Consider the following 124,249-nt stretch of genomic DNA (forward strand, 5'->3'; position numbering starts at 1 on the left):
CAAGTGTTACAAGTTGCCAAGGTTGGAGACCCCTGCTACAGAGAGATTTACAGCCGACATTTTCGAGGGCTGTTCGCCACTTCGTTATCAATTATCGTTATCAAAGCATTTGTTAGAGACCCCCCAACACCCACTTCACGGTTTGTTTCTACTGCTCCCCTTTGGGAGGAGGTTTCGAAGTATTTCTAGCAGGACTACCAGATTCTGTAACAGCTTTGTTCCCTTTGTCATCAATCTGGCAAACTTGCAAGATTCGTTTCTTTCGCCATGTACATTTATACATCTGAACTAGACTGTTGTTTATCCGTGTCATATATGTGGGTACATGCATAATTTTGTATTTCTTTATTTTGTCATGTTTATGTAGTGCATATTGTTTAAACTGTTTAAATGTTTGCTAAATTGTTAAAAGTGTTAAATTTGTACCCTATGACTATCATTAAGTGTTGTACCTTGATGAAGGTATCTTTTCTTTTATGTACACTGAGAGCATATACACCAAGACAAATTCTTTGCGTCCAATCATACTTGGCCAATGAAAAATTATTCTATTCTATTCTACTCTATTCTATTCTATTCTATTCATATTGCAGGTGGTGACACTTTGAGAGCTGTATGCAACGAAATTTCATTTAATGCATTTCGATTAGTGTACATTCAAAATGACAATGAAGTTTCTGTTCCATTCCTATCTCCATTCCACTCCATTCCCATTCCTATTCTATTCTAACTGAAGACGGCGAAATGACTCTTCCTCGTTCTAAAATCTATTGTGACAACAGCGACTTCCCTATTGGCGTTGAGAGTTCTCTCTACTTTATTTATCTCTACGTTTACACTGCCTCTTCCCGCCTCCTTTTCCCGGCGTTCAATGCGCGAGGAAGAACAGCTGAGGAGAGAGACGGAGGGCGGAGTTCGAGGCCAGAGGCCCGGCAGGAACCGGGAGCGCTGCCTCATCTTGGCGGTCGCTGAGTTTCTAATGCCCTGCTGGGCTGTCCCAGAAACCGGGGATTGGGCCCCAGGTGTCCGGCCGGTTCTATTTCGAGGTGAAAATTTTCGGGGAGGAATTTGACGAAATGACGACGCGCCGCGTTATCCGCCAACAGTACCGAGAACTAATTTCTACCGTTCAGCGTAAGTTCCTCCCCCACCCAATGAGGAGAAAAATGGCGCGAAGTAATCCCGCTTGATCCAGGAAGCCGGCTGGGGTGGCCTTGGATCGGTCGTTGCCGGCCAACTCTGTCTGCGTGGGGGCGGTGATGCGTGGGGGTATAAAGAGGGAAGCGAGTGGCGCTTCGGGCCGTCTTGAAGATCGAGGGCTCCTTGGTGCGTCTGTGAGCTTGCTTGTTCCCTTGCAGACGTTTCTTTACCCAAACTAGGTCACATCATCCGTGTTAGACTGATGTGCCTTAGGATCGTGCGAGACAGGGGTGCTCTGCTCTTCTCCCGTTTGGGGATCCTTTTTCCTGTCTGTGGGGAAGATGGGTGGGGAGCATTCCAGTCTTGCATCTTTTCCGTCCCCACTTTGCTGTGGTTTGGAGGTGGTGGAGCTTGAGAGCTCACGCCATTCTGAGATTCCTTTCCCAAACCTTCATTCTTCTAAAAAATAAATGTCTAAACGCCTCAGTTGTTGGGGTGGGGGGGCATTCTTTATTTTATTTTTTTTAAAAAACATATAAAATGTAATCTAAATCTTAATTGGAATCTTTGGGCATCTTGTGCTTCAAGAAGTGGAACTCTTATTTTGCAAATTGGTGTATACACTGGTTTTAACGGGGTGGCCTTTTTGGTTTAGGTATCTCAACGATTAAATTGGGTGTTTTTTTTTATTTTCCTAGAAAACCATGAGCTGATGCTGAGCACCAATAATGATAAATTGACAGAAGCTCTAGAAGATGCTGATAAACTGTTCTCTGGAGGTAAGATGAGAATTATCCCAAATACTTCACAATTTTTCAGTGCTTGATTTCTTTCTACAAATTTCTAGAAGCTTCTATTAAAATAAAAAGGAAAGATTATGTGTCACATTGCTACTTTTATTTAATACATTCAACTTATTCTAGTGAGGAAATATAAATCATTTTGTTTACTAATAGTAGCCATCTGTATTCTTCAGAAAGCTTGAAGAAGATTTTCTATAAGCCTGAAGAAACTAGAAGAGGCCAACAGAGAGGAAAATTACTTCCCTAAAATTATTTCCCTGTAATTAAAATCAATTAAAAATTCAATCTCCTCTCCTCTCTAGTAGTTTCTTTCTTAATAATATGCTACTTTCTTTTTAACTGATAAGTATCTTGTTTTTATTAATACTTCATGTTTGGTGGGCAGTAAATGTTACATCAAGTGATATGAATATAAATGATAAAGTATGAAACTCAGCAGGAAGAATAGTTCTGATTGTTTTAAGTATTAATAGAAACCCATAGCATGCTTTTACAAGACAATGTAATAATGAACATACTAATCACACATATATTAAGCAAGCAATATGCTAAGTGATATAAATGAAAAAAAAAGTTACAAGATAGTATCAATAAAGAGATACAGATAATCTTTGTTGCCTTTTCAGTTACAAATGGCTACCTAGTTCTGATTGATAGTGGGCTTTGTTTTGGTCCCCTTTTTTAATGACATTATAGTGCACTTTGGAGACAACCCTTGATTGGTAAACCTCAAAGCTTAAGCTTCAAGGAAGAACTTTTATTAATTTTCAGAATAAGTGAGGGTACGGGAATTTAATCTTATTTCTTGCTGAAATCCAGTATTGTTTGGAGATAAATTGTCAAGACATACAAATCTGTAATTTTTCAGAAGCTGTTGGGGCTCTGGTTCTATCTCTAACATTTATTTCATTTGGAGAAAAATGGCAGCTTTTAGTACACTTGTGTTGCTAATAAAATATTATAAACATGATTGTGAAATGTAATTGTCATTCTTGACACTGCTCTTCATTGATCTTTACCTTGTTATCTTGAAAAATTTAAAACTTAATTTCTGAAGTTTAGGAAATTTTTTTAAAAAATAGAGCTTGGTGTTTGTGAATCTGGGGCCTGATTCTAAACTTATCCAAGGTTTTTTAAACAAATTTTGTAAAGAGTCAATGCTGCGTTGTCATTGCCACAAGTTCAGTGTTTTTATATTGTTAAGATGTTAACATAATTAAAACCAACAAAAATATACAACTAGTTGACACTTACTAAATCAGTATTTTTTTACAGATTATTATCTGTATATAGGTAGTCCTCAATTTACAACCATTCATTCAGTGACCATTCTAAGGTAGAAAAATACGATTATTTTTTTATACTTAATATTGTTGTAGCACCTCCATGGTCATGTGATCAGAATTTGGATATTTGGCAACTGGCGTGTATTTATGATAGTTGCAGTATCCCAGGGTCATGTGATCATCTTTTGTCATAATCTGAGGAGCAAAGTCAATGGTTAATATTTAGAAGCAAAGTTTCACTTAACTGTTATTGACAACTTCAGTGATTCATTTAAAAGCTGTGGCAAGAAAGGTCATAAAATGGAGCAAAACTTAACAATTGTCTTGCTTAGCAACAAAATTTTTGAACTTAATTGTCATACATCCAGGACTACCTATATTGCCAATTATATATATAATTTTATTCTTATTCTTACTTTTATTCATATTATTCCTATTCTTTTATTAGATCATACAGCAAATAATTAGAATGCATATCATGCTTAGAATTCTCTCCAAAAAAAATGCATTTTTTCTTCTAGCCCATCACATTGAATTGTTAACTTATTCTTATTTAGTTAACTTGCGATTTGTGGATACAACAAATCAGAAACTGAATATTAATGAAAATTATGTTCTTGTCTTCAATATCCTTTGAATCTAGCAAAATATTTTTCTTCTTTCAAAACAGTGTCCTGGGCAAGGGAGGCCGCTTTAGATGCCCAGTTCCTAGTTTTGGCATCAAATCTAGGAAAAGAAAAAGCAAGCCAGTTACACTCAGATATGACAATATTTGATCCATCCGCATTTGCTGAAGATTTAGTAAGTTTGCAATGATGAACTCTATAGTAATATAAGGCTTTTCTGTTTTATTAAATAGAATTTGATTATATATTTATGATTCCATCAACATTTCATTATAGTAACTCAACTTGTATTTGTTGTTTAAATGGGAAACAATATTTTTTTAGCAAAGCTAATAGCAATATTTAAAAGTATACTTAAATATTTCACTCATATAAGCTGAAATATACGGTAAGTTTTAAAGGCTGAAAGGAAGAAAAGTATGCAGTGCACTTGAGGTCCTTCAGTTCATGGGAACCAGACTGTTAGCTTGCTGTTGCATTAATCATATATTTTAATAGATGTTAGAACCCCATTGCTTATTTTAAATGTAGGCTGTAACTCTTGGGCTGTCATACTTTATAATCTCTTCTTTGGTTTTCTCACACTAACTTCAAATCAGTGAATTCTTGCAGTATTGAAAATTACTGTTCAGTATCAATGTTTCAGTATTGAAAAACTATTCAGTATCAAATATGTAGTGATTAATTTTTTTTATCCTATAGAATTATTTTGCTGTACTGGGTAGTTAGAATTGTAAGCCATGTGTCACAGTTCATTTTTGCTCCATCACCAGTCATGAACTAAAGAAAATTAAAAATTACTGCTCAGGTTTCTTTAGATTTTCATTTTTTTAACCTGGCATCACATACCAGACTTGCTGGTAGTTTGGGTTTAGGAAAAAACGTATTTTTCTGCTTGTCTTGTCTGAAATCACATATTATAGTAGCTAAGGCAATTCAAATAGTTCTTTGTACCACTTCAAAGAGAGAATTGGCTCCCTCCACACTTTCAGTTATGTAAATAGTTCTGCATTTTTGGAGACGGTGGTGAGGGGGGCCGGTTTGTGCAAAGAGATAACATACACCACATATTTCAAATGGAATTCCCCATTTAAAAAAACAAGATAAATTAAGATGTTATAATTTCAGATCAAAGTTGCAAAACACTGTATTTTGAATTATTTACATATGCATTTAGTATAATTCAGTATAGATTTAGACATAAATGTAACTCCATAAGCATAATATTACTAATATCTTCAAAATGTTGTGCACCTTAACATCATATTTCTTGAATTAAATTCTAATTTCATATTGTTGTGTATTTTGTATAAAATACAAATTGATACCATAATATATTTCTTCTACAGTTATCAATTATGGGTCTAAATCGTTTGGAAATAGAAGACAGTGATAGTGAAGAAGAACAGGTTGCTAGTGGATTCTTACCTACTAATGCTTGGCATAAACTTGGTGAAGAAGCAAAAAAATACTTTAAGAGGGCACCAGTTTTCCATTTCATGTGAGTTTATTTGTGGTATCCATCATTCAGTCTGGTGTGGTAACTTTTACAGGAATTATGCTGTAGATTTCTTGTTGCTTGAAACTTGAATAACACAATTAAAGAATCTTGCACATATATAATTTGTCTACTGTTCTCTTTAAGCTTTGTTCTCAGCACTTTGGAAAGCCTTGCATATATTTTCTGGAAGTTTGCAATGCCTGAACACTTGTTGAAGTGAGCAAGATACCTAGCTTCTATGTTTTTATCTGATTGGACTTGTAAGATTTTTGCCAAAGACCTTTTATTATGTTGTCATTCCTAGCTTCCATGTGGCATACATCAAATGGGTTTGGGGCAAGGAGGTTTCGTGATAGAAAATACTGTTGACCCTAATTTATTCCATAATTGGAACAAGATATTCTTTCCAACAGTGCTTTAAAGGTGTTCTATAAATGTTTCCTTTCTTGCTCTTAGGTAATAATGTTTTAAAATTTAAAATAAGAGCAAGAAATGTGTAGTTGAAAGCAACAAGACTAGGATTTTGCATGCATATGTATTATTCTGACATGACTAACATCAAAACTTTATTAAGTCTGAAGGCATGAAACTGAAAGAAATACTAATCTCTCAACAGTTCAAACACCAGGGTTTTTTTTTGTTTTTTTTTGAGGCTTCTATTACTAGATTCTTCTAGTTAGCCATATTTGCAAAATAGAATGACAGTGTTATTGTCTTCAGATTATTTGGAATGTTACATAAGGAATTGACAATGTTTTCATTGGCTTAGGTTAGGCACATTTACTCCTGATCCTCCTGCTGAAAGGCCACGAATTGAAAGGCAACGAAAGAAGGCAACTTCAGATGGAAACAGAGCAATGCCTGCACAAGTGAGTTACATATGAGAAGTAAAGTCTAATGTTACTTTGGGGATGAGAAACTTCCAACTGAAATTCATAGCACAGTAACAGAAAAGGACACATAAATAGATTTTTTGTTATAACAAAGCTTTACGATGAACAATGATTTTCTTGCAGATGTTTGGATCTAACTTGTACTGAAGGAGGGTGTGATATTTGCCCCATTAATCTTCTAATATACATACATATAAATTATCCTTTGAAGAAGCTGATTCTTTATTGTAATTTGTAAATGGTGTATACAAATTTAAAGTCAACTTTAAAAGCGTATTCCTCATATCAGTAGAATTATTTGAGGTCAGTTCTATTTTTGCACATTCTCCTATCTGTTAGATAGGAGAATGTTTGCATACATCACATATCTATTAGGAAACAGAAACTGTTTAACTCAGCTTCAGATATTTACTCTTTTTATAAATACATTTCATTTGTCCCAGAAATCAAGTTTACATTTATGAAAGTATTTCTGGTTGTGAGGCACCATAATAAAGTATGCTTTAAGGAAAAATGCAATATTTTAAAAAATTAATCTTAAGAATATTATAATAGAAGGGGAAGACTGCTACAACATTGTCATAAAATATAGCTATATTGACAATAGCTTGTTAAATTAATTCCTTTTTTAGTTAAAGAAAATGGAAGAATCTCATCAAGAAGCTACTGAAAAGGAAGTAGAAAGAATTTTGGGATTCTTACAAGCTTATTATGCAGAAGAACGTAAGTTAATGGAATTCAGCATTCATACAGTTGCCTCTCTTTTCTTTAAGAATTGTTATGGTGGCTAGGATATGAAGAGTATAAGATCAGGGATGCTATGTCAGAACAAAAATGTTTGAGCAGAAAAGTTCCGTTGAAGTTATAAAGAGGCTGTAAGCTTCAAACATTTAGCTGTATTTTTTTTTTTTTGGCAATATGCTTAATTTTCATGGTGATATTTGTACTGGAAATGCTCAATTATATTAATTTGGCTCCATATATACATATTTCTCAATCTGATGTTATGATAATACTTTGGTGTAGGAAGAATCATTCAGACAGTATATATCTAGGATTTGTTAAGAAAATTCAGTTTACATTTCTTATTCTCCTGCAGACCATGATTAGATCTGCCTTTAAATTAAAAAAAAAGGAATAGTGAAAAATACTAAATCTGGGCTTAAAATTTTTTTTTCCATTCATAGATGAATGATAGTTAAATGATGTTGAAAACAGAAAGTAAACTAGAAATAGGCTGAATTGCTAAATGATTGTATCAATATTAAAATTATATTGTTTTTACATTATAGCTTCTACACCAATATCCTTCCTTGAGTTTGTGACAGACCCAAATTCTTTTTCACGAACTGTGGAAAACATGTTTCATGTCTCATTCTTAATAAGGGTAAGGAAAAACAATTTGCTCCCTTAATTACAAAAAGCAAAATGTATTGTGCCACAAATATATGCACAAGATTTGAACCATCCATGTTGGAAGGCTGCTAGTTGACTAATTCTTCTTTCATCTCTTACGTAATAGAAATAATTTGAATGTGTGTTTATAATTTACTAACCTCCCTTTTATAAACTGATTTTTTCCCTTTTGACATTGGTAATAAATTGATTTTGAAACAAGCTTGATAATTATAAGGAATATGGTATTATATTTAGACACTTGAAATATGGATCATGCTTTGTTTTTGTTAAAAAATCTGATTGGTTTTTTTCTTAATGGAAATAATTTGGTTTTAAGTCCTACAATCTGCTGTTTAAAAAATTAAAACTGGAAAACTAATTCTTGAATGACTGGGTTTGCTTTATGTACTAAACCATAACTGAATAATGGTTTATTTCATATAATAATGTAATCATGCAATTCACTTAATCAAAGTCAAACAAATAATATGTGGCTAAATTTGTTTATCATTGTTATCGCTGCTGAATTCAGCCCAGTAAATGTATTTCATATTTCATAACCTGTTTCTGATAGGTTTGCTATCTTGGGGGTAAATTGAACTTTTTTTTCCTAGGATGGACTTGCAAGAATAAAACTGGATCAAGATAAGCTTCCTATAATAGGTAATGTTGCAATATTTCTAATACTAGGAATTGTTTTAAACAAATGTCTTTGTCTCTTAATTTGACATATACTTGAGTTTATATTGTTTTAGTGAAATTGCATTTTCATTTCTTTAAATATAAACATGTGTCCCAAAAATACAATATTTTGTTAGAACCTCTACGTCCACAAGGAATAGAAACTTATGAGGATATTCACGCACGGAAGCAAGCCGTCATATCAATGAGCTATCAAGAATGGATGGTACAGTTAAATATTTTATTTCCAGAAGTTATTTTAAATATTCCTGAACTGTGTTTCTGTATCTAAAATGCTATAACTATGATTAACATATCTATATTATTTAGATCTTAAAAATATGGAAAGGCAAGGTCCTGGTTTTGTAATTTGAAAGGGGAAAAATATTTCTTTTTCTTCCTTCAATGTGTGTATCACAGTAAGACAGGCTGTTGATCAAAGTAGCAATGCATTTCATTCATATATTCTGTAGTTTCCCATCTTAAAAAAAATTGCAGCACATATCCTGAGTTTACATTGTAAAAGTATGGTAAAAATAAATGCTAATCAGAAATTCTGTTAACTTGTAATATACATAACTTTGCATTTAACAGCTTAATATTTTAACTAATGGTGGCTGAAAAGGTAGATACGTTTATTACGCATTGCACATTTTTATCTCTAATACTATAGATTAAAAGACATAATATTTTTATTTTTACATAGAATATTGTGGAGATATTTGAAATTTCACAGCCAATGATTCCACCTCTTTCACAGTCAAAGAAATGAGATGAAGCTGATCTGAATGTAAGGTACTATTTTTTGTTTAATTTTTTTGATATCCTTTTTCTTGTTGATATTCAAGCACAATGAATGTTAGTTTGGGCTGACTTGAATTCTATCTATCTTTTGCAGATTTCAAAATCATTCTTTTACACAAGTATCCATAGTTCTGTAAGAACCAGCTTGATCTTGGATGGAAATGAGCTAAACTTTCCTGTTTAAGTACTGCATATTTGCTTGAATAAGGGGAGTGTATCCAGGTTTTCTAAGTAACAACGTTGTATTATACAACATATTGTACATTATTTATTTGCTGTAACAGCAAATTAGTCTTCTTGTAGCTTTTATATTCTGAATGTGCTTTGTCTTATTACACATTCATTTGGTCAACATTATGTTGTTTCAATTTGTATTTCACTTTTTCATAAAGCAAAAAGTTAGCTAACAATACAAACAAAATACGATACATCTCAGTAGCAGAAGAGATTTGATCAGTCTTCAGAAGTGGAAAGAGTTCCCAAGGGAGTTTGCTCTGTATTTTTGGAGTGACGCAGAACATGCCTTCTTTTATGTGCCTGAAAAAGACTGCTTTAAGGATCCTTTTCTATTAATTTTAATGTCCAAGGAGATTCATACTGAGAGACAAAGATAGTTGTGCCTAAAACCGTTTAAATGTTAAAGGGTGGTACTCTCTGTTCTTTATGTTGCAGCAATATGTGTTAATTATATATTAGTTTAGGAGAATATGCACTTTTATAGATCTTATTTATAGTTCCATAGATTTTGAACCTCATTGTTTGTGAATGATGGTGTAGAGAAGAAAAATGGGGAGTGGAAATGCAAGACCAAGAAGAAAGAAAGGCTGAGAAGAAAAGTGCATCAGGCTCTCTACATCATAGAATGTACTTACCTAGTTGAAATATTTTGTTTTCCTCCATCATACCATTTGGGTGTAATTCTGCATTTAAGATAAGCATTCAAATGTTTATGGTGAAAAGAAGGATGAAGTAGAATGCCTTTGGGAAATGGCTTATAAGAACAAAGTAACTTGTGGATGTCATTCCGTATATTGAAACTTTCGCAGAAACAACCATTTGGAATTAAAGACTTTGATACACTTTTGCAATGGGCTGTGTGTTCAAGATTAATAATTTCAAATGTTTCTGTAGTCATTTTTGAGTTGCATAAGCTTGTTAACATTTACAGAATAATGAATATAAATATTAAATATAGATGATAATATGGAAACTTTGGCTTTGAAAATACTATTTTTTGGACTAAAGGTGCAGTCAAGCAGATGCTGGGAAGCTGCCCTGCACTTTATAAATTATTCTTTTGTAAGTATTTTCTTGGAAAGTTGCATGAGATAACAAAGTGTAGTGGTATTTATAGTGGATACAAAAAATAGGTGAAGCTGGATTAGTTGTTAATTTATAAAATTCGATGGTGTTCTTCCGTTCCTAGCATATATTATTCCATCACTAGATTTCTAATATGCATATGGGCATCATACAAATCATACATAATATAAACGCATCACGGAGATTTGTTTTTGAATCCAAATGAGCAGATTTTAGACAATTATAGTCTGACTGCATTAATGTCAGAAAACATGCAGTCTTGTCAAACTGATTTTAGGGTCTAGTTTTAGTTTAAAACTGCTGACAAAAAATCCTGTGAATTGTTGATGTGATGGGTGGTGGTTGCTGATCAGAAGAACTGATTAGGTGGTTAGATATTTTGCAGCATTGTAGGTGACAGTTGATGCTGCTGACAATCCATCCAGTCAGAGCTGAAGAAGCTCCTTGGATAAGAAGTAAAACATTTTAAAAAAAAACCAAGAGAGTCCAGTTGCCTCTTGAAAAAATACCTTTTGATCATATATTGCTGTTTTTTGATGAATACAGATTGTCCTCCACTTATGACTAATTGAGCAAGGAATTATAATTGTAAGTTGTACCAGTCATTAAGTGGGTCATCACATGATTATGCCTGATTTTACGAACTTTTTTGCATGGTCTTTAAGTGAATGGGTGTTATTTTGCTGGAAACAAAGTAAACACCAATTAACAGCAAAAAAATGTAAACTCTTGTCATGAGTGGGGGTGCTGAAAACAGCTGTAAATGCAGGCCAATTGCCATGTACCCAAAATGACCTGGGGGTCGGGCATTCAGAACTTTGAATCAGATTGTAAATACCTTTGGGAATGGGACCTGTAAACTTTGGCTGTAAGTTGAGGACTACCTGTAATGTGCTAGGTTAGGTGGTATATACATTTCATCTCGAGTCTTTAGTATAGATATTACAGTATGATGATCCCAGCATCATATGAATTCAAAGTACAAAGAATATTTCATTGCCTTTTGTAAATGTTGAACATATCTCTTAAATAACTTACTCTGAATCTGCAACATTATTTCTTCACATCTAGAAAAGTATTCCCCACCTATGAGTGGAACAATTTCAATAGGGACTAAATAGTGGATTAACTAAAGGCAATCAGCAACTTGATGGCACATAATCAAAAATCCAGTAATTATTGAAGTACAAGTAGCCCTCACTTGATGCCAAGTGACCCGGTTGTTAAGTGAGTACTCACCTGGCTTCTTAGAAGAAGGTACGGGACTGCCTCCAATTCTTCCCAGCAACCTCTCTCCCCTTCCATCTCCCTACTTTTGGCTTCCTTCCGATCCACCAATTACCCGGTCCCCTGGCCAGTGACTGCACTGCCCACCATTACTGTAGTAGTCAGGGTCCAGGCATTTGCAAGGTGCAAAGATGTCTCACTGCCTGTGCAGCGTTTATTACTTTTATACAGTTTTTACAAGCGGAATAATGCAAACTGGTAACAGTGTTTTCATTGGTAGATTCTCCCCCTGAAATACCAACCAGAGGCCCTGCTGCTGAACTTAAAGTGAGGTAATGCAAATCAGAGCCAAAATGAGATAATGTAGACATTCAAGGTGCGTAGGCAGTCGGTCCATAGCAGTTTACTGCACACGGCCCAATACCACAATCTTCCACCTCCACACACTACCACCTGGGTCCTTTTGTGTGCTGGCCAGGGTTTCCTTTCATAACTGGTGCAGCCAGGACTGCCATTTGCACCAGCTCCTTTTGTGCTGATTGTTTTGTGAAAGGAGGACTTGGCAGGTACCTAAAATGAGGCATCAGTAGCTTGATGTGGCGCAGCACACACCTGCCCATAGTTCTTACTTGGTGGACTATACTACCTTCAGGGATCCCTAATCCTCAGGCCACTCATACAAATGAAGTGTGTGCTTGCATGCGCACACACCTGCCACTCTCAGAACCAACCTCTGCCTACCCCCACCCACCAGCTGGCCCATCAAGCTGGAAAGATTGGGGATTGCTGGTCTCTTGGACATTTCCACAGCATCTCCCCTTGCGTGGCCAAGATGGTGAACCTAGTGGAAGGGAGGGAGGCAAAGACAGCAAAGGTCCACTGCAGTTGTAAACATGACAGGACTGAATTTTCACATGACTCTGCACCTGCAAAGGCCAGAAGTAGAGGGCTGCTCATAAGGCCTTTTGTTCCGTGCCATCATAACTGAATACATGCTGAATGAAAGGTGGTTAAGCAAGAACTGCCTGTATTTCTCATTCTCTTTGTGTCTATAAACCCATAACTGATTTCATTCTATAACAAAATGAGAATATGTACTTTTGATCTTGCCATATCTAGCTTCTGCAGCATGTCTCAGAAGTTAGATATATTGTTACTTTTTGTGCTTAATAAAAATTAACAGAACACATAGGAGTCCGACTGTCTGGTTCAAATTATATGAATACGAATGCATTCAGAAAAGAATAGAATCATCTCACTAAGCACACATAAGATAGATGTATATAGCAAGAAAATAATGATTTGGGAAATGGGAAATCATTTGTGAAAAATGTGCAATTCTCTGGCCCCAGACACAAATGTAAGGTTTTCTAGTTTCTTGCTTTTCATTGCTTTTATATGAACATATCTCTGAAAGGGGGGTGGGGGAGTTTAGTAGAAACCAACCAGACAGTGCCATTTATTATGGTTTATTACTGCTATACAGAAATGGATAATGTTAAATTTAAAACAGCAGCAGCACATACCCCGTCAAAGATAATTCTTTGCCCTGAAAAGATCTTAAGAAATATATTTAGTGCTGGATGAACTTCCAAAACTGAAAAAAAGCACTTGTACAAGGAGGCAATCAGTCCTCAACTGTGAGATGGAACATGATGAATGTAGTGGGGAATGAAGTATGTTTACTTTCATGGATCTGTTGAAAATACAGAAGAATCTACCCTACATAAAATGGGTAAGCTGTGGAAAAACACTTCTGAGGACAGAGAATTAGGCAGCTGGATGCAATGACTCTATTTCCTGGGGATGAGGAAAGCTCCACATTAGATCTATATATGAGGGTGCAAAAAAGAACTCCCAAATGGTCATTGTTGGTTCTGAGCTATGTAACAATCAGCAGTGACTAGTGGAACTATTGTCTCTTGGTTAGTTAATGTAGCCTAAATGAAGGATGGCAAAAGATACATTAATTGCCCATCTGCTAGTTGAATTCCTCCTCCATGCCACTTCATTTTAAAAAAGCCACCCAATTCCCAATTAAATGATCCTATTCCTTATTAATAAAGAAGTTTAGAGGTATGTGCTACCAACTGAGCAGAGTAGGCAATTTAACACTACCAAAGCCCACACATCACTGTAATATGCACTGTAATATGCACTATAAAATTAGACTTAATCTCAGGACCTAGAGTGCTTTCCTGAAGCGACTGGCAGGCTTTTTCAGATATTCACTTTTAATCCTTTTTTTGTGTGTGTGCCCAAAAAAACACAAGACATGGCATCGCTTCAGAGTATCCTTGGCACCTAAAAGAAAATTCCTCAAGTTCTTCCTGGTCTTTAGAAATAGAACAGTAATATTACCTTTTGTTGCATTTATTTGTCTGAAGATAAAGTTGACCTACAATAACCTATAAAATGTTGACCTGCAACGTTTTACTTTCTGGACCATGGGACGCTGTTGTTTCCAAAACACTGCAAGGAAGAGATGCGAAGAACTAGTGATTTTTGAACAAATCTATATATTATGTATGTATGTGTTGGTTATGCATGTATGTATAGGATACATATATATCCTATATTGTGTAATTTTAAAAAAAATAGCTTGCACTTGTTTCTGTGGAATTCTGTCGGTCAGAACGTTTTTGAAATAAAAAGGCCAGTAAGGTAGCCATATCAATATGATGCAGGCTAACACTTTTATTATAGCTTCATCTTGGGGCGAGATGGGTGACAAACAAACAAATTTAATAAATCAAAAATAAATAAAATCTGCCTAATTATTTTGAACGAGGATACGAAGCTTCTGGAGGCCGTAACACCAAAGCACAGAGATAAAAGTAGGTAAGCCTTTAATGAGGTTTCCCCCCTTTCTGGCTTCAAATAGTCCTATTCGGCCCCGCAAATGGAAGCTCCGCGTTCTACCTTTGGCAACCGGAAGTTGTGGTCGCAAGCGGAGGCCTTCTGTTCAATCGAGCTGCCTTCTGCCCTGGGTTAAAATGGCGGCTGCGGCCGCTGCCGCTTAAGGCGCCCGAGAGATTACCTCGGCTGGACGGCGGACGCTGGGTTATCGGAAGGCGGAGGCAGCCGGCCGGCCAAGATGGCGATGATGGGAAGCGGTTTCTTGAGCATCGTGGAGTACTTGGGGGGAGACGGTGGCTACCGCTGCGGCTATTGCAAGAACGACACCGGCAACTTCTCCCACGGTACGAGTCGGACGCGGGAACAGAGCAAAAAGCCAGCGCGGGAGAGGCGAGGAAAGCCGAGCCTTTCCATCATTTGCCTCCAGGGCGAGTCTTTCGGTTGCAGGGATATGCCTTTTTAAACGGTAGGCCGCGCTTAGGGTGAAGGCGAGGAGTCGAAGCGGGACAGCTTCGGCCCATGTTGGGCTTCTTCAGCCGAGGGTAGAGGGCAGGCGGCGCTCGGTGCCTCCCACAGCCGGTTTCCAAGCGCCTCTCGAAGTTATCCTTTTAAAAACACTTACCAGGGCACGTCACAAGTCGCAAAAGGAGCCGGGCCCATCTCTAGTTCGAGCCCTTCTTTGCCGTTTAAATGACCAGAGTGGGAATTAAAAACAGAAAGAGGGAAATGAAGCACCTGTTCGCTTCTGACAAATACCCTGGGATCTGTTTTCAGGGGCCCCCTTACAAGTTATCTGATGCTTTTCGGTCTTCATTTTTTGCCCTCTTCCTCCCAATATAGCCCCTTTCCTGGCTACCAAAGGACAGTTAGTATTCTACTTACAACCACAATTGAACCCACACTTTCATTTGTTAAGTGAGACATTTAAATGAGTTTTGCCCTGTTTTATGACCTTTCTTGACATCTTTGTTAAGTGAATCATTGCAGTTGTTAAGTTGGTAACACAACTGTTAAATAAATTTGGCTTCCCGTTTTGCCCTGTTTTATGACCTTTCTTGACATCTTTGTTAAGTGAATCATTGCAGTTGTTAAGTTGGTAACACAACTGTTAAGTGAATTTGGCTTCCCCGTTGAGTTTGCTTGTGCAGAAAGTCACAAAATCAGTGATCACATGACACTGTGACTGTCATAAATATGAGTCAGTTGCCAACCTTCTGAATTTTGATCATGGGGATGGTACAACAATCGTAAGTGTGAATAAGTGTCATAAGTCACTGTTTTCATTGGCCGCTGTAACTTTGAATGGTCACTAAATGAACTGTTGTAAGTGGACTTGTACTCAGAAAAATTCTATAAGCACATTTTATTAAAACCCATAAGTCTTTGTAAGCCCCAGCACATTTTCTCAGGCGCATGGGAACTGATATAGAATGGGTTGGGCATATGTGTTAAATATTTGTTGTTATTATTATATACCCACAATAGAGAAAAGGCAAGAAATTAAATGCCAATTAATTGAAATGTATAGCATTCCCACCATACATGGAACTATAAACTAGTCAATCACTGTATGCACTTGATCAGATTGCATTTATTATACTTAATGCTTCATTGTTTTCAATCCCCAAGTATTAAAGAGAATAGTAGATTTTAAAGAAAAGAAATAGAGATTTGTTGTAAGGAGATAAGAGGAGAGGAGAGAATAAGAGAATAAATGAACCTATCACAGATATTTAAAATAATATAATTGTTTTAAATTAATTAATATATAATTAATATATTAATTATTGACCTCACCCCATTCCTAAGAGGACCATAAGGGGCGTACATAAGCGCACAAACGTGCCTACCGTTCCTGTCCTATTGTTTTTCTTTTCTTCTTCCTATATATGTTTATATGTGTATATACTATATAATCTTTTTGTATGATGTTGTGACAAAATAAATAAATAAAAATAAATAAATAAAATAAAATAAATAAATAAATTTAAAGGAGTCAAAAGAGATCTTGTGGGAAATACTGTTGAAATAGATGGGGCATTGAGCTGAACTTCATTGTGGGGATCCACTGACAGCATCTTCTATCACAAAAGTGCTCTTCAGATCAGGGTGCATAAAAATGGATGACTTTTTTTTAAAAAAAATAAAAAATAGATTTTTAAAATTTAAATTGGATTTTTTTAAACTATAAATCAGATTTTTTATTTTTATCAAATTTATTTTAATAAAATGCTTTTGGAGTAATAATCTAAAGATAGTTTTCTATTTAAGATACATTAATAATTTAGTATATTCAGCATGAAATGGAGCTTAGTTATGTAGCATGAGGCTGTATGTTCTGCAATATTTACATTTTTGGTAAATTCATTCAATGAATCTAAGCTCTGCAAGCATGCACCGCATTGATGCATTCACACAATTTCGCAGTAACCATGAGATAAATCATAAAACAAAGTTCAGGAATATTCCTTTATCCCATTGTTTTGCAAATCTTATGTACACTACAAACTGTATGATTGTTTGCAGAGAAATGCATCTGTACCACTAGGCTCTATGTGTGAGGAAGAAGGGCAAGCAATAAAAATGAAAGTGAAATCTTCTAAGCAACTTATAGATATAATATTAAAGAGCACCTGTCATTTCAGATCCATCATGGCAGCGCCTGTTAGTGGGCATCAATTCACCTGCTGCCTGCCACATCCCTCATGTTGTGTCACTGCCACATCACCAGGCATCCCATTAAAGTGAATGGGACTGTCGGTGAGTCAACAGTGGGTCAGAGGAGGAGCCGCTGTGGGACAGAGATGACAGCTGCTCTTTAAAAATTATGATTTAAATCGAGTTGATTTAAATCAAGCCTTTTTACTAGTGATTTAAATGCACTTGGTTTAAATCAAATCCACCCTGCTTCATATATAAGAGCATTAACCCAGATTGCTGGTTGGCAAATTCTGGCGGTTATAACTGTCCATCTGGAAAGTGCCGTGTTTCAGGAAGGCTGATTTGAGGACTTGCAGCATACTAATCCATGGCTTATTTAATAGACCCAGTTGCCTGGGTCATCTGACATACTGAACTATAAATTCACTGGCTGAAATCATAGAACATATTGATCTGATGTATTATATGAAGCCAGACATAATAAAAAGTAATCTAATGAATGAAAATAAGAACAAGATGTTGAGGAAGCTATATCTGCTTGTTGCAGAATGTACAAAAGCATTGCTTTAATGTTAATTATGTGTTTTAACTATGATTTTGACAAGTTTCAATAGTATTTTTAAAAATTATTTGTGTTATTAAGATGTATGTAGGGAAGTTTCCATAGGGCATTTTTTCATTGTTTGAAGGACAGTTCTCCCAATATTTTGTATAAATATTTTCTATATGAATATTCGTGCCAGGCATGTGGGCTCATTCACTGACTGTTCAAGACTACCAGGATCTTATAGATCGAGGATGGCGAAGGTAAGTGATTAACTGAATATTCCAGGTCAAAAACATGGGATCATAACCAGTCAAATACTATTCATGTCCTATAAAATATATGAAATCATTAAGTACCCCCATATATTTAGAGTCTTAGACATTATTTGAGGTGATGACACCAATTGTATCTTGCTACGTAAAATAATTCTCCAAATATTACCTGCATAATATTGCCTTATATTATGTATTGCCTTATACACTGTAAGCCGCCCTGAGTCTTCGGAGAAGGGCGGGGTATAAATGTAAAAAAAAAAAAAAATAATAATTGCAAGGATTTTAGTATAAAATGAGAGTTAAAAATTATACCACCATATATTTTAAGTATTCACAGTAATATAAACAATTAACACTCTGGAATCTACTGCTTCTTATTTCTAGTGTGTTCTAACAGAATGAATATTGGAAGAGGGAATGCTCATCAACCTGCCCCACCTCCACAGGTTACAAGTACAGGGTCTTAATTGCTGCTTAAAACATTTAACCACAACTGGGAGACCCAGGTTCAGATCTACCTCAGCTATGGAAAATGGATTGTGTTAAAATTAGAGGAAAGAATACTTATAGCTGCCTTTAGCTCCTGCAAGAATGGTGTGATATAAATTTACCAATAAATAAAATTTGGGGGCTTTTTAAGATATGGTACACTGGCACTCTGTATCTTTGGTTATCAGGGAATGAAAGTTTGGAATAAAATCCTATTTAGATTAATTTACCACTCTGTATCATATATTTATTGCTTCATTCATCTTTAATTTCAAGGAATTTAAGTTAAAGGAAGTCAGAATTTGAATATGCTAAACTTGTCATCCGTATCTTTCTCTATATAGTTTGGAAAATGTCCATTAAAGTTAGAGGGGCTAAATTGCTAGGGTCTAGGATAATTAGCTAATATTTGTGTAGCCATCCAAAGTATTATAATACTAGTTGTAAAGGTATCAGGAAATTGAAGATGAAAACATTGTTTCCATCAAAGAGATGATGAGATTGGTTAACGTTATAAAGCTCAGAAGATTTATGTTATGTTATGTACATTAGCACAGCAAAGATTTGAATGACTTCTGTAAAACGTATAGATTATATAATTGATTATATAATTTGATTGTTTATATAGAGCTTTTACACCTCTAAGGTGGGATATTTATTATATATTTTAGCTTAAGAGCATTCTAAGAATTCATCAAAATATGTTCATCTTTTTAATTCACAGAAGTGGAAAGTATGTTTATAAGCCCACTATGAATCAGACATGTTGTCCTCAATATACAGTAAGGTAAGTCTTGTGCAGTATTTAATTTTTTTTCTAATTCAGTGCCTGTGTTATATACCGTATATACTCGAATATAAGCCGATCCGAGTATAAGCCGAGGTCCCCAATTTTACCCCAAAAACTGGGGTAAACTGGGGACTCGAGTATAAGCCGAGGGTGGGAAATGAGGCACCTACCGGTTGGGGAAACCCTCCCTCCCTCAGCTGAGAAGGCTGGCGGCTCCCCGCCCGCCTCTCACTGCACCGCAGGGCTTCCCAGCCGTCCGGTAAAATGTGAAAAAGAAAAAAAAAAACTCGAGTATAAGCCGATATACTCGAGTATAAGCCGAGGCTTAAAAAAACAAACTCGAGTATAAGCCGATCCGAGTATAAGCCGATCCGAGTATAAGCCGAGGGGACGTTTTTCAGCACAAAAAACGTGCTGAAAAACTCGGCTTATACTCGAGTATATACGGTAATTGACAGATTCAAATGTCTGTTTAAGTGTTTAGCATGTCCCAGCCTAATTTGCCTTGTAAATGAGAGTGAGCAATCATATAGCAGAGTGGTTTCTAATTAATAATTCCCATAGAGTGGGAATTATAGGAAATGTCTACATTCTTGACTAAAACCTTGCAAGATTTCAAGGAGGACTAACTGGAATATTGTTAGATTTGGTGATGCTGTGAGGTTACAACTGTTTTAATTAAGATAATAAATTTTATTTAAAACTGGGGTTCAGCAGATTTCGTGTTAGGACAAGTGTCTGTGTTAGTCTATAGGATGGTTATCAAAGACTTGCAGTACAATGAAAGTTTGCATTAAAATCTTTATAAAGACATATTGTTGACCTAGCTAGTCAAGAAAAATATTTAATTATTTATCAAAGTTATATGCCTTCGAATTGTGAGTTACAGAACATTAAATGAATAAAAGCAATGCAAAATAAAAAAAATTATAGTAAATCACTACTGTATTAAGTAGCTAATTTAAAAAGTTGGAAATAGACAATATGAGTATAAAGTTAGAGCTTTTGCAGATGATGTAGTGGTTACGTTAACGAATCCTATAAATTCAAGTAGATTTTTGTTGGAAGTAATTGATAAATATGGAAAGGTATCAGGATTTAAAATAAATCAGAATAAAACAAAAGTGATAATTAAAAATATGTCTATACAACAGAAACAAAAACTAGAGGAAATGACAGGATTTGAGGTAGTAAAAAAGGTTAAATATTTAGGGGTCTATATTAGCTCATCGAACAAGAAACTTTATAAGAATAATTATGACTTGCTATGGCAAAAAGTTCAGAATGATATGAGTGGCTGGAAGAAATTGCAGTTATCCCTATTGGGAAGGATTGCGGCTATTAAAATGAATGTGTTACCTAGATTTTTGTTTCTGTTCCAGATGATACCAATAATTAAAAAGGATAAAAATTTGGAAGATTGGCAGATTGGGATTAACAAATTTATATGGCAGGGTAAAAAGGCGAGGGTTAAAATGAAAATAATACAGGACTCACGGGAAAGAGGTGGTTTAAGAATGCCTAACTTTAAATTATATTATGAAGCAGTAGCCCTTTCAGTAATAAGTGACTGGTTTAACTTAACAGAGGAAAGAATTTTGAATATAGAAGGTTATGACTTGTTATATGGATGGCATGCGTACTTATTTTATGAAAAAAAAGTGGATAGGGCTTTTAAGAATCATGTGTTGAGAAGTGCTCTTTTGTGGGTCTGGAAAAAATATTCCTATAAATTAGAATACAAGATTCCTATATGGGCGAGCCCTAGACATGCAATAGAGAATATAAATATAGAACAGAAACAGGAAATGATTACTTATAAAGAACTTTTGTATGCTGAAGGAGGTAGATTGCAATTAAAATCATTACAGGTATTAAATGAAGAAGGGAGGAATTATACTTGGTTTCAATATGGGCAAATAAGTGCTAGATGGAAAGAAGATCAAAAAATTGGTATAATGCAAAGGGAGGAAAATTTAATAAAGCAAATTAGAAATCAGACCCAGGAGCATATAAAGAGATTGTATAATGTGTTGCTTGAAATAGATTCGGAAAAGGATTTGGTAAAGGATTGTATGATAAAATGGGCACAGAATATTCAGGAACCAATAATGTTGGAAACATGGGAGAAAATTTGGGTTAGAAATGTTAAGTTTACACAAGCACAGAATTTAAGGAAAATTTTTATAAGATGTTTTATAGATGGCACTTAGATCCCAAAAAATTATCATGTATGTATCCTAATATCCAAGCGAAATGTTGGAGGTGTGATTGTGATGATGCTACATATTTTCATATTTGGTGGACTTGCAAGAAAATTAAGGTCTTTTGGATAAGAATTTGGTGGATTATTCAAAATGTACTGAAGAAGAAGATAAAGTTCCTGCCACAATTTTTCCTTTTGGGAATTATAACGGATTGTACAGGGATTGAGACTAAATTGATTCTGAATTTAATAACAGCAGCAAGACTGTTGATTGGACAATACTGGAAGAAAGAAGAGGTACCTACAATAGAAGAATGGATACTGAAAGTCATTAATTTGGCTAAGATGGCTAAAATCTCAGCGTTTTAAAAGACAATACGCAGGAAAGATATTTAATTGAATGGAAAAATGGATTGATTATCTACAAAACAGAAATAAGATTAAGAAATATCAGATTGCTTTTGAATAATTAGAAATTTATTTTATGTAATGGGGAGGGGGTTGGGAGATGAAAAGCTTTGGATGTGGTTATTTGGATTGGAAGGGAAAATTTTATTCTATGTTTGGTTTATGTATAACAATACCTTGTGATTGACCCGGGAAGCCGGGGGGGGGGAAGGGGGGAAGGGGTTTTTTTTTGGGAGGGAGGGGGGGAAAAGGGGGAAAATGTTTTTGTTTTTTAAAACTCTTTCAATAAAAAAAAAAAAAAAGTTGGAAATAGAAACTGGTTTCAAATAGTGCTCAATCAATCCCCAAGCAAGGCTCTGGAACAGCATGATCTTTACTACTTTCCATAGCATCCACATTGAGGGAGCTTGTCTAGATATAGGAAGATATATCAGAAAAGTAGCATTTTTGATTCCTTATGTTTTCATACTAATAACTTTTCTTATATTTACTGGTCTTTGTCAAAGATGCTGTACAATAGTTCTTTGCATTTTGATGCTGAGAGCAGAGGAGGAGTATCTATCATATTGAAGTGTACATGATTTCTAGATTTTTAGAAGGTTTTGGCCTGGATGATTGAGTCTTCAGTTATGTATTGCATTTCATTTTGGGGAGATGGAATAAAAAACTTATTGAAACACTGTGAATATTTCACTGGATTTTAATTCCAGAAAAAAAATGCAATTGTTTAAACAGGATTCATAATTGCATAATTTCCTATGCACAGGAAATTACTTAATCATATGACATATATTACTAATAACTATATCCATATAGCTTTTTATATTCTAGAACTAATTTATTAATTAATACAAAATGAAGCATACTTAATTACTATATTACTTAGGACATACGTTGACTACAGTTATTCTTTTTTCCTTTTGAGGTGCCAAGCATTACACTTCCAACCTTCCAAATCACATAAAAAAGTTTTGAAGAAGATGTTGAAATTTTTAATAAAAGGAGAACGTTCAAAAGCAGATATCGAAGGTAATTGTTTAAGAATCCTTTAAGAATTATTTATTGATGTGTTCTGGAATTTTTTTTGAAAAAAAGTAGGTAGTTCTAATTCATTCAATAATATAAATTTTTGTATCAGTTTCAAGTTAGAATTTGGGGAAAATTTTATAGATTTATTCCATAATATTTCTCATTGTTGTGACTGTTTCTTTAATATTTCCATCCATTTGCAGTTTTTATGTGGTCTGTCTCTAGGTGATATCTAAGTAATAGTGTATATACACAAACCTTGGTTTATTATGTGCCATTAAGTTGTTTTCAATTCCTAGTGACCACATAGATATTTTTTTAATGACCTATCTCTAATTTGTTGAATATTTTTTATTACTACTTTGATATTTGCAGTGTGAGTTCTAAATAGATACACCCTAATAAAGAGAAATCGATTTTGTATGAGCTTTTCAAATTCTGTCATTTTTCTTAGAAGACACCTTTTTTTTGAGGTTAGTTTTTATTCTTCCAGCAATTTGTGGTGGACATGTAAAAAAAATACCCTTTAAAAGTACTGGAACAAAATACACAGCACTATTCAGAACATTTTAGAAATCAAATTACAATTGCTTTTCCTAGACCTAATTCCAAAAACATGTTAATTTAAAAAATCACAATGTATTAAAATACATGTTCAGTGCTGCAAAAATAAATTTAGCACATGATTTTCAAAGAAATATGTTATCATCGATTGGAAATTTAAACTTGGAGAATATGCTGCAATGTCAAAATTAACAGTGTATATTAGCAACAGAAACTTAACGAAAGTTAAGCAAAAATGGCTTCCAAACATTTTTATATTACCCAGCAAAGTGTAATATATGAAGTGTTTGAAAGTATAGTTTTAAAGCGCAAAAAGAACTTACTAAAGAACTGAAATTAGAAATGAATTTATAAATTATAGATTAGTTGAGGTTAGTGTTAGGGGTGTTAGAAACCATATTTTTCTCTAATATTTTAATAGATTTTAGTTTTTATTATTTAATAACAAATACTGGAGATATTATTATATAATAGTGCAGTGATTCAGATCTTTTTTCACATTGTTAAAATAATTTTATGATTTTTATGAAATTATGATTAATTTCTCATCATTAATACATTGAATACAAATCATACCACCTCAGCAATTCCGCTGTTCACCCACCAACTCATAAACTTCTTACTAACCATTTTTTTTACCTTCATAACAGAAAAATTTCTTAATCTAGAAATTAAGATAACTCCTTATTTTTCCAATTGGGACTTTAAAAGAACTTTTGCCGCTTCCTGTTTTTTTTAAAAAGAAATTAGAGTCCACTTTGCTATCTCAGTTGCTTATTCAAAATGTTGCCATGTTAAGAAGGCATATATGTTAGTATGTTTGTGGAATTTCCCTTTAAAGGTGGCTCCTTTGTTTGTTACATAAGGTTATAGTTCAATCTACTAATGAAATATATGAGGTGTCACCTAAATCCATTCTGGGTATACGTAGCATGGGTGAAATGATTGTACAATTTCTCTTGACAACAGTATATTCTATTTAGAGTCTTGGGAGTCATTTGATACATAAATTTAATTTATTTATTTTGAAAGCTCAATTATATACATATTGTGGGATCAACAAAACGTAATTTGTTCATGTTAAAGTAGAAAAACTTTTATTGGCAGGAAGTTTGCATTTACCCATTTTGTATTTGTGTTCTCTGTATTATTATTTGTAGTTGATCCCGTGGAGTCTCACACCAAAGAGGCTGATGGCTGTAGTTTTTCCTTAAAAAACCCACCTATCAGAAGCCAATCTGAATTGCTACCACTTAGTACTGATCCCACAGAAGAGGAAGAAATGACAGAAGAAATAAATGTAAAGGAAGTAGTCTCCAAAAATTCTGAAAAGTGTAATGAAAAGTTGAATATTGATTCCAGCAAGCCATTACAGATAGCTCACATTGGACATGTCACCCCTAAACCAGGTAATGTTTTTGTTTTCTTTTGCTTTAACTTGGCAAACTAGATTTACATCTGCCTATTTTATGCTGCATTGTATCTTTCTTATGATTGTGAGAGCCATCTGGGAAAACCAGAATCAAATAATTGCACAGTGAACCCTTTCATTCTAATGATTTTTTTGCCAAAGTTGTTTAAAAGGACGGGCTTAGAAAATCCTCTTTTCCCAAAAGGATGTATTGGCATTGTTATTTTAGGTGAGTCTTTATCCAGTATTAACTAACTTTGTTAGAACAGAATTTATGGTAGCGCTCTCTCAGCCAAACATAAGAAAATGTATTTCATTTTTAAATTCATTTTTTCTCCTTTTTGTGCAGGTTTTTCTTTTTGCCAGAGAAAAAGACACTAGAATTAATTGTAGTGCTTCTTAGACTAACAAGCTCTGCTTAACTAAATTCTAACATTAAATGTATTATGACACTTTTATTTATCAAGAAACTTGCTAAAGATAAAGGTAAAAAAAGTTCTAAATTCTAACATTAAATGTATTATGACACTTTTATTTATCAAGAAACTTGCTAAAGATAAAGGTAAAAAAAGTTACAGTATAGCTGGCTATCTTCTCAATTTCATTAACTCCTTCATGGTAATGGTACTTGTAATCTTGTTAGTTCACAATTCTCAGTTTTATTTCACTATATTGGATACATAAATTAGCATCTTTGTCTTGGTTCAACAAGTAAACTTTGTGTTTCTTTACTTGTGTTCAGCAGGAATCCTGCTAAAGCAGTGTTTCTCAACCTCAGCACTTAAAGATGTGTAGAATTCAATTCCAATGCTGGTGGGGAATTCTGGGAGTTGAGGTCTGCACAGCTTTCAAGGCCAAAATTGAGAATACTAGAGAAAGGAGGAACGTTTTCATTTGCAAAATAATTTTTGAGCCTGCTAAAATATGCCCCAGGTGTGCTTATTATTTTCCCCAGCTGGTATAGAAAAACACTGATGTTATTTTTTTTAGTTCTTCTGATGACTGTAGTGTTGCTTCTTTCAATTCCCCCTTTTTTTAGGAATAGGGATTTTGTTATTCAACAGCTATCTAGTTAATTTAATCTTGTGTATGTGTTTTTGAGCATAAACCTGGCTATTTAATAAAATAACTTAAGAAAAGAAAAAAATGTCATCCTCTACCAAATAATATAATTTTGTTCACAAGATCCTTTTCTCTAGATGATAGAAGGCAAACTTTCTGTTGCATCTAAGTCATAATCACTATCAGTCCATTTTTCTGTATAGTTACATCACTTACAGTAACTTGCAAATATAATAATGAATAAGGGGACACTAGAACCTTTACATTTCAATGGATAGGTGGAATCGTAACAATCAAAATGTTACAGAAAGCGTAATTTTTTAAAAAATAACGCTTTATAGACAGTCATATTAAAAGTAAAAAAGTAAATGAATGTGGCTTCCTTCAATATATGCTTTTCCCATTGAATAATATATTGCCATTCTAGGCAGAGGAGCTGACTTGAATAAACCACCATGTCGTAAAGCAAAAATCATACGGAAGGAACAAAAGTTGCAGAAAAAACTTCAGTGTCAGACACGGCCAGTTTCACTTGAATCAGGGTCTCAGAGTTTGACCAGTCAGAACCTTTGTCCTAAAACAAACCAACCAAAATCAGTTGAAGACTTCATTTTTGCCACCTTACCTCCTGAAGCTCTGCACCACATAGAGGTATGGAGATATTTCTATTGCTTATGGCAAAGTATCTTTCCTTGTTTGCTAATGTTAAGCAATACAGTAAGCAAAATATGAAATTGTTCTAAATGCAAAAGCAGGGAACACTACAAAGTTTTCTTGAATAAGAAAAACATAGAGTGCTACTTGTACAGGTAGTCCTCAACTTATAACCACGATTGAGCCCAAAATTTCTTTGCTAAGGAAGATAGTGGTTAAAAGAGTTTTGCCCTATTTTACTTTCTTGCCACAGTTGTTAAGTGAATCACTGCAGTTGTTAAGTTAGTAACACGGTTGTTAAGTGAATCTGGCTTCCCCATTGACATTGCTTGTCAGAAAGTTGTAAAGGTGATCACATGTCCCCAAGACACTGCAACTGTCATAAATGTGGGTCAGTTGCCAAGCATCTGAATTTTGATCACATGACCATGGGCATGCTGAATGGTTGTAAGTGTGAAAAATGATCATGTCACTTTGTAACTTCAAAAGTCACTAAATGAATTGTTGTAAGTCAAGGACTACCTGCACTAAAAGTTTCATGTTCTTTGCAGAAACACAAGGGGGTGCTATGGTTCCATCTAAATGAATGAGAACAAAAATATTGATGTGTATAACTTCAGTGAGAACATAAAATGTAGCATGGGACAAAATTATAAAAATGGCTATAGATGTTTAGATTTTTAGAAACCAAAGAAAGGAATAGAAGTATATTTTCAATTATTTGATAAAGTGAAACAAACAATTTAAGGTGATCATGTCCTAGCTCAATTAGATGTGTAAAATTCTGTGTATTATATATCCTTTACTTTTGGAGCAGTTGTTAATTATCTTGTTTATTTAATTAATTTTTGGTCAGGTGCCAAGTTATAACTAAGAGGCAGTTGTTTTGATGGCAGCTGTTTTGTTATTTCTTTGAATGTCAGAAAAACAATGATTGTGGGAGAAAGACTTTCTATTCAAATTAGTGATTATACCCAAACATAAATATAATACTGGTAAAAAGAAGAAAACTAATTGTAAAGAAAGAGATGTGACCAGTATCTAATGGAAATTATCCATTTTTACTAACATGGCAGGCATTCATTAGTATTAAATGTGCTTTATTTAAAGAACTTTTTGAAGTGAAGTTTCCTTAGCAGTTATGCCAAAGCAGTAAATGTTCAAAGAATGTAACTTTTAAGACTCTGGCTTAAAAAGAATGTCTTGTTAAGTTTCAGTCTCAATTTAATTCTTATTTTCTTTTAAAAGATTTATATAGCCACCCATATTGTAACAACAACCATGGGTGGCATAAAAAACATTAAAACCAAGTAACTGCCTCAAACCAAAAATAAACTGACATAACACTCTACAAAAACTCATGGCACCTTTACCATGTTGAGTGTCCTTTCTTCCATTTTTAGTCTTCTGTTCCTTCCAGGAACTTCTTTCTTGCCACATTATTTTCTGACACAATTCCATGACCATGTGCTGCTTCCTGGATTTGACCGATTCTTGTTGTTTATTCTGTCTCTGAACCAAAAGGATGCTTAACATGAGCTTCTTGATTGCTGCCAAGCATTAATGTGACCTCTGTGTCACATGCTGTGTTGATTTTTATCTGCCAGAGCATTGGGAGTCACTGTTCAGTGTAGTACATGGCAACAACAACATGTTTGCTTGATCTTTTGAACTTTCATCATCCATAGCCAGTGCCATGTTTTCCAGTATCAAAATACTGCTTTTGATAGAGAGCAGACAATCCAAAGAGCACATTGGTTAACTTTTTTAAAAATATTATTATTTTTTAAAAAAATAATGTTTTAGGAATAGCTGATTCCAAGCATGAGGGTTTTTTTGTGCTTCTAGGATAACACAAACCTAAGCACATGAATTAGCTCAGGATTGTCAAACTCACGTCATCATGGCGGCATCACATGACATATCAGGGCTTTTTTCTCCTTTGCTAAACCGGGCATGGGTATGGTCAGCCTATGGGCTGAGAGTTTGAGAGCCCTGAATTAGCTAATATGGACCTAAACAAATTTATGTTTACTTACCACTGAACTTGGTGACACTTCAGATTAAACATGTTAAGGAATTCACCGATATTGTATTTTACTACATTCAAAGTTCAGAAGGTTTCCTTAAAATAAATCATCACAAATATACAATTAGATTTAAGAAAACCTAAAAAAATGTTTAAGTGTTTCAAAATAATATGTAAATGTTAATTGACCACCAAAGTCCAAGCTAATGCTAATATGACTGTGCGTGTGTATGTGTGCATGAACCTATGTTACATTTACTTTACATTTGAACATCACATGACTGCTTCAAATCAGATTTTGCCTATAGTCTTTTGAAAACATTGAAATGAAGGGCAATGTGATTGGAACTTAAGCTTTGAATAGTGAAACGAAAGCTAAATGTTCTCTTTGTGAAAAATATCTACACAATATTGGGTTAAAAATATGAAGAAAAAGAATTGTTTAAATGTTATCTGTATTGTTTTAAAACATTTAGATTTTTGATGTATATTATTGCAACAATTGTCTTTAATTCTTTGGAAGGTGAGGCTGGTGCGATCATCTCCACAAAGTTCCCAGTTCAAAGCCACATTTCAGGAGTCTTACCAGGTTTATAAGCGTTACCAGATGATTATTCACAAGGACCCTCCTGGTAAACCATCCGTCAGTCAGGTCAGGCAGCGTACTGTTTTAGTCTACTCTGAAAATCAAAAGCTATTTTTAAAAAGCATCTTAATCATAGAAATAATGAAAACTATCTCAATTATACTAAATTGAGTATCCAGAAAACACAAGCAGCCTTTTTCATGAGTGCCACAAAATACATTTTGAAGAAAAAGAGAAGCAATAATTAATTTGTTATAAATGTTAGTAATGCTTAAGTATAGTACACTGTAGATTTTCTAAACAGGGAATCTAAGATTTTCTAGACTAGGAGTCACCAACCTTTTAGACCTCAGGGACCACTAAATTCATAATTTTAAATCCTGAGGACCACTAATATGATTTTTAAAAAAAAGATAAATAGTATTTAGTGCAATATAAAAAATGCAAATAATTTTTCTGCGGACCACCAAAATTTTCTCACGGACCACCAGTGGTTCATGGACCACTGGTTGGTGACCACTGTTCTAGACAGTATTTATATCAGTACTGTGAGCTGGAATTATATTTTAGCAACATTAATACAAATACAGAATGCTACCATTGGAAAGTTTCCTTGGATTAAATTTGTGATGAAGGTTCTATTCATAAAGTAGATTGAGTAGAATGAGATGGATAAGGAAATCATTAGACAAAGTGGGGAAGGAAAGTCTGAAGTATTATTGTTCTTTCTTTTCTTTTTTATCTATGTCTGTCTGTCTGTCTAATCTCAAAGAACTGACTCTGAATTAGCCATTCAGCAATTCAAAAAACAGCAAAAAACCCTCTCACAAAAATGCAAAAATAAATAGATAGTTGACAGCTGTGATTAAAAACAGCAACATACCCAACCACCAATACAAATACAGTACAGGTAGTCCTAGACTTATAATATGCGTTTAGTGAATGTTCAAAGTTATGACGACACTGAAAAAAGTGACATGACCATTTTTCACATTTATGACCTTTGTAGCATCCCCATGTGAGCAACAGGTTCATATTTATGACTGTTGCTGTGTCCCAAGGTCACATGATCCCCCTTTGCAACCTTTTGACAAGCCTTATGCACGGTCACTCATGCTCTTGTCACTTCTCGTTTGGATTATTGCAATGCTCTCTACATGGGGCTGCCCTTGAAGTGCACCTGGAGGCTTCAGCTAGTTCAGAATGCAGCTGCGCGGGTAATAGTGGGAGCCACTCGTTGCTCCCATGTAACACCACTCCTGCGCAGTCTGCACTGGCTTCCTGTGGTCTTTTGGGTGCGCTTTAAGATTTTGGTTACCACCTTTAAAGCGCTCCATGGCTTAGGGCCCGGGTACTTACGGGACCGCCTGCTGTTACCTTATGCCTCCCACCAACCCGTACGCTCACACAGAGAGGGTCTTCTCAGGGTGCCGTCCGCCAAACAATGTCGGCTGGCGGCCCCCAGGGGTAGGGCCTTCTCTGTTGGAGCTCCTACGCTTTGGAACGAACTTCCCCCTGGTTTACGCCAATTGCCTGATCTTCGGACCTTTCGCTGTGAGCTGAAAACGCATTTATTTATTCAAGCGGGACTGGCTTAAAAGTTTTATTAAATTTTAACTGGGGTTATTTATGAATTTTAGGGTTTTAAATTGTTTTAAATTTCGGCCATTTATGTAATATGCTTGGTTTTAAGTTTCTGTTTTAATGTGTATATTGTGGGGTTTTTATTATTTGGCTGTACACCGCCCTGAGTCCTTCGGGAGAAGGGCGGTATAAAAATCTAATAAAACAAAATAAAATAAATAATAAATAAATAAAATCAATGGTGAAGCCAGATTCACTTAACAACCGTGTTACTGACTTAACAACTGGAGTGATTCGCTTAAACAACTGTGTCAAGAAAGATTGTAAAATGGGGGCAAAACTAACAAATGTCTCACTTAACACAGAAATGTTGGGCTCAATTGTGGTTGTAAGTCGAGAACTACCTGCCCAAATATTTCAGTAAAACTAATTCATAGGCTCTAGCAAACATTTTGACCCTAAGTTCAAGCCCATGACTTGTGAAAGATTAAACGAGTTGGGGACAATCTGATCTCCAAGACAAGTGCTGTGAAAGGAAAAGCTTCCTGGATCCTACCACGTAGCACTCTTTCATAACGTACCTCTTCTGTCAGGGGTAGTCATGATTGAAGAGAGAAAATCCTGCATACAACTTGTCGCCATGTCATGGAGATAACCAGTGATGTTGAATTTGACTCAGAAAGATACCGGAAATAATGTAACTTATGGAGAAGCATCTATAACTGTCTACACTGCTGCATTTTGTACCAACTGCAGCTTCTAGGTATTATTCAAGGGCATCCTTAGGTAGAATGCATTGGATTAGTCTATCTGAGAGTTGACTAAAATGTGAGTGATTATTAGGAGAGCCTTCTCATCTAGAAAAGGGTAAATTGGTAAACACTTGATTTTTCTGGTTGCCTGCATTTGATTTTTCATTCAAATGCTAGTTTTTCATGGGTGCTGTAAATGTTTTATAAAAGTCACAAATTAAGCCAGGCAAAGTTTAGTATCTATAGTTAGTATTAAGTACCCATTGTCCCTGACTTATAACCATTCCTTTAGTGATAGTTCAAAATTAACAAGGGCACTGTAAAAGTGATTTACGACCATCGGTCCTTGCACTTAACACAGCATCTCTGTGATTGCAAGATCAAAATTTGGGTGTTGGCAATTGCAATGATTTGCTTTACAAACATTACAAAAAGGATTGTAAAATCAAGCGCGACTCAGTGAACAATCCCCTTGATTAGCAATGGAAATTCTGATATTGACATAAATTGAGGACTACCTGTATTCATCCTTAAGAATCCTGCTGGTGCTAAATGATGCTAGTTTGCCCATAATGCCATTTATTATTGTGTTCCTTTCATTCTTTAACTGTTTCTTCCTCTTAGTAAAACTTTGTCTTTTTTCTCCATCACTTTTCAGTTCTCAACCCATTTTCATCGTACATTATGCTTTCTTCTCTCATGTGCAGAAAATGTAAATTCAGTACAGACTAAAAAAAAAAAAGACTTTTAAAGTACATTTTATAGTGTGTGGAAATTATTTGGAAAATGTTACTGCTTTTTAACATTAGTTGAATTAAAACCCTTTTAAGGTAATGATTGGTATTGTGTTAATTGTGTGATAGGCGACGGTCTGCTAGAATGACTGGTTATTAAAGATGTGTCATAGATTATGGATAACCCCTTTGCCATTAAGAGCATTCATTATCAGCTCTTATTTTGGCACATGAATGGAATAATGGCAAAGGTTCAGAAATTACTAGAAATTGGCTCTCATAATTTGCATTTGGGCTGCTGCTGCCCCAGTTACATTTCATATTTTTGCTTATAGTTTGTTCATACTGTACAGCTCTAAAAGTTAAGAAATAATTATGTCTTTTGTTCTACTCAATTAAAATTGAAACATTCATTTTCTTTTGGAAAAAGAAAAAAAATCTTTTGTGAAACTTTTTATGATAGCAGCTTTGATTGTTGGAAAATTTCAGATAACTTCAGTACCTCAATAATAACATTCCTTAAAGGGAGAATCAATTCATGGAGAAAGTACCCTTTGGTAGATGTTGTTCTGTATGTGAACAGAAGATTTTCCTTAGAATATATTTACCTCTCATTGATGCAGGTAGAGAAAACTGATCAGAGTGAACTCAGATCACAACTTGAAAATATCTTTGAAGCATCAAAGTTAACTTCAAAAACTAAAACTCTTGGTTTCCTCAGAAGTGTAGATTATTAAATGCCACAAAGTTTTACAATTTCATCTATGTACAAATTGTATTTTATCATTTCTGTGTAGTATTTATTTACATTTACACAGATATTTGTATGCTGCCTGGTTCTGTGGAGTCTGGGCATAGACTATTAACATGGTAGAAACAAGTTAGCATGTAAAATGGTGGGGTGTTTTTTTGTGGTCGATAGAGGTTCATTGTGTGTCTCCTTGGCAGAGGCTTTGAAATGGATCTGAGGAGATGATAGCCTGGCCTACCCTTCAGAAGTATTAGGACAAATTTAAATAAAATATTGTATTTTCCCTTGCTCTGAAGGTGAGGTTAGTACCAGTTTCTTTTGAGGACCCACATTTCAGTTCATCTTTTACTCAGTCTGCCACTTTATTTGCCAAGTATCAGATGACCATACACAAGGACACTCCTCTTGAATGTGACGAGGACCAGGTACAGTTTATTGCATGTATTTTTTGTCCATATTATTAATGTTATCAATAAACATGAATGGACTTATTTCCAGACATTCAGATTGATCTAATCTTTCAAAGCAATATTTTTCCCAATCTTGTTTAAACTAAAAACAGGAGCCCAAATAAATCCTGGTATAGGAAAGAGTCCATAGAGCTTCCAAGAGTAACTACATCAGTCCCACCTTGTTGGAGCTAATCAAAAATACTTCGGTTAACACCTGGATGGAAGATTGACAGAGAAACCCAGGGTTCTAAATAGAAAAATAACTCAAAAGAAAACAGTGTCACAGTATTTTCCTTACGTTACTAATAAAATTTATGGTTGTCTCCATAAAATCATTAGAAGCTGAATTCAGTTTAAGTGTTCTTTACCTAAAATAATATATGACAATATGTGAGTTATTTTTAACAAAAACATTAATGCATGTCATACATCAGCAAATGTAAATGTTCAAATCAGTTAAATTAGATATATACAGCCCTGAATCTGCATGCACATGAACCAAAGAAAGAAATAAAACAAATATTCAGACTGCAGCTGGGGTAGATCTATTCAAGAGATTCCTTGTGGTCCCATGGAATTAATAGAAATTATTTCTGAATAGACATATAGATGATTGAGGAAAGTTGTATGGCCCAGATGGTTAAAGCAAGCAGATAACTCTGAATAACAATTCTAATTGCAAGAAGTAGAATGGCGATTCCTATACTCTGTGGTTAGATTCAAATTAAATGAGATGCTCTTAAGATTTCAATAAAATTTATGTAATTTAAGTTAAGCTAATGTTATATTTCATTGGAACTTAAATGTAATTAACTATATCACTTTTTAGTAAACTGGAATCTGGAAAAGTAAGCTGCAAGGACCTGTAGCTGAAACAATAAATAAATTATTAAGAAACTTCTGCCAGGTGGGTGATAAATAGACTAAAATTGTTTCATATAGGAGGTCCTTGGTTAATGACCACAATTGAGTCTGGAATTGTCGTCACTAAGTGATGTGGTAGAGCATGACACCACATGACTGTGCTATTTAGCAGTGGAAATTCTGGCACTCCTGGTTGCTGTTAAGCAAGTCATTGGAAGTCATTAAGTGAGGACATCATATGGTCATCATTTGTGATCTCTTGTCAGTTTCCTCATTGATTTTGCTTGTTGCAAGCCAGCAAAGAAGATTGCAGATGACAATCACATGTTGCAGAAGCCAGAACTCCGAGGACCCATTGTATAAATACCACTTGTTCAGCACCTTGCAAGTTTGATTGCCGGACAAGTATTGAGCAAAGAACACCTGTAATGCACTTATTTTAAGAACTGACAGCTGAAGACAGGTTAGATTGTTTTTCATAGATGTTTCTTACTAGAAATTAATTGAATTAATAGGAACAACTCCATCCAGTCACCCTGACTCAACCCCGAATAGAGACTATAGGGTCGTAAAGAGGGATGTAATTGAATTAATAGGAACATTTATAAAGTACACATGAACAGCTACAGTACATCAGAATTTTGAAATAGTTCTACTGTTACGTATCCAAATACCTTCCCTGTTTTCTTAGGCAGCCAATGCCTGTTTTAGTTATCCGCATGTTGTCCCTAGACTTTCCCTTCATTGATCTTGGAGTTCACATACGAAATGAATATCAGCAAAAACTTTATACTGTCCTGGCTCTTTGATCAGATCTGTTCTGCAAATAACATAGAGTTTGTACTAGACTTTGTTATAATATTTTAATGGAATGAAATTTCCTCTGAGATGGTACTGCAAGCGATCCAGGGTTACTGCATGGTGCTTGCTGCTTTTTACAGTTATTTACTATTCATGTTTGAAAGGATTGTACAGAATGCTATACAATTTACCAAAGGTAGGTGTATTGCTCTGTGATTTACTACTTTACTACTATGAATGGTTCCTTAACACCATAGAGATCCCTGGTAGTATTCAAAGAACATTAAGGTTGCACCTTAATGGACCTCTAGATGATGATAATTTACCATAGGTTTCTAAAAGGAAAATATGTTTAAGGTATTTGTGGGCAAACATTGAAGATTTCTGGTATCTGAAACGAGCTCACCTTTCCTTCTCTTTCTCCCCACCCTTCTACTTTTTCAATGATAATTTGATCAAGGAATTACTGTATTTTTCGGTGTATAAGACACACCAGAGTATAAGACGCACCTTAATTTTGGGAGAGGAAAACAAGAAAAAAAGAATTCTGCCTAGCAGAGCCATACTGGTCTACTTGCCTTTTTTTGGGAGCGCACTGATCTACCTTCTTTAAAAATAGAGGCACTGGTCTACTCATTGCCTTTTTTGGGAGCGCACTGGTCTACCTTCTTTGAAAATAGAGGCTAGTAGCCGCCTACAGCACTGATCAGCTATAGTGCGGCCCTTTGAAGCGCCGCAGCAGATACAAGACTGTTTTCATGAGGACACGCAGTTGTCCAATGCACAGAGGCTGACAACCTCCGAAGGGTGGGGGTGCAGGAAGGTGGGGCTACATTCAGTGTATGACGCACTCAGATTTTCACCCTCTTTTTGGGGGTAAAAAGTCTTATACACTGAAAAATAGGGTAATATTAAAGGAGTTGGGCAGGTAGAAAGTTTGAATTCTCACAAGTTTAATATTGTGAACCTTCCTTGCCATCTTTGTTAATTTTAATATTTATGATCTTAACTGTTTCATGTTTTATCTTGCTATTTTTATTATGTTGTAAGCAGCCTAGAGTTGCCTCTAGGCCCTTGATGGCGAACCTATGGCACATGTGCCACAAGTTGCACACAGCACCCTCTCTGGGCACACGAGCCATCACCCCAGTTCAGGTCCACTGCGTATGTGCACGTGTCCTGCTGGCCAGCTGGTCATGGATCTCTGCCACGCATGCGCAGGAGGAGTGGGATGTGTGCAGGGTGCACATGTGCATGGTTGAGGTGTATGCAAGGGTGCATGTGCATGTGCGGGGTCATGTGCACATGTGCAGGGCTGTGCACACATTGCATTTTGGGGGTTTGGGTGCACTTGCGCATAATTGCACTTATTTGCGCATGCACGCTTTGGGCAGTCAGTCTGGAAATGGTTAGCCATCACTGTTCCAAGCACTAAGGGTGTCATATAAATTTAATAAATAATAATAAAGATATTCCCCTGCAGTTGGACAGTATGACCTTAATTTTAAATGTTGTTTGCTTCATTCTGTCAAGTCAACTGAAAGTTCTGACACCACCAACCACGTTCATTCTCAGAAAGCCCGAATTCTTATTAAAGAATACTCTACAATTTGCTACAACTGTATTTCCATCTTTAAACAAAACTTTAGCTGATGCATATAACCAGAATATATTTAATATCCATATTGCTATATTGTAGTGCTGTTTCTTAATGAGACTTTTATTATGGGATGAAAATTGGGCTCCTGCTTAAGCTAATTAAGGGTGCTGAAAACTTGTATCCGATTACAGATTTTTTTTTTAACCTTTAAATAAATTTCTGTCGTCTTTAACTGCATTTGATAATATAGTGTTACTATTCTGGGCCTACCATGCACAGATCCTATAATGTTCTGGTTATTAAGATCCTTTATGGTGTTCCAGGTCTTCTGAAGAAACAGTTTACATCTGCAGGGTAACCAAAGCAAACCGAATGGCAATTGCACCAGTTAGAAAACATTTCCATACATGATCATAAGTTGGTGGATAGTTCTCTTAAATAGCCACAGCAAACTATTTTATTGCAATACTTACTTAATGGAGCAAGCATTTTCACCATTACTTTTGGTATATTTCATAATGACAAGTTTATAGGAAAAAAAAATACTACGTAGCTCAGTTTCCACTGCAAAACTGGACAAGCTCCTTACCTTGAGCTTAATCAAATATTTGTTTTGGAAGGAAATTTATTTAAAGACCTGAAAAACATTCTCTGCCTAAAATGCTGTACCAGTGTGACTGAACTAGTTATGAATAGTCTTTTCCCTTCTTCGTTACTCTACCCCCCCCCCCCATCATAACAGTTGAGTGTTTAAAAAGGGAAATGGAACGTAAAGGAAAAGAAAGTAGTTGGGAATAAGAACAGATTTTTCCCCCTTCCCCCTTAGGGAATAAATATCTGAAACAAATCTGCAGTTTAAAACATGCTTTCATTGTGAACTATTAGCAATGTGTCCAGATATTTATTTACTATGCTTTGATTCTGCTAGATTCATAGCAGGTTAATGATGGTATATAAGATATAATGATATTACAAAACCAATTAATAGTTACTTAGATAAGTAGTTGTAGTTAAGGGATCTCTCTTTAGGAAACAGATCTAATCATAATATTAAATAATTTGTGTGCTCTCAAGAACCACAGAACAGTGATTAGATGTTCTCCCAATAGGCTGCGGAATGGTCCAGGAATGGGTTGATATAGTCGGATCTGCCTTGCAACTGAGTCATAATTTTCTTGGCCACGCCTCCATGTGTTTCCGTTGGTTCCAGTTTTTCAACTCAGTCAGCTGATAGAGGCGCATTGGCAGTTGCTTTGGCTTCCATTCCTGGACCATTCTACTTTCAGTTTTTTTCCCTCCGATCGCATTCCTTTTGATTCTTGAGCAATAGAAATCCAGAATTAAAATTTTGGAAGGTCCTGCCGTGTCAAAAATAATTCCAATGGAAAAAAATAGTATTTAATTACACTCGTATTTACCAATTGAGCTTATGTATAATTAAGGAATTAGCAAGTTTGCATCAAAGCCAAACAAGCAGTTCCTATTACAATAGACTGTTTCTCAGATCTGAATGGATCTTCATCTAGCTACTTAACTACTTTCCAATTCAGGAGTATAATTAGAATAATGAAACCAACAATTTTCTCCTAAGGTTTATAAACAGCTTCAATTTATTCAGTCTTTGGAACAGCTTGGTTGTGAATAAGTGAATGCTACATTGTTTTATTGTCTTCAGGACTGATTTAAGTTTATAGAAGACTTTCCTTTAATTGCTAAATAGATTGTAAATATTTACTGTTATTATGGATTGATTATATTTTCTTTGGGTTGAATAAATATAAAATAAAAATACAGATAGTCCTCGACTTACGACCACAATTGAGACCAAGATTTCTGTTGTTAAGTGAGGCATGAGTTAAGTGAGTTTTATCCTGTTTTTATGACTTCAGTTCTTTTTTCTTGCCTCAATTGTTAAGTGAACCACTGTAGTTGATAAGTTAATAACCAGGTTCTTAAATTAATCTGGCTTCCCCATTGACTTTGCTTGGCAGAAGGTTGGAAAAGGTGATCACATGAACTCGAGATATAGCAACAGTCATAAGTATGAACCAGTTGCCAAGCATCTGAATTTTGATCACATGATCATGGGATGGTACAAAGGTTGTAACTGTAAAAAATGGTCCTAAGTCACTTTTTTCAGTGGTGTTATAACTTTGAATGGTCACTAAATGAACTGTTGTAAATCAGGGACTACTTGTACTGTTCATGGGAGAATTTAATTCTTTAAAATCTGTCTTGCAGTGCAATAAAGAATAGTGGATGCCATGCATGTGTGTCAGTTTAACTTATTTCATGGCAATTGGGATTCTTTCAGAAAAAGTGGAGTGACAGATATTTGTATCTGTAATATCTGTAAATATATATGTAAATATATCTGTGTGGGGGGGGGGGATATTTACCTGCATAGTTAGGCTTCCTTTGATTTCCCCCCCCTTTCTTTTGTCTGTTTTGTATCATGAAGTTGATAGCTAGTCTTCTTTTGGTCACCTAGTTACAATTTCTGTAGAATGAACAGTTGTGTATCTTGGCTTCATATGATTTCTGCCTTCTGCTCACAGTACTGCCATAAATAAAAGTGAATAAACAAATGGGATTTTCCGGATTTTTTAGAAAACCTTTTCTATAAAGACACATCATCATCAATTTATCTGACAATGTGACATTTGAATTGGACATTATTTTGTTATAACAATATATATACACACACATACCCACAGCTATATACGCACATATGCAATGTGACATTTGAATTGGACATCATTTTGTTACAACAATATATACACACACATATAAACAGAAAAATTTTAGGTTATTTTATGCTATATCCTAATCGTCATGAATGCACATGGCTGCTATAAGAATATTTTGCTGAAGTAGCTTTCCTGAACATATCTGTAAATGTAACTGTAACTTTGTTTTCTTTGTGTTCTTATAAATTCTTCAGAACTATTTCTGTACTCAAGTTAAATTTGAAACTTCATCCTTTTTTAAAAAAAATATGTTTCTGAGTGGATTATACTGCTTCTGTCTTACACTGCTTCTGTGTAGAGAGCCACTTTGGCCTAGTGATTAAGGCACCAGGTTAGAAAGCAGGAAACTGAGTTCAAGTTCCCCTTTAGCCATGAAAGCCATCTTTAAGACATTGGGCCAGTCATTCTCTTTCAGCCCAACCCACCTCACAGGACTGTTGCTATGGGGAAAATAGGAGGAGGAAGGTATGTTAGATATGTTCACCACCTTATTTGTAAAAGTAATGAAGGCGGAAAGCAGGATCAATAAGCTATTGTGATCAAGGTAAGGGCATTTTAATTAGTACAGATATCATAGTCCTCGACTTACGACCAGTTGTTTAACAACTGTCCAGTTTTGGTGGACTTCTAAAGTGCTACTTACCAGTATGTTCCATCTCAAAGTTACAACTGCCCCACCCCACGGTCATGTGATCAGTTTTTTGGGTAACTAGCTTGCATTTATGAGTGATTGCAGTGTTCTTTCATCATATGACTGGTTTATAGATTGTAAGTAGCATTTTAAAAGGGCAATCTATTAAACGAGTGAGGGAAGGGCATGTTACAAATTATGATTGAAATTCCGGGTTCTACTGTGGTGGTAAGTCAAGGCCTATCCATAACACCAGAACTTGGTCTTCCAAGCAAAATATTAAAGTGCATTTTTAACATTACTGGACTTTAATATAAGCCCACACATTATTTCATATAGGCTATCTAATAAATATCTTATCTTGACAATAGCCCTTATAGGTTTTATATGGTCCTAGTTTGTTCATCTAATTTCATTGAGGGCCACATCAGGGTTGTGTTTGACCTCAGGGGGCCAGGGTGGGCGTGGCCAGACCGACATCACTCGTGTCGGGCACCTATGGTGGCCAAAGTGCTCAGCGAAAACAGCTCCCGAGCTCTTATTTTCGGCTGTGACAGCCTCCTGAAACCCTCTGTCAGCAAAAACCTGCGGCCCTCCCAAGCTCCATTTTCACTGGTAGAGACACTGTGAACCAGTCCTTTGCTGTTTCCAGGGCGGCCCCATGGGCCAGATCTAAGTGGGATCCGGCCCCCGGGCCTTGAATTTGACATTCCTGCCCTACAGTTTTAAATTTGTAATATTAGTATCTTAAAATGTATCCACTGTGTGAAATAAAAGCCACTTGAATACTTTTAGATGCATTTGTTAAAGTAAAAAACTAAAACATAATCTAGTTCATTATACATGAATGACACAGGCAGGCAACATAGTAACAGTTATAGATTTTCAAGAGCTAAATTTACAAAAATATTTATTTATTTATATAGCTGCCTATCTCAACAAGTACTGTAACTTTTCCTGTTAATATTAAGACATGAACTGTCTCTATTATTGCTATTCTCTGTATTGATATAAGACTTGAAATAAATTGTTGATTTATTCCATCAATTCACGCTGTTAATAATAGAAAAGCACTAAGCATTATTAACTCTTTTCAATAATATTGCATAATAATGCATTGCAAATAATGTTAACTTATTTTACTCTATTTGTGTGTTTCATTGTTTCATGTTGATCTAACTCTTCCGGTGATCTGAACTTCTGAAAAATACATCAAATACAGTTTACGCGATTTCTCTGTGATTCACCACTTGAGGTAGGAAAATACCTTTAACGCTATGTCTTTGTATTAATACAACATATAGTTTCTTTTCAGTATCTAAAGTTTGCTACTATATTTATAATACAGAAAATGAAATGTTCTCAGTTCCACTAACTTAGCATTGAATTAATTTTGTTATTGTTGATTTAATTCTTTGAGTTTCACTAGAAAAGGATTGATGAGTTTAAATTTTTGTTTATTTTATGAATACTTTACTTAAGGTTGAGGTGCACATTGTGTAGCTCTCTATCTGTAAACAGTTGATGAGCTTTTTGGTACTTAGTAGATCTTCATATACGAAGATCTATTAAGCAGCATGTTTTAACTAAAATATTTATATTTATTTATATAATTTATATGTCATCCATCTTAGTGCCAAACAACTCTGGGCAGTTTAACAAATACAGGCTAGTGATACGTTAATCTGACTTCAAAGTTAAGCAACATTTGGGTTTTTTTGTACAATAGATGATATAGGTGATTACTAGGAACTGTAAACAGAATTCTATGGCATGTGCAAGTGAGGGAATGTCAAAATGAGTATTCCATCGGTGCAATATGAATTTTGCCCCTTTTGCATTTATATCACAAACACATACATAAAAAGTGAAGCTTGTACTGTGATGTTGTCAGACTGTGCAGTTTCTTCTGACTGAAGAATCTGATCAGTGCATGTTCAATAAATCGTATCTACTTGGAGATACAATTCGATATAATCATAAGGTAATATGACTTCATGCAGCAGCATGACAAAGTAACAATGGTATATTGGAAGCTCTGCAAGAAATACCATATGCCTGAAGCAAGAATTGAGGGGACAACAAAACAAGCCAAAGTAATACAAATGTAGAAACCAAAGTGGTCTGGGACTTTAGAATTAAAACAGATAAGCACTTGCTACATAACACTCCAGACTTAATAGTTGTTGCGAAGAAACATATAATTAACCTAGCATGGGTTCAATTGATGGCCCATCTTTTGCTGATCTTTTCTTATCTATATAACGTTCCTATATAACCATGAGTGGCTAATTTAAAGTTTGAGAATAAATTGAGCTTCTTAAAGCCTCAAGACCTTTAATTATTTTTTTCAGATAAAACTGAATAGATTATATCAGTTAATAACCACAAATGAATTGAACTGAGTAGCAATTTAATCCTTCTTAGGGCTGTGGTGAGATTTCTTCTGCACACACACACACACACACACACACACGTATTAGTAGGAAAAGTAGCTTATATTTATAAAAAGAGAACACTTAGGGGTTTCATTGTATCTGCATATTAGAGTGATTTAACTCTCAACTTTTATAACTGTTTATATGTACATAAATATATTCAGATGGCACAGTCTTTTTTGTATTACTTCATTGGTAAGAATCTTTGGGGGCAGAAATGGAATGTAATTTTGCAGATGATCTTCGGGATCTGTCTTTGAGGTCTTTGGAACCATAGTTGTCTGCCATGTTTTGGTAGAAATTCAAAAACATGTACAGAGGTATTTATGGAAAGAAAAGTTCAATATGCTGTTTGCATCTATGTGATCAAAGCTCTACCTATTTTATACATGTATCAAGAAATATGTAAAAAAGAGGAAATGGTATGACTGCAGAGTCGCAGCTGCCATTTTGACTTTCTCAATCCCCCTATGCCTGCCTCTGCCAAAATTTTATTTATTTATTTCCATTTGAATGCTTCTTTATTCCAACCAACTCTGGGAAGTTCACAACAATAAACACATAAAAAAGAATATAGAATATTAGCCAAAACAAGTATAAAAATTATAAAATAATCGCAATCCAGCAACAAATATTCCTAAAACATCACAATGTTCCACCCAGCCTAGCCCAATGACTGAATAAACAGCTAGATTAGTAAGGCTTTCCAGAATAATATTACAATGGGAGTTGAGAGGATATTGGGAGACCTCCTTCCAGAGGGTCACATCTTTTAAAGAGAGAGGGAGAGAGAAGATTTCCTCAAATCCTTAAAATCCTGGCTTAGCCATTCTTCATTATCACTCAACCAACTGCAATATCTGAACAGCCAAAAATATGGAAGTGCAATTCTCCAGGCATTAAAAGGCTGTCTGGATCTGCTCTGGGGGGTGGGGGTGGGGGCAAGTTGTGGACTCTGTTTAAAAATGATTGCAACTGTTTTTACAATGTTGTGACCAAAATACTTGGAGGCATTTACACAGTAAAGAATAAAGAATAAATAAAGAATAAATTTTGTTCCGTTTTGCAAAAGATAAATTTGAAATTCACAAAGCAGAGACTAAAAGGAATCTTATGCTTGAGCACTTTTCTTTTTTTTTAAAACACAAATATATAAATCAACGAAAGCTAACAGTTTAAACATTGTATTTTGCTTCTTAAAAACAGAGTGCCCAGCCTGGAGAGTTAATGGTAGTTTAAAGCCAAGGTTCCTGTTGACTTAATATGTAGTGGTTAAAAGAACTTCTTTTCAGACCTTAAAGAGTTAACTACCACATGAGTATAATGAAATTGTCAAGTTACAATAATTGCACCAGTAATTTGAGATGTTGCATTTTGAATGAAGCCATGTGTGAAGAGTTTGTTGTTTTCCTTTGCTGGATCTACCCTTACCTTTTTAAAAAACATTTATCCAAGCTATGAAGGCTAGTCAGAATCATTAGCTTAATAAGAAAAAAAAGCTTTTATCACTCATCAAGTAAAACAGCAGATCTCCATTATTTTTCTTGTTTTGCATAGCTGAAGGCTTGCTTATTTATACTTTACTGTATGTGTATTTTTAACGTATGAATCTTGAATTGAATTTTGTGTGGCATTGCTTGCATATGTTTCTGATTAGATGACTAAATAAAAAAGGGTTGCATATTCAAGGCCATAAAAACTTTTGAACAAACTACATATGCCAGTTAAAAAGAGTGCATCTCCCTCTTTTTCAGTATAATACATGCACGCATATGCCCAAACTCAAAAGCAGGTTTGAAGACTTTAGGAGGTACAAAGTCAAAATACTAATTTGAGCCTCCTTTATATACACCCTATTTTCCTACTGCATTCCTTGTTAGGATCATTGTTTTTGGTTGTCAGTAACCCAGAAGGCTTTGGGACATTGTGGGGAAATCCAGAATAAAAATAATTATTGGAATTATAGTTCAACACATTAATTTTCTTATCTTTAATGGAATATATTGACTTGCAATCATTTTACATTCTGACATTCAGGGTAGTTTCCCATATTTTAGCATTGTTTGTCATGTACAGTTGTACCAATTATGTGTTTATGGGACAGGAAAAGTCCAAAGTGTTAATTAACCGAAGGGTATTTTTTCTGTCCTCCTTTCTTCAATTTAAATGAAAGCTGGTTAAAAATAGTTTTAAACAAATGCATATTACCTTCTTAAAAATTATCAAGTGGCCAATATAATGCTATGTATTGTAGCCTTGGAAGTAAGCTCTTCAGAATTTCTTAGAGCTTGCATCCAAGATTTAGTTAAGACAGGCGCAGGGGTGTCCAAACTACGGCCCGCGGGCCAACTGTGGCCCGCGGGTCAGTTTTTATTGGCCCGCAGCAAATTCTGAAAATATAATTGAATATGGCCAGCACATGGCGCTTGAGCTCAACTCTGGAAAACCCCGTTAGCATCCCCTGAACACGCTGGCCAGCCCTGCCCCCTTCCCAAGCAGGGCAAGGTCAGGCAGGGCCCCACTCCCTGTGCGGGACCCCGGACCCCGCAAGCTCCTTACACAACCGCCGGCCTGGGTCGGGTCTGCTGGGCGGGCGACATGCTCCCACGCTGGCTCCACATGCTCGCTGGCTGGCTGGCTGGCTGGCGCCCCCACCCACCCACCTACCCGCCCCCACCCACCCCACTCGGGCGGGCGGGCGTGCTTCAGCCGCCCGCATTAGGCTCCGTTACAGCCTGGCAACTCCTCCCTCGCAAAGCCGGAGCGGCTGCCAACGGCTCCATTAGCCGCGGGCAGCAGCGGCGAGCCGTGTCGGCCGCGGCTGAGTACCTGGCATCCCGCCTGCCTCCTGCGGGCCGCCCCCTCGCCCTTCGCCGGTGCCGGATGGGCAGAGAATGAGGAGAGATGGGCCAAGCTTGCAGGTACTCCATCCTCTGCCGGAGCCAGCAGTACCAGCCCGCCGCATCTGACCTGTGAGTTCGGCCGCGGGCATCCCTGGGCGGAGTTGGGAGACTTCGGGGGAATTGGAGGAAGGGGCAGAGGAGGAGGAGGAAGGGACGCCCGCAGGACCAAGACTGGGAGCAGCCTCGTCCGGAGGGGGTGGGTGGGAGCCGGCAGGGAGGAAGGGAGGCGGGTCGGAGCCTCCGCGAGCGAGGCGACTTAAGCAAGGCAAGGAAGGAGTTGGGGAGACGCGGCGTGGAAGAACAAAAGGATTTGCCGGAGGTGGGGATGGGGACTGAAGGGGGGTGGGCAGCGAGCAGCCCACGCCGCTTTTCCCCGCCAGTCAAGAATGCGCCGCGCAAGAGGCAGCAAGGAAAAAAAGTTTTCCCGTAGGCAAAAAGATGACACGGGACGCGGATTGCCGCCTGGAGCTGTCACGTGGCCCAGGTGGCCAGGGACGCCTTCCCACGCAGACCAGGGTCGCTCTAAAGCGGCCTGGAGAGACCCACTTGGGCGCGCGGTCAAGAAAATCAAGAAAAAAAGTATTGTACGTTACTTCCTTTATCAATCACCTTGCTGACATTTGCAAAGAAAAGTATAATCAAAAAGTATAAAACAGTAGTCCGTGGTGCAATTTTGTGACTGGATCAATTGAGGTGCCACTGAAGGTGTCTTCTTACTCTTGGTCTACAGAAGCCACCTTCTGAGGTCACACCAGGGTCTCTGAACATGGGTTTTTGTAAGGCTGACACAGGGCTGATAGCGGGAAAACTCAGGCAAAATTGTCTTTGCGTGGTAAGCGGTTGTGTGACTGCAGAAAGTAACCCCCCCCATTTCATATTCCTGTAAAACACAACGTCCGCAGCTTGCAACAGGGTGGACGTAAAAGCCCGTCTTGACTCAGACACAGCAAATTGAGGATGTAGTTTGGCATCAGACTACATCAGACTGTGTTTGGTCCTACACAGAGTTCTTGATCTCTGTTAGAAATACACACAGTAATCATGTGTCAATATGTCACCTCTTGTGTGTGGCCCGGGCCACACATGAATTTACTAGGCTTATATACTGTTTGTTGTCCAGCCGCATGCCTTTCTGAATAATTATATTTAAAAATATTACATTAAAAATCAACATAACACAAACACACACGTACACAAACATAGAGATACACACGCACATATATATAACTCACACACATATAGTATACTTAAGCCTAAACTGTGCATAGGGACTACCCAGACGGCTGAAAAAAGTGATTTCTGACAGGTTCTCACACTTTTGACCGGTCATCATTTATGCCTGTTGCAGCATTTTGTGCATAAGGACTACTCAGAGGGCTGAAAAAGTTATTTTTGACCTGTCCTCACACTTTTGACTGGTCCTCACACCTACAACTATCTTTACATTTTGCACCCTATCTTGTAACCGTGGTGAAGAGAAGCAGTTGTGAAATGAGTGATATGGTTGTTAAAAATGCTGCAATGGGCATAAATGTGAGGATGGTCATAAGTGTGAGGACTGGTCAAAAATTACTTTTTTTAGCCCTCTGAGTAGTTTCTATGCCCATAGCCACATCCACTCAGTCACATGAGCAGTTAGCCACGCCCACCAGTCACATGACCACCAAGCCACACCCCAAAATAAGCCACGCCCACAGAACTGGTACGAAAAATTAGCCCCGTTCAATGGTGTGGCCCGGGCCTTTGCTTATTTTTAAAAACTTTGGACACCCCTGGGCTAGAGTTTCACCATCTGATAGAGATGTAAATAGACTTTAACAGGAGACCACAGGACGATAATATCAAAAGAAAGGCAGAAGTCTTCTAATATTAGTGGAAGAAAGGAAAGTGTTGGGAGGATTGAGGACAGTGGCTTGGTAAGATATATTTATGTCAGTGACTAAGAGTAGGGAGGAAAGGGGCTGAGAAGGTTGTATATACTGTGCTGAATCAGATGACAGTTGCTGAAGAAAGGGGAAAAAGCTACTTGGTTGTGGGTAAACTGTTGGAATATACTGCACTGGAAACACATAACAGCTTTGCTCTAGATGCCCTGACCAGGCATATTATTTTATATGAAACCTCAAATCAGAATGTTCCAAGTTTTGGCTTCCACCAAATTGGGTGACTGAATGGTTGCTCTAGATTCTGAAACAAACAATTTTCACAAGTCTTAAGAATTATAGAAAGGCAGATTTCAGCTGAATGTTAAGGAAGACTTTTTAATGTTAAAAAGAATTTGACAGCAGAACCAATTCCCAAGAAAAAGTGGTAAGCTCATAAATAGTTGGATACATTCAAAGAAATACTGACCACCAATTTGTTGGACATGCCTTAATTTGGACCACTTTGCTAAGTATGGAGTTAGACTCTATGAGTTGGACTCAAAAGCCTAACTGCCTCTAGTAACTTAATCAGATATAATTCAAATTGTAAAGATATTGCCTGATTTAATAAGGAATTTTTGGGTAGAATAGTATCTAAGTATAATTGGATTTTTAAAAGAATGGCTTGCTTACGGTTCTTAAAGGCTCTCTAAAGCCAGTGACTCTCTGCAATGAGTAATAGTGGAGGGATAGAGGAATTCAAAGGGGAACTTGAGTTTTTTTTTATTCTCATTGTGTCTTAGTTGGAGGTCTGCAAGAAGCAAGAATCTGGAGAAAAGGATTTCATATGTTTGTGCCTAAAATCCCCAGGGGAACTGGAACTGGTACAGTTGTCAGGGTTCATTTAGTCATGTGAGGGATCATTTATTTCTTTTATGTGCTGTTGGCTCAGTGGTGACTGTTTTTTTTAATCTGTTCCAATTCTGCAATTCTTACCTCTTTGTTTCCTCAGACTACTTACAGATTTCTGAGTGTGCTAGCTTTGGGGCAGATCTCAACGTTATGGAACTTGTTACAACTAAATTCTCTCCAATCCTTATTTTGTTACCTTTTATATAAAAAAAAACACGTCATTTTTCTACTCTAGTAATGGGCACTACTATCTAGCATTGTATAATCTGTATATTCCGATGGAAGAGAGATGTCTCATTCTGATACACGCAGATTCTAGGTAAAGGGGCATCTCTTCAGTGGGAGTAGCATAACTGTCTAAATGAAGAAGAGCCACATCCAGATACCCCAGACTAGAGGGCGGTGAGTGTGATTCCCAGGAGTTGTCTGATGGCTTAGTGTAGGCATCTTTTCAACTGGTTTAATTGGCATAATAAACTAAAAGATTATTATGAACACATTTTCCTGGATTGCAAGCTGCTTTGGGATAAACACATATTTTCCTGGGATGCATTTTTAAGGAGGAGCCAGTAGGTACAAAAAATATACCCATATATTCCCTGAAGTATGGTTTCTAAAAAACTTCTAATAATTATTTGGTGACAACTTGAAGCTAAGAAAGTTCAAATTATTTGAATATACTTGCTGGATTAATTAAATCCAATTAATTAAATGAGCATACTGACTTTTGAACATTGGTCCAATCTCAATACATTCAAAACAATTTACATAAGCATAATTATTATATAAATTGGGTTTACAATGTTAGAGTCATCAAGTCCATTTAAGTCAGGTGTGTCAACTCAAGGCCCGCGGGCCAGATCCGACCCATTAGGTGCTTAAATCTGGCACGCGGGTCCAGCCTGGAAATAGTAAAGGACTGGCTCGCGGAGCATCTGGCAGCCAAAATAGATTGTGGGAGGGCTGCTTGCAGCTTCCCCATACCCAGTTTTTGGCCTGGACAGTCTTCTGCAGCATTGGTCAAAACACAGGAGGCCAACTGCTGCAGGAGCTCTCTAGGCTGAAAACAGGGTGCGGGGGGCTATTTTGGTTAGCAGGGTGCTGCAGGAGGTGTCCCCTCCCCCCCAGCCAGCCTGTGGAGAACTACAATGCTGATCTGGCCCTTGAAGAAATCCAGTTTGACACCCCTGATTTAAGTACATTTAGTACATAACCTTAGTACATTTGAGAATTAAATTTATTAACTGCAGGTGATTATTCAAGGTGATTGTCTTAAATGTTATTTTTTTAAAACAAGCAAGAAGTAGCAAAAACGTCAGAAATTGATTCACATACTGCACTAAGCTTTAATGCAGGTTCTTGTGAAAGAACTCACTGTAGCCTTTGTTATTGATTAGAAGTCTTTTTCTCAATATGTGTTTATGTGTTTTCCAAAATATTTGCCTTTTTAAGTATCATTGTTTTTGTTGTGTGATAAATTCTCCCCCCCCCCAACTTGGTAACACCAATTTTACAAAGTTGTACTGAATAAAAACAAGATCCTTCTATTATGATCTTAATTGCCTAGGCAGAACATTTACCAAATGGTCCAGATTGTGGCTATGGTTCTTTCCACCAGCAATATTGGCTTGAGGGAAAACTACTTGCTGTCGGTGTAATTGACATCCTTCCGAAGTGTGTATCATCTGTGTATCTTTACTATGATCCTGATTTTTCTTCTCTGTCTTTGGGTGTCTACTCTGCTTTAAGGTAAGGAGATATGTACTAGACACTTGTCATATTTTTGCACTTAAAAGTATTCAAATCTATAATGACATTTCTAATGCAGATAGTCTTCATTTAATGACCACAATTGGAATCAGCAGATCAATTGCTAAGTTATATAGTCGCAAAGTGGAAAATCATGTTCTAGTGACTGTGCCTACAGTCATGTTCTAGTGACTGTGCCTTCAGCTTTCCTTTGTTTTAGAGTGATAGAAGGATACAACCTCAGGCAGCTAAATGAGCCCAAATGGCAGAGAAGGTTTCTTGAATTCAATTAAGAGCAAACTGGGTAAAAGGGCACATGTTATAACACTTTTTGCCTACTCCCCTAGCCTTTGGAATGCTCATGCCAGCACTGGAAAAATTAAGAAGAAAGCAAGAAAAAAATTAACGTTTGTATTTATTTTTATTGGAGAGGAAAGAATTACAAGAGAGTAAGCAGGCATACTGTAAAGTAGAGAATACACATCAAGAGGAATGTGCTGGTTCTGTTTGTTTGCCTAGTGCAGGGGTATCAAACTCAAGGCCCGGGGCCCGGATCTGGTTCACGGGATCTTAGATCTGGCCTGCGGGGCTGCCCTGGAAACAGTGAAGGACTGGCCCACAGTGCTTCTGCCAGCGAAAATGGAGCTTGGGAGAGCCGCACGTGGCTCTCACGAGCTCCATTTTCGCTGGCAGAAGGTTGCAGGAGGCCATCACAGCTGAAAACGAAGATTGGGAGGCTGTTTTTGCTGGCAGAGCACTCAAGCCGCAAGAGGCACCCCCGACATGAGTGACATCAAGCTGGCCACACCCACCCCAGCCCCACGAGATCAAACACAATCCTCCATGAAATTGAGTTAGACCACCCCCCCCCCAGCCTAGTGGGTTCTGGGCTTCAAACTCTGACCCTCTTTGAAGGAAAACAAAAAGCAAAGCTGTGGAACTGATTAAACTCTCATCAGTTACAGGCAGCAGTTGCCAGAAGACTAATCAGGTTCACAGAGCTGAGCTGTCAATTTGTACTTCGCACTTTTTAGAAATCTGGAGCTTTGGAAAAGATGCAGAAGGTTTTCCCCCCCCTTCTTTGAAAGATGCTCAGAAACAGAAATGACACTATTTCCATTTGCAGGAATACTTGAAAGCTTATAACCTTAACATATTTGATCCAAGGATTATTATTTTACCTCCTGCAGAACTATCTCACAGATTTTCACTGTTACTGTTTTTCTTTGATGCAACTGTTGAATTTAGTAAAGGTCTACCAAAGTTTCCCAGCCAGACCCATATCTTTGTATAATATTGGACATGATAATAGTAGCCTTCCTTGTACTACTGTGCTCAATGACTATATTGAAGATGTTTTACTAGTGAAGATCAACGTAGCCTCTTCACAATATTATAACAGAGTTAGAGGCCATGTAATTAGGTATAAAACTTCTCTAATCCAATCTATATATGGTAGCACTAAGAAAGAGCTAGTACTTTGTAAGATGTTGTATTTAGTGGACCTTTTGTTTGATCAAGCTAACTTTCATTATATCTCAGTCCAGGCCATTAGAGTTAACTGTAACTCTATAACTTCATGTGGCTTTCTGCTCCTGTGCTTGCTACTTAATAGCTTGAAAACATGATCTGATTTATAATGGCATTGAATTTAAGAGTTATTTTTCAATACAGCAAAACAGGGCAAAAGAAATAGTAAATTAGATTAACTAGTTTTGTGGCACTCTGAAATGTCATTAGTTTTTATTCATTATTTTGTAGGCAATGAGAACTGAGTTGGAAATAATTTGTCTTTGAGAAACAATAATTAAGGTTATTTTCTGTAACAGTTTGATTGACTCATCCAAAGAACTATGTTATTGTTTACAATACGCCAGTCAGATGTTTTTATTAAAATCATCTAACTGCTTAACTTTTCAGTGTCTGAATATTGTTAAGGAGATGGCTCGGGCTAGGACGTTGAGCTTGTCGATCGAAAGGTCGGCAGCTCAACGGTTCGAATCCCTAGTGCTGCCATGTAACGGGGTGAGCTTCCGTTACTTGTCCCAGCTTCTGCCAACCTAGCAGTTTCGAAAGCACGTAAAAATGCAAGTAGAAAAAATAGGAACCACCTTGGTGGGAAGGTAACAGCGTTCCGTGCGCCTTTGGAGTTGAGTCATGCCGGCCACATGACCACGGAGACATCTTTGGACAGCACTGGCTCTTCGGCTTTGAAACGGACATGAGCACCGCCCCCTAGAGTCGGCAACCACTAGCACGTATGTGCAAGGGGAACCTTTATCTTTACCTAAGGAGAATTAGAATGATTATGCCTTATAGTTTGGGTTCATTCCCATTTCTAAGTGTTGCTGACAATAAAAATCATATCTCTAATGAATAGTAGAATTGATTTGATAGCTATTGATTTCTATAAGAATACTATAAGAAGTTGTAAATAGAACAATAACTCAGATTGCATAGTTAAAAGCTATTATGTGAATTTGATGTGTAACATTCAGAATATATGTGAAACATTTACTCATTCCTTGCTGTGAATTTTAGTTTGGGTCTTGGACTGAATTTATGCCAAATCTGTATGTAAATTTCCCTTAATTTTAAACATGAAGCACAATAGTTTATTACCAAAGAACAATAATCTACAACAGATTAGATGTCTTCTAATTTAAGTAGTCAGTTGGAATCAGTATGAAAAATCCACTTTTTTCTATTCTTTCTATCCAATAAACATAGGTATGGAAGGTATGGAAATTCCCTTGCTTTTTTAGTTATGTAGTTTTCTAAACTTTTGTTTGAAACCCTGTACAGAATTGCTAAGACCCTCAGGATGAAAGGCTAGAGGGCCTGTTCTCCTTTCTATGAAGCCCTCTGGGACGTTATGTATTGGTCCTGCCTTTGGACATGTGGTTTTTTAGCTCCTGCTGCTACCACTTAAATTTCAGGAGACTTCACCTGATGTCCAACCCATAATCTTAATGGGTAAAAAAAAAGTAAGGATCTCATACACAATGCTGTCTCTTGAGATTAAAAATTCAAAATCAAATAATGTCAATGTATCTGCTTCTGACTATGTAGCATCAAATCTCTTTTAAAAACCTCCCAAATTACTCCACCCCTTTGGACTTTAATTATAAAAATTTAAATATTCAGTGGAGAGGAAGATAAATTACAGAGTTTAGCAGATCACAGTATATAGCATCTCAGAAATTACAGTGGAGACAAGAGAAGAGCAGACGGTAGAGAGTTGATCTGCTACAGATGAAGAGCTGGAATATTATAGATCAGAAGAAGAGAGTTCAGAACATTACAAGAAGATTCTGAGGAAAAAATGACATCTTCTTATATCATGTTACCTATAATATGGATGAAATTGAAATTATATACTTCTTAATGTATATAGAGAATTTAAATACAAAGAGACTTGGCATAATGCTGAAAACAAATTTAAAAACCTAGCAAAATTCCTGGATTTGCAATGTTAGATTTTTCTGAACAATCATCTTTTTCTTTCGGGTTCTCAGACTTCTTCAGATTCTTAGAGGTTCCATGCTTTTCTCAGAAGATCTAATATTGAAAGCCTCTGTTTCTTACTCAATCTCTTTCTAGAATTTTCTCTTTTGTTTTAACTATATCAAGGGGTTTTTTTCTCTCCAGCAGAGGGTGAGGCTGGATAATCTGAGCCTATCTGTGATAAAGAACTGTATTTCATGGGAATATAGTTCAGCCCTCAAATCTTATATTCAGGAAGATTTATAACACCCCTATAAAATGTTTATCATTTTGCCAGCTGATTCTTGTTTTCCTTAGGAGATACCACTTATATCAACTTACTTTCATAATTACTTCAATTCTCCATTTTTTTATAGTGCCTATATGAGAATGTTAGATTGTTAACCCTTATGTTTGTTGGAACAATTTAGATGAAGGTTAGAAAGCTAAATGGCTTTCTAGTATAAAGAAGACAGAATTTGGCAATTGTGCATCTTTCTTCCCTTTTAAGCAGTATAAAAGCAGCTCTCTGCAAGTGACTAATGTAATTGGCAAAACTGCAGAATGGCCTCCAGGTTGAATAAGAAAAAAAGGAAATACTGCACATTTTTCCTCAAATAAAAGGATGAAAATTGAGTTAATACAGACAATAGTATTTTCTGCTCATATGCAGATATTTGGATACATTTCTGTAACTAATTAAAAAGTTTTTAAAATCATCTTGTTCGATTTTAAAAAATATCTGAATTTGCATTTAAATTATTTAAATCTTATTGAATACAAGGACTAGGGTAAACATCCATAGTTTTATGAATAAAAGTAACTTTTATTGATATTTTATTTTTTAAACTTTCAAAAGTTTCCTATTAATTACTTCACATTTGAGTTTCATATTAGCATCTTGCCAGGACAACATTCAGAATTGTGTGTTTGTTTTTTAAAGTAAAATATTTGAGTTTCCCTTACTTAAATGTAATAAGTTAATAGCAGAAATAAAATTTTAGGTCATTTTATTTTATTATATGTAAATTTATTGTAGATTTATTTATATTTCTGAACACAATCTGGTATTATATTTTGATACATTTTGGATTATTTTATTTTACAGGGAAATTGCTTTTACCAGGCAACTTCATGAAAAGGCCTCTGATCTATGTTATTATTACATGGGGTTTTATATTTATTCATGTCCTAAAATGCGATACAAGGTAAGATACAATTTAAATTATTAGAATTCAGCTGATATTTGATTTTTCAATACAATTAGGACAGATTTGTATATTCTCAATCTTTTCTGCTTTACTTGGTCAAAAAGACAGAACTACTGTCTGCTTAGTTATCTATAAATTGGCTGGTGCTGGGTAAATGGAAAAAATAGACTTTGTTTCTCAAATAATTGTCCCATGCTACCTATCAAACTTTTTTATTTTTACATGAGGGAATTTTCAAAACAGATCGTAGTAATGGTTAAGGCTTTCCTATTCAAATGAAAAAGAAAAAGAAATCTTCAGCATACTTAAAATAATTATTTGGATTCTGGATTTGATAGCTCTTCAGTCTAATCTAACAGGGACATGTTTTTATTAGTAACATTTGAATGTTGAATAAAGTAAGGATGGCAATTACATTATTTTATTAGTGTAGACTCTATTTTCTTTCACAGCTCCTAGGGTTAATGTCCTTTGAGAGCTCTTTGGTTTGGCTAACAAAAACCCACATCCTTTTAGTGTTAACTGAGCTTTTCTTCAGTTGCTAAAATGCAGTGCTGTTTAAAAATGGGTTAGCATCTGCTGAGCAAGACAGAATATTGCCCTGACAAAATGGATTTTAGTGGCTCCCTATTCTTTCCATCTACAAATATATTTTTCTGTAATTGTTGTAAAGATCTGATGATCCTGTTTTTGGCAAATATTGTTAGTTGGAATACAGTCTTCCTAGTTTTGATTTCTATGAGTCTACTGAAATTATTAAAACTAATAAAATGTTGGTGAGGAATTGAAACATGGAGCTTATTAGTTAAGTCCAAGGGATTTCTGTTGGATTCCCTACTCTGCAGGAAGATGTTTTTAGTAGATCAAACTATTTATCTATCTATCTCCACATTGTCTACTCTGTTCTTTAATTCACATATTCATAAATACTCTTTCCAAGTTTTTTTAAAAACATATTTATGACATATCATGCTAGTTCTCAATCTAATTCAGGAATACAAATTTTTCTTTAGTGTCTTTTTCTCCTCTAAGTTTTACTTTGTTAATATAATTCAATAGATTGAAAGTATTTTATAAAACATAAATTACTTTCTTGTCTTTTTGAAGAACAAATTTGGGGAATATAAATATCTTGTATTAATAGAAATAATCCATAGCCCTGTAATAGAGAAGTCGGCAGATAACAGCACCAAGTAACTTATACTTTTGTTTATTTACTTAGAATAGTTATAAAGCATATTTTGAAAATTAAAAGCCATTTTAAGGTCTTTAAATTGGATCGCTGGACAATGACAGCACAGCATAACACCGACCAGACTAGATTTTTATGGTCAAGGAATTTTCCAAGATTTATTAGCATTTTGTACATTTTCATGTAAATACATTTCCGTTTCATTCCCAGTATTGCTTTCGTTTAACCAACTGTTTATCTTCTCAAAAACTTTTACGTTAGGTTTGTATTTTTAGAACAAATTATAGCTTACATGAATATAGTAGAATTAAAATTTCTGAAAATGTATTTCAGCATTCTTAAAAGATGATATCACTTCAACAGAACGTTTTAAGTGAGCTTAATTTAGAGTTGCAGATGGACAATAGAAAATGTAATTAGTTTAACAGATAAACCCAGGTTATTGTCATGAGATAACTTAATATCAGATGGAAAGAATGGATTCCAAAATGTTAACGAAGAAATAAAAGGCCAATTCATCTATGATTAATTATTATATTACTTTGGATAGGCTGTTGTAAGCAGAATGTACTTTCTGATAGTGCTTGAGAACCAATTTTGGTGATTTGAGCTTTGAGAGATTCAGCAGCTTGAAAGGTTGTACAAAGGCATTTTAGCAGTTTTAATCTCTTGAGCCCTGGCTCCTTCATAGTTCCATGAGTGTGGAATTTAGTTAACCTTTTTCGGTAAATTAGCTTTGCTGCCTAAGCAGAAATGGAAAACCACAGCAGAACAGAATCCATACAGGATGTTGTTTACCTACGATCTCCTGCTCAAACCTACAATTGTGAGCCTGCCATTGTAACACTGAAAAGATTGCAAATCTTTTGCAAGCTCTAACACAATACAGCTTTCACTTTGTATCTTCCTGAAGGATTATTTGGTCAGCATAATTGCATTTTATATTTTAGCTGATTTAAGATGAAAATCAACTGTTTGGCTCATGCACTGATACGTACTAGTAGTGCCAGAGTCCTGTGGCAGCAATGCCTATTACTGGACTGCACAAACATTTTTTAAATGAAAAGCTACAATAATTGTTTTGAAATAGTTCTTGAATCACACAATTGGGTGAGTGAGAACACTCAAATATACAACTATTGTACAACCCAAACCTTACAGACTTAAAAATTTCAATTATAAAAAATAAAATCTTAAATTACATTAAAGAAACAATATCCCAGTGTCCAACTAACTGATAATCTGGGTGTGGAGAAAGTGAGTGTGGCCCTGTGGTCTGCCAGAAGTCATTGTTATAAACAGGAAATTATTCTGGCAATGCAATAAAGTCTGTATTTTGTAATATTCTTCCATGCATTTTTAGTTAAAATGGCTATGATAAGTCCAACTGATCACAGAGAGAAGTGTCATATAAATTGAATAAATAGGTAAACAAATTGTAATCTCAAAGGTGCTGTTCAAAAGGCAACTGGACTCCCTTGTTTTTTCCCCTTATAAACAATAAGCTTCTTATCCAAGAAGCTTCTTTGATGGGAAGCAAAAGGTTTTCAAGAAAAAACACCAAGAAAGTCCTGTTGCCTTTTCAATGGCACCTTGAGACAACCATGAGCTGGATGACTAAGAATCTCCATAGACAAATTGCAAAGTAAGCACAGTAGAAATTTTGCCTGACCCTTAAATTGACATGGCTTGAATTCTGTACATATGAGGAGTAAATGAAAAGTGATGCTTCCACCACATAATTTTAAATACAATTGGCATATTTTAATACATAAACCAGGAAAATAATCCCTGAAATTATCCTTTTGTTTCCTGTATTTACTTATCATAATCTCTACCACTAATTATACACTTCTGTGAATCACGGATAAGCTTCTAAAGCCTGAATGAGAAAACTTTGTCTCTTCAATCAGATCCTGAAGGTCCTTTTTGCTTATTTGAGACAAATATATGCCTTCCTCAAAATATTCCTTCTGTTTTGAGAAAAGATGGAAGTTGCATGTAGTAGAATGTAAATTGCATGGAATGACTGCAGTTGTCTGTTAGAATACATGTGAGATTTAGCATTGCTACGTGGCAGCGAAATTTCCTCTTGCGCTGATGATCACATCTTATTGTTATTATGATCATTGAAGTCTAACAGTCTGAGTTAATAGTGGTGCCAGGTATAATTCCATAGAAATAACACCGTATATCTAAAAAAAAAACCTATAACAACAATGTTTCTTGCCAAAGCCAGACCACTGCATATTTTTTCCTTAAATTTGTTTGTTTGTTTGTTTAAAACATTGATGTAGCCTCTCATCTTCTAATCAACATTGGGTGGCTCCAAATCAAGAGTTAAAACAACATACAAAACCTACAAAAACAACATACAAAAATTAAAACTATAAAACTAAACAGAAATCACCATGCCAAACTCTCTTCCCAAAGGACTGTGTTGCTGGGGTGGCTTGCCATGATACAAACCTTGAGGCAACCCTTGAGAGTGGTAGCGCCAGTGCTGCTGGGATTGAAGTAGAGGCTGGGGTACTAGCAGCTGGCTGAGACTGCTGTGGATGGGTGGAGTTCAAGAGGAGTCAGTCCCTTACTTTATTAAAGCTTGGATCTGGGAGGACTGAGTGATTTGGATTGATTTGGATTGGATTGTGTCCCTATCTAACCAACTGATGGGATTTGGTTAACAATGGCAACCGGGATTGCTGTTGCTAAGCAGTGTGGTCACATGAATTGTGCTTAACACCTGTATCACTTAGTGACAGAAAGTCTAGTCCCAATTATTGTTGTTAATTGATGACTACTTGTATATGTCAGAATCTCTAATATGATAATATTGACTTCTGTCAGAGAATTACAACACTGAAAGGATTATATTCTATTTTTTTTATTTTATTTGAATTTATATCCCGCCCTTCTCCGAAGACTCAGGGCGGCTTACACTGTGTTAAGCAATTGTCTTCATCCATTTGTATATTATATACAAAGTCAACTTATTTATTGCCCCCAACAATCTGGGTCCTCATTTTACCTACCTTATAAAGGATGGAAGGCTGAGTCAACCTTGGGCCTGGTGGGACTTGAACTTGCAGTAATTGCAAGCAGCTGTGTTAATAACAGACAGATTTAGTCTGCTGAGCCACCAGAGGCCCTCAAGGGCCTATTCAAGGGTCATACGTTATTGTTGACTCTTTGAGGACAATAATGCTATTCTCTACTGCATAGGCTATAAGACACAGCAATTGCATCTACAAGAGTCCATTGCGTTGTAATCATGGCTAATAAAATATCTTGTTACAATATGGAAGGATTATTAATTAAACCTCAGATAACTTCATAGTTGAAGATGTTGCGATGCAATCAAATTTTAAATGTTTGCTTTGTTAAATGTCACCATTAAACTCATGTAAGATTTCTCATGTAAGATTTCTTAGATACAGGTTCTATATATAATATATAATTCCTGATATCCTAAAACAGTAGTCTTGTTCCTATCTATGTTCCTTTTCCTATTGTAATTTTCTATAAGTCAAGGTTGATTTCTGGTGACTTTATGGACACCTTCATATTGTTTACTTGTCACCAGTTGTTAGTGCTTGCTGCCTTCTGATATTTATGGCTTCTCAATCAGACCAACTAATGCACTAAGAATATCTTCAGAGGGTTTTCTATATGTGCTATCCATTATAGGTTTGATATGGCATCCCAAGAATGGACTTCTTTCACTGTTAGCCTCCAGATTCTAGAATGCCCTCCCTAGTGAGATATGCTTGGAACTAACATTGTCATTTTAGTATGAAGAAAATATTTGTGTATTTTTTAGGCCATAAAAACAATTAAATATTTTTAATGCATATATTACATAGATTTAGCTGCTGATCTTAATTAAAAAAAACATATTTGATTTTTATGGTAAGCTGTTCTTTGAAAGCTTGATTTTGAAAAGTAGTATACGAATTTAAAAAATGAAGACTGTCAACCTTTTCTTCTGCAGATACTGTGATATACAATTCCCAGAAAATTCAGAAGCATTCCAGTAGTCATAGATTATGAGACTTGCATTCTAAAACTTCCAAAGGATTAGGCTGACTATACCTGTCCTGAAAGATGAGATATTCTCTGGGCTGTTGTAATGAACTCTGTGTATATCCTATATAAGCCCTCTATAATCATATTTGTAAGTGTGTATGGGGCGGTGGGGGGGGGTAGGGAGAATGTACTATATAGTGTTTTGGACTAGGACTATAGAGATCTAGATTTATGGTCAGTTTCAGCCATGGAAGCCTAGTGGGTCATTCTGGATCATTCATTATCTTTTAGCCCAATTTATCTATGCAGTTGCTTTTGGTTTAATTGTGGAAGTACATATAAAGCATCTTAATGCCCCTGGGAAATATCTATGCAGTATGTATATCTGTAGGAGCAAAGATCTTGAAATCTGATTCTTGCTTACATGAAAAATATGTGGCCATGCTATTATTCATGTTTTGTATGTGAACGTCCTGAGGGTAATATCACTTAAAATGAAAAATAAAGTTAATTGAGAGTGTTTGTATGATGACTATTTCTGGTCTGTGAATGCCTGAACCAAATTCTTGGCAACTTTGTGTAATATAATACAAAGTGTTGGGTCAAGATTGCTTAAGATGGCTTGTTTGGTTGACCTGGAATTATAGGATGAAAACTTCAATTTTCTGACATTTATGAATAGAATCTGCACTATCTTAGGATAGCTGTAAAGAAGACATAAGTATTTGTCTTTCGTAAAAATATGTCAACATGTACTTCTGATTAGCTTCAGGAATGTAAATGCTGTTTCTGGTTTTTTTTTGGCAGACAATTCCTGTTTAGGTCAGTTTGGACGCATCCTTATAAAAGGTTATATAATTTAGCAAACATCTTTCATTTCAAATGTGTGGTGTTTTCTTAATAAGATAACATAAACCATAGAAATAATAAATTGGCCTTTTATTTTGATCACTTAAATATTATTTATTTCAAAGTTTGAATTTCAGGGCAATTGTGTGACATGCAAGCAAGACGCCTCACGGGCATGTGAACTGGGTATGTCTAGTTTAGGGGTGACATGATAGGAACATTCCAATATCTCAGGGCTGCCACAAAGAAGGGGAATCAAACTATTCTCCAAAGCACCTGAGGGCAGGACAAGAAGCATGGGTGGAAACTAATCAAGGAGAGAAGCAACCTAGAACTAAGGAGAAATTTCCTGACAGTTAGAACAATTAACCAGTGGAACAACTTGCCTCCAGAAGTTGTGAATGCTCTAACACTGGAAGTTTTTAAGAAGATATTGGATAAGCATTTGAAGTGGTATAAGGTTTCATGTAAGCAGGGGTTAGACTAGAAGACCTCCAAGGTCCCTTCCAACTCTATTATTCTGTTTTTTTGTTCTGTTTTCTTTCTAATCTATCTATCTATCTATCTATCTATCTATCTATCTATCTATCTATCTATCTATCTATCTATCTATCTATCTAATTAGCTAGCTAGCTAGCTATCATTATCTCGCTCAAAAGACAAAACTTAAACACGAAGTTGTAGCTGAATAGCCCTACATAATTTAGCTTTTTCCAAGCTGGTGATTTCCAAAGGCTTTGAAATGCGACTTTCCTCATCCTCTGCCAGGATAAGCTGATGTGCTCAGAAGGCTGGGAATGGTGGCATTTCCCTACATTTCTTGTGGGCAGAAGGTGGACCCTATGTTTCCTTGAAAACACCTCCCAATATTTATTAGAGTGACTTCTCCCCAGAAGAAAGGTGCGAGCGCTGTTTAACAATCCCGCCAGCTAAATCCTATCGAGTCAAAGGCCAGTCAATGGGGCTAGGATGAATTCTGGGTCACCAGGGACCCTTTTTGTGCCTGCCTCAACCAGGGCGGGCCAAGCAGCCGCTCTTTTAGCGGCTCTGGAATGGATGTTGAGGTAACCCAAAGAGGCAGCCTCTTTTCAACTCCCCCGCCCCTTTTTTTTAAACGCGTCCTGCCGGGCGGCGGCAGGGGCGCGGACACCAAAAGCGGCGCCTGCTCTTCTCCGCTTTTATTTTATTTTAGTATTCAACGGGCAGCAGAGGCCCGAGCCTCTGGGCCGCCGGGAAAAGGAGCCGAGGAGCTGCAGCAACGTTGCAAGAGAGCCGAAAAGAGGGGTGGGGGGGGGAGAGAAGCAAAAAAGAAGAAGAAGCAGCAAGCTTTCCAGCCGACTTCGGTGTGGCGCGAGAATCCGATCCACCGCCTCCTTCCCCCGGCCGACAGGGCTGAACTGCCGCTGCACCACCACTTCCCAAAACAGATTTCCAGACTTGGAAGCAGCCCGCCACGAAAGGAGGAGGAGGAGGAGGAAGCGGCGAGCGCCGCTGCTCCTGCTGCTGTTTCGCCTCCGCCCCTTCCAGCGCCTTGACGAGAGCGAGAGAGCAGAGAAAGGAACCGCGCCGTCCGACCGGCTGTGTGTGTGTTTGTGGTGGGGTCTGCCCCAGCCACCCACCCACTCGCTCCTTTCCTCTTCGGAGCGTGGGCTGATCTTAGAAGCCGCGCTGTCCCGCGGGCCGCCGCCTCCTCCTCTTCCTCCACGCCGCTCCTCTTGCACGCCTCAACCCCCATCCCCACCCTCTCCGCGTGAAGGTCACCTCCTCCTCTTCCAGGCGGCGGCGGCGGCCCGAGCGGAGCGCCACAGCCGGCAGCTCCGCTTCCTCCCACCTTCCTCCTTGCTAAAGGGCCAAAGTCGGCTCCCCGCCCGCCCGCGGACCCGAGTAAGCAGTCGCAGTCCAGCCGAACGGTGAAAGCGACATGCCGAGCGCCACTCCGCTTTCACCGCTCGCTGACTGCGACCGCTTGGCTCGGTCCGCAGTAACTCCCGCCAGGCTGTGCCAAGAAACCATTTAAAAGCCCAACTTCTTCTCCTCCGTGCTTCAGAAGTTGGGCTTTTAAATGGTTTCTTCGCGGCACAGCCTGGCGGGAGTTATTGCGGACCCGAGCAAGCCGGTCCCAGTCCAGCCGAACGGTGAAAGCGAGCGCGCCGGCATGTCGCCACCGCTCGCTGACTGCGACCGCTTGGCTCGGTCCGCAGTAACTCCGCCAGGCTGTGCCGCCAAGAAACCATTTAAAAGCCCCGCCAGGGCTTTCTCTTCTCCTCCGTGCTTCAGAAGTTGGGCTTTTAAATGGTTTCTTCGCGGCACAGCCTGGCGGAGTTACTGCGATGAACGGTCCCAGTCCAGCCGAACGGTGAAAGCGGAGCGCGCCGGCATGTCGCTTTCACCGCTCGCTGACTGCGACCGCTTGGCTCAGGTCCGCGCGAACTGCTCAGCCTTGGGCAAATCCCGCTGACGATCTCGCCGCCTCTTTGGCGTCTCCTGTGCGGGGTTCCCGAAGTACATCAAGACGTAGACTCGAGTATAAGCCGAGGGGGCGCTTTTCAGCACAAAAAACGTGCTGAAAAACTCGGCTTATACTCGAGTATATACGGTACCTATTAAATGGATTGCCTACTTGGGTAATGAAATGTCTACAACCAAACAAATAAGCTCACAGAACATCAAGGATTCTACAGTTCAACCCTGAGCTACATATATTCTCTTCTATGGGAGTTGTATTGAATTCATGCATATGCGCCTGAGAATTCACTCCTGCAGTTAAATATGCATCTATAATGAATATTTTTTATACAAAGAAGAATAATCGGCAACCAATTTTTGGCTCTCCTTTGTTCTATGCTGATTTTCTAATATAGAAAATATGTTTCTGACACTAGAAAATCAGTATCAGATAACGTAAAATATATTAAAAGATGCTTTAAGTGGCATACAATTAGAGGATATTTGGGAAAATATAATTACCATTATAAGAATGGTAGTTCTTGTACTGTTCAGTTAAAAATAGGTTTTTTTACAGATTGCTAAACAAATGGTGTGCACATCATTGCAGTGCCATTTGATTGACAATAAAAAAACCCTATGTTTCAATCCTTTATTTATTTTTGTCACAACAGTAACAAAACTAAAAAAAAGGGGGAAAAAGTAAAAAAAAGTAAAAGTAAAAAGAAACACCCTGTTTCTTTTTCTTGGGCACAAATTTGTTAGTGTCTCTAAGAGAACCAGTTTAATGCAGTGCTTAAGGGTGTGAGTTTTAGCCCTGCCTTGGGCACAAAGCCAGCTGGGTGATCTTTCTCTCAGCCCTAGGAAGCAGGCAATGCCAAAACCACTTTTGAAAGCTTGCCAAAAAAATTGCAACGAGTTGCACAGGCAGTCTTTGAGAATTAGACACAAATGAATGGATGAAAACAAAACAGCCCCCCTCCCCCAAATCTACTCAGCTATTGAAAAGAGAAAATGAGAATTTCATTATCACATTTCTATCAATAAGAGGTCAGTTTGACAGAATCAAAATTAGTAGCATCTTCCTCAGAATAATAGTTAGCCAGTGCTGGGATTAGAGTGTACCTTTAAATATTTACATCCTTAAGCGGATTAAATGAATCGAAGGATGCACAATAATTTCTCTGGTCCCCAATTGGTCTCCACTAACATAACCCATTTACAATATTATATTTAGTATATTTTTATTTTTTTAAAAATCTGGAATTATATATCTTCAAACTATCTCTTTCAGCATCTGTAAATATAATCCTTTATCAACTCAATGCTGCTATCACAAAGTTTTCAAAATATTTTTGATTGATTTCTGGATTAGCAAGTGGATATGTTGGTTAGAGTGAATTTTTAAAAGTTAGTTATCTGAGTAAGGCAAGATTGTAATATTAAACAAATGTCATATTAATTGTGATAAGTTTATTTCAAATTAAACTATATTTTATGTGTAGAATTATTTTTAATAATAGTTCATTGTATAACTGCATAGATTTCCATTTCCAGCAAATCAGATTTGATAATTTGCCACAACCACATTCTGAGCCCTTGTACTCATTGCATGGTAGACTAGAAGTGTGAAAGAAAACTTAATCAAGGAGAGCAAGGGGGTTGGACTAGAAGACCTCCAAGGTCTTCCAACTCCGTTATTCTGTTATATCTGTTATAACTGTTAGAGACCAGAAATAGCCTGGAAGAGAGTAGGCTGAATATTTTTGTCTGCCACTTTCAAGCTTCCATTCACTTGTGTAGACTAGGAGCCATCTGACAACTTGAATTATTCATGCTTTAAAAAGAACTTGCCACTTAAAATATTTGAGGTTTTTGAAACAGGAGCTTGGAAAATACCAGAATGTACCAGAAATCTGATTTGTATGTTGATGAAGTAGAAATATAGTCTAAATTGGCTATTTGGAACTATACAAAGGACTTTCTTCTCTTCCCCTGCAAATTTCTCCTTTTCTTCTTTAGTCGATTATATGAATTCAGACATTAATGTTAACAAAAGATTAAAGATGGTTTAATCCTTAAAGATGGGCCTGAAAAGGAACACAAATACCTGGGGGAGAAGGAAAAAAGGTTTCCTATAGATTTCACCTATCATTCACCACTCCTGCGCAGGCTGCACTGGCTACCTGTGGCCTTTTGGGTGCGCTTCAAGGTTTTGGTTACTATCTTTAAAGCGCTCCATGGCATAGGGCCGGGTTACTTACGGGACCATCTACTGCCACCAATTGCCTCCCATCGACCCGTACGCTCTCACAGAGAGGGACTCCTTAGGGTGCCGTCTGCCAGGCAGTGCCGACTGGCGACACTCAGGGGAAGGGCCTTCTCTGTGGGGGCTCCCACCCTCTGGAATGAACTTCCCCCAGGACTCCGCCAACTTCCTGACCTTCGAACCTTTCGCCGCGAGATTAAGACACATCTATTTATCTGCGCAGGACTGGCCTAGGATTTTAATTTTAATTTTAAATTTAGCTTTTAAATGGGGTTTATATTATTTTAATTATAATTTTAAATTTGGCCTAATTCAATAAATTTTTTAAATATTGTTTTTACCTTGTATTTATTTTTGTGTTTTTATCAGGCTGTAAACCGCCCTGAGTCCTTCAGGAGATAGGGCGGTATAAAAATTTGATTAAATAAATAAATAATAAAATAAATTTTTAACAAATGTTGATCAATAAGATTTTACAATAGAGAGGCATGAAAGCTTGTGCCATATCCAGTTGTTTTGAAGAATTGAATTAGTTGGTCCTATAAACACTACATATTCAAAATAAAGAAAATGTTTATACACTCTTTTAACAGCGATTGGCAAAATGGTAGCAATGCCACAATAATCTCAGGATTCCTACATGGGGCTCAGAGGAATCATTTGGTAAGCAAACTAATACCGCTGCCAGTATAGAAGTTGGTTTTTAGTGTCTTTTTGCCAAGCTCCCTCTTTGAAGTAGCTGTTGACCTCTGTCTTAATCACACGTATGTATCTGTGCATATGCATTTGTATAGAAGTCTAGTCTGAATTATTTCACTAGAATGAAATAAATAAAAAGTGATCAGCAAAAGGATCTGGTCTCTTTCCTGATGTTTCGAAACAATAAAAACATCCTAAGCCATCAAAATAGAAATATTAGACAGGGGTTTTTGTTGTTATTATTCTAGGCCCAAGTTTAAGTGTGGCTGGGCTTTCCAAAAATATAAGTTCTGGAATGTTGAATGTGAAGCCAGACACTGTGGTTCTTTTGCCCCTTGACACGTGAGAATAACTTAGATATAAAAAGAGGCAGCAGAGTCATACTAGGCCTTGTCCTTAAGACTGCCTAGCACTGTTTCCTAGCATCACTGTATAAGGTATGGGCATCCACAAAGAAGATCCAATGTATGCAAACTCTCCCTGCACTCTAGAACCTTGACCATGCAACAGCCAAGATACACCCCAAATAGTTGGGTGTTTTTCCCTTCCTACTTCAACATTGCTTTATCCTGTGTGATGCTATCTAAACAGAGTTTGTGAAAACAGAGTAGCTGAACTTAGTTGCAAAGACCTCTCTTGGGGTGGATAATGCGTATCTCTGTTTATGTAATTAAATCAGGGAGCGAGGGTCTGCTGTTGTATTGGGTTGATGGGATTCTGCTGGTGTCCTCTTTCAAGGAAAAGGCTGAATTTAATAAACCTTTGGATTGGCTCACATTTTCTCATGCCTTTGCCTTAATACATTGGCTGTTGATAATTTTAGGGTATTTTGTTTATGTAATGTTAAAATTCCTTTATAAAGCAGCTGTCTGGAAACTGAGATGAAGGCCTTAATTCACTTTTAATAAAAGATCAATTGGTTTATTGTGGAAAAATAGAACACAGATGTACACTGTACCTGATAAAAGAATTAAATGTGTGTTTAACCTTCTCTGTTTGTTCTGTGCTACTGGTACTTGACCTCCTTTGTTTTTTTGGAACTATTATCTTTCTCTGGAGCTTTTACTTTTCATATTTGGCTTAGTCTGTAAAAACAAACCCCACTAACATACCCTCATCTCAAATGCTCACCAAATCCCTTAGATTTTCCAAAATATTTTAAAAGTAAATCTTCAGACTTAAGTTTCATTAAAATCTTTGGCCTTGCCTTGGAACAGAAGTCCAGAGATGCTTTTAGCGCAGGAACCAGAATACAAAGGCTGGCAAAGTGAGAATACTTCAATTAAAGACTCCTTAAGGCAGAACTGCCAAGTTTGCCTCCAGAAGTTTCCAATTAAATATCCAGCCATGCCTGAATGAATGTCATATGTAAGGTTTTCTTTCAGTGTATCTTTTACAAGAGGAAACTAGTGACAAGAGAGGTTGGTTGAATGTCTTTTTGGCTGAAGACTAAAAAAGAGAAATAAAGGAGAGGCAAAATAATTACTATAGCTGAAATTTGCCTCTAGAATAAATCTGTGTGAGAATTCTCCAACGTCATCAGGAATATTTTGTCTTCTTTGTCCCCTAATAGTGGAATGTGTGGGATGAAACAAAAACTAATGCAAATGTTTTGCATACTTCAAAAGAGCCATTTAGAAAGAGACAATTTTATTGTCAGAGGATATCTCATAAACAGTAAGATGCACACATTATGCCAGATAATTGTGGAGACATGGTGTTCTGTTTCCATTCTGCTGCTTGGCCACATGATAAGCTGTTCCTTCTGCCAAAAGCAGAATTGTGATTTGGTGCACCACTATGATTTTCTCTAAGTAAACACATATGGACCCAGTGGCACATAAAGAGGAGTTTTTTGATTGTCATCACAAATTGCAGAGGTCTTCAAACTTGGCAGCCCTAAGACTTGTGGACTTCAACTCCCAGAATTCTCCAGCTATGCTGACTGGAGAATTCTGAGAGTTGAAGTCCACAAGTCCTAAAGCTGCCAAGTTTGGGACTCCCTGACAAATTGAAACCGTGGCAATATAACATGACTTTATTTTCTATCATGATAGAAAATAATAGCTGAGCTGAGGTCAGCAAGGCTTCTACCCCAGCACCTTCCTCCAACTTGGTTCAGAGAAGGAGTTTAATACCTGTATGAATTACAGTTCATTGTTGCTGAATGTCAAGCAAACTAATTTTTACTAACTATGGTTTGTTGAAATAAGGCAGCTGCATAAGCTACATTGTTACATCATAGCTAGATGTCATAAGGAGCTGTGGTTAATTAGAAGCATGAATGAAAAATTTCATACCCATTATGATTTTGTGGGGATAATGAAAATAGTTTGTGTTTTTAATAGTATAAACATTGTTTAAATGTTAGCCTTTATGTGAAACCACCTGAAAAAAAATCCTAAAATGTAGAAAGTGAAATTTTCATTGATCAGATAAAAATGTAATAAACACGTTACTGATATTTTTCTTTGAGAAAATAATTTAACAGTTTAATGGGTCTTAAAATATTTCATATGTTAAGTCCACATGTTCTTAATATTAAAATCTTAATATAAAAATATGATGATTGGCAGGTGATAGTTTCCTTCAATTTTTTTTCTTGTTTCTTTTCTTCCCCACTAGATATGTGGATATGGAATTCAAACCATATGTTAGGTCATTGCTTAATATTTGTTTGTATCTGCTGTAAAAATAGCCAGCTCTCCAGGGCCAAACTTAAATTAAAACTATTATAAAATACAGATAGTACTTGACTTATCATTATAACGGAGCCTGGAATTTTTGTCACAAGTCATTGTAGTCAGTAGCTGGTCATCACATGGCCAGATTCAATTCTGCAACTCTTTTTACGATGATTATAAAGCAAGTGACTGCTTTCGCAAAGTGAATTGTGTCATTAAACAAATATATCCAATGGGTATTTCCTGCCAGAAAATGACAAAACAATTTCAAATCATGGTTACATAACTGCAGAACTCTGCAACTGATCATAAATGCAGGTTGGTTGCCAAATGCCTGAAATGCAATTATGTGAGAGCGTTGAGGTGGCAGACATAATTTCAAGGATGGGTTGGAAGCTTTTTTAATAGTCCATTGTAACTCTGAACACTCATTAAATGACTAGTCATAAAACAAGGATTACCTGTCAATAGGAGTTGTCTTCGATTCACTATACAATAATAGTTGATATTTATTCCATATTTAGTTCTTTTTGTGCTTAAGTTTGCTTGCTTGATTTGCCTAGCCTCAGTATCTGTTAGATTTGTCTGTGCCTAAAGTTGAAATCTTCTTTGCTGAAAGGATATATATCACCTAAAATTTGGCATTGTAGTTTGATTTTCTTCAAAATAGTTTTTTTTCATAGATTTTGTATAAATGATTATCTTGAAGATATTTATTTAGCTCAGAGATTTTCTCCTCCGGATTTAATGACTAACTTGATTGGTAAAATATGGGCTATTTCAGATTTTATTTTATACAAAGAAAAATGTTCCAAATGTTTAACATTGAGGTGGCATTGTAGAAAGAGAGCAATCCTAATCCATGGTAGAAAAAAAATCAAGAGCAGAAGCTTCTTTTCCAGCTAACAAATTTTATTAAAAGACATAAATTTTCATAAGCTTCACCTTGCTTCATCTGCTACATGGAATGGCTAATACAGCTTTGAATACAATATAATGTGTTAAAGTCAGAAAAGTTGCTATTAACCTCATTTCCATTAAAGTGGCAATGTCTGTGATCTGTCAGACTAGAATAGATTGAATTTTTTATTGGCCAAATGTGATTGGACATACAAGGAATTTGTCTTGGTGCATATGCTGTCAGTGTACATAAAATAAAAGATCTGTTCATTAAGAATTCTAAGGTATAACACTTAATACAAATAAGCAATCAAGAAACAATATCAAAATAAATCGTAAGGATACAAGCAACAAAGTTACAGACATACAGTCATAAGTGGAAGGAGATGGGTGATGGGAATGATGAGAAGATTAATAGTAGTGCAGATTTAGTAATAGTTTGACAGTGTTGAGGGAATTATTTGTTTAGCAGAGTGATGGCATTCGGGAAGAAACTGTTCTTGTGTCTAGTTGTTCTGTGTGCAGTGCTCTATAGCGTCATTTTGAGGGTAGGAGTTGAAACAGTTTATGTCCAGGATATGAGGGGTCTAAATATTTTCACAGCCCTCTTTTTTACTCGGGCAGTATACAGGTCCTCAATGGAAGGCAGGTTGGTAGCAATTGTTTTTTCTGCAGTTCTAATTATCCTCTGAAGTCTGTGTCTGTCTTGTTGGGTTACAGAGCGAAACCAGACAGTTATAGAAGTGCAGATGACAGACTCAGTAATTCCTCTGTAGAACTGTATCAGCAGCTCCTTGGGCAGTTTGAGCTTTCTGAGTTGGCACAGAAAAGATTTAATTTTTCAGAACTGCTTTAAGATTTACTTTCACTAACAGCTTATCTATCACTGAAGATACTGGTTCAGAGCTTTAATTTTGAAGGGACAGAGTGGCTTTGTAGTAGTCTAGATGTAGCTCTCTCCTTTTAAAGAAGCTGCATCTTTTCCTAAGATCACACTGTTGCAGTACCATCTTCAGAAAAGACTTATTTGGATTAAGAATTTGTTTACAGGTGCTAAGCCTGCACCCTTGTGCACTCCGAAACACCCTTTTGTCTTTGAATCCAAACCTCTGCCCAGCCCTATTAACTTCATTATCTTTACTCGTCTTGTAAATGGCTATGTGGTTGAAGTATATGTTGTTGATAATAGGTGATTGCTATTTTCATTTTATATACATACCCTGATTTTTTGTTTGTTTTTAAGTCTTTCAGCTAGAACTAGTTTCCATTTGGTTAAGACAGGTGAAGTAAAGGAGCAGACTTGATAGTTCATGTTCCAGATTTTCTTTCCCCAACTTGGTACCCACCAATTGTGTTGGAGTTGCAGATGCTAAAATTCCAGCCAGTCTGGTGAAGCTGGCAGACATTCTGTGATTTGTAGGTGACGGCTCAACGTTTATTTTATTTAGTATTGGGTTTAATTCCCTTTTATCTTCTCAAAACAATAAACTGTCAGACAAATAGTTTTTAATGTGCAATATCTCTGCTTACAGCAGTTGCCAGTCAAATTAAGATAATTGTAATTAATGTTACCGTTGAAATACCAATTGTTTTTAAAAGGGAGATGCAGTAAAAGATAAAGAGACCGTCCAGTGTTCATATGGATATGCTAATTTTGTCTTCTTTCAAAAGCACATTGCATTCTTCGTAAATGTCTTCAAATTTCCTGGGGGATTCTTGGCACTTTCATATCCAAGAATAAACCAAGTATTATATATATTTTTTAGATTGGCCAAAGTTGGACATCCCTTTGAGATCTATGTACTTAGAGAAATTTACATTTGTCTATATATGCTGTGGCAGGATTGTTTTATTAAGTTTTCATATCTATATTAGGCAGGAGACATTTTGGACAAAGAGATATTTGAATTTGATAAATAGCATGTTATTATTTTCTTTACTTTGCAGGGACAGTATAGACCTTCTGATTTACTATGTCCAGAGACCTATACTTGGATACCCCTTGAGCAGTGTCTGCCTTCTCTTGAGCGTTCAAAATATTCTCGCCTCAATCAAGACTTAAAAATAGGTAGGTGCTTAACTTCAGTTCATTGGAACTTTTGCAGATGCCTTCAGAGTGTTGTTATCAGTCTATAATGTATAAGGCTTCTAAAATTCCTTTAGAATTTTTCACAAGCTATTATATTACTTAAGAAAAAATCCTGTGGTCCATTTCATAAATTCACCAGTTTCAAGTGCTGAAATAACACGATAGTAATGAAGTAATGGAAACACCCATACATGTACATATAGCCTCGGTGAGCAAACCCTTCCATAGGAATGCCCTGTGAAATATTTGTATCCTGTGCAATGTGACATTTTGTGTAAAGATAAACTATTTGTAAGAGGTAGTGTCAGGAACTGGGAAGAACTTATGCACTTCCAATATTGCACTTATTTCATTATCTGTTCCTGAGGAATATATGCATTAGGGTACAGTCTCACATTATATGGTATTGTAGATCTAAAGAAAAATAGGCTTCTCTTTGAAAGACCCTATTTGTGTCATACACGATAGTTTTATGCTTCTTTAAAATGTGAGGCTTTTCCTGGCATTAGGCAAAACCAGTGGTGGGATTCAAATAATTTAACAACTAGTTCTCTGCACTAATGATTTCTTCCAAAAACCAGTTCATCAAACTGTTCAAAAAGTTAACAACCGGTTCTCCCGAAGTGGTGCGAACTGGTTGAATTCCACCACTGGGCAAAACCTATTGCTTTCTAGATTATTTTGTTACAGAAGTAAATGGTTCTTTTTATAAATATGAAAGTGCTTATTTGTCTCTGAATACTTTATCCAGAAGAAAGTAAATCAATTTATAGTTGGTCAGAGTTGTTTATCATGCCGTTTTCTTTGAACAGTACAGCATGTAATGAAGAGCTTTCTGACTTGGCTGATCTGTAAAGCCTGAATTGATTCTGAGATTAAAACAATGCCAAAATACGCCTTGCATGTAAGAGGAAGATTACACTGCTTTATAAATTGAATTCAAACAAAACCATCTGACTATGAGACAGACAAAATGCTGCTTTGAATAGGTGGTCTAGAAAAGATTGCTAAAATGAAGGAACTAATACCCAAATAACAATAGTGATCTTAGCTTAAAGAATTTGAATGTTTGTACCAATTCTACTTCAAAATAATAAATATAAAAGTCTGCCTCTTTATCTATAGTGAATACATAAGTCCAGATACAATATGAATTCAAGCTTGGGTCCTGTGGTTTAAGGAAATTAAAATATAATGCCTGCTGTGAATAAGAGTCATCAAGATTTGTGCAGCTACTAGCATGAAGGAAGCAGTTCGCCATTCCAGAGCTTGTTTCCTGCAGAATACCTCTTTTACAGTCATCAGTTTTTTAAAAAGGCCTTTAATTACAATGCAATGAATATTGGCTTAGGCAGACAGTGGTATGCTCTGTTTCACATGCTATCGTTTGCTATAACAATTTGTGTTATGCAATTGAGTTTGATAGACCACCAGTTTACCAGTTTGATAAAATTGTTGTCAGAATTGAACAATGTAAGACGACAGAGTTCATATTTTCCTATTATCAATAGCTGTAAATGTAAATGACCACCCAGCTTACTTTATTTCAGAAATAATGTATCTTTTACTGAATCTGGTAAGATAAAAATATTATTTATTCTAATAGTGATACTTGTTAGCTACCCTTGAAAGAATTCTTTAGCAATATTCATTTATTGGTGATCATTTCTTCAGACCTACCACACCATAATCTATCAGGCCAAACCTTGATTTTATGGATGTGTATCAGTATAGCGGTTAGTGATGAAAATCTGTTGCTGTAATGGATATCAGGGATCTTCTCACTTTTTTCAGATTGGGGATTGATTTGGTTTTTAGTGGGACATAAGAGCTAGTGAGTGAAGCCGAGGGCGGGCTGTCTGTCTGTCTCTCTCTCTCTCTCTCTTTCTCTTTCTCTCTCTCTCTTTAATTAAACTTTTTAAAAATTAAAGATAATTAATATGATAACTCGTTCATGTTGAATAATTGGCTCCTTCTATCCAACCTAAAACCAACCATCTCGAAATATATTTTAGAGAGTTCTACTGCCTTATAATCTTCAGAGGTATCATACAACTTCAGATAGTAGACTTCTTTTTTAAGCAGTTCACATACACTTCCCTGTTCTATTATTAAAATGCCTTGTAAACAGTTACGTGCTGGGGAAAAATAAAAAGGATTCTCTCTGTAACACAAAGCAAACATCATCCTCACTAGTTTGGATTTAAACACCAGTTATTTTTTATTTATTTATTTATTTATTTATTTATTTATTTATTAGATTTTTATACTGCCCTTCTCTGGAAGGACTCAGGGCGGTGCACAACCAAGTAAAAACAACGAACACGTACACAAATTAAAAACATATTAAAAATCTGATTATAAAATGGCCAATTAAGATTTAAAACTAAAGTAAAATAATCCTAAAAACCCCTTAAAATTCCATCAAGCTAGCCCCTCATGGTGAAATAAGAAAGTCTTGAGCTCGCGTTTAAAGGACCGGAGATCGGGGAATTGACGCAACCCTGGAGGCAACTCATTCCATAGGGCTGGAGCCCCCACAGAGAAGGCCCTCCCCTTGGGGGCCACCAGTCGGTATTGTTTGACTGACGGCACCCTGAGGAGGCCCTCCCTATGGGAGCGCACAGGCCGATGGGAGGCTATAGGTGACAGTAGACGGTCCCGTAAGTAACCCGGTCCTGTGCCATGGAGCAATTTAAAGGTGATGACCAGCACCTTGAATTGTACCCGGAAGACCGCCGGCAACCAGTGCAGGCTGCGCAGGAGCGGTGTTATATGGGAGCATCGCGGTGCCCCTTCTATTACCCGCGCAGCCACATTCTGGACCAGTTGGAACTTCCTGGTGCTCTTCAAGGGGAGCCCCATGTAGAGAGCATTGCAGTAGTCCAGGCAGGAAGTGACAGAGGCATGAGTGACCGTACGAAGGGAATCCCGGTCAAGAAAGGGATGCAACTGGCGAATCAGGCGGACCTGATAAAAAGCTCCCCTGGCGACGGCTGTCATATGTTCTTCTAAGGACAGCCGATCGTCCAGGAGAACGCCTAAGTTATGAACCCTCCCCTGGGGGACCAATGATTTGCCCCCAACAGTCAGCGATGGTGTAAGCTGGCTGTACCGAGATGCTGGCATCCACAGCCACTCTGTCTTGGATGGGTTGAGCTGAAGCTTGTTCTTCCCCATCCAGACCCGCACGGCTTCCAGACACCGGGACATCATGTCAACGGCTTCATTGGGGTGGTTAGGGGTGGAAATGTACAGCTGAGTGTCATCAGCGTACAGATGATATTCCACCCCAAAACCACAGATAATCTCGCCCAGCGGCTTCATATAGATGTTGAACAGGAGAGGCGAGACCCAACCCCTGCGGCACCCCACATATGAGGTGCTTTTTAGCACAAATGTAGCCAATTGTATTTTTCTTTTTACTTTGCAAATTGCAAGTCATATATGAATAGAAGCCAAATAAATAAAATAATTTTGCAGTCCCAGTTGGTACTGAACAGCCTATGCAATGTTCCTCAGACTTTTAAAATGAAAGAATTATCATATAGTGGTACTTAACCTTTTAAAGCTTATGTGATTGTGAAGCAGACATGAGCATAATGCAGGAATAAGATCTACAGAATAAACAGTTCTATATGCTTGTAAAAGATTGGTTATGATTTTCTAGCATTGTTTTATTTGCTTCCCTTTTATAAAGAAGCAAATTACAGTTGTCCATTGAAAAGACAATATAGGCTGTATGATTGTTACTATAGTTATTACCAAAAAATAAAACATATATGTTCATATATATTGATGTAACCAGAAAAATTTTATATGCCCTTTAATGAGCCAAGTTTATATACCAAAGTACTTAAGAATTTATTGTAAATAAATTTTATTTTTAATAAACAGTATATTGATACTGCCTTTGCGATGGATAGGTTTGAAGCAACAATGAAAGTTATGAAGCAGACTTATTTTCTCATAGTTCTTAGAAAAATGTAGAAGGTTATTGTTCCATGAGTTACAAAAGACAGAAAATGTGTTGATTTATTCCCAGGATTGCTTTAGCTTCTTACATCTTGGATCTTGCATCTGTTCTTAATTAACTTTATAAACACTTGAAGGCATTTGAAGTTCACAATCCAATATGATTCTTGATCATAAAATACGTTTAAACAGTACAGATAGTGCTAATGAGCTGTATCCAAATTTGTCAACTGAATTTTAGTATATGCAAGGAAACGCTAATAAGTAGATGAATCACTGGTGGTTCAATAATTCTAGCTATGCTGTGATATTAAAAAAAGAAAACATTCTTTTTTTATTGAAAAAGTTTTACAACAACAATTAAATTTTCCCCCCTCCCTCCAAACCCCCCCTCCCCCCCCGGACTTCCCGGAGCAAACACAAGGTATAGTTCATTAAACAAAACAGTCATACATTAAATTTTTAAAATCTAACACAATTATAATCTTTCTCTCTCACATAACCTGACTTCTTCCATTAAAATCAAAAATAACATCCTTCATTCAAAGGCAATCCGAAATTTCTTAATCTGATATCTATTTTGAATATAGTCAATCCAGTTCTTCCATTCATTTAAATATTTTTCTTGAGTACTGTCTTTCAAGAAGGCTGAGATTTTAGCCATCTCAGCCAAATTGGAAACTTTCAATATCCATTCTTCTATTGTGGGTAATTCTTTTTTCTTCCAATATTGTCCAATCAACAGTCTTGCTGCTGTTATTAAGTTCAAAATCAACTTAGTCTCAATCACTGTACAGTCCGTTGTTATTCCCAAAAGGAAAAATTGCGGTAGGAACTTTATCTTCTTCTTCAGAACATTCTGCATAATCCACCAGATTCTTATCCAGAAAGACTTAATTTTCTTACAAGTCCACCATACATGAAAATATGTAGCATCATCACAATTACATCTCCAACATTTCGCTTGCATATCTGGATACATACATGATAATTTCTTAGGATCTAAATGCCATCTATAAAACATCTTATAAAAATTTTCCCTTAAATTCTGCGCTTGCGTAAATTTAACATTTCTAACCCAAATTTTTTCCCATGTTTCCAACATTATTGGTTCTTGAATATTCTGTGCCCATTTTATCATACAATCCTTTATTAAATCTCTTTCAGAATCTATTTCTATCAACACAGTATACAATCTCTTTATATGCCCCTGAGTTTGATTTCTAATTTGTTTAACCAGATTTTCGTCGTTTTGAATGATACCAATTTTCTGATCTTCTTTCCATCTAGCCTTTAACTGTCCATATTGAAACCAAGTATAATTCCTCCCTTCTTCTTTTAATGTATCCAAAGATTTTAGTTGTAAATTTCCCCTCTCACCACTTCCGGTGGTTTCGTTTTCCCCGGAGGACGTCTGGAATGGCGTCCCGAACTGAGATTCTGTAAAAGCTGGTGAAACAGCGGAGAACGGCTGTTAGCCAGCTTCAAAGCTTTTCTCTGGGTGAAAGAGATTAGCAAGAGCGGCTGGATAGCAGAAGATTGCCCCAGGGGCTCTGCTTTCTTATGCAGAGTCTCGGAGGGGTGCCTGCCTAACCCAGCCCTACTCCAGACTCGGCTCGATCCTGCTAATTAGGCAGGACAAGAGGAAAACGCCCACTTCTGCTCAATTGATTCCGTTTTGAATAACTAAAAGCAGACGGGACAAATACAAGTGATCGATTACTGGGGAAGCAAGAAGAGAGCTGACTTCTACTTCTTTTTAAAAAAGGGGAAAACTTTTTCTCACTTGAACTTAGTGAAGGACGAATACTTAGGGCAATTTATGGAGAGCAAACAGCTCAGATAATAATTAATGGTAGTTTGACAGATAGTTTTAAAATTGTGAAAGGAACAAGGCAGGGGTGTCCTTTATCACCTTTATTGTTTATTTTATCTTTGGAACCTTTATTGGATAAGATAAGAGAGTTAAGGGAGATAGAGGGTATTAGAATTAGAAGATATGAATATAAAGTCAGAGCATTTGCAGATGATTTGGTTGTTATGTTGACTCAGCCTATAAATTCGAGTGTATATTTGTTGGAAGTAATTAATCAATATGGAAGGGTCTCAGGGTTTAAAGTGAATCAAAATAAAACAAAAGTGTTAACCAAAAATATGATTAAGAACCAGAAAGAAAAACTAGAGGAAATAACAGGATTTGAAATTGTAAAAAAGGTTAAATATTTAGGAGTCTTTCTTACTTCATCAAATGGAAAATTGTATAAGAATAATTATGATGTGTTATGGAAAAAAATTCAGAAGGAAATGAATACTTGGAAAAAATTACAATTATCTTTGTTGGGGAGAATAGCAGCTATAAAAATGAATGTTTTGCCTAAATTCTTGTTCTTGTTTCAGATGATACCAATAATTAAGAAAGATAAAAATTTGGATGAATGGCAGATTGGAATTAATAAATTTATATGGGAAGGGAAAAAAGCGAGAGTCAAAATGAAAATAATGCAAGATACATGGGAAAGAGGAGGATTAAAAATGCCTAATTTAAAACTGTATTATGAAGCAGTTGTTCTTTCGGTAATAAGTGATTGGTTTAATTTGACGGAGGAAAGGATTTTGAATATAGAAGGTTATGATTTATTATATGGTTGGCATGCATATTTATTGTATGATAAGAAAGTAGATAAAGCTTTTAAGAATCATGTGTTGAGAATTTCTCTTCTGCGTGTCTGGAAAAAATATTATTATAAGTTAAATTATAAAATTCCTATATGGGTATGTCCTCGGCACGCAGTAGAGAATATAAATATAGAACAGGAACAAGAAATGATTACTTATAAAAAAAGAAAACATTTTTATCTGAACAAAGAATGTCTGTTACATAAGCAGAAATATGTTAATCTTTGCTAATAAATTATTGTTCTCCAAATAAATGAAAGCATGTTTATGATGATTATAATTTTGTAAGATTTCAGTTTCCCATCAACTAGAACAAGAAAAAAATAGAACTAGTTTTAGAGTAACATTTATTGTGTTCATAGTATGAAGTCTAAAACCATTTCTTAGGAAACAAACTATTTTGAAAGTCTAAATGTCACTTCAGCATTACAGTGCTATATATTCCACGGAGAGATAGATGACTGACTTTAGCCTAATGCTCTTAATGTATATGCTTGAAAAAGCATTGTTTAAAGACGTATTACACAAAAGTGGTGCTGGAACTACCTATATTGTGTTTTATATATAGAATACTGATCATGCAGTATGGATTTCTCAGCAGTGCTCTATATTTTGGTCCTTGCTGACTTGTCATGAGCTTGATAATCTGCTATCCAGAAACTATATTCAATAATATAGTATCTGGCGCACGGGATGCTTAGATCTGGCCTGCGGGAACACCCTGGAAACAGTGAAAGACTGGCCCGTGGTGCCTCTGCCAGTGAAAATGGAGCTTGGAAGGGCCATTTGCATCTCTTGCAAGCTTCGTTTTTGCTGACAGAGGGTTGCAGGAGGCCGTCGCAGCCAAAAAGAGAGTTCGGGAGCCCATTTTCTCTGTCAGAGCGCTCGGGCCACCACAAGTGCCCCTGACATGAATGATGTCAAGCTGGCCACACCCACTCTGGCCAACCCCGGCCCCCTGAGGTCAAACACAACCCTGATGCGCTTGACCCCCGAGATCAAACACAATCCTGATGTGGCCCTCATTGAAATCGACTTTGACAACCCTGGTCTAAAGCATATCCTATCCTGAGTCCACATAGTAAGGCAAAAGGCATGAACCAACAACCCAGATAAAAAAAATCAACCAAGAATACTTAAAAGCAGACAACAGCATAGCTTAGAGTTCAGTCAACCAAGTGCAGTATACAAACTAATCAGGCTCAGAGAAGAGTCAAGAGTTTGCAACAATATTAAGTAAGGTTTGGAATCAAGGAACAAAATTGTTTCAGGATTTGACTGCCTCCAGACAGAGGCTTAATTGCTGCAGTTCAAATATTGGACTCTTCAGTAGTTATATTCTATAGTACCTTGATCCAAAGGGGTTCTTCCTAACTACTTAAGCATTTATTTGTTTCTACCCTTTGGCAATAGTCTCAAAGTTCCCCCAAATTTAAGAAACCATCCTAACCCTAACCCTAGCTTGTTAACCTTGAACTTCTCCAGGATTGGACAGATGAGGATAGTGGAAGATAAATTACTGATGTCTCAGTGTTAGGTTTTGATGCCACCAAATCTTAACATTCCTTACTCTTTCCCTGTTCTAACTCTTTTTCCCTGGACAGAGATTTATCCAGACGACGTTAACATTCATATTATTAAAATATAGATATTGTCCAAAACCTCTATCATGAAAAATGATTAATCTGAATTTAAAAAGTAGTGAAGTATGCTGTATATATACTTCATGGTATATATGTGTAAAATTGATCCTAACAGATCAGTATTGTTGTCTGGAAATGCCAGAATCATTTATACAGTAATCAAGAATTATACCATTTTTATGTGTCATTCTTTAACAGCTGTAAAGGGTTTTTAGATTCCGTTATTCAGTTAAAGCCATTCTGTTTAAGGGTTACAATAAAGTGATTTTCTTTTCTTTTGACTGGCTCTTGGCATTAAAACAATAGCTGAATTCAAACTGACTAAATAACTAGTACTGTTGCTGTGACAGGAACTCTTATTTGCTTTTTTGAGATTAGTTTATACATAAAGCTATATTAAAAGAGTGTGGTAGCATTATTTAACTTGAGGGGGTGGTTTGGTACTTTTTGATCGCTTTTTATTCTGAAATTTACAATTTTTTAAAGACTGGAGCTAGATAGCAGTCTTTTAAAAAGGGAATAATCTGTTAAAGTTCTCGATTAAAATTATTACTTTTGTGTATGTGTATATATATGTATCTACTGACGGCAGACATGTTCCAAAGCCTTTGACATGATTTCTATTTGTCTGTTTTTTATTATTATGGATCTACATAGTTTGTTTCCTGGAATTTCAAGATCCAATAATTAAATTCCAAATGTAACATCACATGACTGTGCCTGAGTTTACCACTTTTTTTTGCAGCAGTGGTTAAGTGAAATAGGCAGTCATTAAATGAATCCATTTTATCCAAGGGTGGGTTTTTTTGCCAGAAAACAAAAGTAAATGCCAGAAATCTGTAAAAAATGCCAGAAATCACAATCATGTAACTGCAGGATGCTGCAAATGGCCAAAAATGTTATCACATGTTCAAAATGTGATCACATGACCGTAGGAAGTATGCAGCTATTGAAACTTCAAAATTGGGTTTTAAGTACCGGGGGGCGGGGGTTGCTGTATACTTTATACAATCGCTAAGTGGTTGTTAAGCTAGAACTAACTGTAAGTGATATACATACATAAACAAACAAACAAATAAAAGTTGCACTGTGTGTGTTGAATGGAGAACTCCACAAATTACTTTTTGAAATGCACATATGACTCCTGAAACACTTCAAGGAGAACAGAATGAACTGGCAGTAAATAGTTAAAGCACAAAATGTTTTGTACATCTCTATTTTTAACGTTTATTTTAGTAATTTTAACTATTACTCGCCTATTACAATTGCTGCTTTAACAAAGGATATGTTTGTGAGAACAGCATAAAACATTTTTTAAAAGAATGAACTGGCACTAAATAGTTAAAGCACAAAATGTTTTATACATTTTATATAATGTTTAACTATTATTCACCTGTTACATTTGCGGCTTTAACAAAAGATAATTTTGTGACAGCAGCATAAAACATTTTTTTTTAAAAATGAGGCCAGAAGCTATCACCGAGGACCTTCTAGTGTGAACTATTTGTGGTCTTAGCTACTATCTGTATGATCTTTATTAAGTGATAGTATTGTACTCAAAGAGTTGCTGCATTTACCTATAATGCTGACATAATCCTTTAAATTATGATTGCTGGGACAAACTGTTTATGCTAGTAGTGCAAACATAATGCAAAACCACAATGGGGAGTGAATCCATTTTCTCATTGTCGGGGGAAACGGCGGTCAGGATTGAGAAAATCCTCTGGCTTGCCGTAGGACCGAGTCTGGATAGTTTAACGAGCCCCGCCTCCATGCGCTGTGCTCCAGCTTTTCGACTCGGTCCTTGCCAGGACCAGACGCGTCGTGCTTGTTTTCCCTAAATTGACAGCTTCTTACTAAATTAGACATATTGCCAGCACGAAGGAGTTTTTTAACCCAAATCCGCTGAGGGCCGGGGAAAATTGACCTTAATCAGTTGCCCGGCAGTTTCCTGGGTCAGCGACCACGGGCTTGTCCCTGACGCGCGCCCAGAAGGCTCGCTGCTAATTATTCCCGCAGCGAGCAGCCGACTGCTCATTTGCATCCAGGCAGCAGCTGAGGCAGAGAGCGGCTTTATTGTCTTTTTCGCGCCGCAGATTTCTTGTTGCTTTGACTCTGCGCTGACTGAAGCGGGGATTTGTAAAAAAAAAAAAAATCCCTTTCCTCATATCACGCTTTAAGCCTTGCGGCTAGCGATTCGGCAGCGGGGGAGAAGGGAATCCCCCTCCCTTCATTAACAATCGCCTCTCAAGCCTTGAGGCGGACGATTGACAACGGTTAGCAATAAAGAGAAAGCTGCCTCACTAGTCATTTTTTACATCGCGCTAGCAGCCTATCGGCGAGCGATATTTAAAGGTCTAGTTTAATTTTACATCGCGTTTGCAGCCCCTTTTTTTCTGGCGAGCGATAATCCACAGAACTGAATCTGCAAGGTCGTGAGTAATCCTTTTTTTCTTTGATTCTACCGGAGCGGTTTATTTGGCGGGAGACTAAAGAAAATGGCGGAGGCCAGCCGAGCTGTAACAAGCAAAGGCTCCTCAGATAAGGCGCGAAGCCGCCATTTTAGCGATCCTGGGGAGGGCCCCTCAGGCAACGCCTCTCAAGTCCCTAATTCAGGGTATCTTTCCCACACGGTCAAATCCAAGCCTCTGTCCAAAGCAGAGGAATGGCGCCACAAAGCCTTGGAAAAGGCAATTTCAAAATCTGTTAAGAAGACGGCCAAGTCAGTCAGACCTCCCCCTGAGGAAGAATTTCCTCAGGGACCAAGGCCCTCCCCCATCCCTCCCTCTTCCAATTCCGGGGCCTGGTCCCCTGATCGCTCTGCCTTTACTACTGTGTCTAATTATTCTGAGGCTGCTCCTTTATTCCAAGCACTACCTGGCCCATCAGAGGCAGATGCCCTTTTTCAGGCCAGGCCATTTCCGGAGCAAGCTCAATCCACCACTCCATCACTTCAATTTCAACCCTGGTCAGTGCAGTCTGAATCTCACCCCTCAATTTTAACCGCACCTACCACAGTTCAACAGACCATGTCCTCCAGTACAGGGCCTAGCTCACTGCCACCCTTGCCTATGGCTAGCCCAGTTCAACAGCCACAAGAACAAATTATTCAATTACCTGAATCGTTTGGGCTACTTATCTCAGAAGCCATCCGACAAGAGATGTCACAATACCACCATCAGAACTCTGCTGCTTCTCATCCTGAGCTCCCCAGAGCAAACACCCTTTCCAAGGCTCAGATGTCAGGAGTGATTATCTGGGCATTCACATCACGAGCATTCACCTATCTCTATTGGCCAGGAGTCCTTTTCTGAAGATGAGGATGCAAGAGAATTGGCACTGTCAGATGACGAGGGGTTAGCCCCAGATCAACCCTCCTTCGTGGGTCTCTTTAAACCCCACCTTTTCCGTTCCCTACTTTTCAAAGCTCAAACCTCCACGGGCCTAGGAGTCACGACATTTACTCCTACAGGCCAGACTGCGCAAGACCCGTCAGGCCACCTATTTGCAGAACCCACAATTATTTCGGAGACCATCCCGGCTCCTAAACTTTTTATTGATGTTGTCCAGCGACAGTGGCAAAACCCAAGTTCTGGGTCAAATCCAAATGCGCAGGACAAAAAATTTTACAATGTGGCAACTGACTTAGACAAAATACTGCAGGTCCCTTCTGTGGACGCACCCGTAGCAGCTTTGGCGGCCTCCTCCCATCTTGCAGGGCCGGCGGAGGAATCTTTACGTCCAGAGGACAAACGAGCGGACCGCACCATCAGGGTCCATCAGGGCTTCCACCGCGGCTTTGTTCTTCAACAGATCGGCTCTGCTCTGGCTCAAGCAACTCCAGAGCAGGATCCCTTCAACAGATCTCAGGTCCCATCAGGATATAAATAAGGTTGTGGCCGCTTTGGAGTTCTCAGCTGACGCTTCGCTTAATGCGGCTAGATTTTCCTCCAAAGCCATGGGTTCCGCGGTCTCTTCCCGTCGGCTCCTCTGGCTCAGACATTGGCAAGCCGACACTCGCAGTAAATGGCGCCTAGCAGCCGCCCCCTTCTCTGGAACCGACCTCTTTGGTGCTTGCCTTGATCCCATTGTGATAGAAACAAAGGATAAAAAGAAGATTCTCCCATCGCTCTCTCGGAGAGGGGAGCTTCGCCACCAACCTAGTATGGTTTCCAGGCCTGACACTTATTTTCGTCCGCAGCCATTTCGTGCGCCGGAATCAGGAGGTTTTTCCACTCGATCCCAACGCTACTTCTCGTCCAGAGGGAGGCAATCCCAAGATGGGCAGGTTAGACCGGGATCTCGGTTTCCCAATAGAAAACCCTTCCGGGGGGGAGGGGTAGAGCGTTTAGACGCTCCAAGTGATTCTAGCTGAGTTTTCCCATTGGTGCGCGTTTAACCCACTTTCATGTCCAATGGGAACACTCAACCACCGATAAGTGGGTTAGGAACACCATTAGGTATGGTCTCTACCTAGAGTTCCGCTCCGTCCCTCCGACAACCTTCGTGCGATGCCCGGTTTCACGCAATCCTACCACCAACTCCTTAGTTTCGGAAGCCATTGGGCACCTGGTGGCTATAAGGGCAATTGAACCGGTGCCCTTAGACCAACATGGGCACGGTTTTTACTCTCGATTATTCGTTGTGCCCAAGTCGTCGGGGGGCTGGAGGGCGATTCTGGATTTGAAGGCTCTTAACAATCATATTGTCTATCGCAAATTCAAAATGAATTCCCTCCGATCCATTTTGGAGTGTATCCGGCCGGGGGACCTCCTCTCGTCTATTGACTTGACGGAGGCCTACCTACACATTCCTATCTGCCCTGACCATCGGGAATTTCTTCATTTTTGTTACCGGGGTCAACATTACCAGTACAGAGCTTACCCTTCGGGCTGTCTTCAGCTCCTCAGGTTTTTACCAAGGTCCTGTCAGTTTTGTTAGCTCATATTCGCACCTATCCAGTTAGGCTTCAAGCCTACCTTGATGACATATTAATATTGTCATCTTCCTTATCTTCAGCAAGTCACGACGTGTCTATTACCATCCAGATCCTCCAGGATCATGGATTCTCCATCAACTGGGGTAAGAGCCACCTTTCCCCATCCACCTCTATTGTTCACCTCGGGGCGGTGATAGACACATCTAGGTCCTTGGTCTTCCTTTCAGAGGACAGACAAAATAGCCTCTACTCCTTGGGGGCTCAGTGCCAGAGGGCGGGACCCATTTCCTTGCTTCAGCTTTCTCAGCTCCTAGGGAAAATGGTGTCCACATTCGACATTGTCCCCTGGTCTTGCCTCCACAGCCGATCCCTTCAGTGGTTCATGCTTCCTCACCAACGGAAAAGGATCAGCTCCTCCCTCCGGAAGGTTGTCCTTCCTGAAGAGGTTTGAACATCCTTGCAATGGTGGACGTCCCCGGCCATCTCCCAGGGTACCTGCTTCAGGGAACCCTCTCGTGTGACCATCACCACAGATGCCAGCCTCTTCGGATGGGGGGCTCACTTGGGACCACACATGGCACAAGGGTATTGGTCAACGCGAGTCCCGGTACATCTTTTGGAACTGCGGGCTATTCGTTTAGCACTACAGGCATTCTTAACTCAAATTGCCAATCGCGATGTGTTAATTTTGACCGACAACACCACGGCGAAGGCCCACGTGAACCGGATGGGCGGCACACATTCTCTCTCCCTCCTCCAGGAGTCGCTTCGACTTGGTTACTGGGCAGAATTGCATCTCACATCCCTGAAGGCGGTTCACATTTCGGGAGTTACCAACGTTACAGCGGACTCCCTCAGTCGGGGTACGGTCGATCAGGCGGAATGGGCTCTCACAACGGATCTATTCAACGAACTATCCTCCCGCTTTGGCAAGCCCTTGGTGGACCTATTCTCCTCGGACTCCAATCACCAGCTCCCGAGGTACTTCACTCGATTCCCGTCCCAGGGAGCGGAGGCAAAAGATGCCCTGCGCAGCAAGTGGCCTCGGGGCCTTCTCTACGCCTTCCCTCCTCTGCCCTTGATTCCCAGGGTAATCCGCAAGCTTCTGGAGGAGGAAACCGAGTTACTCCTGGTGGCACCTTATTGGCCCAGGAGGCCTTGGTTTGCAGACCTTCTTGCCCTATCAGCACAGGATCCATGGCAGATACCAGGGAACAGAGTGACCCTTTGCCAGGACCCTTTGCCAGGGCAACATCCAGACCCTCAATGGCTCCGCCTGACCATTTGGAGGTTGAGCAGCTCCTCCTAACCAGAGCTAGAGTTCCCTCCAATATTATCCCTACCATTCAAGCGGCTCGCCGCGAATCCATGTCTCGTATTTACCAAACTACATGGCAGACCTTCGCTGCCTGGTGTGCTGCTCGTTCTCGGTCGCCGACTTCGGCTTCTGTTCTCCAAGTACTGGAATTCCTGCATGACGGATTCGAATCTGGCCTCGCACCTAACACCCTGAGATGACAGCTAGCAACCATATCTTCGATACTTACCTGTGGATCTTCTTATCCTCTCCTCCGCGATTTCCTGCGTGGGGCTGCTAATCTGAGGCCTCCGGTGGTCCATCGTTTTCCATCATGGAGTCTACACAAGGTTCTGTCTGCCTTGACTCAAACACCCTTAGAACCGTTACGAGAAGTCTCTCTTCAGTTCCTCTCTTTTAAAGTTTCCTTTCTAATAGCCATCACATCTGCCCACAGAGTTTCTGAACTCTCAGCACTATCCATTCGTCGGGATCTCTGTGTTTTTTACAAGGACAGGATGGTTCTCCGCTTGGATCCTACTTTCCTCACCAAAGTTAACACGATATTCCACTGCACGCATGAGCTCATTCTTCCGAACTTCTGTCCGAATCCTCGAAAGCCACAAGAGTTTGTGTGGCACACATTAGACGTCCGCCGAGCATTAAAGATTTACATTCGCCGCACTGAGTCAATACGCAAAACGGAGGCGTTCTTCGTCTCTTTTCAGCCCACGTCTATTGGATCAAGAGACTCCAAATCGGTTCTCTCCAGATGGATCAGGGCCACTATAATCACTGCTTATGAAAGACAGGCTCTTCCAGTTCCTCGACGGATCTTAGCACACTCTACGAGGAGTGCCTCTATTTCAGCGGCCTGGGCTACTCATGCTTCACTGGAGGAAATATGTAGGGCTGCAGCATGGTCGAACCCGACGGCGTTCATCCGTCATTATTGGTTGGATGCGTATGCGTCTTCTGATGCGGCCTTTGGAAGACGAGTTCTTCAGGCGATCCACAAGGATTCGGAGTGATTTGTCGGCCTTCTCCCACCCGGATGGACATCTAGCTTTGGTATGTCCCAATCCTGACCGCCGTTTCCCCCGACAATGAGAATGGGGTTGGCTTACCTGCCTGATACGCCCCTTCTAGGAGAGGGGAAAACGGCGGTCAGTCCTTTCCCTGTCATTCGGCCAACTGGGGGGGGGGGCACCGGGGGGGTGAACTCTAACTTTCTATCGTTTCAGCACGACATGTCAGTCTGCGTCTATGTCCTCGCCGAAAAGCTGGAGCACAGCGCATGGAGGGGGGCTCGTTAAACTTTCCAAACTCGGTCCTACGGCAAGCCAGAGATTTTCCCAATCCTGACCGCCGTTTCCCCGACAATGAGAATGGGGTTGGCTTACCTGCCTGATACGCCTTCTAGGAGAGGGGAAACGCAGTCAGTCCTTTCCTGTCATTCGCCAACTGGGGGCACGGGGTGAACTCTAACTTTCTATCGTTTCAGCACGACATGTCAGTCTGCGTCTATGTCCTCGCCGAAAAGCTGGAGCACAGCGCATGGAGGGGGGCTCGTTAAACTTTCCAAACTCGGTCCTACGGCAAGCCAGAGATTTTCCCAATCCTGACCGCCGTTTCCCCCTCTCCTAGAAGGGGCGTATCAGGCAGGTAAGCCAACGCCCAATTTAACTAAACCCAAATAAATTATATCATATAGAAATGTGTTGTGTTATAATACTGACTCCTTGTGTAGTCAGCCAGTCTCAACTTGAATGGACTTTGCATTGCAGTTCTAGAATTCAAAAAGTGTATCCTGTGGGCATACAGAGCCTGCCAGTGGCTATTGTGTGATTATCGGAGCTCCCACATAATGTTGAGTTTTCCTACTGTATATGTTTGGATTGGATGTCAAGTGTATTTTACTCATGAAAAACACACAAAAATGAGTAATATTTTAAAGCGTGTCTCTTGACATAGTACGCAATCTCATGCAACCCTCCAGGGCAGTGTTCTGATTCCTTTCTCAGATAGTTTCTTATTCAGTAGCAAGCCTGATGATTAGTTAGTTTGTATGGCTAAGTATGGCCAATGAGGAGCCATATGATCAAGGCTCTGGTCTAGTTACAGAGTTGTGACTAAATATCTATCTTACCAATAAGAATAAGGCCTCTGGTGGCTCAGCAGACTAAGTCTGTCTGTTATTAACACAGCTGCTTGCAATTACTGCAAGTTCAAGTCCCACCAGGCCCAAGGTTGACTCAGCCTTCCATCCTTTATAAGGTAGGTAAAATGAGGACCCAGATTGTTGGGGGCAATAAAAGTTGACTTTGTATACAATATACAAATGGATGAAGAGTATTGCTTAACACAAGGTAAGCCGCCCTGAGTCTTCGGAGAAGGGCGGGATATAAATTCAAATTTAAAAAAAAGAATACAAAATTACGATTAAAAGATTGAAGGAAGCAGGGGGAGGGATCTACTATTTGTCCATCAACCAACTCAAGCAAGATGCTTGCTGTTCTTTATGGTATCTTGCTTACTTGATGTAAGCTACTAGCTCATATTTATAGTTCTTTCTGTCTTTGTTTGCCATATAAATCCTGTGATGAAGTATTAAGGTGATACTTAATTACTTTCAGAAAAGCATTTCCTGGCAAAGTCTTGCATGGATAAATTTAAATAAGTAATACCTTCATGCGATTAGTGTATATTTGTAATTACCTTGTACATGAGCCATAAATAACTAAGACACCTGAATTGAAATTATAATTTGTGCAATTTTAATTTGACAGTCTGTTCTTTAGAGGTTGTAACACATGAGGTGGGGGAAGGAGGGAGAGGAAGAAAGGGAGAGTGGGAGGGAGAGAGCGCACTGCCTGCATCAAAAAGCATTCCTTAAGGATTTGGAGCGTATAAGTCAATTTATACTGATATTAAGTATAACATAAATTTAATAAATAAATAAATAAAAATAACATTTACACCAGAAAATAGCAGAAACTAAAAAAAAATAGGCAGGTGGAATTGGGATTAGTTTTTGCAACTGGATAGATGTGGATTGCAGATTTAGCAATCTCATTTTCATTTCATCTTTGTTCATTTCAATGGTTTTTGTTTGTTTTCTTAATTTGTTTGGTAATACTTATGTAAAAGAGTTCTACTTATTATTTAGAGAGATACCCAGAATTCAATTAAAGACAACTATGAAATTGTATGATATACAGACCATAGTTAAATCAGATTTTATTGTAGTAGACATGATTTGTCTTGCTTCTGATGAAAGGCAAACATGCAAGTTTGAAGAACACAGGCAAATTCTAAAAAATAGTTATATGGCAGCATCTAATAAAGTCAACAAAATCTGGATCTAGGAACAGTTAAAATAAGAAAGAAATGCTTCTCCAATTTTAAATATCAATGTTTAGTAAAAGTAATAGGATTGGAAAATATGAGAGTCTTGAAATAGGGTGGGACTTCGTGGGTTTTTGTTGGTGCCAGAAGTATTCAGGTTGCAGCTAATATTTTACCTAAGGTTAAATAACTCTTCGGTTTCTTTCTAAGAGCTTAAACTCATTTTATGATGAATTTATATCCCAGAATTGAACTTGAAATTGAAAATCTTTGCAGAATGTCCCCCAAAATTTTTAACCAAAGGAATAGAAATACATAAACCTGATAGAATGTTAGAAAAATATTGCCTTCACAAATGGCTAATAGTTCAAAAAGCCACTAACAAGTTGAGTCACTGTTGAGGATTTGATTGCATTTATCAATATTAAAGGAAAAGTAAATTTGGACTTGTTGAAAAACATACAACATGGAGCCTTCTGTTCCTTTATGTTTTGTTATGTTTGAAACAAAATGAATAACTAGTGATTAAAGGATGCTATGCTTTGCACATAGATATCCATATCCTGAAACATTCTCAAAGAGAAAGGAGTCTCAATTTTACTGCTATAATGAAGAGGCTAGAGAAAGTTGGCATTGTTTTGAGAAAAAACTTTTCCTACTGATATAGGTTGCCAGTTTCCCATAACAAACTTGTACAATAACTTGAGATTATCAAATGTTTGGATTTATTCCACTTTCTGTTGATTTGTGTGCTTTTATGAAAACATGGCTTCAAAGTAGGAGGCCTTTCCATTCATGCTTTATATGATTGCATCAATTCAGCCTATTGTATAAAAATGTCTCCAGATAAATTGTGAAATGAGTTTCAAAGGTCTTAAAATCCTAGTTATAATTTATTTAAAAAGCTATTTTTTCTTAATAAAATATATAAATATATCTTAGTAACAGATGTTTAGTGTTAAATTTAACAATGGAAAACATGTTTTCAGTTATTGCATGTTTCTTGAATGGAATCTCTTATACATCTATAAGATGTATATTTATTTAAATTTTGTACTGCATTATAACCAGTGGTGGGATTCAGCCAGTTCGCACCACTTCAGGAGAACCGGTTGTTAACTTTCTGAGCAGTTTGATGAACTGGTTGTTGGAAGAAATCATTAGGGCAGAGAACCAGTTGTTAAATTATTTGAATCCCACCACTGATTATAACCCATCTTACAAACAATTGTAAAACAGCACCGATACTATAATTATTTTATTCAGTAATAATAAATAATGTTTTGTAATAATAAATAATGTTTTGACATAAAAAGTGCAAGCCTACTATGGTTTTATAGGAAAGGTGAAATAAGATAAATTCCAAATGAGAAGGTTTTATGTTACAGGGTAATGAGATATGACCAGTAGTGGGCTCCAAATTTTTTAACAACTGGTTTTCTGCCCTAATGACTGGCTGGGTGGGTGTGGCTGGGTGGGTGGGGTGGGGTCATGTGACTGAGTGGGAGTGGCCACCTCTAGGTCACGTGTGGGTGATACCTGTATGGGACAGGCAGGGTTGGGGGAAGAATCCAAGAGTCTGTGGTGGGGGGGAGGGAGGAAAGAAAGATCCAACTTGTTTGGATGTGTGTGTGTGTGTGTGTGTGTGTGTGAGAGAGAGAGAGAGATAGAGAGACTGCGTCAAACTAGACTGGGAAAGCTGGCTGCGAGAGGAAGAGAAGCTGGGTAAGCTGGACCCAGACGCTTCCGTTCTGGGTCCAGCTCACCCAGCTTCCCTTCCTCTCACAGCCAGCTTTTTGGGGCCATTTTTTGGGCCAATTTCAGGCCTTTTTTTGTGCTGTTTTCAGGCCATTTTTTTCAGGCTGTTATATGGCTTCCTATACTTAAACTATACTTTGTAACTATACAAAGTATAGTTTAATTATACGTTACTATACTTTGTAACATGTATGGTTTCCTATACTTATACTGAATAGAACTAATTCAGAGAAGTCCATAAGTCTGTGATTACGCTGTTTACAAAAATCGGGCTTGAAGTTGAAAACCAGGACAAATTCACAGGTCCTGTATTTTAAGTTTTTTCCATATGATGCACTTTTTAAACATAAAATTGCTGCCCTGTATAGTTTGATGTCATCTCAAATATATATATATATATATAACATTCATTTTTATTTAGCCATTGCAATTTGTTAATATTTCTGTTTCCTTTTTCAGCTGATGAAGGGATGATAAAGGAACTTGATCAAGTTCAGGTTCTCCATAAGAGATCAGTTATGCCTTACAGGATGTATAAGAGAAATCGAAAAGGACCAAGCGATGAAGAAACTGTACAGCAATATGCAAGTCTCGTGGGACAGACATGTTCAGAGAGGATGTTGCTTTTTCGGAGCTGAATATTCATTCTGTAGATTTTCCAGAATTACGTTTTATCATTCTGCTACAAGATTAACATATTTCTGCTGTTTTCTGTTGTTATAGCTATTGAATATGCACTGTATACTGTACCTTTTTCTGCCTGGGAATGAACATGTTGACAAACTTTAGCATAAAACATTGATTTTGAGTCTTTATATTAAGGGTTTGTCAGAATATTACAATGACTGTGTTCATGAGATTAAAGTCCTTCTTACATTTTCAACTAAGTGAATGGGATGAGTATAAAATTGAGTGGAACATTTGAAGGGGGGGAGTAGCATTTTGTAGGTATTTGGTAAAGATAATATTTCAAATCAACTGGGTGATGAAATATAAGTTGTTGTGAAATGTATAAATATTTCATAAATTTTATATTTTCTTCGACTACTATCAGATAATTAAATATTTTGTTCTAGTATTATTTCAGAATTCAATTAGCCAGATACTTGTAAGTAAGCAAATGTTTTGCACTATGCTTCAGGGGGGAAACCCAACCTCTGTCTAGTAGAATTGGTGCCTAGGATTGCTATTATATCATATAATATAAAGCCATCTAATGTGTATCTATGCACTGCATCTTTCAAATTATTCACTGCAGTCTTTTAAATGTTTGTTTTAAATAACATATAATTGTATTGAAATAACCAGGAAGTTTGTTGATTTAGGGTTTTTTTTGTAATTTACACTTTGGGAAAGGTTGAAATTGAAATGTTTATCAAATTACCAAAGAAATTAATTTAAAAATGTAGATTAAAACTCTATTGAAGTACATCCCATTTTTTGTTTGGTTTTATATTCTTAATGTTTACATCAATTGTAGTATTCAGATAATAAGTTTGCAACATACCATTAAAACATCCTCCATTTCACACTGAGCAATGTTTTAACTGAATGTTCAGAACTTTTGACATTATCCATTCTGTATTTTAAGCTATAAAATAGAACGCTATGAAATTCAACGTTCTGTGCTCAGTTGATATTTTTCAGACAACTTGATCAATCTTTGTCTCATTATCTAATAAAGCAGGATAGCAGAAAGTAAAAACACAGTTATGTTCCTAGATTTTTCCTGTAGTTTGGGATGAAATAATAGTATGCATGGAAACAGCCTTCATTCAGAGATTCTTGCAAGTATGCAGCAGTGAATGCTGTATGATCACTGAAATGCATACATGTTTAGTTAAATATGCTGATACGTTGTCAGGTTGTAGTTTTAACATTATCAGCCATTATTTTGGGAAGGTGAAGTATCACACATTTTCTTAATTTTATTCCTGCATCCACACAAGGTTTGGCTTGATCATTGAACCTAGTACCAGCCAGTAGCAGTGCGATCCATGAAAGTATGGATGCCCTATATGATAATGCATGCCTTTGAAAGTAACATTTCTTTTTTTCCCTACATAGTTTTTTTTATACATGCAGATTTTACCCAGAACAAATTCCTTCTCTCTTGTAATTATTTTGAACGCTTTTCAGCTGTGGCTAAAATAAGATCTATTTTTTTTTTAAGTTGGGTCAGATTTAGTCATATGTAGAATAAATTTACTGAAATCAATATAACATTAATCCCATTGCTGTTTTATTTTACAGATCACAGAATACAATCTGATAGTATTTGATCAGTGGTGGGATTCTACTGGTTCGCATCAGTTCGGACGAACCGTTAGCTCTGACTTTCAGCTGTGAGTGAACCAGTTCGCTCCGACTTTGAAGTGGGCCCACCCGCTCGCCTCTGCGTTATACTCACCTATATTTCCATTTCAGAAACCCAGCTGATCGGCGTGGCAGAGTGCATTGTTGCGCCACAGCTGTTTTCCTCGCCGGCTACAATGCGGAAGGTGACTTTTCTTGAAACTGTGCACATGTGCATAGTGCATGTCTGGCACATGCATGCTCAGCGAACCAGTTGTTAAACCAGTAGGATCCCACCACTGATATTTGATCTAGCATACAGAGTTTAAATAACATACCTAAATGTAAAATATAGGAAGAAAAATATGTATTATTAAGGTAACATGTAACCTCACCTGGATTAATCTTGCATGAATTTCATACTCAGAATTTCTGGTTGGAAGATTTGACTGTCTCTTTATGTCTCCCCAAACAACCAAAGGACCTATGCTTTGGAGCAATTAGATAATTACAATTAGGCTGTGTATTTTTTATCCAATAAAAATAATTAACTACATATTCAGTTGCCACTAGGGGGCACATTCCAACTTGAAAATCAGTAATATATTGTTTGCCATTTTAACAGTATTCATTAGTATTCTACATCTGGTTTCCCGCCACTTTTTTTTTTTTAAATCCTGGAAATCTTGATAAAGAAACCATTATTGGAGTCAACATTTACAGTCAAAAATAGTGGCGAGTCAGTAGAATAAAAGTATGTAATAGATATAAAAGCTAAATATTATTTTGTTTGAACAAAACAACAGAAGTATTTGAGCCACCAAAAGAACACTGAATAAAGCATGTCAATGTATCCAGGATTCAATGAATATAGTACTTCCATTCTCTTGCTTTTGTGTATGCTTTTTCATTCAAGTATTTGAATTTTGTGCCACAGTAGTTCCCATTGATAAAAAGGAAAGCTGGTTATTTATTTATTTATTTGTGACATCTCTCTTCTGCTATTAGAGGAATAACACTGAAATGGAAAAACAGTATTCTCATAGTATCTTTATAAACAGAGATTATACATTAATGTGGTGTTTTGGGTCATTGTTGACAAACTGGAATTGAAACATGGAGTGATGATTTTAAAAACTATATGAGGGATTCATGCTGGGGGTGTTAGAGACTAGTTATAAAGCCATAATATAGAACAAAATTGTTCTGCTCCAATAAATAGGCCTGAGGGATTATTTCCACTACTAAGCTGCTGACAACACATACGTTTCCATCTTGTACTATTTGAAAACTAAAATGAAATAACTGCTTAATAAACAGGAATATGTTGGATTGGGGCCAGGATAACTGAAAGACTACTAATTCTTGTATGAGCCTGCTTGTAAAGTATGTAACAAAGGATTATGATTCTGCTACTATGAAACTCCCAAGAAAAAAAGTCAGACTTCCTTTTTCCAATATGTCGTAGACATATAGTTTTACTCCCTTCCCCAAATAAATTTTATTAGTTTGGTGAGGTACTTTAATTATTACTGTTCCATGTTTTAATTAAAATTTTATTGTACTTTAAGTCTTATAGAGTTAAAAGTGTGTGAGAGATGCATGTTTAGTAAAGAGATAATGTGTGCTTGAGGGCCAGCTTAAACAGAAAATTATTTTTATCGAAAAGATACAGGACCTGTCAAGACATCTAAATAGAAGCTATTATTTATCTTTACTTCACTTGAACAGAAAGATGAGAACTGTCAGCTAAGTTGTAATTTAATATGTGAGGTCCCCAATAAATGTTATTTTCAAAAAAGAACTTTGAAGGTGGAGAATTGGAAATATCATTTGTGTTTTATCATTTCCATTAATGTTTTTCAAACAAGATGGGTTACACATTACCTATTAATCAAAGCTGCTGCAATATTACCTTTGTCCACTCTTACTCTTAAACAGAAAGCTATCAAGTATACGCAGTATTTTGGTGAATTCCAAATATTAAAAAGCAATCAATTCAAAATTTTGCATAAATATTTAATATGGGTAGGTGTTAAATATCAAAAGCTTTCCCACTAAACCTAGTCAAAATTGCACACAGCCAATATAACAGGGTAATATGTTTTTAATCTCTAAATCTCATCTCTCAAATATCAAACTCAAAATGTATAGTCAGTACTCACTCTCAATATAAAGCATTTGTCAAACAATCAGAAATATTTTAAGATATGGATTTTAAACAATTGTTGTGAAAACACAAAAGGAAATGTTTCACATAAATGTGCTTAGAGACTCCCTCCATACCAACAATATATATAAATATATACTGTTGCATTTTTTTTCTGGTTCTTTGGAGATTATTCTTACACATCTGTAATTACCTAGTGAGATTTGAAATTGTCCCAGTAAAGGAAAATCGGAACTGAAAACTACTCATAAATGGATTGATATATATTTTATTGTCTACTATCATGTATACCTATAGAGAATTGTAATATCCTAAATCATGACAAATGTTCAAAGCAAGGATACTTAAGAAAATCCATTAGATAGCAAGCTATGCTATTTTGAGTAAAATGTTCTAATGGTGACCAGGAACTTTTTCTGGAACTTGAAAGTGTGAAAATGTTTTCTGTGAACTTGAAATCATAACTGGGACTGATAATAAAGTGCACCATATTCAACTTCTAAACCCTAAGTAAATACAACTGCTTTACATTTTTTCTTCATCTTTCCTCTAAAACGTCTGTCTTACACTCAAGAACTGTGAGTATAAAGCAAGATTCAGTAATAAAATATGCTTTACGCACTAATAGAGCAAAACAAGAACTCAAAAAGAAAAACCTCAAACAGTTCAATAAGAATTGAACAAATGCTAATAATTATGTATCCTTACCACAAACAAGGAATATGCTACAATAGTTCCTGAAAGCACCATTTGCAAATTATGAAAATGTAGGAATTAGGAAAAATTAGGAATTTGGAATATTAAAAAAGAATTCTCAATGAAAGGTCCTTCTGGGATACTCAATCAAAAACCTGAAGCAATGGGGGCATTATGCTATTTTTCTTATATAATATTATGAATCCTACATTTCCAAAAATAAGAATATTTCTGTGAATTACCCTGGTGTTCAGGAATAAATAATGATACTTTAAAATAAGGAATGCAGTTTCACAGGAAGAAAAATTGGAATGCCTGGGGCCTGGTGATATTAAAACTGGTACGTTTACAGCATTTGACAGATTAATGTACACAGCAAGACTGATTCCTCGTTTGAAATTATTTTAATATAACTGTTATCATTGGATGAAATAACAGATGGAAGAAAAAGCAGAGAACAACCATGAACGGATGTATCTTGCAGTAGACTTATAGCTTGTAGGGAATTTGTTAAAAAAATATTTGCAGCTGAAAGAATACTGCAAATTATTTTAACGGGAAGAAGAAATTGTCTCATTTGTGTCAGATGAAAACGGCATATGTGGCTCCTGTTTTTTATCGTTCATGATGATCTCTCATAGCTTATAATTAAAAATATATTCTTTATCAGAATTCACACTGAGAAAGGTGAATGATCACTGTAGTATGATGAAAAAAGAATCGCCACCTCCTGATCTGCAGTCTTCAATTTCCATTCTGCAATTCTGTGCCGTCAGTGACAAGTCTTCTTCAGGCACTCAAAAAGTAAAAGGTTATTACTAGGGAGAAAGGATAAAAACAAACATTTTCTATCCACCCTACAATCCTCATTCTTATTGATATTTTGCAAATGTAACAACTGAAACACAGAGACTCTGTCTCTGGAGACTCAGTAAAAACAAATTTTGTTACTTAAAAATAAGCTGTTGGAATCTAAATCTTTCTCTTTACAGGACCAAATTATGCAATGGTACTTCATTGCATTTCCTGTCTAGATGGCCTTCGTTTTCTATATTTATAGTCCCAGACCAATAAAACAGTTATAAATGTTAAAAATACAGAAAAACCAAAGCCAAAATGAAGAGGGTATAGTCTGATTTCTGCATCCCATAGCTATTGATAAAAACTTGACACGCTACTTAGGATCTTAGGAAGTTTGCCAATATACAAATAAGATTTAAAGGTAAATGTAATAGAGATTCCATCAAGAGACAGGAATCTCTGACATACCTCTATAAATAAGGAGTATCTATTTCTCTGCTGTAAGGAGAGAAAGCCAAGCATAAACACAATTGAACTGTCATATTTTAATGTTTGGATTTAATAAGAGAGCATGTTTTCCTCCATCTACCATTTAGCAATATTGAAGTCCTTGCTTGAATCTGGAAGACAAGCCGGGAAGGGCAGTGTTTAATTTCTTTTAATGTAGATTTTTTTTTAAAAAATCCTTAGATTTCTCAACAATTTCAGTTGGGATTATTCATCTTCTCTTTCTCCTTATTTATATAAAGTAATCTTATAGATGAATTACAAGATCAATAGTTCTTTTTTAGAAACTATGGCTAACACCAGGTTTCTACTACTTCAGGGAGCTATTGGTACTTCATTATGTTAGAAATTATTATACCAATGCTCAGATTTATTTGCCTGAAAAAAAGAAAAAATGACATTTTTAGCAGGGATTTGCAGCAGAGACAAATTGAAGACTGTGCACAGTATTATAGATTCCATGAGATATGATAGGCAAAGAATCCTACATTTTAGTTACTATCACAGTGGCAAAATAGTCTTTATCAGCAGAATCTCGAATAGCACACAATTAAAACACTTTAGAAAAAAATCTTTTTTCTGTGTGAATGTCTTATTCTGACATTTTCAACTTTGTCCCAAGACTTCCTTTGTAGGTTTTCGGTGGTAATTTTTTCCGCCAAAGTTCATACATATAAGGAAAATATTTCATCCAAGTTAAAATCATTCGTTAGAATTTATAAATTATTTGCAAAATTAAGCCCTGCCAACCTCTTACTATCTATGTAAAACATGAGTCCTTTTGCTGAAAACAGATTAGCATATTAGATTATCTATAGATCTAAATGTTAGCAGACCAAATCCAATATGTCTACCGTTTTTTTACTGAGGTAGTACACAAAGCTGCCAAAGTTTATGTTATCATTTTATGGGCCACACAGTTAAAAATTATAGTTGAGCGGTACTTCATATGAAGAGATGCAACTAAAACCAGGAATGGTTTGTTGATATTTATGGGCTGCTTTCCATATCCTTGGGGCAGTTCTCTAGGCTAGTCATTAAATTGAAGCCAAATGATTTCATTGCTGTGTTTACTTTTATAAACAAAGAACACATGTAATGTGTACTTGGCTGTTATCAAGACGTTCTCTCTTATTTGGAGGAGAGAGCAATTTGTATTTACAGAGCCTTTTTTTTCTAACAGCAGCTTTAGAGGATCAGCTTTAATGAATCTTTAATAAAGATACAAAAACCTGTGCAACTAGTTACCGGTATTTTATTTTACATTATATAATTTTTTAAAAAAAACTTTGTGTAGCTTTCCATCTTAAAATTGACTTTGGGTGGCTTATGATCAGTAAACAATAAATACAATTGTAAAACAAAAAACAGGGAAAAAAACTTGGTGCTGCAGCCATACTTTCCTGATACAAACTCATTTTATCTTGATCGCACTATATCCTAGCACCTAGGGAAAGAATCTTGAGTGCTGTCCATAAGGATAAATGGCAGTGGTATATCTGATCTTAGGGGGGATAAGATATAGAGAAGGGCACAAATAACATACAATGTAGAACTGTGCAAAGCCCCCACTACCCAACTGTAGCTGCTACCTTCTCATCAAGCAATAGCCATGAGTTCAGGAAGAGCCCAAATTTCACACCAGTTCTGTCTTGGAGGTACAATCACATCCAGAGTCAAAGATGGCATATCACTTGGGCCAAAACCCCCAAGGCCCCAAACCACTCTGTCTTGCCAGGGTTGAGTTGAATTTGATACCTCACCATCCAGACTCTCACAGTCTCCAGGCACTTGATCAGCATTTCAGGATTGGTGATATATAACTGGGCATCATCAGCACACTGATTGGTACCACAATCCATATTGGTAAATAACCTCATTTGGTAGTTTCATATAAATGCTAAAGAGGAAAGAAGAGAGACCGGGCCCTCGGGCAGTGTTTGACTTTTCTCCCCTCACCAGAATTGGCTGAAACTAGACAGAAGTGGAGAACCACTACAAAATGGTGTCTCCAACTTCCAGTCCCCAAAGCCGACTCAGAAGAATACCATGGCTGATGGTTGTCAGATCCCTCAGGTAAACCAGACAAAGAACAAGAGAGACAGTTTGAACTACTGATGAAGGCACCAGATTAGAAAGCAGGAGGTGAATTCTAGTCTCATCTTAGCCATGAAAACCAGTTGGATGACCTTGGCCGAGTCACCCTTTCTCAGTCCAGCCCATCTCACACAGTTGTTGTTGTGGGGAAAAATAGGAAGAGGAAGTTATATTGGATAATTCGTTGCCCTGAGTTATTTGTAAAAATAGAAAAGATGGGATACAAATAAATAAGCAAAACAAAGCAAAACATGAGAAGATGAGTTTCTACTTTAGCGTAAGGCTACATTAACAGAATTTTGCAAGTGCGATGGCACAAACTTCCTGCTGCCACTTTTAATTGTTTGATCCATTAGATTCCATTACCATGGTACTGAAAGCTGCTGAGAGAGGCAAGAAGGCAAAAGACTAGCACCACTCCACTCTCAAACTCCCCAAGGTCATCTGCAAATGCAACCAGTGCTGCCTTACTATTGTACCCTGTCTTGAATCCAGATTAAAAAGGGTCCAGTAGAGGGCATTTAAGAATTAGATTTCTATATGTCATTGCTTCCATCTCGTGCTGGCCAAGTCTAATAGTCCTACCTTTGTTACATTAAGAGAGTATGTATGTTAACCCATATACAAATGTATTAAAGCTACATCTTATGATGCTATGTAAATAAAATGATAATGGTGACAAATGATCTGTTTAAACATGTTGGATTGGTTTTTGATGACTTGGTAGGATCTGGGAGCTACCCACCATCATTGTTGTTTCTGGCTGCTCAGAACATGTCATCTCTTCTCTAATTGTGTTGACTTCTTCTGGCTTGGTCAGTAGGAATGATCAGGCACTGAGATTTAAAGTGCCAAATACTATATGGACTATCTACATGTGTACATAAATGCCTTGACAATCTGTTTGTGTGGCAGAGGTTTAAAATTTCTTAAAATGTATAATCTTAGACCACAAATAGAAAGAACATCTATGGGTTTGGTGAAGCTACAGCTCCTGATCTCTCTCTAATCAAATTTTGATCAATGGCTAAAACCCTCAATCAAAACTCTCCTTCTCAAGCCTTAGCCCCACCTTCTCCATTAGGAGATTGATTGGCAGATGCTTTTTTATGGCATGGAATCTTGTTATTAAAACTGGCAAGACAGCACCACTTATTGGATTCATTACTGAATCAGGATAGAAATAAGCTACAGGGGCAAAGCAAATTATGCAACACACGTGCTGTATCATGAATTATAGGGAAAGGACAACCTTTGTTAAAGGTTGTTAAAGGTTCATGGCAACCTGAAACTCAGATTAACAAAGTTTGGTGTTGCCATGATTAAACCTTTTAATCATCTTTGGCCTGGATAATGGAGTCTTCATTGACATATTGCAAGCCATTTGGAGAGAAACCACTGAAGTTGGTTTGGCAACGGTTGGTATATTCCAATGACTCTCTGACTCTGCCTAACTATTTTGCTCTGATTGATGAAGTTGCTTGGATGAGCAACAAAATATCTCAGATTAACAAAGTTTGGTCCAGTTGCCATGATTCAACCTTTAAACAGCTTTGACCTGGTGATTGAATTTTCATTGACATGTGAGATAGAGTTTGATCTGAAGGTGCCTAAACTGTATCCAAAACATTGCTAACAGCCTTGCAAATCCTAAGAAATGATAGAGTTCATTTATATATCATAAGCTAACCAGGGCAATATGTTATAGCATACTGCATAGTTTTGCACAATAGCATTTAACTCTCCATTTATTTATACTGAGAACTTTTCCTCTATGTATCTTCACATACATTTTTGGTATGCTCTCTATTGGTCTTTATATCTCTGGTATTCCACTGGGTCAAGTGCAGTGGTGGTGCAGTGGTTAGAATGCAGTATTGCAGGCTAACTCTGCCCACAGCCAAGAATTTGATCCTGACCGGCTCATGGTTGACTCAGCCTTCCATCCTTTTGAAGTTGGTAAAAAGAGGACCCAGATCATTGGGGCAATAGGCTGACATTGTAAATTGCCCAGAGAATGCTATAAAGCACTATGGAGCAGTATACAAATAATTTTCAACTTACAACAGTTCGTTTACTGACCATTGAAAGTTACAACTGCACTGAAAAAAGTGACTTATGACCATTTTTCACACATGACCATTGCGGCATCCCCATGGTCACATTCAGAAATTCAGATGCTTGACAACCGACTCATATTTATGACATTTGCAGTGTCCCAGGTTCATGAGATCACCTGTTGCAATTTTCTGACAAGCAAAGACAATGGAGAAGCCAGATTCGCTTCACAACTTCAGTGATTCATTTAACAAATGTGGCAAGATAAGTCATAAAACGGGGTAAAACTCACTTAAAAAATTTCTTACTTAACAACAGAAATGTTGGGCTTAATTGTAGTAATACGTTGAGGACTACCTGTATAAATCTAAGTGCTATTGCTACTGCTAAGTGCACATTTGCTTTCATATGCAGTGCTCTATGGTCTATCACTCGATCATGTTTCAGCTTCTCACTTCTCTCTTTTTAACTCCACTTTTGTCTATGAGAGAGGAGAACTCACAAGCATCCTTGGACTAGATACAAATGAGAGATTAGTCTCCAAGCAAAGAGTGTGCCTATTTCTGCCAAGCCAAAGAATAAGGGAAAGTACAATGTGAAATGTTTGCAATGGGTCCCTCATGCCAAAATAACCAAACCCAAATCAAAATAATAATGCAAAAAGAAGTCAATCCAATACATCCTTAAGTCTGTTAAGAAAACATGGATCCATTTTTGGCTTTGTATCAATATTTATTGTGGTCTGAGATTGAAACTATAAATTAGGGAAGTGGGGAGAATAGGAAAATACATTGCAATGATTTTACACCTTAAGGTTAGAAGCCAAAAATAATAGGATTAATTTATGTTTTCTCTCTCATCATTCTTCTCTGCAGACTTTTATTAGTACCATGTCTATTCTTTCTTATTCTTCTTATCCAATCCTTTCTCTCTACCTCTGCCCTCATTTCTTCCTTCTACAGTCCCAAATTTCTTTCAAGAAAGACTTTGTCCCTAACATCTGTTCTCTTGAAAGTTTGGGAAATGCAAAGGTAAAACTATAAATAAGCAAATGTTATGAGAGCATAATTTTCTAAACCTACAGTAATGCTTTCCTTATGTTCTACAAACTATTTTACACATTATTTTACATCTTAAGACTGAATTAATTCTGAATGTGTCCACTTGCAATCTGTAGCTACTAGCTGAATGATGCTAGTTTGTTTAGGATTAACTACATTGTCTGAACAGGACACTGGCTATAACTACTCATAACTTACTGAAAAACATAGCATGACTTGTTTTGGTTTGGTTTATGGTTATATTTTTGAGTCTTTCCCTCTAAAATAGCCTGCATCTTGCATTCAGGAAGCATAATTAATACTTCTTTTTTTCAAAAGAGAAGTGGATTTCAGAGAAATTTTCATGGGTGGAATGTGGGATGCCTGCACTTACTTAGATAAAAAGATATAGGACACTTATGGACAGTTATGTGTTGTGGTCTACAGTTCCCTAGCTACCCTCATTTCAATTAAATCCCAAGAGAAAGAAAGGACAATTGTCTTTCATGGTGATGCTACTGTCACTACTAAATATAGTCCTCAACTGCTAACCACAATTGAGCTCAAAATTTATATTGCTAACTGGGAAATTTTTTAAGTGAATTTTGCTCCATTTGATGACTTTTCTTGCCACATTTGTTACGTAAATCACTGGAATTGTTAATTTAGTGACATGGTTGTTAAGTGAACCTGGCTTCCTCATTGACTTTACTTGTCAGAAGGTCACAAAAGGGGGATTACATGACCCCAGAACACTGCAACCATTATAAATATGAACCAATTGTCAAGCATCCAAATATAAATCACATGACCCTGGCAATGCTGCAATGGTCATAACTGAAAAACGGTCATAAGTCACTTTTTTCAGTGCCATTGTAACTTCGAACAGTCACTAAATGAACTGTTGTATGTCGAGTACTACCTGTAGAACATGTCATTATTGGAGTATTTTTAATTTCAGTGAGCTAAAAAGAATGTTCCAGAAAAGAATTCATTTGTTAAATCTATCCTTGAATGTCATTGAAATGTACTGAATTAGGGAGAACCTTTGTGACTAAGATTAAGTGCAATAAACCTGACATTTTTCTTTTCTGGTGTGAAAAACTGGCAGCAAGATCTTTTAAAGCAGTTTTTCTTTTGAAAAAAAGAACTGCCTTTCATAAGAATGCTTGCTTTTCATAGCATTCTCCTGTTTCTATTGCTACCTGTCAAATTTATTTGACAATATGTACAGGAAAGGTGTATTCATCATACCAAAGCAGCAGAATGTGCTGGAAAATTTGATTAAAACCCATGGAATTTATCTAGTTTAGACAGGATAACAAATTGATCAAATGAAAGATTTTATCTTTCTTTGGTGAAACATGTAGCGCAGCATCTCGAGCTTTTTAAGAGTGATGCGCGGAACTGCCCTACTGTAGAGATATCACCATGGCAACAGGCAGCTGGTCTGTTGAAAATCCTTGTGTGATGGGGAGGGGCAGCCAACATGACTAGTGTGGATGTGTTTGAGTTTCCCCCTTCATTGTTTTGCTGGCATTAATATTCTCAATAGGATTAGCATCCTGAAGAGGCTAAAAACTTTGTGGGAAAACATTTGTGGGCCACATTTATCTTTCTTGCTTCTCTCTCGGTGCTTCCACTGGCTAAAAAAATGGCGAAGGAGAAAAAAGTAAAATAAAACAGCTTTTGGCGAGCACAGGGTGGGTGCGTTGTGAGAACACACAAAATACAAATGTAATATTCTACCGACTGGTTTTTCCTCAGCCACTCTACTCTTTATTTAACAGGGTAGGTTGGTGAGCAAGAAAAAAAAGAAAACAAAAACCAAGTTAAAAACCTGGGAGGGATATTAAGGCCTCATTAAGTGATCTTCTTGACAACTGACAAAGCACCAAGGAGATTTTCATGCCTGCTTGCACACAACCCCCAGAGAAACAAGTTTCTACTTGAGGCCACCTTGCGGGGAGAAAACTTTTCATGTCCCTCTTGTTCTTACTCTCTCTTTTAATTACTCCCAAGTTTGGCTGATTTCATCCCATTCCCTGAATATCTCCTCTTGGCTTGGTTTGGTTTTCATGTACTGTTTGTTTAAACAGCATCTGTAGAATAATCCTGAATGCAGCTTAGCCTTTCATGCTTTTCTTAGATTGCAGATTTTTGAACCTGCCTGTCATGAAGAGAGGGAGGGAGAATGCTGACATGGCTAGCTTAACCAAACCATTTAGATGCTGAGCTGTCAGTGTCAGTGCCTCAAAGCTTTCCTGGATCTGATTCTGCCCCAAGGCCTGTACCTCTCACTGATTCAACTCTTCCCTGTCCTATTGAAGAAGGGAAGGGAAATGATCCATCAAAATCCCAGCCTCATGAAGTCATTTCATCAATTTAGTAGGGGCTGGATTTCAAAAAATACAAAAGTAACAGATGGGCATGCCTTTACCACCCACTGTGGCACCAGGAAATTTACAGAAAGGGTTGAGGTTAAGACCCCAGGAATAAATCTAAGTTATGTCATCAATAGGTTAGTTCATCTACCTAGAGAAAAAAAATATTGTTTCATAGCCATTACCCTTACTATAGGATCCTGAATTCAAAACTTTGATACACTTGGAAAATTAGTGGCATTTATAATATTAATATGCTAATATGCTAATATAATATTAACAATTAATATGCTAATATTGTAATATTAGTTAATATTATTTTTTAAAAAATTTCATTCATTTTAAAAGAAGACTTTACTTATATCCTAATGGCCTTAGCTACATTATAATTCTTTTAAAAATCAGCTTATTTTCAATCCCCGGAAAACACATTCCTGTCCTATTGTTTTTCTTTTCTTCTTCCTATATATATATGTATATATTATATATTACTAATAAAACTGCAAAAATAGAATAACATATTTGATAGTATAGATTTGTCTATATTTTTACTGAATTACTACTCATGGAAATGTGTAAGTAAAGTTTGTATATTAGTTTTTGATAGTTTGCTGCAGAGAATAGAAAAAAATTAGAAAGACCAGAAGGTTGGCATTTATAGTTCAGAAAATATGCAATCTATATTTATAATTGTTAAAAAGCAGGATATTTTCCTTTTACAGATTTAATCATTAATACAGTTCCGGTATTGAGTAAGAGAGCCAGTTTGGTGTAGTGGTTAAAACATCAGGTTAGAAACTGTAAGACTTCCTGCCTTAGGCATGAAGCCAGTTTGGTGAATTTGAGCCAGTCACTTTCTCTCAGCCCTAAGAAGGAGGCAGTGGCAAGCCACTTCTGAACAATCTTGCCAAGAAAACACACACGACTGAAGGGAAGTGAGGAAAAAATTTCCTAGGATGACATTTTCTATGTATAAGAAATGTGTTCATCAAATAAATTGGCTGTGTCAAATCCTATTGAAGTGAATAGCTGTTGTGACATCCCAGATTTAAAGTAATGGGATTTGGAAGGAAGATGAAAAACAGGCTGTATGTAAAACTACGTGCAACGTACATCTCCAGCCAAATTTTATTTTACATGGCTATGGGAAAATGGCAAGAATTTGTGTATTTTTAAAACACAGTTGTGAGATTCCACAGTATGTAATGAATGCTCTTCAGATAAAAAAGGGAATACATTTCCTTTCTTTAAAATATGATACTTTTAATACAATTTAAAGTCCTTACTGATTTTTGTACATTTAAATGTATTTTATTAATATTTGGACACTTTTGTGCAGGTTTTACCATATTTGTCTTGATCCATAGTCAAAATAATAAATAAACAGATTGATTTTTAAATGCAGTTTAGGTGCTCAAAATAATGGCAATCAAATTTCACATTGTAAATCACATTTTTGAAAGAAGAGGAATTACAGACATGGAATAGAGTATGCATTATATATCTATAGACTATTCCTGCAGCAAATTAAAACCACATTCTCTATGTACTAATAACTTATAGCATGATAGATAATCAAACTTCAATCAGTAGCCAGGAAACAACAGATGCCAATTACTACCAAATTAAACAACTATGCTCCAAAATGAGCTACTATGCAGCATATTACTTTACTCATCATTCTAGTTTCAAAAACTTCAGAAAAGAAATTATTATGACCTCATGGCTTACTCTCTAATTGACAACTCAGTGTCTAAAATTTTCCTCTAAAATATTGCCAAGGAAAAGTAGTCATAATTTTTTCCAAAGATCACATTTTGAGTATTTCCTGATAGATTCAAATACTAGTTCAGCAAAAAAAAAAATATTAAAGTCTGCCTAAAAAGTATCACAAGTGTCATAAACATCTAGAAATAAATCCTCTGAGAAAAGTCAGCAATTTTAAATATCTCATCTGCCTCATTCATCTTTGAACATGGTTTCCAGGTAACACCACTGAAAATCAATTTATGTTGTCATTAAACAAAATACAGCGATATTTATCCCTAATATTATCAAAGACCAGTAACAAAAAGAAATAAAAACAAGATAATGTCTATAAAAGTCTCTCCTGTCTTAAATCTCTCCTTAATTAAAAGGTCTCCTATCACTTATTTATTTCAAAATCCCATTCCAAGTAAAAAATATTAAAATAATAAAATTAATAAAATGAGCAAAATAAAAAGGAACAAACGTTATCCCATTTCTCACATAGTTCCGTATTCATATTCAAATATTCTATTGGAAGTTTTATCTCAAAATATTTCAATTTCACTGGATGTGCTTAATATCTGCATATTTTCTTAACTTATTAAATTCCTTGTTTGCCCCATTCCTCCTCTCCTCAACATTTTTATAATCCTCTATTCTTTAATACAAATTTTAATTTTACATTATTATAACATGCTTTTTATATTCTTCTCTATCACTGCTGCAAGCAGTTCTTGCTTCAACTTTATTCTTTGATATTATGAGTCTTAAAGTTCAGCCATCTAATAGCAAAAGTATTCCTTCGGAGTGTCCTGAAATCACAAAGACATTCCCCTAATATCATAATCATAATATCAATAATGACCGGTGATAACACAATGTTAGAATGCAGTACTGCAGGCTACTTCTGCTGACTGCCGGCTGCCTGCAATTTGGCAGTTCGAATCTCACTAGGCTCAAGGTTGACTCCAGCTTCCATCCTTCTGAGGTCAGCAAAATGAGGATCCAGATTTTTGGGGAGAACATGCTGACTCTGTAAACTGCTTAGAGAGGGCTGTAAACATTGTGAAGAGGTATATAAGTCTAAGTGCTATTTCTATCAGGCTTCCCATGGATTTGATTTCTTGATCTGGTGTACCTAGTGAACCTGTCTTCTTTTAGATGACATACAGAGCACTGTGTAACTATTAAACCTTTATAGCTTAATCCAAGTTACTTGAGAGAACAGTTCCACTCTGTTTCATTGAGGTCATTTGTACAGTAATTCTTTCTTATCTTATGAAAGCCTTATTGGGGAATTATATTCACAAGTACATACTTTTTTTGTGTGGGGGGGGGACGAGAAAGTTGCTTGTGGATAATTGATTTTAAGCAGAAGTGGGTTTCTAGGCTCAAGCTAACAACTCATCTGAACTTTGAAAAAAAGGAATAAATATGGAACTACATACAATGTAAATTTTCACCTTTAAAATTGCTAATCTTGTTGTGATGAATTAAAATAGTCAGAATCTTATATTGTATAAAGCAATATGCAACATTCTTCCTATGACACAATCCATTTAAAAACACATAATAAAGTAAGCATAATATTCACATAAAACAACATTAGCATATATATTTTAATTCTTGGACAATTGTAATATACTTGTAAAATGGAAACATACAAAATTAAATGATATGTAAAGGAAATCAGATGGAAGACAAGTTAATTTTACCATCCCTGTTGGCTGATTTTACAGAGCTCTATGATCAGATCTGGTGAGACCTTCAAGAAAAATCAGATCTGTAACTCAGATATGGAGGTTAGAAAAATCCAAAAAATAGCAATGACAAACCACCACGCTACTGTTTCCAACAAAAGTTCATGAACTTGCCTATGACATCATCGGGGTTGAAAGCAACTTGGAGGAGTCTTTGTTTTGCTTATGTGGTGCAGAACACACAGAGATTTAGCATTATATTTTGATTTATAATTTTTTTTTTGCCCAAGTTTTCTATGTAGAGTCCAACTGTATATTGGGAAGATTAGAGCTATCCACTATTATGCTTTCCTTCTAAATTTGTGGAGAATATGGGAAGAAATTGGATGAAGATTTGGTCAGAAGTTTGTTCTGCTTCCAAGAAAGCAGAAATTTTCAAAAAGTTTCTAAAAAATGGCAGCAATGGCAGGAATTGCCTTAAGGTGTCTTCTTTGAGGATGTAAGTGAATTATGAAAACCAGGGAATTCAAATACTTGCTGGAGACACAATGAAAAGCAGGAAACCCATCACCTTTTTTGGCCATTCCATTTGTGAAAATTTCTCTGATTTTTTTTTGTTGTTATTTCAAATAGTGTTGAAACAAATTCTCTATTTTAAAAAAATGAAAAAAAATATATATAGAATTTTAACAAAGCACTCAAGAAGACTAATGATTTAGGGATGACCAAGAGTTGAGCTAAGATTCCTTGTAAAAGCCAGGATCTAAGAAATAAATTGGTAAAATATAATTTAAGAGTTTCATATTCTGCTGCTAACATATAACCATTATTCTGGACTAAGCATAAAAAACAAATTAACAAAATAAAGCAATAAATAACAGAATCAAATACAAATTAAGAACAAAAGTAAAACATTTCTTTCCAGTGTTTAATATCTTTTCAAGATTTCAATGCCTGCGAGATTTGTTCAAGAAAACACTTAACCGGATGTCCTCTGCACTAGTTACACTTATGCCCATAAGTCTTCTTGACATACTCTTACATCACTTGTGGGTTGACATAATTGTAGTTGTGTTTAGAATCACTAGAACTCCAACAGAATTATGTTTGGAAATAGAGTTAGAGTGCATTAACCTGAACATATTAATCTTGTTAAATAGCATTGTTTTGGGAAATGTGTTCTGTTATTCTTGTTGTTATAAATTCAGAAACATATATATTCAGAATTCAAACTTGTCTATAATAACAGAAAAGCATTTGTAAAGACTGTTTAAGGAGCTGGAAGAAATGTGAGTTGTCAGAGAATTTGGATAATCCAGTCTAGACAAGACCAGTGTCTACACACATTTTCCAATTCCGGGCAAGGAAACAGTTGTTGTCACTTAGAAATATTCCTTAGATGCATATAGGTGTTTTCATTCCAGATCCTTAATAAGAAAAGCTATCCTTTAATAATGTTAAAGAACCATTGTAGAAATTATGGGCTTCTCTGAAACATTTTATTTTCTATGTCACTTTAAAAAAAAAAGCAAAATGAAAAGAAATTCAAACTTGCATTAGACAAAAAGGAATAGTAAACAGAGATATCATCTAATTAGGTTTTACATAAGCAGACAGACTGAGCTAAAGGATGGACTATATAAAAATAACCATCAAAGTCAGTTAAATTATCTTTGGGCTTATTTAATTTTTTTCTCACCATTTTTAAAAAATGAAATCATTCCCCCTGACAGGGTCAATGGAAGAGCCTCTGGGAGAGCTTTAAGATACCACATTTATTATGTCAGGCTGTCAGCCATATTCTTAGGGTCAATACAGCTAAAAAGGAGACCCACTGCTTAGCTTTGTGGAATACTCTCTGGAAAAAGTTCAGTTCCTTAGCTGTATTTTATTTACAATAAGGTATCCTCTAAAATTAGGTATATCTGTGCATGCTTTTATAAAGTTTTTATCTTATTTAATGCCTGTCTTATGAGCCAAGTGAAATAATATCTTGGTGAAGACATAATGGATAATTGATACTTGGCTGTAACTTTGACATTGTGTGAAGCTATCAGAGATTTCAACTTAGCTGGATTTAACTGGATGGAAATATTACAGACTTTGGGGTCCTTATATAAACAGAGAACAAACCCCACTCCTTTCTAGCACTGATGATGTTACCTAGTTTGGTAATGAAATGTGTGCAAGAACACAACTAAATTCAGAGAACACCCAGGATCCCTCATTTCAACCCTGATATACAAATATCCTGTTTTATCAATATTACAGACTTTAATAATAGGAAATTTGATAATCTCAAAAAATTATGACTCTCCCTGATGATACAGAGTGTAGATTCAGTAAGTTTATATAACCAAAATAAATATACAGAATTAATATAGGGACAACATTATTCGATTAAAATAGTTATTTTGACAATTTTGGAAATATTTCCATGTTCTTATAAGTTTAGTTAAAATAATCATATGATAATGTCTCATTTAAATGATTCTAAAATATTCTACAATACTATATGCTTTCATATGATATTTTCACTAGAGATAATTTTATGCAACTGATCCAATATTTAAAATTACAGTTTAAAAATTGTAATTGTTGATTTTTCAAGTTATAGTCAATATAAAAGTTGATTTGGGGCCTAGAGGAATAAGAAAGTATGGCTCTAAAACAATACAAAATGAAGGAGGGTATTTTCAATGGTTTTCACACTTGAAAAATCATTGGAAGATGACCATGCACAAATACAGCACTTCTCTGCTACTTATTAATGCAACTCTCATTTTACTCCAATTTCTTCCCAAGATTGATATAAGGTAAGACAATTTTAAGAGTCACTTTAACTTTAATGAATGGATACCTCAAAGATTAGCATCATTTTAGGCTCATGTGAAAGCCTGAAAAAAGTACAGCTACTTGCATGTCTAGCAGAGGCATGCATGCATGCATGTATGTATGTATGTATGTATTTTCCTACTTTTTTACCACCCATCTCCCTCCAAATTTGTTGCATGAGATCTAAAACATCTCTTTCCAATCATTTTTGAAGCATGTACAGCTTGATTCTAAAATTTACAACATAATTCAATGGTCTTGGCATGACCCTCCAGATTTGACATTATTCACCTACTTAGATATTAATTTGCTTGAAGTGGTAAAGTATATAAAATTGCAGTATTTACTTGAGAATTCCAATCATAAGTGGGCCACTTTAGAAAAACAGTGTTAGCCTTCAGCTTCCTTTTATCTAACTGTCCCAATTGCCATAATGAAAATCTTACACTAGAAGATGGAAGATATGGACGTCCCACTTTTTGATGTTATGCCTAGCAAATGTGGATGGTAAAGCTCCAGAAGTCCAGAAGATAGGAACAGAAAGATGCAGAAAATTGTACCTTTGTCTCTAGAGGCAACCCTTATTTTACATTCCTAATCTGATAGCCATATCACTATTAAACGGGAGAGAGAGAGGAGTAGGTTGCATAGTTTAAAATTCCCCACAGATTGCTTTGTTTCCTTGACATGTTAGCAGAACATTTTCAGGAGCTGTTTCCTGTTGTAGGAGCTTGATTCACTGCTTTGTGTCATTGCACTACCTCCCTTGCTTTTTAATAGGATATTTTTAGTTTCTGAACTGAAGCCTGCATCCCTGAATAGTACTTTATTAAGAGACTGTGCTAATATGAACCAAATGATAAAGGCTAATTAGTCAAGAAAGTGTAAATAAATGTGACTTTCCTTTCTCCTAGTTGACTTAAACTTCTGTTTAAAGCATATACAACAGTCTAATTAGATGCATATGTCTTCAGATTCTGAACCAAACTTAACATTTGGCAATGTTTGATTGACATTTTCACATTTTTCTGATTGTTAACTGTGTTTGAGTACAGACCGGGCAAAAGAATCTGAGTATTACAAAACCAGCTATTCTAAGTTAGCACACTTCAGTATTTCTGGTAGTGCAAAAACATTTTACGTTGAGTTGAATACTCAGTACTTTCACCACCACTGTCATTTCAGTTTTGAAATCAGTTGTGTGAATTGTACATAATGACCTTTCTTAGACCAAATGTTTAGAAACAGATGATACTAAAGGCACACGTAACTTGAGAGGCCTAAAATAACCATCCTGCCCCCCTCCCCCCCACTAAAAGAAAAACAAAAAAGGTTAATCATACTTGATTAAAATATAGGCACGATTCATTCTTGTTTTCCCATGTGACAGGGTTAACAGCAGCTCCAAGAAAGTGTTTTTGATTGGAGAAATGCCTTGCATGTCTGCTGACTATTCCCATGGTACTGCTTTGGCGTCTGGAAGTAAGAAAAATAGTGTGATGTGGTGATTATGTTGTTGGATTAAAGTAGGGAGAACTTCAGCCACAGAAGCTCACTGGATGACTTTGGGCCAGTGGTGGGGCCCAATCTTGACAGTGCATCTAGTCTAGATGTGATGCTAGCTTTGGAGGATTAAGCAGAGATGCTTGCTCTGCTCTTCAAGAAGCAGGAGGGAGAAACAGTGGTAAATGAATTTCAACCTTCACTTGATCTATATAGGAACTAGCACAGCAACTTGCGAGCTTCACATCTACATTCCTGCATGTTGCTTCCAGCTCTGCTTCCTTATTCGTGGCTCTTTAACTCACACCAGCTGACCAAACTTTTTGACCCTTGCCACTTGGACAATTGTAATCTATGTTTGTCTCTCTGAACTTGTGCTGTGTGACTTTGGATTGAACTCTTATGCAAGGCTTCACTCTTCTTTATGTTTAACAGGACATGCGTGCACTTGTACACCAGCTCTCTGCTTGCAGTTGTATTGGATTCACTAGTAAAGCCTTTGTAAATCAAACTGACATGTGTGTACTTAATTTGAAATAGGACAGAAAAGATACATTTTGCTCATTTTGTATGAAAGGAAATACTAAAAGCAATAATTAAGAAATGGACACTGAATCACAGATCTTTTGCATTGTATTTGTTTTAATTCTTTTGTCAGTTCTGAAATTTATCCCTCTGAAACATGGTATGAGATTATTGTATAAATGGCAAAATGGGTAGCCTCCTTCAAGGATATAATGTTATGTTACAGGTCACAGAAGTTTTTAAAAGCTATATCTGAGGAGAATCAGAGGTTATCTCAAGTTGTCACATATTTGAGAAAATAAGACTTTTTATAGATTAGTTTTTCTTTCCATTTTTCACCCTCAATATTCCTTTCAGTTTAGCAACATTTGATACATACTTAGGTGCTTGGTTTTATATGTCAATCACATTTTAATAGATCTGAGAAACTTAGTGTGATTGTGTTCATGTACTGGAGTGTTTATTATAAGGATTCCTATGAAACTAGGCAGCACTATCTAGCAGCTGGGCAAGCACTTGTGAGCCCATATGGCTTCAAAGGGTGAGATAAGCCCTGACTGCCACATGTACAAGAGCTCTCAGGCTGCTAGTTTGTGAGAGGCAAAAATTCAGAACAAAGCTAAGGAACTCCTGCCTTCCCATTAAGCAGAGGAATGCAGCCACCTCTATCACTTTTGGAATGAATGGATGACTATAGCAGTGGTGGCGATTGTACACTGGAGTGGGGGAAGAACTTGTGAATTTGCTGCCCTGAGAGCTCAAGTAAGTTCATGGGCTCCAGGTAGTATACACTTTGATTTGAAACGAGTGGAAGAATAGGTTGTATTTGTTCATTTGCTTTTTCCCCAGACAAAATATCTTACTGGCGCTACCCTTGAAGGGGTTGACTTCCTGGAGTTGTCTTTCTGGGACTCTCTTGTCCATCTTCATCTCAAATAACAATAAAAATATTTGGCATATCTAATTCTTCTCTCTCTCTCCCTCCCTCCCTCCTTCCCTCTCCCTCCCTCCCTCCCTCTCTCTCACACATACACTCTCCCCCCTTCTCTGTCCCTCTCTCTCTCTCTCTCTCTCTCTCTCTCTCTCTCTCCCTTTCTCACTCACTCACTCTCTCTCTCACACACACACTGCCCCCTTCTTTCTCTCTCTCTCTCTGTCTCTCTCTCTCTCCTCCCTCCCTCTCTCACTCAGTCACTCACTCTCTTACACACACACTCTCTCCCCGGCTCTTTCTCTCACTCACTCACTCACTCTCTCTCACGCACACACTTTCTCCCCCCCCTCTCTCTCTCTCTCTCTCGCGCACACACACACACACACACACACACACACACACACACACACACACACACACACACACACACACCACTTTTTATATTGCTACATTTTTTGCTACTTTATAAGCCAAAGGGATTTTTCCTCTCAGGAGAGTGGCTTTGCAAGTACAGTTTTGCCAAAGTAATATCCAAGGAATGTATGTGTTCAGAACTGATTGCAACAGTCAGGAACAGTAAACCTCTTTCACAAAAAGGAGGCTTGTTAAGCACTGGTTGCGGTGAGGAGAGTTAAAATTAAATTGACCTGCAGCCAGCTTTTCCCAGGGGGCTATTTTTTTTTTTTTTTTTTTAAAAACTGGAGTAGAGAGTGCGCATATGGCCTACACTGTAAATCTAAGCTAGTCAGGATCTCTATTTCAACTAAAGCTCTCTTTGTGCTTGCGTGCTGCTTAGTGCCCTCAAGGATAAGTGTGGCGGGGAGCTGGCTTCCCCTACTGACACATGGAATGTGTAATGTTTTCAACTTGTTTGGGCGGGAAGTAGCCTGAGGTGTATCGTTTTGCTGGGGGGGGGGGGGCTCAAAGCAAAGGAATGACAGTCTGAGCTCCAACTAACTGGGTTGGATATTTGCATTGCCTGTCAGTTCATCTGCTCTTCTGCTGCATATTTAACTATCCTTTTTTCAGTCCTTGATGAAATCAATTTTTATTAATGAGGTACAAAAGATAATACAGGTAGTCCTTAACGTACGGCCACAATTGAGCCCAAATGTTATGATGCTAAGTGAGAAATTTGTTCAGTGATTTTTGCCCATTTTACAACTTTTCTTACCATGTTTGTTAAGTGAATCACTTGCTGTTGTTAAGTTAGTAACACAGTTGTTAAGTGAATCTGGTTTCCCCATTGAATTTCCTTGTCAAGAAGGTTGCAAAAGGGGACTCCGGGATACTGCACCCATCATAAATGTGAGTCAGTTGTCAAGCTTCTGAATCATGTGACCGTGGGGATGCAACAGCCATAAGTGTGAAAAATGATCATAAGTCAATTTTTTCAGTGGTGTTGTAATTTCGGTCATTAAGTGAACTGTTGTAAGTTGAGGACTATCTGTATCTGCTTTGGAAGAGACAACAATACCTACCTTCTGATAAAGCTGGGGACAATTTCAAATGCTAACAGTATTTCTGTTACTGGACTGGGAGAATGGGAACCTGGAAAATTCCTCCAGCATTTTTATAGTCTTTCAAAATCTTCCCATTCATTATTCTCAATATCTCCTTTTCTTCCCAAATCTTCATATCTGTCATCCAGTGACATCTATAGCACTTAGCACCTTACAATTTCTATTCAAGTATGACTCAGAAGTTTGCGGTGGATTTGTTTTTATTGGCTTACTCTAGATTGAACAATTGAGAAGATGCCATAAGGCTGGTGTTTCCACAATGCAGGATATCATGTAGAGGAGATGGAAAAGGTTACAAAAGTTCTGTTCATGTTCTTTTGAAGGCAGTTGCTTGGTGTGTGCATTAAGTAGACTGAACAAAAAAAATCTCTCTGCTTTTCAACTTGCCCAGTCAAACAGTCAAACTGGAAACAGGAAATTAGTAGGATCTTGGGGATACAACTGACCCAGGTCAACTAAATACTTTCTCATACCTCTGTTTTTTTCCCCAAAAGTCAATAGTTTATAGACTCACAGCAATTTGGCCAGTGTAGAATGAGTTTACTCCAAGTAATGTTATTAGAACTTAAAGGCATGATTAATGATAGTTTGTTGAGAATGATTGTGTGAATATATATGATATGAAACTGTGACATGTTTTCAATCAATCATCTTTTTGAATTAAGAGAACCAGTTGGTTCTCCAAGGTACTGAACTGGGAGCTTTAATCCACTCTTAGACATGAAAGCCAGCTGGGTGACTTTAGGCCAGTCAGTCTCTCTCAGCCAATCCACTTTATAAGATTGCTGTCCTGGGGAAAATTGGAAAACGGAACATAATGTATATTGTCTTCAGTTGTACAAAATGAAGGCAGAGTATACATCTAATAAAAACCAAAATAAGCTAGATTAATTACTGATCTATAACCTCAGATACACACAAATAATGTATAGAGGCCTTTCTTAACCTGGTGCCTTTCGAATGTACTGTCATCAAGAGCTATGATGGTGCAGTGGTTGGAATGCAGTACTGCAGGTTATTTCTGCTGACTGCCAGCTGCCAGCAGTTCGGCAGTTCGATTCTGACCGGCTCAAGATTGACTCAGCCTTCCATCCTTCCGAGTATCCTATTCTTCGGTAAAATGAGGACCCAGATTGCTGGGGGCAATATGCTGACTCTGTAAATCACCTAGAAAAGACTGTAAAGCACTATGAAATGGTGTATAATTCTAAGTGCTATTGCTATTGCTACCATCCACAACTAGTACGTTCAGGAGATCTATCTTGTTGGGGATGTTTTGTTTTCTGAGCTTGCTGTTCAGCTTCTGAACATTTTATCACCAGGCTAGGTGACATTCTCAGCGGGACTTCGGTTGAAGCATCTTGTTTTAGTTCTATCACTTCTAGATCCATCATGCTGTACAACTGGGGAAGAATAAGAGACCAATTACTTTGAAAGTATTAAACAAGGAGGATCCAACTTTTCTTCCATCATTTATTGAGGATCAACAGCTCTGCTGGGGAAATCCTTATGGATTCCATGTTCCACATGTGTTCCATGTTTTGTTGTGCATTTTGTATTTGTCAGCATGTAAGCCATCATAGAAAAATAGGATTAAAATTGCTGAATAAATTTTTGTAGAAGCATTGGGAAAGGGAACATTAGTAACAACTGACTGAGATCTTCTGTGGAGTAGATAGCAAATAGATCTGCTGTGCTTGCAATGGAACCTATAATTTCAAGTAAGTCTTGGTATGTCTTTAGGACAGGGGTTTCCAACCTTGGTCACTTTAAGACTTGTAGACTTCAACTCCCAGAGTTCCTCAGCCAGCAAAGCTGGCTGAGGAATTTTGGGAGTTGACATCCACAAGTCTTAAAGTGACCAAGGTTGGAGACCCCTGCTTTTGGAAGTTAAGAGTCAGAGGAAGGATAAGCTGTCTCTCACATTTTTCTCCCAAGTCACATACCCAGTTCATTTACCAGACTAAGGCCAATCTGAGTTAGTCTCAGTACATGGCATGGTAATATAATTTACATACTTAAATTTTAAGTATGCCTTTCTCTCATCAATCTTTTAGAATTCAGCTGAGTGGTTTTCTGAAAGCATGTTAGCAATTATGTGGCTATTTCCTCCAATAGTATAACATAGATTAATACAATAGCTCTCAGAGTGAACAGGACAGGCTTTATTAAGGTGTGTAGTAACATTCTTTGACCTGGTGTTCTCACTGGGACTACAAATTCCTAACCAACATGCTGGTTAGGAATTCCATGAGCCACAATTCCAACACATCAATAAAAGCATTTGACCATAAAGTTTAATATATAGAATTTTGCTAAATCTGCTTTTGGAAAGCTATTAGCCTAAACACTAGCAATCTATCTTTTCCCATTTGTAAGCCTTTTGTTATAGCCAAAAAAAGGAGGAGATTTTTATTTTTCAGTACTCTGTATTCCCTTTTAGGAGATACTAAATTTCTCATGATTGCAATTTTCCTATGTAGTCTTTTTAATTTTCATGCATTTCCTTCCCCCCCGCCCCCCTCCCCCCCACTCTTTCCCATGAGGTATCACGAAAATGTTGGAAAATACATATTTTTGTTGGAAATGTAGTTGAGCCTCCTTTTTCTACTTTAGGAAAAAAAGGTTCACTGAGGGATGGAATATTTTTATGGGCTTATTTTACTGTAGGATATATATTATTTGTCTTTTGTCTTTCCTAAACGTGAATTCAAATACCACCTTTTTTTTCTTTCCCACTTAATAAGCACATGTGGTCTAGTATGAGATTCTTCCCTTTCTCCTTTGTCTGACACAAGTGTGCTTAACTACAATTGGGAGAAGCTTTGGAATGCTCAAACACTTTTCAAGGGGTTCTCTTATTCGGATGCCGAGATAAAAGTTGGCCTTTTCATTCAGTCTTAAGTTCTGCCAACTTGAGCCCTCTTACTTCAACTCTACTCAGATGGCTGTTAGGGATATCACACTGACCCCAAGATGTGAAGATAGCTTAATAATACAATCTCCTGCTGGCAGGGGCTTACATGCATTGGAATTCTAGAGTGAGGAAGGAAATCTGCATTAGAATACATTATTTGGAACAGGTTTGTGGGCTGAGGGATATAAGAAATGTAATGGAAACTCAAAATGTCAGGCATCTAATCCAGTGTGGAGTCTGCTTAATCACTTCAAAAAGGGTCTTAGAATTTCCAGTGTCTTTATTGCCTGATTCTTTGTGATGGTTTAGTAAAGATGGGAAAATAGGATAAAGCCACAATATAATAGCTAAATCAAATTTCATTTGCCCCTACCCCCACCAAAGCAATGCACCATCTTCTACCTTTTTGGAACTAGATTAACAGATAAAGCTGGATTTTATCTTAAAGGCAGACATAGAGTGACTGTAGTATTTTTTTTTAAAGGATAGTTTTAGAACATTTAAAAATAACCACAGTGTGTTTTAGATTCTACTTAGGGCTGGCAGATAGAAAAGAATAAAATACTTTTTATACCTAATAGATGAAATTTAAAAAAATGAACATTACATTATAGAAAATTCATACTATATCCATATTACTTATGAAACAAAACAACAAAGGAAAATAAGAATGACTTATTGTAACAAGGGCTTTGATGAGATAGACCTTTGGATCACTCCATTTGTGAAATTGTGAAACAAGTCACATATAAATTATTATTCTAGGTTTAAAAATTATTTGAAAGAAAAATGAAAAAAATATAGGTATGTTAAATTAACTATCTTCCAGAAATTCTGTAGGAATTGTTTTAAATACATTTTTTTAAAGAAATAATATTTTTCTCTTTCATTTTTTGCTGCTTTCACTTTCTCTGTTTTCTTTACAATATTTTTTATACTTGTTTCTGTACCTATAATTATTTTTCATACAGGACTGAAAATTCTGAATTTGTAAAAAATCAATAAATAAAGTGAAAATGATGTTCATTAAGGATGATGAGAAAAAGGTAGAAGTTTTGACTTGGTTACCATAAGCAGAGATTGTAATGAAACTCCATATATAGGTTATCCTCAACTTACAACCATTCATTTAGTGACTGTTTGAAGATACAATAGCACTGAAAAAAGTTATTTATGACAGTTTTTCACACTTATGACCATTGCAGCATCCCCATGGTCAGTTGATCAAAATTCAAATGCTTGACAATTGACTCAAATTTATGACAGTTGGTGTGTCCTGGGAGTGGAGTCATGTGATCACATTTTGTAACTTTCTGACAAGCAAAGTCAATAAGGAAACCAGATTCACTTAACAATTGCATTATTAATTTAAGAACTGCAGTGATTCACTTAACAACTGTGACAAGAAAGGTCATAAAATGGGCAAACATCATTTAACAAGTGTTTTGCTTAGCAACGTAAATCTTGGGCTCAATTGTGGCCATAAGTCAAGGAATAACTATACATATTAGCCAAACATTAAAAAATTGTAAATAAATACCAGCGTAAAAGTAAATATTATCTCTTTCCTTTATCTGAAAAGTCACTGTTGCCAGTTCCAGGTCAGCCACGTTCCAGCCACACATTTTTTGCACGCTTGTATGCCTTTTTATTTTGTTCATTTTTCCAAAACGTACTAAAATCAACTGCTGGAACAAAAACATACCTTTGACATGGTCCATTTTCTTAATTTGCTTATGATAAAGTTGTAACATTTACAGATCAAGTAATTTTATGTCTTTTTTGATGCTGCAAACATATCCAGGAAGAAGTAAAATTGGCTTGATCTATAAATATTAAAACTTTATCACAAGCAATTGAAGAAAATGGAACATGTCAAAACTATCACCCAAATGAACTATGTAAACACATATTGCAAATTGGCAGGATTCAATTTGCAATAGTATTTTTCACATTTTTCCCTGTCCTTCTATTTTTACTGGGGAATTAATTGTCTCAATCTTCTGATGATCTCATAAAGAGAAAGAGTGGTCAATCTGCACATAAGTCTGAAGAAGCATAAAATTGTTTTCATTTTCAAAATAATATAGAATAGACAGCATGAGCTTCAAATTTAATATCTTCCAACATCCAAATCACACATAAAATGATTATGGAGTAACTCAGCTAAAATTCACATAATGCAATAACTTTGTACTGCTTGGCTTAAAATATGGGATTCCAAACAGAAAATTATTCCTGTATATGTTTAAAGGGCCTGCTACACATGCAGTTTTCAACATAGAACTGAATGCTGGTATATCATGATTTCTTTCCCATTTTGAAATGTTTATGATAAAATGCTTCCTTCAAATTCAAATGGTGGTGCCTTGGTTCATTAGCATTGTTAGTTGGAGTTATTCGTTATGCTTTGTGAGACCCTTCGCATTTTTTTCCATGTATCATCTTTTAAGGTTTAATCACAGATCCAGAATAGCATTCTGATGTTATCCAAGCATGTAATGGATTAATGAACTCTTCCAGAATCTTGTACCACTCTTTCTATACCATAGAAGTTCCTGGTCTGTTTTGTTTTGTAAAACTCATAAAAAAGTATTTAATGTCAAATCATTGAACTGATTGCCTTATATGAATTTAAAATAGGAGTGCTTTGTCAGAACAAAGTAGATTATGCAAAAAAAAAAAAAAGATTGATAGAAAGTTGTCCAGTAGATACCGGTATATTTGGGATAGGATGTATATTGGGTCCTTTGGGAGAAGGGCGGTATATAAATAAATAAAATAAAATAAATAAATAAATATATATATCTGAACAGATGAAAAAAATTGGATTTCATCTGAAGTAAAAGAAATTAAGAAACTCACAGTGCATACTGGGAATATGGTGCAGTTATTAAAAACACAGGTTGATAAAAATACCATTTAATAGTTGTTTATGTGACAAGCATCTCCTTTTATGAGATTCTATGAACTAAAAATTAATGAAGAATATTGACTTAAGTAAAATGTATGCTGTTTATCAGGGGAATATATAAGCTCCAAACTAGACTTTGAATATTCACTGTCAATAGTATCTTTATATTTGTGAAGAGAGGTCATTTTATTCTAATGAAATCACAAAAAGTTAATCTCAAAAGAGAATTAACTTTATAGTTCTGATTTAATAACTTCTCATGGAGTTATATAAGGATGAAAGCAGAAGTTTCCAGTTATTCAAAATATATTGCAGTAATGTTTAATATTTTCAAACTTTGCTTGAGAAAGTTGCGGGAAAATGTACGTTTGTTAAATTAGTTTCTCTTTTTGCACCAAAGCTAAAAGTTTGCATTAAGGTTGACTGAACAAAAAAAATAACTGAGTGCCAGGTGGTTTTTGATGTGAGTGATGCCAGACTCCTCTTGATTTGTTTAGACTTTGATAAAGAAGTGGCCTTTTTGAGAAATTGGGCTGAATCAAGGGCTCTTTAGAATTTTTCTTCAAATATTCTTCAGAAATACATAAGACTGCCAAATGTTATCAAACTCTGATAAAAGGGATACCTAAAATGCTTTGATTCAAACAGACTCTGAAATACAATTGATCTGAAGTTGTTTCTCCCTACTTAATTTATTTTATTTCTCAATTTTATCTGGGATATTTTTCATTAATAACTCTTGAAGTCCTGCAGTTATTGACTTAAATCAAAGGATAGGTTTTCTTTAACTTGGGTTAAGCATACTTGTGCACAAATAAAGCTCATTTTAAGTAGCATGAATGAAACTAATTTTAAATAGTATGGCTGAAACTGTAAATCCAGTAGCCAATAAGTGTTAAGTTCGGGAAGTAACGAGGCTGGAGACCAGGGTAGTGACAACAGCTCTTTAATATAGGGTGAACCCAGCAACAGGCTGGGGGAAAAACCTCTCCTTTTATACAGTTTTGCTGGAGGCTTCGTCCAATCAGCAACGTGCTGATTTCCCGCCCAAATATTTAAAGGCACAACTGTTAATACATAACACTCCTCCCCTCCCAGAAAACACTTGGTCTTATTTACATATCTATTTACATGTTATTTTTCGACGTAGTCACGCAAATAACCTGGGCGTCTCCTAGTTCTTTCTGACCTGCGCGGTTCAGTTCTGGGTGGTGTTTTGAGCTGGTCGGAGGGGCTGTTTTCTCCTCCCAGCTCTTTCTCTGGGCCATCGGGCTCTGGATTATTGGCCGACTCTTTTTCTTGGCCATCCGGCCTTGGATTAATTTTGGAATTTTCCTTGCTGCTTCCCTCGGGGACCTGATGGCGTCGCTGGAACTCTGGGACCTCAGCTAAGTCTTGCGCCTCCCCCGGGTCATTGTCAGCTGTGGATTCAAAGTGGTATTGGTCATTACCTGTCTCTGTTGGTTTGGTTTGGTCAGTTATTCGTTTCCTTAACTGATCTATGTGGCGCCACACTCGGTTGTCTGGTAGCTCTACCACATACGATTTTGGCCCTGTTACTTTGTTACTTGTCCTGCGAGCCAACTAGGGCCGTCCCCATAGTTTCGGGCCCACACCGGTCGCCTATGCTCATTTCCTTGTTTTTCTAGCTCCCCTTGTAACCCTCGGGTGTGTAATGGGGGTTCAAGCGTCAAGTGGGCACCGGAGTTTTCGTCCCATTAGCAATTCGGCTGGGCTTTTCCCAGTGGCTGTGCTTGGGGTTCTATGCTGGACGGCTAGGAAAAAGTCTATTTTTGTTTGCCAGTCACCTGGCTTGAGCCTGGACAATGCCTCCTTAGCGCTCCGGACGGAACGCTCTGCAAGGCCATTCGACGCAGGGTGGAAAGGTGCAGAGAGGGCATGTCGGATGCCTTCCTCTGCCAGGTACTCTTCAAACTGGGCTGCCGTGAATTGGGGCCCATTGTCGGACACCAGCGTGTCCGGCAACCCGTGAGTTGCGAATAGGTGGCGCAGGGTTGCGATTACTGCTTCGGCTGTGGTGGACTTCATAAGTATGATCTCTAACCATTTGGAAAAT

General features: G+C 36.9%; 2 protein-coding genes across 10 annotated transcripts; both read left to right on the forward strand.

Annotated features, from left to right (window-relative positions):
• The first annotated feature begins 877 nt into the window (after positions 1 to 877).
• Positions 878 to 10,224, forward strand: NSMCE4A (NSE4 homolog A, SMC5-SMC6 complex component). Of its 2 annotated transcripts, none has more exons than XM_058187280.1 (11): positions 878 to 1,134; positions 1,839 to 1,919; positions 3,900 to 4,030; positions 5,205 to 5,356; positions 6,126 to 6,225; positions 6,882 to 6,972; positions 7,542 to 7,636; positions 8,262 to 8,310; positions 8,466 to 8,554; positions 9,035 to 9,123; positions 9,227 to 10,224. In XM_058187280.1, exons 1-10 carry the CDS (start codon positions 1,077 to 1,079, stop codon positions 9,098 to 9,100), a joined length of 912 nt encoding a protein of 303 aa, XP_058043263.1. In that variant the 5' UTR covers positions 878 to 1,076; the 3' UTR covers positions 9,101 to 9,123; positions 9,227 to 10,224. The 2 variants fall into 2 exon arrangements, with proteins under 2 accessions (XP_058043263.1, XP_058043264.1); XM_058187281.1 differs by having other exon boundaries at positions 9,035 to 9,118.
• Positions 10,225 to 14,565: 4,341 nt separating this feature from the next.
• On the forward strand, positions 14,566 to 92,955 carry ATE1 (arginyltransferase 1). Of its 8 annotated transcripts, XM_058187271.1 has the most exons (14): positions 14,566 to 14,885; positions 17,946 to 18,009; positions 19,238 to 19,300; positions 22,843 to 22,946; positions 24,671 to 24,919; positions 26,411 to 26,634; positions 29,190 to 29,318; positions 33,370 to 33,498; positions 41,394 to 41,426; positions 48,181 to 48,261; positions 49,857 to 50,038; positions 54,633 to 54,732; positions 71,747 to 71,867; positions 91,984 to 92,955. In XM_058187271.1, exons 1-14 carry the CDS (start codon positions 14,780 to 14,782, stop codon positions 92,160 to 92,162), a joined length of 1,764 nt encoding a protein of 587 aa, XP_058043254.1. In that variant the 5' UTR covers positions 14,566 to 14,779; the 3' UTR covers positions 92,163 to 92,955. The 8 variants fall into 8 exon arrangements, with proteins under 8 accessions (XP_058043254.1, XP_058043256.1, XP_058043255.1 ...); XM_058187273.1 differs by lacking the exon at positions 29,190 to 29,318 and having other exon boundaries at positions 14,568 to 14,885; XM_058187272.1 differs by lacking the exon at positions 48,181 to 48,261 and having other exon boundaries at positions 14,569 to 14,885.
• The last annotated feature ends 31,294 nt before the right edge of the window (positions 92,956 to 124,249 follow it).

Source organism: Ahaetulla prasina, chromosome 6 (genome assembly GCF_028640845.1).
Source record: "Ahaetulla prasina isolate Xishuangbanna chromosome 6, ASM2864084v1, whole genome shotgun sequence".
Taxonomy (NCBI): domain Eukaryota; kingdom Metazoa; phylum Chordata; class Lepidosauria; order Squamata; family Colubridae; genus Ahaetulla; species Ahaetulla prasina.

Excerpts from the sequence above, each read along its gene's own strand:
- ATE1 (XM_058187271.1), top strand. The coding sequence starts at position 14,780 with ATGGCGATGATGGGAAGCGGTTTCTTGAGCATCGTGGAGTACTTGGGG. Across the intron at positions 33,499-41,393 it reads TTGAATGTGACGAGGACCAG|TTTACGCGATTTCTCTGTGA; the intron begins GTACAGTTTATT and ends CATCAAATACAG. Across the intron at positions 48,262-49,856 it reads CCCCAGGGGAACTGGAACTG|GCAGAACATTTACCAAATGG; the intron begins GTACAGTTGTCA and ends TTAATTGCCTAG.
- NSMCE4A (XM_058187280.1), top strand. The coding sequence starts at position 1,077 with ATGACGACGCGCCGCGTTATCCGCCAACAGTACCGAGAACTAATTTCT. Across the intron at positions 8,311-8,465 it reads AGATAAGCTTCCTATAATAG|AACCTCTACGTCCACAAGGA; the intron begins GTAATGTTGCAA and ends ATATTTTGTTAG. Across the intron at positions 8,555-9,034 it reads TGAGCTATCAAGAATGGATG|AATATTGTGGAGATATTTGA; the intron begins GTACAGTTAAAT and ends ATTTTTACATAG.